At 41.1% G+C, this 116,664-nt stretch overlaps 3 protein-coding genes across 6 annotated transcripts; all 3 read right to left on the bottom strand.

The window, feature by feature from the left end:
* Positions 1-2,782: 2,782 nt before the first annotated feature.
* Positions 2,783-50,486, bottom strand: CS (citrate synthase). Its single transcript, XM_042451712.1, has 11 exons — positions 50,288-50,486; positions 28,627-28,674; positions 28,006-28,113; positions 24,274-24,339; positions 24,040-24,171; positions 23,581-23,769; positions 12,479-12,678; positions 8,420-8,549; positions 8,205-8,306; positions 6,463-6,672; positions 2,783-4,243 (listed from the first exon to the last, which is right to left on the bottom strand). The coding sequence occupies exons 1-11, from the start codon at positions 50,339-50,341 to the stop codon at positions 4,073-4,075; spliced, it is 1,410 nt and encodes a 469-aa protein (XP_042307646.1). The 5' UTR covers positions 50,342-50,486; the 3' UTR covers positions 2,783-4,072.
* Positions 50,487-56,993: 6,507 nt separating this feature from the next.
* Positions 56,994-77,720, bottom strand: CNPY2 (canopy FGF signaling regulator 2). Of its 4 annotated transcripts, XM_042452380.1 has the most exons (7): positions 77,589-77,718; positions 75,905-76,149; positions 72,937-73,064; positions 67,048-67,163; positions 65,109-65,306; positions 63,323-63,419; positions 56,994-58,155 (listed from the first exon to the last, which is right to left on the bottom strand). In XM_042452380.1, exons 2-7 carry the CDS (start codon positions 75,934-75,936, stop codon positions 58,112-58,114), a joined length of 615 nt encoding a protein of 204 aa, XP_042308314.1. In that variant the 5' UTR covers positions 75,937-76,149; positions 77,589-77,718; the 3' UTR covers positions 56,994-58,111. The 4 variants fall into 4 exon arrangements, with proteins under 4 accessions (XP_042308314.1, XP_042308315.1, XP_042308313.1 ...); XM_042452381.1 differs by lacking the exon at positions 75,905-76,149 and having other exon boundaries at positions 77,589-77,720; XM_042452379.1 differs by lacking the exon at positions 77,589-77,718 and having other exon boundaries at positions 75,905-77,325.
* A 3,817-nt stretch (positions 77,721-81,537) lies between these two features.
* On the bottom strand, positions 81,538-95,922 carry NABP2 (nucleic acid binding protein 2). The gene is made up of 8 exons (XM_042454335.1): positions 95,768-95,922; positions 94,822-94,898; positions 92,613-92,717; positions 91,453-91,591; positions 89,807-89,878; positions 87,922-88,003; positions 86,595-86,661; positions 81,538-83,722 (listed from the first exon to the last, which is right to left on the bottom strand). Exons 3-8 carry the CDS (start codon positions 92,689-92,691, stop codon positions 83,523-83,525), a joined length of 639 nt encoding a protein of 212 aa, XP_042310269.1. The 5' UTR covers positions 92,692-92,717; positions 94,822-94,898; positions 95,768-95,922; the 3' UTR covers positions 81,538-83,522.
* Between the last annotated feature and the right edge of the window lie 20,742 nt (positions 95,923-116,664).

Consider the following 116,664-nt stretch of genomic DNA (forward strand, 5'->3'; position numbering starts at 1 on the left):
ATAATTACACCTGTATCCACATGTCGTCCAGGGCCCACTATCATAACATGATCCAAGGTGGCTTCCAGGTTTTAAATCTGAAAAGCCCAACTCCAGCTCTTAGCTGTCTTAAGGAATCGAGATTCTGTACCACAGGCAGACAGTGATGTGCAATAATCAGACACATTTAAATGAGTTTAAAATCTACTGTAATGCTGTGTAAACACTTTAGAGCAGTGGTTCTCAAACAGTGGTCTTCCAGGTGTTTTGGACTTCAGCTCCCAGAATCCCTGGCTATCGGCCAAGATTTCTGGGAGCTAAAGTCCAAAACACTTGGAAGACCACTGTTTGAGAACCACTGGTTTAGAGTAACACACAGCAAAACCTAATTTCCCATTCAGAATATACACTATGGTCCTTTTACTGGGATCATTTAAACTGCTGGTGACTTACCACATCTGAATACTTTCCAGATGGGATGGAAGAAAATCCAAGTCACCTTCAGTGCAAACGAAAAGCTGCACTGCATACTTTTTAGATAAGTTGTGTGATGCTGCTCCTGTGTTAACAGTGAAACAGGCTTGCTCTCAAAGGATAGCCTCTGTTTCTTGGCACAACCACAAGGGAGCTGGGTTATTTATAGAATGCTTCTGGGAACTCCATTCCAGAGAGGCTTAGAACAGTTTCCTCTACAGGACCTGTGTCCTTAAGGGTTAAGGAAAGCTTGCCCAATATAAACTGGGAGAATAAGCCTAGGCTTGGATTTCTGATTTCAAACTCTACCACATGTTTTGCATGCAAAGTGTCTAGGTCAGGTTGGGCATGACTAGAGGCTGAAACTTTTTGGGGGGCCGGGGAGGTTGGTCTCAGACAGACTAGTAGTCTGACTCCAAACAAGGCAACTTGAATTGCAACTCTCTCTAAATACTCAAGCTACTAATTACATACCGTATTTTCCAGCGTTTAAGACAACCCCCAACTTTTCCAGTTAAAATATAGAGTTTGGGATATACTCGCCGTATAAGACTACCCCTCTTCCAACGCACACCAAATAAAAATTAAAAAAACATCAGATTTGATTTCAATATGGTAATTTTAACTCAAATGCTTATGACATGCAGGTACTTGGCAGGAAAACTTGTTGTATACAAAGCCAGCTTGGATTGGTCCGCTCTCCCTGCCTGCCCAGCCCTCCCTGTCTCCAAGACTATCAGAGCAGTATTGCAAACACAGCTCTTTTTTCCATACCCCGGGCATCCCGGATGCCTGCAGCTTGCTCCACCCTTCAGTTACATATCTGGTGGCCGCAGATTCTCCAGTCTGGCTTGGAAGTTTCAACACCTGCCCTATAAGATGACACCCGGCATATAAAATGACCCCCGACTTTTGAGAAGATTTTCCTGGGTTAAAAAGTAGTCTTATACGCCAGAAAATACAGTACTTCCTATTTTCAAGGCAAGAGGTAAGTGGCAGCTCTCAGTACTTTGCCAATATGAAAGCAGGCTAATGAAACACATAGCAAGTGGATGCAATCTCTACTTCATGCACAGGTCACTGAAGTAATTTCAAGTGGCACATCCAAAGCAGCAGCAAGCGTTCTTAGCACATCAAGTGAAAACAATCTATTTACCTCCCCCACCCAAAATAGATCAGTGAAAAGGACCAACAGACTTTTTCACTGCTCTATGTTGAGGCACTTATAACACCTAAAACATGATGCATTTTCCCTAAAAAAAAAAATATTGAGCAGGTGCCACCACACTGTGAAATGTTCTGGTACTTCTACAATGATCTTGCACAGTAAAGGAGCATAGCTGGTTTTCCTATCCACCATCACATAAAAGAGGGGCTTAGCAGAACCAAACCTTTTGTTGTTGTGTGCCTTCAAGTAATTTCCAACTTATGATGACCTATTGTGAGACTTTCTTTGTAAGAATTGTTCAGAGGTGGTTTGCCAATGTCTTCCTGAGGCCGAGAGAGGGACTCAGCCAAGGTCACCCAGTGGGCTTCCATGGCCAAGTGGGGGAATTGAACCCTGTGTAGCAGTCCAACACTCAAACCACTGCCACACTTTGTAGATATAATTCCTTCATTTCCTAAAGATGTATTGGATAAACTACAGTCGGCCCTTCTTATACACAAATTTTTTTATACGCCGATTCAAGCAGCCACGGTTTGAAAATGTTCCAAAAAAGTATAAATTTCAAATATCAAACCCTGATTTTCCATTTTTATAAGGGACACCATTTTGCTATGTCATTATATTTAATAGGACTTGAACATCCACGGATTTTGTTACCTTGGAATCAAACCCCAGCGTATAACAAGGGTCCACTGTAATATTACTCCTAAAATGGAGCAGAAAGGAAATAGATATTGAGCAGAGAGTATCATATAGCCCATACAGGCACAGCCAGGGGAAAGGAATTTTAGGAGGTAAAGTCCAACAACATCTGGAGGGTCAAAATTCCCACCCTGGTCTAGATACTGAGGATTCTCCTACTATATTTGTGATGAATACCTGTGGTAGCCTCTTACCTTTCCAGACAGAAAACAAAAGCAGGAGCAGCAACTGAGGACATAAAACAACGTGGGCCAGCTCCTCCCATGGACCAGTCAACCCAGAGGGACTCTGATCTTAAAGGTGCTTGTTGTTCTGCTGATGACTGTGTGCTTTCCATATTCGAAGTGGGATTAAAACTAAAGGATGCACAGATATGCCTGAAGGTACTCTGAAAAGCATTGGGCAAACCCCTCAACCCAGTATCACTTGTGAGCAACATTAAGAAAGACTCCATTGCTGTAGCTTGTTAATAAAAACATTTATTTTGCAGTTTGTACAGAACCACCTGAAGTTTGCAACGGAACGCTGACACTTACACAGCCATTTATACTGTGCCTTCAACTCAGATTGCGGTTTTCCTTTTTTTTGTGTGTGTGGTTATAGGACAGAAGGTTTCACACAAACACACACAGAGAGAAAAAACATTGGTAGGAGTGTATGAAGTCCTTTCTAGAGAGGAAAGGAGGCCAGGAGACAGATTTCATTCTTTGCTATCGCTGCTCTCAAAAATGTGGGTAGCCAACTTTAGTGGCCACATGGCAGTGTTACCACAACTGCCAATTTGGAAATGATACTGATACCTTCTTTAATTTTTAAGGATGGACATACCCCACCTTTTAAATATCACAGCACTGACAAAGAAGTTTGAAGATTTTTTAAAGGAAGGATAGAAGAAAGCAAGTATCACAGGCTCTCTACTTTTATTCCCTTGGGTCAAACAGGAAAGGGACAAAAAGATGCTTGTTCATAGCAGAAGCAATCCCCTAGAACTCTGCCTTTGGGAATGAAGCACAACTGCACATAAGGGAAGGGGAGGGTTGTGTGCATCAAAGCAAATACAGTGGCAAGTTTGGGGTGCGGTGAGCAGAACAGCAGCACTGATACTTTGGTAGGTCTAGAGGTGAGCTATCCCTGCTCAGTACACAGCATACAAGTTGCAGTCCTGCCTGCTCTAGCTTTTAAGGACACAAATCCCCAGTTTTTACTGTAACAGAAAAATATACAAAGGGGAAAGGGGATTGAGCATTTCCCCACTCCTCTCTCCAACAGCAGCACTTCAAGCCAGCTGAAAAGGAGGGCATTGTTCTAATGCAGAAGCACAATTTATCTGCATGGAAATGAAAGGCAGTACCAAAAGAGCAGGTGATATGACATGATTGCAAAAGGGTGGGGGGGGGGGAGGGAGACAAATTTCTTCTGCTCCTGGCCTGCAACAGGGGGCAACAGAGAAGAAGAGGCCGCACTGGAAAGCAACCCTCTCCCTCTAGAGCATCAGCTCAGGTTGCATAGAGTTGCCCTGGGGCCCCGTATGCTCAGGAATCTAACTTTAGGTGGTATTTAAGGTAATGGGTGGGATGGGGAGTAAGTACCCTAGGCATATCTGAATTTATCCCATAAATAACCTGAAAAAATGCAATGGTCAGTGCCTCTAAGGAGGGTTCTTTTCAAGGCCCTTTGAACAAACACAAAACAATTTGTATTGTCTCTATCATTTCCTCAATAACTAATCCTTGCCACATTTCCCTTGCTCTAACCAGACTTGGCACCCACAAGCACCATCAGCCCATCTGTGCTCATGGACTTCGGTCTCTCCAGTGGGAAGCTCAGGGCTCGGCTCCAGATGAGCTGCGACAGAACACCAAGGGCCCGAGACACACCAAACAGCACTGTGTAGTAGTTCATCTCCTTCATGCCATAGTACTGCAGACAAAGAGACATAAGGGAATTAGAGGTTAGAGGAACTGTCAAGGGAAGCAAGAAACCTTTCCATATACAGCCAAGGGGAACATGCCTCTTCCAGGCCCACTCATACACATGTCCCCTAATTCCCTGTAGCTTCCCTAGACTATCTTTAGATAAATGGGTGGAAAAATTGGTCAAGGTTATTTCACAAGAATCCAATTTTATTGGGACAGGCTAGCTCCCCTGGAGTCTCATGGGAAAGTAATATGGCAATTTCTACTTCTTTGTCATTCAATACAAAACAAAATGTCTTCATGAATGATTTCTGGATCCTTGTTCTGAAATAACTGCAGAATTATGTAATTAGGTTGTTTTTATTTTAAATATCATTGGCTGAGTCTAGAGAAGATTATGTATGGATGTTATCAGTTCAGGCTATTTTAAAGGTTTTATTTGTCTCGAAGGCAAAAATATTAGCCAAAATAACTAAAAATCACTTACGTCTATAGTAGGATTCCCCATTACACAATCTATGTGCTCCCCAGGATGCTTTTGCTTCCGTTTATTAAAAAAATCGAGTCCCCTTCCACCCATGGTAACAAGTTGCAACACCCAAGCTGACAACAGGAAGATTTCATTTCCAAGTTTAATTTTTTTAAAAAAGATATTTGCTTATTTATGTATCTAGACTGGCCCATGGAGGGTTCTGGAGGCCCCCAGACCTTCAGAAGTCACACAAACCTGATCTACAGGCAAATTATACATAATATATCCAGACTGTGAGGTTCTCAGAAAAATCTGGTTGGTCAGAGCTATAAATATAACACATATGGATTTCAATCTGATCCAGTGATACAATTTTTGTTTTACTCCAGCCACTACATAACAAAGGTCCACAGGGAATCCAAAAAAATCTTTGCATACAACATTATAATAAAAGCAAAGCTAAAACAATTAAGAACCCAGATTTTAAAACTAAGAGACCTAGGAGCAAAACGCACTGCAGAAATAATCCAGTTTGAGACCACTTTAACTGCCCTGGCTTAGTGCTACAGAATCCTGGGAATTGTAGTTTATTGTGTCACCAAAACTCTCTGACAGAGAAGGTTAAATGTCTCACAAAGCTACAGTTTCCAGAATTCCCTGGAGCCATTGAGCAGTTAAAGCGGTTTCAAACTGGGTTACTTCTGCAGTGTGTTTTGGACCCTAGATTATGACTTACTGAAAACGTCTGGGTGAACAGTAAAGTCTTCTTCACATGATGCCAAGAGCCCACAAAACATGTTGTTCTATAACTAGATGACGTAATTATGTCTATATGAAACAAAAAAAGATTCCTTGGGAAAGCCACAAAATGCTGGGGGTGGTTCAATTCCAGGAGGGGGAAGTAAGGAAAAGAAGCTGTTTTCAAGCCAAGATTATTCCTCGAAAGGTTTGCACACATATGTGCATAACAGAAGGTCCCATCTTGAGTTAAATCTGAAATATTCTTCCACTCTGAATGCTGAGTTTCTGAATGGTTTACCCGATTCTTGAGTGTAATAGTACAGAACCAGCATTGGTAGAACCTGACTGCCACCACTAGAGAGAGCCCCACACCACCACCAGCCTCAACCTGCCTGCCTTCTGGAAACTCACTTTCCAGACTCCCTTGCATACATTCTAGGGCTGCACAGCCAGACCAAAGTACATTGTGAACAAGCTATGTCTCAGGTAGACTGTCCACGTTTCCCCAAATTTCTCTACTTGTACAGAGGACACTTAAAGATATAGCCATGTTAGTCTGCAGAATCAGTATGTAGAGAGATCTTGTAGTGCCCATTTAGTTTGAGACTAAATGAAAGAAAGATGTTGATAGCATGAGCTACCCATACAGAGGACACTTAACAACAGGCAGACCTGAAGTGCCTTGAAGATTAGCAAATATATTTTGGTGTATACTTTTGTGAGCTACAGCCAGGCTACTTACCAGCTGGGCCTTCACTACCCACTAGCTGAGGGAATTCCCAAGGGTGATACAGAACGGACCATGAAACAACCAGCATAGAACAGGTCTCCTTACAAAACAAGAGGTTTGACACCACCAGCATAAGTCACTGAAGAGCTGATTTACCCTCTCACTGCTGGGAAATAAGATGGGCTTGGAACAGGCTCACAATCTGAGACTCAGATTCCAGCACACTCTTTAAGTCAGGGAAGCACAGGGTTTCTCAATCTTCTATACAGTAGCAGCTCACCTGTAACAGGACCCCACTATGTGCATCCACATTGGGCCAAGGATTCTTAGCTTTGCCTTGTTCCAGCAGTACGTTAGGGACAATCTTGTACAGTTGGGCCACCAGCTTGAACAAGGGATCTTTGGGAAGGTGCTTGAGGGCAAATTCTCTCTGGCAAGAGTAGCGGGGATCCGTCTTCCTCAGTACTGCATGGCCGTAACCAGGAACCACCTGCAACACACGATGATGTCAGAAGCTTATAGGGAACATCTGGTATGATGCAAGAGAAGGTGAGAGACAGGCATGCTTTCCCTGTCTACTTACTGATGTGCACATCTTGCCGGGAGTCTTAAACACTATCAAATCACCACCTTTTATTTATGTTATTAGATCTGAGGGGTGGTTCGTTTTAGGTGCTTCCCACCAACTCTCAATCTTTTGGAATATTAAATGGATAGCAAACCTCAGAGATGACAAACTGGAACCATCATGTAGTGAAATAGTCATTGGAATAACTGCAAGAAAATAGTCTCTTAATGAGGAGGTTTTTGTACTTTTCCATTTTTTATTTTTTTTTCTGTCCCAGAGTTGTGTTTTTAAACTTGCACACAAAATATGGATGATGTCTAAACTACTATACTTGTCTTGTACGTTTACTACATTATGGTGTCTAGCAGAAGTTCCCCATTAACCCGACAGCAGAGGTTGGCCTTGCACCCTTCGCTTTCTCTCTGCAAACACTGGGATTGTCTTTTTCATTCCCTATTATTAGGCCAACTGGAACCATGCCCCCAGTGGGACCACAAAGAAGCACCAACTCTTCTATGCTTGCTTTGTTTTTTAGTGGCCTTTGCAAAAGTACAGAGACCATTTAGAAATCACAATTCCATAAAATTAAAGGTAGTGAGCAGAGAGTAGATCTTTTTTTGTTAACACGGGACTTAAAAGCATGAGTTGGCATTCTAAGAATTCTATTTATAAGAGACTGGAGAAAAGGGGATGGGAAAACAAGCAATCAGGAATTTGCAATACTGTATTCTACAACCTCTCTCATTGTTAGAAGATTATTTTTTTAAAACGGCTAAAAAGATATGCTTGAGAGAGTGTGCTGAGTGGGTGCTCCCTGAAATCCTAGAAGATGAAAACTGGAGATGGTAACAGTTTGTGTGGACATATGGGTTCCAGTGATACAAGTGGTTGGCGTTTCAGTGCCCTAGCCCTTCCTCATAATGAAAAACAGGTTATGCAAAAGAAAATAAATTATGCACAACCTCATAGTTTACACAGCATACAGGAGCATAGTTACCACAGCTTATTTTAGCCCAAAATGTTAGTTCTCCTTATATGAGAAGTCTTAATTCTCACTACCATCAGAGCTTGACAAGAACTACTTTTGGGGACTACAACTTCCAGAATCCCACAGCTAGCATGGCCAATGGTCATGCTAGCTAGGAAATTCTGGGAGTTGTAGGTCAAAAGATAAGCTTTTCCAAACTCTGGCTACCATTAATCCAGGTTGGGAGGTTTTAATTTTTTCTATTCAATTTCTATTCCACTCACATAATTTCATTGCAAGCCCTTGCAACTAAGATTCTGTGATTCAATAAAACATAGCAGTTTAGTGTTTTGCCACCCAACGTTAGTCCTTCCACATTTCAGAATGGACCTTACTTGGTAAAACCTGAGAAACCATGTAGATATTTGTTTCTCCCCATCACACATTTTGCTTCAATTGTTTTGGAGACCTGGATGCTACTACTCACCCTGCCAGAGTTCAAGGTGTTCCAGATGAAATCCCTCAACTTTTCATCAGATACGTCCTCACCCAGCTCCTTCTGCAGGTTGGTCAACCACACCAGCACTTCCTGCAAGAGGCCCATGAAATATGCTGATGATATGCAAGAACAAAGCAATACCCACCAAATTCTTTCTCCTCAACATAAAGTGCACTACCATTGCTGGGGAAAGAGGTCCCTACCTGATTTGCAAGACCGTGGAGTGGCCCGGCCAGACCATTCATGGCTGCAGCAAAAGCCAGGTAAGGGTCAGAGAGGGCACTGCCTACTAGATGACTAGTGTGGGCACTGACGTTCCCACCCTCGTGGTCACTGTGGAAAAAAGAAGAAAAAAGGGAAGAGGAAACAGCCCAGCCTGTAACTGTACACAGAGGTGCAAAACATCTTGTCGACATTTTCTATTCTAGTTTGAACAAGAAAGAATGAGTGTTCAAGTATTACTCCAAAAGTACAATAGTATTGCAATGAATTTATTCCATGAGAGACAGGCATGCAGTTTTGAACACTGGCAAACTATTTATTTATTTAGGCATATTTATAAACCTGCTCTTCAGCCAAAAAGGCTCTCAGAGTGGCTTACAAATTATTAATTAGTCAGTTCCCTGCCCTCAGGCTTACAATCTAAAAAGACATGACACAAAAAGAGAAGGGAATGGCAGGGAGGAAGGAGATCAAGTCCAGCAAATCATCTCTCCTTCTGAGGCCTGGACCATGGCAGATGGACTGGAAGGAGGGCCTTCCTCTTACTCTGGCTAGACCTGATGGAATTGGCCTGCCCCTCTCTCCCTCTGAGAGGGAGCTAGTCTGCATAGGTAGTGGGTGCATCTACACTGCAGAAATAAAGTTGTCCCTCCACGTTTGCCGCTTTAACTTTTGTGGATTTGATTATTCCTGAAGGAAGAGACTCCTCCCTCCATAACTGTCATCCTCTGGCCTGCGAGGCAGTTGACCAGGCAAGCCCAGCTCCATCGGGGCTAGCCTGGAAGAAGAGACTCCTCCCTCCATAACTGTCATCTTCTGGCCTATGGGGAGTTGACCAGGCAGGCCCAGCTCCATCAGAGCTAGCCTGAAGAAGAAGAGCCTTCCCTCCAGTCCATCTGCCTTGGTCCAGGCCTCAGAGGAAGAGAAGAATGCTGGACCTGATCCCCTCCCCCCCTCACCATTCCCTTCTCCTTTTGTGTCGTGTCTTTTTAGATTGTAAGCCTGAGGGCAGGGAACCGTCTATTATCCCCTCTGTTGTAAGCCGCCCGGATTCCCAGTGATTGGGTGGCATATAAATAAATCCTACTATTATTATTATTATTTGCGGTTTTGATTAATATGTCCTGCCTAGGAACCTCTAGGTCCAGTGCAACTCTGCCAGACATTGACCATAGAGTTATGTGGAGAACCTAGAGGTTCCTAGAGAAAATACCTCTCTAGGCACGTGCAGGTCCTCCAGCATGAGTCCATGATCAACGTCTGGCAAATGTTGACCATAGAGTAGCACTGGAGGACCTGGAGATTCCCACAGAGGTGTTATCTCAGGCAAAAAGAATAGTGTTTTTTTTATATGTGGTTTTTCCACATTCATGGGGATCCTTCATCCCTAACCACAGCAAATGTGAAGGGACAACTGTAATGGGGCCTTAAGTTCTGTAGCTCCATCCTATTTTGAGACTTGTAATTTTACCAGATCTTTAGCCTTCTCTGACAAAGAGTGTGGGTGCCTCTCCAAACTACAAATCCTTGTAGATTCTGTAGGATGGAGCCAGTTACAGCAGAGTCAAACCGCATAGTTTCTACAGAGCAGATGCATCCACTGGTTAAGTGTGCATCACACAATATTTGCTGTGAGTTATGTTGCTGGGTGCAGGAAACAGGGAACCCTAGACACGCGTGCAGCGATATGACCCCCTGACAGGGTGACCAGGGATTCTCACCACAAAGGAGGACAAGGCACTGCAAAATATAGGGCAGTAAAGGAAAATGGAGGACATGGCCAAAGAAAAGCTAAAAACATTCATGAAAATAGAAACTCATGCTTCTTAGGCTGCATCCTCACAGAAGAAACAATCTACCCTGACACCTTAACTGCCCTGGTTCAGTGCCAGAGAATCCTAGGAACTGTACTACCCTTTATGTTAGCAGTTCTGAGAGGTGTTTCATTTTATATGAAGGTGCTTTATCAACACGTTTATAGGACAGTACAATAGGTCTAGTAGTCAAGGTCTGCTGTCCCAGCCTAGGATCTCCACTGTCCCGTCCCAAATTTGTCCCTTCTCACTTATTGCTCCTCACTCCTGGAATCTTCTTCCCCCCGAACATGGGTCATTACTTCTTTGACCACTTTTAAATCTGAGCTGAAGACTAACCTGTTCAGGGAACTGTTCCCAGGCACTATGTGATTATCTATCTGATTTTTGATTGGAAAGTTGATGTTGATGTTTTTAATTGTTGCCTGCTTATTTTAACTAATTCTATTTTATATGATTACCTATTGTTTTATATGTATTCTGTAGACTGTACGCCATTGGCATGTTTTATTTTTATTGATTTGATCGTTTGTATGTATAGCGCTGTGTACGTTTACAGTGCTATAGAAATAAACTATAATAATAATAATAACAACAACAACAATAATAGGTCTGTGATTACATGAGGGATCCATTCCGGGGCCCTTGACGGATAATCTGGAATCTTATTTTTCTTAACTGAAACATGCAAAGTGTCCTCTCTAGGCATTTTCTAGGTGCTCCAGCATGATTCCATTGTATGCTTCCAACAGAGGTTGAACACAGAGTTGCAGTGGAGGACCTAGAAAATGCCTACACATAATTTATTTTTTCGGTCATGTATATGAATGCATATAATACATAAACTTATTGTAAATCCTTTAGCCTGGTACAGCTTTCCAAGGTTCCAGGAAGGGAATGTTCTCAGCTCTGCTACTCAAGATCCTTTCACTGAGTATGTGGTGGCCTGAGTTTGGGACTTTATGGCTGCACAGATTACACTCACAGATTACTGAGTTGTGGTGCTTCTCTAAGCATCGCCAGTGTCTTCAAAAGGCTAGATGATACTAGATAGTTCCAGGCCTGTTAGCAAAACAGCCATCTCACCTCCCCAAGTATTGCTCAAAAAGGCTCTCTGTAGCCCTGTGCCCAGGCCTGGGCTGGTCACTGGAGAGACTGTACAAAAGCCACTCCTAAGCAGAAAGAAGAGCCAGAGCTCCAGGCCTTATGCTTCACATCATGGGCCAAAGGCTACCCGAGAGAGGCCCATCAGGAGATCTTGTACTGATGCCGCAACATCCATCAACTCCATCCAGCACTGCCCATGATAAAGGACTGTGTGAGATAAAAGTCCAAAATGCCTGGAGATCCCCAACAGTTCCCCACTTCTGGCTCAGTGGGACACATGTTGTGCAGACCCTATGTCTTTCTTTCAATGAGCAGGAAATCCTGCAATTCTCAAAGGCTCAACAAGGGTATCCATGCTTTAGACAGGAGGAAACAAAGATTCCCACATACAGAGGTATGCATTGCCTGCATCCCTGTCTCCATCCCCTACCTCCGGGGCAAGAGCACCTTCACTTCCTATGTTTCCCACAAGAGACCAAGGAACACGTGGGGGGAAATGCTCAACATTTAATGCAAAAGCAGGGAGCAGAAATAATACACTCACAGATGCTCTGTTCTAAATAATTATATATGTACTTGTGGTTTTCATTATTTTGTATTCTATGTATGGTGTAATTGTATTGATGGCCTTGTGAACCACTTTAATCACTGTGGAAAAGCAGTATATAAATAAAGTTTTTATTATTATTTATTATTAAATTGCTCTATTTCTCTCCATGGCTAATTCTTCATCTGTAAAACAGACAAGGTTCTGTGCCAGCAGAAGATGGGAGCTGAGTCCAGTTAAGGTGCCTGATGTCTATCAGTGTTTCAGCACCTTTTGGCAAAGTCTCCACTTGCAACTGCCTCCTCCCCCAAATGCCAATGCTGACAGCAATGTGTTGTGCATATACTACTCTCTCTGCCCCAGGTCTGGCTTTTCATGCCTTTCTTCTTCCACAGTTCAGTCTTGTAGGAGGAGGAATCCCACATCCCACCTGTAGCCAGCACAGCCAATAGTGAGGCATACTGACAGTTACAGAGCTGCAAAATTCCCACCTCTGCATAGAAGCTGACACTTCCAGAAGCTTCAAGTAATATCTGTGCACCTGTGCATGCATGTACACACATGCAACATACCTGTGAATGGTGAGGTAGAGTCGCATAAGCTCAATGAACTGAGGGTCAGTATAGCCCAGCATGTTGGTGAAGTTATGTGACCAATCTAAGGCAGGATCAATGGCGCCAATGCTGCTGCCCTCGCGGTACAGGTTACGGTAGATCTTTGCAGCAATACATGGCAGCTTAGCAATCAAGTCCATGGAGTCTTCATAGATGAACTGCAAAGTAGTAAAGAGATGGGCAGAAGGTGAAGAATTTCTCACAGAGCTCTTCCCACTCCAATTCCACCTTAACTGACAACTGCTTGTGAGCTGACCACAGCTATAACAGTTAACATCAAGATATGAAGGAGCCTTCAACAGGATTCTTTCTAATTCCATTTCCATGTGCAAGCCTCCAAGTATAAAAAGAGACTAGTTGATAAGAATTTATAACATAATGAATGTGTCCTTAAGGTGCTACAAAACACTGTGTCAGACCCATGTACATGGTTCTGTCATGATGATATGATGGCATGCTGATTCAATGATATAATTTTGTGATAACCTGATAAATTTTTGGAAGGATAGATATGGAGAATATCAAAGGGCATTGTATATTAATCAAGTGGATGTTCTGGGCATGGGAACAAATGGAGGGGCAAATGGGCACATGGTGAAGATTTATAGTTTTATGACCCTACCTTTCTTGCAAGAGGATTTGGTTTGACAAGGAGGGGTACTTCCTTTCCTTTCTTAAGGATGACTGAATGATAAACACAGGAGGGAGAAAAAGGGACATGGATGGTTGCTTTGATCAGGATCAAAGTTTGGGTGCCAACAGCCAGAAGGAGGGGGGTTGGATAGTTTGAATACATAGAATCTAATACTATGACAGAGGGAAGAGACCCTCAGTTTCAGCAAAGACACTCTACTGGGAACCTCTGCCCTAACGTCTGAAATAAACATCTTTTGTTGTCTATCAAAATAAGATGTTTTTCTGTCCATTGGAAACTGAATTTGCCGGTCCTGACAGCTTGCTGAAACTCACAAACACACCTCATATGATGCAGCAGCATATGGGCCGAGCTGCACTCATCGCAGTGAAACCTTCTGAGGAAGGACTGAGAAACAGCCAGGGAACCGAAGTCCTGAGAGAGGGTACAGCTCCTGGGCTGGGGCACCAACCCAGATGGCCCCAAGATGCTGAGGGAGGCATGGGGAATGGAGAGCAACTTTGGAGAGAAGCAAGGCAAGACACACTGGATTGTGTAATGGAACAGCCCCCAGATACCAAGGGAGGAGCAGGGAATTAAGAGTGGTTTCAGGAGGAAGCCCAGCAAGGCATGTTGGGTTGCATGGAGGAACAACCCTGCAATGCCGAAGAGTGTGGGGAACAGAAGCCGGCTTCGGGGAGAAGCCCAGCACAACACTCTGGATGGCACGATGGAAGACACCTGTGAAAGAGTGTGTTTGGAGGTGGCATGGCACATGGAGAGACTCTTAAATGACCTTTCGTAGGACTATTCCCAAACCAGGGGAAGTTCAGTGAGGGAGCACTGATACGTTCGGCCTAGATGGCCTATCTCAGGAGGCACTGAGATGGGACAGATGCCCACGACTGAAACAACCTCGAGGGGGAAGAAGTCAAGCCCAACCTCCTGGAAAGACCATGGCGATACGGGAGGAAGAAACAAGTTAAGGCCAGTTCCTTTGAAAAAAGATGACCTGAAAAAAGTTCAGAAACTGCAATGGGAGTTGCCCAGATGTTGAAAGGTGCAAAGGAAGTGGTACAGACCATACAGTGGTGGATGAAAGAGGCCAAAGGAGTCCGAGGAATGGGGCATAAGGTGGGAGCTGGTGACCCAAGAATCCAGGGTCTTCAGGAAGGGCACCAACAGCTACAAATGGGGGACTGGATAGTTTGAATTCTAATTCTATGATAAAGGGAAGAGACCCTCAGTTTCGGCAAAGACACTCTACTGGGAACTTCTAATGTCTGAAATAAACTTCTTTTGTTTTCTGTCACAATAAGATGCCTTTCTGTCCACTGGAAACAGAGTTTGCTGATCTTGACACACTGTCTGTAAAACAGATCCAGAAACAAATATCAATAAGCACTGTTGCCTAGTCTAATATATTCTGTGCAGAATGAGGAGAAAAAAAACCAACACATTCCCAGCTTTCACAGTTGTAAAACCCACAGGAAGACAGCATCTCTCACAGGCTTGATAAGCATTTCCCTTCTGTGCTGATAACAATGAGGCCAAGAGAGCCAGCGTGGCATAGTGGTTTAAGTGTTGGACTATGACTCTGGAGAGCAGAGTTTGAAACCCACTGGGTGACCTTGGGTAAGTCACACACTCTCAGCCTCAGGGATGGCAATGACAAATCTCTTCTGAATAAATCTTGCCAAGAAAATCTCATGATAGGGTTGCCTTAGGGTCGCCATAAGTTGAAAACAACAACTTGAAGACACACAACAACAACAACAATTCTGTCACTCCTCACCCTAGATACCACTCTTGGTTTTGATTTTAAGCAAGGTTCTCCTCCCCTTCCTCAGCCTCATCCTACACTTCCAACCTTACTCTTCTACGATATTATTATTGAGCATTAGGTCAAGATAGATGTATAATCCCAGCCTTGCTTCAAACTGGACAGCACCACCTCTGTCCACCATTTGCATCATTTCTGCAAATCTCAAATGAAGGGTGCACTCATGTATAACCTCACGTATAAGTTGAGGGCAGGTTTGGGGGCCAAAATTATGGCTTTTGATATGACCCATGGATAAGCTGAGATTAAAATACAGAGGCACATAACAGAGAATATAAACGATGAAGCAAAGGAAAACAATGTCAAAGAAGTTCACACTAAAGCAGTGGTTCTCAACCTTCCTAATGCCACAACCCTTTAATACAGTTCCTCATGTTGTAGTGACCCCAACCATAAAATTGTGGTGTCTCGGTTCCTATGACCATCGGAAATATGTGTTTTCCAATGGTCTTAGGCGACCCCTGTGAAAGGTTCATTCGACCCGCAAAGGGGTCACAACCCACAGACTGAGAACCGCTGCACTAAAGGCTGGATGGATGATGAGGGAACTACAGTAAATGGTGGCTGTGCAATGTGTGTGGGAGCAGGTGGAGGTAAGAAAATGTGCACATGTCAAAAAGGATGAGAAGGCAAAGGAAACAAATGTCAGCTACATTAGCAGTGATTACAGCCTTTAATTTTATTGTGAGAACTTTGCCTGATTTTAACCCAGAAAAACGGACAAACATACACAAATTTCTTATTCAAATCCCTCAAAGCTGAATTCCTCATCACTGGAATAAATGAATGAACATCCTGGGAAACTCTGAAAGAAGAACTGACTCACTCTACTCTTCATGAAGGGAAACACCTAAGAGCCACCATTTTCCTGACCAGGCATTCAAAAAGGCCAGAAGTGGCTCCATGACAGAAACAGTAGAAGGAGTTTTAGAGTCTCCTAGGTTAGGCTAAGCTCTCACCTTGTCACTCTATTCAGAGAAAGGGATAGTTACCTTTTTTTTTTTTTTTAATAAGAGGTAAGGTACAGTACTTACACTGACCTGTGAATCAGGTTCTTTTTTGGGTCAGTTTTTTTAATTCAAATTTCTCAACTTATACTTAAGTATACGTGGTAGTTCTGCACCTAGTACATTGCCTGGCTTGCCTAGGTACTTTCCAAGTTGGCTGCCCCGATGCAGTTGCCAGGCTGATGTAACTATGCAACCTTGTCAGGCCAAACAATGTGGTGCTTGCATACAAAGAGTTCAGTAACGTAGGTGTGATAGGATGGGGGTATTATGGCAGGCGTGATACAGATTGTGTAGTATCTGATTATGACTGAGGCAAGTTTATCTCTACTGTCATTTTGTGCTCTGTCTCTACCAGGTTTACAATCAAGAGAAGAGAGAGGGATGATAAGGGCCCCCAATTCAGACACGTCAACAAGTAGATTAGGTCAGGAGAGACTCTGGTAGCTGCAGAAGCGGCAGCAGCAAGATGAAGCTAGGGACGTTCAGGAAAGGTTTCACAAATCCCTCAATCTCACTGAAATGGAAGCAGTGTGGCAAAGGGGGTGGGTGGGGAACTAATCCAAGGCAACATGGTGAAAGGCACAGAAGGCAGAAGTGTCCAGAGTGGGAGAAAAACAAGGAGAAATGAGTGCAAGAGTGATGAATCAGAGTCAAGCAATTGTATCTTTCTCCGTGAACCTCTAGTTTTGTACATGGGGCACCTTCAAAGAAGTGACCATCCCCACCTTAGCCCTGTGTTATATAAAGACATGTCAGTTCAGCTACAGTACTTATTGCTGAATGGAGCTGAAGACATGGCAGAAGTAGAATTTATGCTTACTAAATGATCAACAAACTAAGTCATTGACATGTGCTAAATTCAAATAAACCTTCTGAATTCTGCAAAGAAACTAAAATGCTACTGTCAATAATTATACACAATTAACACAGATAATCTGTCATGAGTTGTTTTTTTTTAAATGGGATGAAAAAATACCAAATACCTGTACTATCTATTCATAACCATTGAATCCTCTGTTTTCTAGTCCTGGAGATAGGAAGCCCACCTTGGCAATGCAGTGAACTATTCCACAGCAGTTAAGTGGGTATGGCCCGTTCCGCACAGTCACCCTAGTACGTGCCAAGCACGTACTAGGGTTAGAAAGGGGCGTCCTTTCTGGACGCCCCTAACTCTAGTACGTGCTCGGTGCGTACAAAATGGAGGCGCCCATTCTAAACGGGCGCCACCATCTTGACGTAGTGGACGCTTAGCATCTGCACATTGTGCAGCGCTGATGACATCACGAGTGAGCCATTGGCGCCCTGAGGCGTCATTAGCGCGCCACGAGAAGAAGCTGCATTTTGCAGCTTCTTTTTTGCGGCACAGAGGAGTCGCACGGTTTGGCTGCTGGGGCTCCTCTGCGCCGCAAATGACGGAGCTTTTCAGACCGTCCTTTTGGGAGGTCTGTAAAGCGCCTGCCTATGTTAAGACTATACACAAATGCACTGAGACAATACAACCAAATGCCAGACTGGGGCCAAGACTCCCTGGCACTATCCTCAGGACCCTCACTAACAATTCTCCTGTAATAGGCTAATTTCAATACATGGACTGGACAGGACCTGTCTGGGCTCAGGGTTAATGGATAGCAACAGCAGAAGTACTACTATCCCTCTCCCACTTCACACACACACATTCTTGAGGGTGGGGGGGTTTGTTCCAGACAGCAATTTTTAATTGGCAGATTAATGTCACTAGAGCTGGACCAAAGTCACATCATTTCATCATTGAGCATGGGTACAGACATGTCATTGTGCTCAATGTCTTTTTTTTTTTTTTAAATTTTTATTATTAAAATATAAATTCACATCTAGACATATGATATACATCCACCTTAACATACACATAACACCACACTTGTGAATTCACATATACAAAATACTTGGTGACATACATCCACATTAACCTACATTTTTACATAGAACAACACATATTGCTACTGTACCAAAGTAGCGAATAAACATAAAATGCCTTATGTAATATTTTAACTGAATATTCCTAGTTACTTCCGAGATAGACTTTCCAACCTTCCTTTGAAGCTTTCTATGTATTTCCCATGTCATAATAAAAGCTTTATGTCCTCATGCTTCCTATTTGCCTGTAAGCAATAACAGTACCTTTCTTACATATTTGAAAACGTATTAATATAAAGTTATCTATGATGTTTGTAGGTTACGAGCCAGGGGAATTGTACCTCTTTGGCAGTTAGAACTATTTTCTTATGTTAGGTGCAGCTTAATTTCGTAACTATTGCGTAAGAAATATGAAATAAGAGCGGAGGAAAGAACAAATAAATTATGTGAAGATCCTTATTTCCCTCTCACATTTCTGTTTTCTTTTTTCCTTTTTCTTTGTATTTTATTACACACATCCAATCTTCTTCAATTTTTCTCCTTGTTTTTCCTCTCATCATAGCTGTTAATGTATCCATCTCTATGGCTTCATAAAGTTTTGAAAGCCAATCTTCCAACTTGGGTAATACAGGATTTTTCCATAATTTGGCAAAGATAATCCTTGCTGTTGTTACCATATACAATATAATATACTTATGTATCTTCTCTTTTCCAAAATTTAGATCTGGGATCATGTTTAGTAAGAAGAGGCAAGGGTCGAATGGGAGAGTATAGTCTAAGATCTTGCACATTGCTTGGTGTATTCCTTTCCAGAATTTCTCTGCTTCCTTACATGTCCACCACATATGTAGGAAATTTGCATCTTTTTTGTTACACTTCCAGCAAGCTGCATCTTGCTTTTTGTAAACTAAATTAATTTTGTGCGGGGAAATGTGCCATCTATGCAGCATTTTTAGGAAGTTCTCTTTGTAATTCTGACAAAGTGTAAATTTGTTGGAAAGTGAACAAGTTTTTTCCCATTTTTCCAATTCTATAATTTTCCCAAGGTCCTGCGACCATTTTATCATGTTGTGCTTTACCGTTTCGTCTTCAAGATCTCTACTTTTTAACAATTTATAATATTTGGAGACATGTTTTGTTTTTTCCCCAAAGATAATTTCATCCCGTTCATTACGTTTCCTACTTATCCCCATACTTTTTATATCTGCTTTGAATCTCTCTGTCATTTGTCTATACATAAACCAATCCTTTACTATTTCTTCCTCTTGTAGTTGTTCCAATGATTTTAATTTAGTATCCTTTCTTCCTTCTAATATTGTGTTGTAAGTTATGTAATTATTTTCATGACCTGTTTGCGTTCTTTGCCAAAAAGCTTCATGGGGTGAAACCCATGATGGTAGCTTATTATAAAAGATATCCCTAATTTTAAGCCATGAATTTAACAATGCATTTCTCACAAAGTGGTGGGAAAAGTCCGTGTTCTCTTTCTGTTTTCCATACCATAAAAAGGCATGGAATCCATATCTCAATTTAATGCTTTCCAGACATAGCAATCTTTTGTTCTCTAATTTGACCCAGTCTTCTATCCATAGTAGACAGGATGCAAAGAAATATAATCTTAGATTTGGCAAGGCACAACCTCCTCTTTTGGGGTCATCTGTTAATATTTTCCAGCTTATTCTTGCTTTCTTGCCAGACCATAAAAACTTGGAGAGTTCTCTTTGCCAAATTTCCAAAAAGTGTAAATGTGAAATAATCGGCAAATTTTGGAAAAGAAACATAAATCTTGGTAAAATATTCATTTTGATAACAGCTACTTTACCAAGAAAGGAAAGTTGTAGTTTGTTCCATTTCATTAGATCTTTCTGTATTTCTTTCCAAGTTCTTAAATAATTATTGTGGAAGAGATCTATGTTCCTTTTAGTTAGATTTATTCCCAAATATTTAACTTCTTTTTGAGTTTTATATCCTGATAGTTCGGTAAGTTCTTTGTCTTCTTTCTGTGTTGTATTTTTGGTCAACATTACCGTCTTGTCTTGGTTTACTTTAAAGCCTGAGACTCTTCCGTATTCCATCAAGGTCTCTTCTATGCGTTTTATAGATGTTTTAGGATCTTCTAAATAAAGGACGATATCATCTGCAAAGGCTCTCAACTTAAATTGGTATTTTTTAATTTGGACACCTCTTATAAGCTGATCACTTCTTATTTTGTTGTTCAGGACTTCTAGAGTCATTATAAAGAGTAGGGGTGAGAGAGGACACCCCTGTCTTGTTCCCCTTTCAATGTTAATATTGGGTGTTCTTTCTTTGTTAACTATTATTTGAGCTTTTTGGTCTCCATATATGTTCTTGATCCAACTCAAAAAGCTTTCTCCTGTGTTCATTCTCTTAATAGTCTCCATCAGAAAGTGCCAATTTACTCGATCAAATGCCTTTTCCGCATCCAGAAGAATTATAGCCATTTTTTTCTCATTGTGATGTTCAAAATGTTCGATGATATCAATCGTTGTTCTGATATTGTCCTTTATGAGCCTTCTAGGAAGAAAGCCATTCTGGTCTTCATGTATTATTCTACCTAGGATCCTTTTTAATCTCTCTGCTAAGATAGAAGAGAATATCTTGTAATCGACGTTAAGGAGAGAGATCGGTCTATAATTCTTAACATCTTTATTATCTTTATTTTCCTTTGGAATTAAGGATATATAAGCCAATTTCCATGAATCGGGAATTCCATGAGTATTGATTTCGTTCAGAGTCTCTTTCAGGGGGTCTATCAGGATCTCTTGCATTTGTTTATAATATTCGGAGGTGAAACCATCTGGACCAGGTGTTTTGTTAAGTTTCAATTTCTGTATTGCTGTTTTAATCTCTTCAATAGTAAAGGGTTGATTCAACCTTGTCTTTTCTTCCTCCTCCAGTTTTAAGATTTCCTGTTTGTCTAGATAGTTACATATTTCTTTTTTCCCCTGTTCCGTTTTTAGGTTTTCTTTGTACAGGATTTCAAAAAATTCTTTGAAAGCATTTAAGATATTTTCTTGGGCAGTCAATCTTTTCCCTTTATACATTAGTTCCGTCGTAATTTTTCTTCCATGATAATCTTTTAATTTACTTGCTAAGAATTTCCCGGTTTTATTTCCTGATTCAAAGTGTTTTTGTTTGATTAGTTTTAATTTTCTTTCTATTTCTTTCAATGTTATTATCTTTAGTTGATGTTGTATCTCTTCTACTCGATATTTGAGTACTTTGTCTCCTGTCTTTTTCCATTCCTTTTCTGTAGTTCTTAAATCTTCCATAAGTTGTTTCTCTACTTGTTTCTCTCTCCTTCTATGTTCTACTTGCATTTTTATAAGTTCACCTCTTATTACAGCTTTCCCTGCGTCCCATATGGTTTTACTCGCTATTCCTTCTGTGCTCAATGTCTTATATTACTGGGGCAGCCACTGTTTTAGATTCTGCATGCTGAGCATCAGATAGACAAGGTCACATATAAAATTGTCTTGCTCTGTCTTTTATCATTTGCTAGCTAGAGGATTTTCAAGTAGTAAAGCTCAGTTATGTTGCTGTGATCCTGACTAGAAGGCTAGAATCCAGCAGTCTGAACTCAGCAAGCTTCACAGGCTAGATTCCTTCTTTTCATGGCAAATTGACACCATCTGTATAGACAGAGAAGAATATGTCCCTTGGCCACCATCTGGACAATGTTACTGGTACCTGGCATTAGCAAGTCAGTCCTAGAATGAGGCATGCTCAACAGTACTTACAACAGCTGTATGCACTATAAGACAAACTACCATTTCTTGGTCCACTTAATGTAAAGGGTTCCGAATAAACCGTAAAGCAACCCTCACAGTTTTACTAGTGCTATGACTTTTGGTGTGCCTTAAGCTATAATCATTCTGACTTCCTACAATTCCTAATTTAGCATTATCTTGGAATTTTTTTAAACAGCGTGTGCAAGAGATGTTTGCTTTTATTTTATTTTTTTAACAATTAGTGCTAGAGATGTTTGCTTTTATTTTCAACAAAAGAAAGAGGAAAAAAGGGGCCCACAGAGCTGTAATTCCACAGCAGTGATGCACTGTGCAGCAGAAACTATATTTTACCTCTGTGGCACAATTCTAAGCCAGCATGGTATACTAATTGTTTGAGCGTTGGATGGGGACTCTGGAAGACCAGAGTTTGAATACCTACTTGGCCATGGAATTGAATCCCTACTTGGCCAGTCATCCCACTGGGTGACAATAGGCAAGTCACTCACTCTCAGTTTTGGAAGAAGGCAATGACAAAATCTCACTGAACAAACCTTACCAAAACCAAACAAACACCCATGATATGTTTGCCTTAGGTTGGAAAACATTTGAAGGCACACAACAACAGTTTTCATAGGCACTTTACAGACCGCCCTCATTTGTTGCCAAACTGCGGCTCCCTTGCGCAACAAAAAGAAGCTGCAAAATGCAGCTTCTTTTTGCGGTGCCATTATGAAGCCACAAAGCGCCATTGGCGCACTTACAGCGTCACAATGGCGCCGAGACATGTGAAGGCTAAGCATCCGCTACGTCAAAATGGTGGTGCCCATGTAGAATGGACGCTGCCATTTTGTACGTGCTCGGCATGTACTAGGGTTAGGGGTGTCCGGAAAGGACACCCCTTCCTAACCCTAGTACGTGCTGAGCATGTACTTTTTGGCGGTGTGTAACCCACCATAGTTCCTCAATACAAATAAGGTACTTAAACATTCTGAAGTAGTTGGTAGTGACAACCAACTACATTTCCTTTCCAACATGCACCTTTAAGACTTTGCCTCTGGAAGGTGTTTTTCTCTGCACAAAAAAAGCAATGGTGCTCCAGATATTTGGGACTACATTTTTAATCACAGAATCATGGAGTTGGAAAAGACCACAAGGGCCACTCAGTCCACACTCCCTGCTGTGCAGGAAAACACAATCAAAGCACTCCCAACAGTTAGCCATCCTGCCTCTGTTTAAAAACCTCCAAAGTAGGAGACTCCACCACACTCTGAGGCAGCATCTTCCACTGTCAAATAGCTCTTACCTTCAGAAAGTTCCTCTTAATGTTTAAGTGGAATCTCTTTTCCTGTAGCTTTAATCCATTGCTAGTCTCTGGAGCAGCAGAAAATAAGCTTGCTCCATCCTCAATATGACATCCTTTCAAATACTGAAACATTACTATCATGTCACCTCTTAACCTTCTCAGTCCAATACAACATCATTAATAAGAAGGGATTGTGGAAATTGACACCCAAAACATCTGGAGGGCCCCTCTGCTACACACACATGTGCACAAACACACACATAATGTTCCACCTTCTAACCAAGACCTCAGAAGCTCATGTAGACTTGTCAAGAATGGATGGCAATTACATGGCCCATGGGCTGTAAGTCCCTTCCCCTCTGCCTGAAAGCTAGCTGTTGTTTTTTTAACACAATTCTCCTTTAAAACAAGCCACTCTCTCAACACGTCTGTCTCTGCAAAATACAATCACAACCTGCCCAAATAGTTTATGAAGAAGTGGAGGTTGCCCTCTAGTTACTTCGTGTTTCATCAGGAGAGGCTAGAATTACCCACAGTGAGGGTGTAAAATGGCCACCTGATGAGCCAAAATTGCCCGCTCTCATTACAGAAAGAAAGGTTCACTCATCTTTTACTCTACACTTACCTCCCAGTACTTGGTCCGGTGGATTCCCTCAGAGTAGGCACGGGCAAAGGTACTCTCACTGTTGAGGGCGGTGACAGCGGCACTGAGTTGTGACATGGGGTGAAGGTTGGTGGGGAAGTTGTCCAGCATGGTCACCACATGGGAAGGCAAGGCTGCTCTCTTGGCCCACTCTCGAGACAGCCAGTTCACCTGGACAAAGAAAGTGCAATGCCTTGCCTTTGTAAGCAATAAGGAATAGGAGCCAATGTGCAGTGAACCCTCCCCTGCTCTCTGTCACCCCCCTTCAGCTCCACAGACACCTGCAGTCCTTTTCTCCATCTATCCTTGGATACAAAAACATGTCACACAATGGTTCTGAGGGCCACTAGAGTGAGTTGCTGAGGCAGAAGATATAAACTGCAGTTTCTTGGCTATCTCTGGCATATGCTGCAAACCAAAGAGATATTTTTGTCTCCTTACCTGTTCTTGTGAGGGAATCTCTCCTGTCACCAGCAACCAGAACAAACCTTCAGGAAGGGGCTCTGAACCTCCAGGGGCTTTGGGCAGTAGCTTCTGGCACTCAGGAATGCTGTAGCCACGGAAACGGATGCCCTAAAAACATGACCAAGAAATGTAGGAAGAAGTCACATTTCATGGACAAGCCTATACAATTATTTATCAATAGGTTTTCCTAGAAGGCATGGAGCACCTTACCTCATCAGGGTCTAAGACGGAGGTCTCATATATTAGTCCTTTCATACCTCTCATGCCGCCATAGACCTGGGGACAAAGGGAACTACAGTAGTTAGTCAAGTGGAAAAACCTGCCTCCACTACCACATGCAAGTCATCTCAAATGGACAAAGCAGAACCACCAATGCCATAAAAACTGCAGGCAACACGCCGCCCATCGTCACACATTTTTCTGCACTCAGATGTATGTTATTCCCACCTGGCTTTGGAAATACTAATTTAATTTATCGGTGACTGCAACCATCCTGGGCCCACCAGTAGATCCGCAGCTGCTGAGACTTTTGCCACAGCTGACTAGATTGATGGTCAATGGTTGAAGATACTCAATTATATTACAGAAATGTATATTCTCCATCCTCACATACTATGAAGACTTCCTTATCATAGGAAAATAAATGCCCTCAAACCCACAAATAAATACACTGGTCCATTTCTTGTTATAGAAAAAAAAATGTTGTGGTGACTGTTCTACAAAAAAGCAACGATTTCATGTCCATGACAGCCTGTGTCTTGACATCCTACATAAAATGTATATATATTTATCCCTTACATACATATTCCTCCTGGTCTGGAGTCACATCTCTCTCTCTCTCTCTCTCTCTCTCACACACACACACACACACACACACACCCTTTGAAGTCAGAAATATTGGACAAGTCACAGAAAACAAAATTCAATGGAGATTGGGGTGGGGCATCTTTTACCACTCTTTCCACTTGCTTATAAGTGATAAAGCTCTGTTGCATCCCAATATTTGCAACAACCTAAATCATTCACACATCAGGCACCATTTGCCTGTTCTTCAGTCTCAGTGTCTTATGGCACAGAGTTGTTTTCAAGGCCCCATTCTGCCTACCAAAAGGACAGTTTTATTACTTGGACACACCCTTCAGCACATTAAAAGAAGCAAGCAGGAGAAACATGCAAATGTCTTTAAAAACTGGCTTCGGTTAAATTACTTTTTTTTCCTTTCTGTTGGCTTCTTTATCAAGAATAGTGACCTCAGCAGAGTCGCTTTCAAGAAGCATCAGGGCTCAGCTGTTTCCAGCTGGTACTTTGCTGCTGGGCACCAAGGTGCCAATTCACTAGATGAACTGATTCACAAACAAGGCAGGAAATGCTCAGCACAACTTGGCAACTAATACAAATCAGGAAGCCAATTTAGCATCTACATGTGCCATGAAGATAAAGGAAAATAAATAAATAAATAAGGCAACTGCAAAGCTTAAGAATCAGTGAAATTATTTTGACAAATTAACAGAATTTTTAAAAAATGCTAGTTACCTTGCAGGTGGAGACAGGGAAAGCCTTCTAAATTTACCTAAAATATTATCAACTGGGAGTTGCCACAGCTTTGAGGCAGAGTTGCCAGCCCTTATGTGCAGCCACAGAAAAAAAAAGAGAGCAATTTACTGAAGGAAATTGCAGATTAATGGGTTAGAGCTGGGGCATTCCTGCTAATCCCTGTGACAGGGAGAGCAGGATATTGCTGCAAGACATGGTGCAGCTGAATTGTTTGGAAGGGTCATAGATGATCAGAATGGCAAATTCAGAAGTTTACACATTCAGACAGGTCTCTGTAAACCAAGAAATAACTTACATCAGTAACATCCACAGATAGTGTTTTGAAAGTGCATTCAACTACATTATTTTATTACAGTCACTGGCTGTGTACATGCCACAATTCACAGAAAGCCTGATGAATGTGGCAACAGATGCAGAATTCCTGTTTGCTTAAAAAAAGAAATCCAAAACAAAGGGTACACACAACTCTAATTTAGATCCATTAACAGACAGACTCCATATGCCTCTCTCCAAACTCAGAAGACTAAATATAAAATACAAAAGACCAAACTCAGCAAGTAGCTGCTTGCTCTCTAATAAGGGTGGTCAAGTGCATGGGGTGGAAGGCAATTTACCCCAACCTTCCTACATGTGTAAACTGCATCCCCTTTCACTTGTATCTATCTTCAGATTGTGGTTACCATTTTGTCCAGGATACAGCTGAAAAAAAGAGAGAGGTCCTTGGGGGTGAGAATGTGTTTTGGCACTTTTTCACACATTTGGGACATAGTATTTAAGTGAAAATCCCTCTATGGTAAAAAATAAAATTGGTGATTCAGGTAGCTTTAGAGCAGTGGTCCCCAAACTGTGCCCCTTAAGGGATTTTGGACTTCAGCTTCCAGAATCCCAGGCTATTGGCAAACATGGCTGAGGCTTCTGGGAGCTGAAGTCCAAAATCTATTGAAGGGCACAGTTTGGGGACCACTCCTTTAGAGGCTGCATTTATATTTGGGTCCTGAGGTTTTCACACAGCCCCAAGGCCACACTTTTCCCAATCCTGATCTATAATGATAAAAGGGGAATGTACCTGCTATCTGCCATGAACAATAGCTCAAAGATCATTCAACCTGGACACCTGAAACCTGTAATGCATACTAGCAAGATCTTAGAGCTAAGCACCTTGGAGCTATTTCTTAAACCCACTAATTAACTTTAACTATGAGAAGGCAATGGCAAATGTCCTCTGAACAAATCTTGCCAAGAAAACCCCATGATAGGTTCACCTTAGAATTGCTGTAAGTCAGAAACAACTTGAAGTCACACAACACACACACACAATTTAAATGTGCCTCTACGTTTGAAGCCTCTAGCCACTTCAGTAACTAGGTGGCAGACCTCCCTAACCAAGGCACAGCATTGCAACTGACTGAAGCCAGTAGCAAGTAGGAGCTTCAAGGGACAATGATAGTGTGGTATTTACTGCCATCTCATTGTGGCACAGAATTGGCACAATATAATCAACTTTACCATAACATAGTGGTTCCAAATCTTTGGTCCTCCAGATGTTTTGGACTTCAGTGCCCATAATTTCTGACTGTTGGCTAAGTTGGCTGGGCCTTGTCGAATCTGAAGTCCAAAATAAATGGAGGACCAAAGGCTGGGAACCACTTCTGTAACATAACTTTGGTGTATCAAACACAGGGCGACTCCAACACATGTGAAGCCAGGTATTTTCATTACTAATATAGCAAAAGAAAATATTATACATGAAGCAGACAATTAATTCACTCAATCCAGTACTTACTGTCTACTCAGATTGACAGTAGCACTCAAAGATCTTAACAGAGGTTGTTTCTACTTCTGCCTCCTTAGATGATCTTCCACTTGAGATGCTACTGTTCCTATGCAAATCCTGCAGTCTGGCACTGAACCATGTCCTTTTGCCATGGTCTTGTTTTTCTAAGTTGTGCTCTAGTGTCACAAATACCCTTAGAGCATCCCATTTCTTTGTGATCCTTTGCTTAGATTTTATACTAATGTCTCATTTTTCAGCAGCCACAAAGGATATCTCTGGAACAGGGAGCAGAGGTGACCCTGGATGGACAGCTGCCAGGAACAGACCACAACAATGGCATGATAAGTCTCGGGTCTCATCTGGAAGAACTCCAGGTCTTCCGGGGCACTTTTCAACTCTTCCCTTAGAGCATTTAATTAGTTGATAAAAACCTCCATATCTGCCCACAAGTATTTGCAAAGAAATGATTAGAGGGAGCAAACCACAGGTTTCTTTTTAACTCCTTTATTCTGGTAGCAGCCTGCACATAGTGACTTAATTTACAAGCAACAACAACTAGGATATTTACATACTCTCATACTCTAAAGTCTTGCCACTATGCCAATAAAACTCACCATGTCCACAGTGATTTGACCAATGACTGTGTTCCCATATTGTTGCCTGAAGCTTTTAATTCTTGCTTGCTCCTTAGGGATCATGTTTGCAAGAACATCTTTCAAATTCTGAAAACAAAACAATCAAGTGAGACCTTATACAAAATGATAATTCAACCATTTATATTAACGTCACAAAGAAAAAGGTAGTGCAAAAGAAAGAGGGAAGGAATAGTCTGCCAAATGGATTAGAGTCTCTCTATAGGGGGACCCAAGTAAAACATTGTCCATTCTATATTCTTTATTTTTGGATGGTCCTGGAATAGTCCTGGATATACAAGTTGTCCCCCTCTTTTCACAGACTTCAAGTCCGTGGTCTCGATTACACACAGAGGGAGAGCCCCATTGGGTAAAATGGCGTGTGCGCCCATGGCACACGCGCAGGGCTGCACACAGGACCGTGTGGGCCATTCAAACCAATGGGGATTGAATATATGCAAATTTCTGTTTTCATGGAGGATGGGGGGTGTTTGGAACAGATCCCCTGTGAAAACGGAGGGGCGACTAGAGATAGCCAGGAGTTTAGAAGAGTCAAATTAATCTTCCCTGTACGAACCACAAGGAAATGAAAGAACAGCTTACTGTGGAAGTGCTGGCATGTCTTGCAGCAAAAATGATACATGATGAGTTCTGCAAGGAGAAAGAGAAGTATCTAAATATTTGCTTTACAGTAACAAAATTCAGGGGGAAAGCCCAGTCACACACACACACACACACACACACACAATAATTTTTCTTTTTCTCCAATAGAAAAATTGGTAATTTTGAGGAACACAGGCAGAAACATCAATTAAACAATTTCTCTTATAGATCTATGAAATGCTTTTTAAAGCAAGGTTTTGCTGACTCAAGATTTGTATGTTAGACTGTCTGCAGAATTAAAGAATGATAATTCTTGGGCATCCAACGGACAAATAAAACACTCAAATTAAAATGCATTTCTGTTCTTAATAGATTCTGGGGTTGACCTTCATTGTTTGTGATAACAAATTACTGAACAATTTAGTAGTAACATTACTGAGCTAAACTGTACACCCAAATATGTTGCTAGCCCAATTCTTAAGGCTGTGACTGTTTGTGTCCAAATATACTTCATTTTGATTATCAATAGTCACACTCAGAATATTTGCGGTTTCCGTTTTCATTTTCTCCACTGATTCATTTACTCCCAATTCTTAGCAAAAATTAAGTCATCATAGGGTGAAACAATTTGCAACTCTTTTTTTGTACAGGGTATATTCATAATTTTGTTTGTACAAAGTTTAGGAGTTTCTATTTTTAAACTTCAGAAATATGCAAAATATTTCTATTTTATACACTGTCTAAAGTTATGAATAAAAAATTTGATGTTACTAAAGCAGTAAAATAAGGGTTTGGTATGGAAGTAAGTATGGCATATATTTCAATTTGCCCCCAATTGTTTTCCTACAAAAACCTGGACTTTAAAAAAATTTCCCTGACTTCAAAATCTCTAGAAAGCCTACCTCTTTAAAAACCCATGTCCCTACATGCAACTCTCAATGTGTTGCTGCAACACATTAATCACTTCCATTTGAAATTCATCTTGTACAGTGTGACTTTTTTTTATCTGCGGGGGATCTGGATCCCACAGATAGTAAAAAATGTGGGACCTTAAGTCCCATTCTTCTCAATGGGTGTACGCTCCCACCTGTGTTGCCACATGCACACATGCCCACTCTATGTGCACCTTTGCGCCTCGATCATGAGACTTTAATTAGTATTACCAAAGTGCAGTCCATTGTCACACAGTGTCAGTACTTTGGCAACATACTCAATGAGTGGAGGAGGTTTCATAAATACTTGTATGATACCCTTTCCAGGACTATCTCTAGTCTAAAGCATTTAGAGATGAGTCTAGACATTGCTGCTCTAAGCAATCAGCTGTAAGCAATTTCGATTTTCTTGTAAGTGCAAGAACATATTTTTCTATATCTATGACCCAACGAACATAAAAGCAAGATATCAGCACTATGTTGCAGCAGCATTAAATAACCCCGGCCTCAGGAACCCTCTTCTCTTGAGAGTCTCCAAGGTCCTCCCTTTCAAATTTAGGTAGAATGCTACTGTAGTTTACTGTTTTGCCCTGTTTTGTAATAATGTGTATGTGTTGATGTTGTTTTCATTTGTTGGTTTTAATTATAATTGATTTAATAATTTTAAGAGGGGGAGGGAAGTAGATTTTTGATGTATAATGTACTGTATTTTATTGCTGTTAGCCGCCCCAATTGATCTCAAAGGGGCGGGATATAAATAAATTTTTATTATTAGTATTATTATTATTAATGTAGAGAATTAGAAAATGTTTTTGATATGTGTTTGAAGTACAGGTCCTAATTTAATCCCTTTCTGTTGCTGGCTGAGGCTTTTGGGAGCTAAAGTCCTAAAAATCTGGAAGGTCGAAGATTGCTCACCACTGTTTTAAAACCTGGCCCCTTCTTCTTTCACCTCAGCAGGAGTAGACAATTTCTGACCATCCAGATGTTTGCACTACTACCATCTCTCACCTTTGGTTATGCTTGCTAGAGCTCACAGGAGTAGCATTGAACCAACATCTGGATAGCCACAGATCGACTACTCCTGGGCTAATACAAAGAATATTATTTTGTCCTTCTCAGTTGTTCTCTCCTTACTAACAAAACACATTTCCACTTTGTACAGTTCTGTTTTCATATCTGCAAGTCCTCCTACCAATGTTGTACGTCTATCATCAGACGTCCAAGAGCTTTGGGCAGGACCCCACTTTTGAAGAGTTATGAGTCACTCTCACAAGGGAAAGCAGTGTGCAGTGGTTTCACAGTCCAACAATCTTGCTGGTTTAGCAGCATTAGATACCTTGTAAGCTGATGAGGGTCAACACTAGAATTACAGAGCTTCAGTCTTATTCCAGTCTCATGTTGAGAGACACAGTAGATGTCATCAGAATGGCCAGAATTTAAACAGACCTCAACAAGGTTATAATAATCATTGCCCCAAAAGAGCCAAGAGAACTTGCTAACTTATTACCAAACCTTTGGCAGCCTAATTTCAGCTGTCCAAAGAGCTAACCGTTATCTCTGAGAAACCCATCCCAGTATCAGCCCAACCTAAAAATGCTCACAGTTCACAAGTCATATCCAGAACTGTATACTGTCTGTGGATTCATGCAGGTCCAGAAAGATGCAAGCTACAGAATTTTTTTTGGTCTTGATTGTGTAATATTCAAATTTCCTGGTTTGCTTTTTGTGTACTGTACAACAGGATGGGGAAGATGTGGCCCTTCAGATGCCATCGGTATGCATCTGCCATCAGTCCTAGCCAGCACAGTCAATGGTGACAGATGATAGGAGATGTAGTCCAACAACAACCAGAGGGCCACACATATTCCATTTCTGCTGTACACAGTTCAGCTCTATCCTCTGCAATATTAAACTAAACCTCCCCTGGATGCAAATCAATAGCAAACAACATTGCAAAAGGCTGGCATGTGCTATAAACGTTAATAACTGATAATTTGGGCCAATCTCTTGGTTCAACTCACTCTTAATTCCATACATACTTGAATTATTCCAGGTATGCATCACCTAAGGGAGACGTGGGTAACTGCAGAGAAGGCCAGTTTTCACCACTGTGCCTCTTCCCAGTGGGCTGGTTTCAATTTTCAGTCTGAGGCTTTGTTTCCCTCTTACTGGAATATGTGGAGGGGGGGCAAAACTGCTGCAATCTGTAGAGTTTTGAGCGCTATGTGTGACCCATTGGCTGCACTTCAGCCACCATTGATTTAAGAGGACCAACCTTCTCTCATGCCTTCAGAAGCTGCCATGAACATAGAAAACCTAAACAGTGACAAAATGGAAGATTCAGTAGCTACACATTTGGTACCCATTGGCTGAGAGCATCTAAGGAAATCTTTGCTCCATACTCCTTTTATGGAGACAGAACCAAGAGGGCTTCTTCTCTGGCATCAACCCAATGGAATTTCCTTCACTGAGCTTGCAACTCTTTATACAGTGTGCATTGTATAGAAACTGTCCTCCAAGGTATTAAGTTCTTCCCTGTTTATACTGCTGCTGAATTAGTTTTGGAAAATTTGAGGTTATTTTAGTATTTTTGTGGGTTTGGTGTTTTTTTAATTTTTATTGTGCCAGCTGAAGAGCAAACACAAATATCATTTGTACATTAAGTATGAATGAGAGACTAAGGTCTTCAAATCATTAGCCACTGTTGCCTTCCCGCTCCCACTTCACTCCTAAATAGAAGAGGGAATGAGACAGACAGTGCTACAGGAAGCAATGACTGAAAGTGAGGGTCAGACCTTAACTGCACTGGAGTGGTGAGATCCACTGCAATCCAGGTCCTTTACAGAGAGATATGCTCTTTTGCCTTCAAATGCACTTCATCGTTTTCCCAAGCAGCCTGCACATGGAATAAGCCATGGTAATCTAAAACATATACATGTATTTCTACCTGGTGTACCGAAGTGAAAAGTGCAAAGAACAGAGAAAGCTCGGATAGGGGATGGCTACATATACATCCGCACACATATATACATGCTCACACTTTGAAAACACTGAGACTTGAGTATTACTCCAACCGAAAGGTTGGAATTCTCTCACAATTACACAAGGATCTATTCTATGTAACAGACCAGGATTTAAGACAGCAAGTTAAGATCCTTCTAGTGGTGTCTCGTGACACCAAATATCGATGGGGCAGGTATTCCACTCCAGGGTTTAAGCCCTAACTTTAAAGAAGTGATCCAAGGTGTTGAAACATTACAGAGACAGGGTTCAGCATCCTTGAATAGTGCTTTTAAACCTCAGAGTGAAACTCAGATCAGATTCACATTGGAATCATTAGAAACCACTGGCTATGTTCTAACTGCAAAGTGCTGCAGTAAAGACCGGATAAGGGAATGGGACTCCTCAGATACTGACAGGCTGGAAGGAGAAACAAAAGAGGGAAGGGAGCCTTCAAAATGCTTCCTGTAAAGAAAAAGAAAGAGACAGGAAGCCTTTCCTATCAGACTCAAAACTTTTAGCATGCACTACATATTTGCCTTGTCTTATTATCAACCATGAGAACTAGGAACAACTGCTTCAGATAATAGGACATAGTGCCTCTTGAAACAGCAAGAAATCTGCTGCATACCAAAATTCTAATTCAATAGTCCTGGCATATTCACAACATCGCTGAAAGCTAGTATCTGTCCTGTTTTCTATTATACAGAATAACACCTCAAATGAGAGTTTGCTCTTCAGGTCTGACATTTCATGACAGAAGGACAAAATAACTACTTGAGAGTAAACAGGTTCCAGAATGTATGTAAGGCAGCTGGAAAAACAAGGGATGGTTCTGACTAGGAAACAAACCAAAGGATTTGAGAACATTTTATGTTACAAGAACCTAGTCCACTTTTACCCATTAAACATTGTTTGCTAGCAGTAAAGGTGGCCTAAATCATAAGAATAAGAGATTATGCCACCAAGATGGGTGGGTTCTCAATCCCAATTACAGTCAGCCTTCCGTTTTCACAGGGGATCTGTTCCAGACCTCCCCCCCCCCAAAAAAACCCAGAAACTCGTAGATATTCAACCCCCATAGGCTTGAATGAGGGCATGTGCCCGTGAGTGGCCATGGGTGCACAGCCATTTTAACCGCCTCCACTTGCTCCTCACAAGTAAGCAAAGTCCTCAAAATCTGAAGTCCACAAAAACGGAGGGGCAACAGTGAAAATGAAAGCTTATTCCATGACTGACAGTGCTACCAATCTGATGGTCGGCATTGACTGAAACAAGTGGGCAGGAGGCAGACTGGACATAGCTGTAAAAATGTGGGTTGTTATGCAGTAGACCAGTAAGTGTTACTTAACACCAGCAATTTCATAAAATCCTAGAGTTGAAAGAGACTGCAAGGGCCATCCAGTCCAAACTCTGACATGCAAAAATACACAATCAAAGCACTCCCGACAGATAGCCATCCAGCCTCTGCTTCAAAACCTCCAGAGGAGACTCCTCCACAGTCTGAGGCAGCATATTCCACTGTCAAACAGTTCTAACCATCAGGAACTTCTTTCTAATGTTTACATGGAATCTCTTTTCCTATAGCTTGAATCCACTGCTCTGTGTCCTAGTCTTTGGAGCAGCACAAAACAAGCTTGCTCCTTCTTCCATATGACATCCTTTCAAATATTTCAACATGGCTATCATGTCACCCCTTACTTTCTCTTTCACAGGCTATACATATGCAGCTCCCTAAGCTTCTCCTCATAGGGCATGGTTTCCAGACCTTTCATCATTTTGGTCACTCTTCTTTGGTCACACTCCAGTTCATTTAACCATAGAACATTATGTTCCCCTTTCCCCATTGCTCAGTGTTATATTACTGAAAGGAAGAAAGCTAGTGTTAATGTGGTGTGTGTGTGTGTGTGTGTGTGTAGAAGAGTTGAGAAGTACATCATTTACAGGACAGAATGAATTCAGGAAAAAAAATTGGCCTCAGAAAACTTGCACCAAGCTCTTGTTGGTGGGTTTCCTGACACTTATTAAAAAGACCCAAGTCAGCATGCAAGGCTGCCAACCACTGATTGCATGAAATTCCATACATGCATCTGAATTCTCTAAAGATTCAGATTTCTAGAATCTTTGATGCAAGTTCACATGGATCCCTCTGCTGCTGCCAACTGTTGTGGCTGCAGCTTCTGGATCACCAAAGAATGTGAACTCTTATGCCACTGTCACCCACAGAGTAGGTCAACAACTAGTGTAGCTTGGCCCAGTCAAATTACAAGGTGCCAGACCTGGTAAGCAGATCTTTCAGGCCTTGAAGGCAGCTATTTTCCTACTCTCAGCAGTCCAGCTCTCCCCTTATTTGAGTATTCTTCAGTTCTTCCTTGTTAGCTTTCCCCTCAACATCCTCCCTACTTACCTCTTCAGCACTCATCTCTGTGACTCCTTCCAAGTAATGCACATAAACATGAATCTCTTCCTGGGTTACCCATGCTGACACTACTTGGTTTAATATGTACACCTCTCCAATGGGAAACAGATACCCCACCAAGCAGACTGTTAGTAGCCAGTTCCATTCACCAATGCTCCCTGAGGGCCTTGGAAAATGAGCAAGGAGGGTTATCACAGGGACGTAGCTAGGATTTTAGGAAGGGGGGGGGGTCCAACCAAGGGCCACCATTTATATGGGGGCTGGGGGGTGGCGGAGCAGCGGCCCCCACCATTCTTTCTTTCTGAAGGGGGGGGGGGCCCCCCCCCCCACCCCCCCCCCCCCCCGGCTACATCCCTGGTTATCAGCAGGGTTGGCTGGTTTAAACCATTTTAAAAATACTCATTTTTAATGGATTATTCATATTGTTAAAAATTCTGGCTATTATTACTATTTTCCAAAGCTCTTACTACAACAACGACTGTTTAAATTTAAACATTTGAACTTTAATGATTTATTGACAGTTGTTCATTGTTAGATCAGTATCCAGTGTCAGTTGCTCCTTTGCAATCACTTTATTTTATAGGGCAAGAAATGCAATTCATAAACAAATCCTTCAATTAGCATAAATTCAACCAAATGAGCATTGTTAAAAGAACAATGATCATTTAAGCTATTAGCAGTAACATCTGAACTGCAGTTTGCTATTTAATTTTCTGATTTAATCTTAGGTTAGTAAAGTCCTACACACTGATGCAAAAACAACAACCAACTCCTTCTCCAAAATCACTAGTAATGTATCGGGAAGGGGACAGCGGGCATGTCATTGCTGACACATGATGGTCCCTGGTTCAAGGTTCTGATTTAAGACTATTACAGACTTAAGTAAGTGCCAAAACTGAGATTCTGTCAACAATGGCTGTAAGACTGCTCAGCTTCAGCTTGTCAAAGGAAACTGTTTTATTCCCTGATCAGATCACCAAGAACCAAGTCAGTGTTCAAAGCACAGGATGCTTTGGAACAAGTGATGTAGTTCCCAAAGCAGTATCTAAGCAACAAGCCCCACTTCTTCACTCTAAACCTAGAGGAATATTTTGGGACAACTCCTAGAAGGAATTTGGGAGAGAAAACAAATATCCAGTGGAAGACACAGTGAAGATGGCCATCTCCTATTTTATTTGCATGCAGGTGTTTGAGCACTCAGAACATGCTATTTGGTGGATCAAGACAATAGCATACATGCTATAATTATTCTAGGCTAACAGCTAGGTGGGGTGGTTGAATTTTTGATATATAGTTCTACCCTCGCATGACTATAGTGTAATGTCTTCTTTAGGAACAATTCAGTGCTGCCAATTAATTTCTCAGAAGCCTTGCAGGATTTGGCATCTGGCTAGCCTATAAAACTCCCCCTTTAAGGAACTGAATTAGAGGCGTCTTGTAAATTGCCACTAATCTGCATGCCCAGGACAAGTACGAAATTGCTACACATGTGGTGAACACAGATGTGGAAGGAGGTGGGCTAGCAAAGCAAACTTAGCAACCTGTAGATGCCCTGCTGTTTATACAGAGCTGAACCAGTGCTTAATTTAATGAAATCACCATTCTTCTTTGTAAAGCTCAGGGCAAAACATGCTTTGTGGGTATTACAACCCTGTGGAACTCAGTGCCTTCCTGACAAACCAAGAACACTGCTCATAAACCTATTCAAACATGCAAGCATAATCCTGGCAGAGAGTTCAATTGCTGTAGATTTCGTTGCTCATTTTAATTTGTATTTAAAAAGAGCAACACGATCTACATTAATTGAACTCTGCCAGGATGATGCTTGCAGTTTTCTTGGTATTCTTGGCCTAGCAGGCATGCAGTTATAGATTTTACAAAAATTAAATCAATTATGCCAATGTGTGGTGATCATAAGAGATATCTGTACAAGTCTAAACCCAATGAGGAATATTTTTGACAAAGGGTATTGCCAGATATTGAAATAGCTGTAATTTGTGGCACATAACAGTCTCTCCCAGATTATCAAAAAGGAGCTGCTTTTTTGACAAAATGTTTTTTGTTTTGTTTTATGTTTAATATTTGTTGGTATAGGCAACTAGTCTGCAAGTAAGAGCTGCTGGGGCCTGATCATTAAATGTTACTTTTAAGTGAAGAATTGGTAAAATCTGGCCAACATCTGACCCCACAAGTCTCTCCAGGCACCAAAATTTGACAGTACAGAGGTGAGAAAAGCAGCATTTAATTTTAAAGCACATTTTTTCATTTAAATGAGGTCTTAATGAAACAACATTTTATCATATACGCCACTCTGAAGTGAGAATGAGAGTGAGATAAGTTTTTTATTATTTTGGAAAAAATGATCTTGGACCACATGCATTTTTACTAGCACATTTATAGCCCCTAGAGTATGAATACTTCAACAAAAGATGTACAAGGAGTATGCAATTTTAGAAGTACCTGTAACCTACCCTAAGGTCAGGGGATCACATGACCCCCCCCCCCCCATCTTCAAAAGTTGCCCATCCTTTTTTTAGGTCAACTAATATACTTTTATTGGGAATCATGCACACCAAGTCAAAGCTAATCACAAGCCACGTTAATTTTTCAATGACCGAACTGTCCGGTTTCCAATTCAAAATAACATTCATTTGAAACACAGCACTTGTACAAATTTACCTTTACAAACATGGTATTATTCTGATGGTGTTTTCAGTGGGTCAGGAAGCCTGTGATTTCTCATCTGACTACCCCAAGACTAATATGGACCAAGAGCTACAATGTGTGTTGGAAATCAGACCTCTGCACATGTAGAGATCCTTGGCTAAATACTGTTTTGTTTAAGATGAAAAGTCCTAAAAAATGATTCTCCATTCCAGTTCCCTAGCACACATGAACACTAGGTACTGCCTGGTTAAATAAAAAAATCTAGTGAAAGTGCAACTGGAAACCTAGCAAGCACTCAATTTCTAGAGAACTCATAAATCCATGGCAAGCATTTTACACTTTTGAAGAGGGACAGGAACAGAGGAAACAGCACAATTTGATTTCAGAGGCTTACGACAACTAGACAATATAATGAGGAGCCCATGCCAGCAATTGGAAGCCAGACAAGAACGCATAGTCAACTCCAGTAACAGAACAGCAGAAGACAATGTACACTGTGAGACAACAATTATAGAGAGGGCCTGTTTTTACCACAAAACATCTTCTCAACTGCATTATGACCTCTCTTTGCTATTCCTCCTTCTCTTCTACTCTGGTGGCTTCAGTTTCCTTTGAAGTGCTGCAATCTTTGGCCTGAGATTAATTTTGGTGCAGCATAAGAAAGCCTCTGTGCAAACTAATTATATTAATGAGGCACTAACAGTTGCCATCTGGAAATTTTTGAAAGAGAGTAATTTAGTATTTTCTCCAACCTTCCCACCCCAAAGTGAGTGTCTTCTCCACCTCTTGTTCATTAGCTCACTTTCTCTTTTTTTCCAATTCCTATGAAGCTGATATGAACTGGACTTGTAAAACTGAAGTATAATAAACAGAAGCAATAGATTGAAGTTTAAAAGAGAAGGCAGAAAGGAGACTCTAGCCTAAATCCAATTGCAGAAAAAAATCAAGAACAAGACAGCAGAGGGAAGATTCTTGGGAACCAGCCATGTGGATAAATACTGAAGATGTTTCTAGGACAGGAAATAGCTTCCAGCTGTATTTACTTTAAGGATTTTCTACAATGAGAGTAGAAAAAAATTCAGCATTACATCTATAAAGGAGTAGGTAGATGTATGCATGCATGTAACAACATACAGTGACATGTTTTAGCTAGCAGACCTGGCTTCAGGGCTCATACAATTAACTGATTGTGTTTTGCACTTCACACTTGGCACTTCTAATAAAAACAAGAACCTCAACCTTCACTAAGCTTTTAAGATACTTCTAGAATATCTCATTGCTAGAAACAAGGGCTGAATGGAAAAAGTGTGGAGACTGCTCTGGTTGCCTTGGTCGATGATCTCTGTCTGGGCAGGGACGTAGCCGGGGGGGGGATCTTGGGGTCTGGACCACCCCTTCCATTAGAAAAATGAATGGTGTGTGCTGCTGCACCGCTGCACCCAAGCCCCATTATAATGGTGGCACTTAGCCCCCCCCCTTCTAAAATCCTGGCTACGTCCTGCTCTGGGCATCAACAGGGGAAGTGCACCCTGTTGGTGCTCTTGGACCTCTCAGCAGCTTTTGATACAAGACCAGGGTATCATTCTGGAACGCTTGAAAGAGTGGGGAATTTGGAGGCTCTGCTTGCAGTGGCTCAGTTTCTACCTCTCAGGAGATCCCTGATAGTGATGTTGGGGGACCAGCTGCTCTTCTAAAAGAGAGCTGACATCTGGCATCCCTCAGGGAGCCATCCTGTCCCTCATGCTGTTTAACATTTACATGAAGCCACTGGGTGAGATCATCTGGAGACATGGGGTGGGGTGTTATCTGTACGCTGATGGCACCCAAATCTACTTCTCTATGTCTCGGACTGTTTCAGTGACCAAGGAGGGCATCTCCCCTCTGAATGACTACCTGTGGTCTGTAATGGATTGGATGAGGGAAGACAGACTTAACCTGAATCCAAACAAAACAGAGGTACTCTTGATAGGTAGCCCCAACCCGGGTACGGAGATAATTTCACCAGTCCTGGATAAGGTCACACTTCCCCTAAAGGACTGTGTTCGCAGCTTTGGGGTGCTCCTGGACTCATCACTTCAACTGTCACCTCAGATTGATGTGACAGCCAGGAGTGCCTGTTATCAGCTTCAGCTGATACGCGAGCTACAACCCTACCTGGAGCCGCGGGACCTAGAAATGATTGTACATGCGCTGATAACCTCTTGTCTTGATTTCTGCAATGCGCTCTACATGGGGCAACCCTTGTGCCGTGTTCGGAAGCTTCAACTGGTGTAAATCATGGCAGCCAGATTGGTCGCAGGAAAATCTAGGTTTGACCAGATTTCTTACTTGAAGGAACATCTCCTCCCATATAATCCTTCCTGCACACTCAGGTCCTCTGGGAAGAACTTACTAAAGTAAAAAAAAACTAGACTGGTTGTGACTTCCCAGAGGACCTTCTCAGTTGCCACTCCAAAAATTTGGAATGACCTGTCGGAGGAGACTCGCCAGATCACATCCCCTGATGCTTTTAAAAAGGTTATAAAAACGATAATCTTCCAGCGGGCCTTCTGCCCAGAACAGAATTAATTGCCCATTTGATCTGGCCTCCTAGGTATTGCCACTATTGTTAAACTGTTTTTAATTGTTCTGTAGTTATATGGATTTTATTGCTTAATTTTGTATTGAAGGGAGGGTGGGTTGAAGGGGTGGGGGGGGTTGAGGGATTGTTTTTGACATCATTTTCTGTATTTGTTTTAATTCTTGCTGTTACCCGCCTCAATCCCCAAAAGGGAGAGCCGGGATACAAATAAATATTTTATTATTGTTAGTAGTAGTCCCACAATGCCACCCTGCGTGGATGACAAAATCCATGGAGCTCAAGTACCATTATATACAATGTAGCAGTTAAATGGTGTGCCTATTATAAAATCTCAAAATCAAGGGTGGATGCAGAATCCGTGGATACAGAAGACCAACTGTAATACTGTACAATGATACTTAAAAGACAGGGCATGGAACATTCTATTAAGGTTATCTCCCACAATGTGCTAGTTCACACAGAAGCACAATGATGGCCATACTAAATGGGGGGTTCTGGGAACTGTAGTCCTAAAGGTTTCCTTATCATGCTGTTATACCTGTGTACCAACCTCCTGAAGCCACCACTTGTCTGTAGCAGCTATTGATTCTGAAGGCTATTGGAAGTATTGGGAGAAGCCTGAGCATTTATACTACGCTATCTTGGAAGTGCCTGGGTTTTCTAGGGACCCCCTTCTTTTTTATTGCCCAAGGCAAACAACTACTGCTATGGAAAATTAAGTCACTATTAATCCCCCCCAACACTTCCATCCTGCCCTTTATAACAGGATCTCAGGATGACATACAATGTTAATTTAAAATATTTCGAGATTAAAAAGCATAATGACTACTAATTCAGAAGGAAGAGTTTACTAACAGAGCCTCCATTTCAACTCAAATCTGTAAGGGCAAAAACAATATACAGTGGACCCTTGTTACACGCTGGGGTTTTGTTCCAAGATCCCCCGTGTATAACAAAATCTGTGTATGCTCAAGTCCCATTCAACATAGCAAAACGGTGTCCCTTATTAAAAAAAACAGAAAATCAAGGTTTGATATTTGAAATTTATACTTTTTTGAACATTTTCAAACCATGTTTGCTTGAATCTGTGTATAAAAAAATCTGTGTATAACAAGGGCCGACTGTAATACTGTATGTGTTCCTCTTTTGTCTTATGAAGACAGAATTAAAACCAAACAGCCATCATAGACTCCAGAGGAGGCAAATACATCCATGGTAATCCTGAATAATTTTTTAGACAAAGGCATACTATATTTTTTGCTGTGAAAAACTGAAGAACAAACTTCAATCAAGATTTCAATTTTTTTGTGAAAAAAGGAACTATTCTTATTTTTATAAAGTATGTCAACTTGCCACAGTACTTTAAAAATTGGAAAGATGCAAGCTCTGCCCCTGAAGCAAATAAAAGTACTGCAACAAACTCTACATAGAGCTCCCTTTGGAAACTGCTTGGAAACTTCAGTGGGTACAGAATGCTGACTGGGGCCAGTTATAGGGAACATATAACTCCCTTGTTAAAACAGCATCACTGGCTACCTGTTCATTTCCAGGCACAATTCAGAGTGCTGGTCATGACCTATAAAGCCTTATACGGCTTAGATCCAGACTATCTGAAAGACAGAATCTCCCCATATGAACCTGACAGAACTCTAAGACCTACAGGTAAAGGCTTTCTCTTTGTCTGCCACCCTCACAGACGCACTTGGTCAGGAGACGAGAGAGAGCCTTCTCAGTGTTTGCTCCCACCCTCTGGAACCCCCTTCCACGGGAGACTAGGCTGGCCCCTCCTTGCTTTCCTTTTAGCAGCAGGCAAAGACCTTTTTATTTAAGCGGGCTTTTAATGGATAAGCAGGAGAGGTGCTGACTGGGGTGTGTATTTTATTTTTTAAAAAAAATTCTATGTTTTAAAATGGTTTTAAACTGCTTAATGTGTGGGTTTTAAATTTTTATTGTTAATGTTTTTAAGTGACTTTCTTTGGAAGCTGCCATGGGTCCCGCTGTAAGAGAAAGGTGGCCAACAAATTAAATAAATAAAAACAAAATAAAACCAACACTGCCTTTTTTGCAAGTGCTGTGGAATCACTCCTTGCTCTAATTTTGAGAGCGCTCGGCAAAGTCATGGTTGAGATCTGCCCATCTGACACTTCAGATATGGCAGACCCTTTTATATAAAGCAGTAATTATAATTCCTGGGATTTTGAAAAGATCTGATAAAAATGTGCTGGAGGATATAGCAGAAGAGAGCAAACTCTATGTGAATACAAGCTACGTTCCATGTTTCCTTCTATGTTTGAAGGAATACAAGATGTTAAGCTGAACAGGTCATTTGAGGCATGTGGAGTGTCTGGGTTACAGTGAGTTTATCTTTCAGCTAGGGAGAGGGCACTCAGGCCTTGGTAAGTTTTCTACTGACAACTGCCTCCTAGTACACCCCTTTAAGAGCACAAAATCAGGGTCAAACTACATCTTATACTAAATATAAGGCTGGGCAAGCAGCTTTTGTGACATTTTCTCCCCAGGAAGCCCCACATTTTCATGAGGATTGCAATGCACAAGAGTAAAGGTTTCAATCCTGTTATGCATAATCTCAATTAAAATCCCCTCTTGCAATGGTATTGCAGTTAGTCTTAGGGGAAAACTTCCATCTTTCAAATTAAACATAAGGAAATGGAGGTCGGAATCATCAAGACCTAGAAAAGAAAAATGCTAAACCCACCCATCCCCATCCTGACCAGAGGATTCAGGAAATTTTAGTCCAAGAAAAGGCAACTTTCTTAAGCTCAATAGAGAAGGCTTCGAATAAGACAGAAGGCTCACCAGGAGTTCTATTTTCTCAGTGTTATAATGGAAGGTGCTCTACAGGTACACCTTTGGTATGCAGGTAATAAGCTCTTTAGAGAAAAGGCAGGATAACAGTATAAATAAAATAATGCTGCCTTTCTGTATTATCTGCCAGCAGGAGTCAAATCCACTTAAGAGATTCCAACACAAATCTGTTTAAGCTACAAGACAGCCTATGACCCAGAGTGTGCTGCATCTAACCTCTGCAATCCAACCTTTTGATTACCTTCTTCTCAAACACATCAAGACCAGCCAAACCCCTGGACTCATTTTGCTTCCTTGTATGCCTCAGGTTATTTGGAAAAGGTCTCAATGAAGAGGGGAAATCATGTGGCCCTCCAGGTGTGGTTGGACTGCATATCCCAGCAGTCCTAGCCAGCATAACTAGTGATGAAGAGTTGTAGTCCAACAGCATGTGGAGCTTGTTGTGATCCCAATTCTGCTCTTGATGTCACCTACTTTTGTGCAGACCTTGATGTTTAGCACCATATGCATCCGCTCAGTCAACAGTAAGTGCAATTAAGGTGGCAAGGCCAGTCAAACACCTCCATGTCATTTCAACCTTGTTATCAGCATCCAGATGACGCAACCCAACTGTTGGCCACCTTATTAGACACAATTCAACAAGACTGTTAACTCATCATGGGAGAAACCTCCATGAGTCAGATGTGACCTTGGAATTTCAGCTATGCACAGTTCTCTCTATGCAGCACTTGCCCTGAAGTGTTAACTTGGAAATGCTTTTCATTTAAAGGATGCCAAATCAAACAAAGTTCCACTACCTCTGCCATGACTGTTCTCATCCTAATGTGTCTTCAGTGTTTATGGCTACAGCAGAAAGACTGCACCTCACTAACTGAAGATTTCTGCAGATCCAGATTACAAACTAGCTTGAACCAAGAGGAAATCAGACTCTATCAGAACAGAAGTTGTGAGATGGCGCTGTGACATGTGACAACTGTCCATCCGTGGGAACAGGCCCACAAAATCAAAACCATTCGTGTTTTACAAACCTTAACTTGCTTGAAGTCAACACAACACGGCTGCGATAACTCATTGTATATCCATCCAGCTCGTATTTAAAGACTCCCAAAGAAGGAGTCTTGTACCACTGCTGAAAAGTTCTTACCATTAGTATAAGAATGCTGTTGGAGCTTCATGCTCTGCCAATGTCTAATAGAATCTTTGACACCAACTTAGATAGTCTGTATTGGTATAACAGTATGCAAATGAAAGCTTAAGCAACAACTTCTTTCACACAGTTAGTCTCAAAGGTGCTACAAGATCCCTTTCCATGCTGATATTCTAGACTAACACAGCTTTGTCTCTAAGGACCCGAACAGACAGGCCAAAATAAAGCTGCTTCGGGTCACTTTGGAAGCATGCTGTTTAAATGATGCATGCATCCTAAGATGCCGGAAGCTGTGCCAAAGCCACGCTGGAGTGTAGCTTTGGCACAGCTTCAAGCCTCATAAGATGCATGTGTCATTTAAACAGCATACCTCCAAAGTGACCCAAAGCAGTTTTATTTTGGCCTGTCTGTTTGGGCCCTAAGTTGGTATAAGACAGCTTGTTGCTATAGTAGTTTTAAACACTTCCTCAGTCACTCAGCTAACTGCAATGGGGTAAACAACTTGTGGCTCTCCTGAGGTTACTGGAATATTACATCCATCACGCCTCACCACTGGCTGCACTGAGTTGGAATGACGGGACTTGCAGCCCAACATCATTTGCCGAACCCTTGAATTTAAACAAGGACATGATCTCCTACTATTGTCAGCATCTTTATTCAGCCACAAAGGTATTCTATGAGATTAAACATAATACAGTATGCAGGTGCCTTTCCTGTTTACACTTCTGAAATAGACACTTTTAAATACAATGGTATGGTTTTATATACTTAGGGCTTATTATTTTTACTCCATTTTTCCACTGTGGACACATAAAGCAGCTCATAAAACTAAAGATGTCTAATAAATAAATAAAGAAGGAAGGAAGGCTCTGGAAATCAGAGTTTTGTTAGTCTGAGCTACAGTGCAGTTTCCTCCATTTGAAAAAACAATGATTTAAAAATCCCAAAGTCCTTTATTAGGCCCAGAGCAGGCATACCCTTGGTCTCCAAAATAAGGTCACATATGCCACCATGTGTTGAGTTTAGAATAAATATATCATCTGTTTTATGTTGAACCATAGAGAGCCAAACAGCTGGAAATATCACTATAAGATTATAGTGCATGCTGTGCTCACAAACCTACTTGTCCAACTCCAAACCAATTTCCTCTTCTAAATGCTGACTCTAGATGCTAAGCAACCCTCAAAAAATGACTATGGCTGAGGCATAATAAATTTATGTGTTATTGGCTAGAGTTCTAAACCAACATTATTAACTCACCATCTCTTCGTATTTTCATATTCTGAGTAAAGAGAAGAGCCGTGAAGGACTAAAGTGTTAATGTAGCTAAGCAGAATATTTGGCAAAATGTTTCAGAGAGGCACTATTGCAGAGCTGCAATTTCAACCAGCACAATATCTCACTGCAAATGGTGGGTGCACACCTGTGAGATACTGATTGAGACTGGGTGGGTCTCTGAATCATATATGTATCCAATTGCACAAGATGCACACTTAGTTGTAGATGTTAGTCCAGTACGTACACTCTCCCACACCCTTTTCAGCAGAGGCTAGGATCACAAGATCAGAAAGATGATCTCAGGTAAACCCTAGGTAAACAAGAACTTACCTCCTCCCCATTATTGCTTCAGGGAACAGAAGCTTACACACCACTTATTATTGGCTTTGCTTACTTCACCTGTAACCCAAAAGACTGGTAAGGAGACAGGTCCTGCCATCTTCACTGCTGATCCATGGGTTGCAAGACATGATTAGATCTTTGTGAAAATGGGAACACAGCAGGAAGCTCACATTTCCCCAGGCTGCCTCACCTGCCTCCATGAACTGAATGAATGAAGCTTTATTTCAGTCAATGGCCAGATGAAAGACATCTCTTAACACCAGACAGAATCTTTAAAAACCACACACCATTTTGAAGATAGAAACTGCATGTTATTAGGATGAATGATAAGCACACAATACTCTAGCTGGACACTAAATTAATGCCTTCCTTTGAATTAACATGCTCAAGGTTTATCTTAATTGTGTAAAGGATAAAGTTAATCAGTACAAGAACAGAAAATGGAGGGCTGGCTGCTCTCGATCCTGCCAGGAACCAATGCTTGCGTGGCTATGACAGGGAGTGGGAAATGGAGAACTAAGAGGCAATCCTGCTGCTAGCTGTTATTCAAACCAGAAAAAAGAGAAAAAGAACAAGGAAAGGGAAAATGTGGTTTGGAGAAGAGAAAACAAAATGGATTAGGAGAATGAAGTCAAATAGCTGATATGACCATCACAACCCAAACCCACTATAGCGTGTATAGAGGGGGTATTCCTCAGTGATAGAGATTGGCTTTGAATACAAAAATATCCCAGGCTCAAACCATCCTCTGCCTCTTCCAAGTAACATATGGAAAGAATCCTGTCTGAATCCCTATACTGCTACAGATAGTCAATGTTGATAATACTGGACTAGTTGGACCAAAGGTCTGGCTCTGCATGAGGGAGCTGCCTATGTTCCTATGTCCACTTCCCCAAAGGCTATATGAATAGGCCCAGAGGCTACAGCCTTCTGCATGAATCAAACCTACCAAGCAAAGGGTCAGTCCTATGTACAAATCCTCTTCCATACTTGCCAGAACAACTCATGGAAACATAGAGGGCACTAAGCAACATCTTACACCTCAAGGGCAGAGGTTTGCTCCTGCAATGCAATTTGCTTTTCCATTCCTCTCTGAAACCCTGATGGTCCCCATCCCATCTGCTCTGTCAGGCTGGGGAATCCCTTGAAGCAGTTGGGGGGGGGGGTATAAAGGCTACAAAATCTGCCTCCCTAATGGGATTCACTCTATTGCTGAGCAGACATCAGTGGATACAGCTCACAAACTGAATGAATATTCCAAGGAGTAGCTTAGAAATGCTATCAAATGTTCTAGAAGAGTAGGCATCATAAATCCTTCTGCCCACCTGCATGTCTAACTAATGCCAATTCTTCCTGTTTTTGTAATTAGAGCTAACGCTTGTAACAACAACAAAACACTTGACAGGAAAAGAAAATACTCCATGTTGCACAATTAATGTTACAGACATTTCCCAGGATGCCCTATGGCATATAACCACTCCGAATTTGAGCAAAACAGTGGGTGTACTGCATTTCTTAAGTATAGACATCCATGTCACATAAAGCAAGACTAGTACTACTGATGTAAAATAGGGGGTGTATTTTCCTCTCAAGCCCCCGAAAAAAAGCCCAGCATCATGGTATAGTGTTGTAAGTGCTGGATGAGATCTCTAGGAAACCAGGGTTTGAATTCCCACTCAGCTACCTGGTAACCTTGAGCAAGACACACTCTCATCCTTGGAGGAAGTCAACCTCTGAAAAATCTTGACTCTGAATTCTGAAAAACTCTGAAAAACCTTGACAAGAAAATGCTATGATAGGATTAGCATAAATACCAGTCAATCTGAAGGTACACAACAACAACAACAAAGAAAATGGTGAATTCTCCAAATACCCCAAACAATAATAGAATAAGGAGCACTAGAAATGCAATTAATTCTGGAAGAGGAAAGAACAGGCTGCACATCAAGAAGCAACATTTAATGTAGAAAGAGAAAAGCAGTGATAAAAAAAGGAAAGGGGAGGGTGGCTAGGAGAGGATTAGAAGCAGAACCCTGAACAGCTTACTTAGGTCACTGCAAGTGTAGCTCATCTGGCTTTTGTTTCAGATACAAGCTGAGTTTTAACTTCACCACTCAACCCTTTTGCCAAACACACAAGTGCTATCTGCCTGAAACAGAATTAGCACAGCAGGTTTCCTCTAACCGGAGGAGCAGAAAAGTCCCCAAAATGGGAAAAGTAAATAAGCTAGAAATAAGTGCTTTGGGAGCAGCTATCTGCAATCGATATGTTAGGGAACTTTCATGGGTCTGGAGTCCGAATAAAATTGTCAAGAGGCCATTTGCCCTATGAAGAGGTCATGGGCAGATTTTCCAGCAAGACAACAGCAAATGGGCTGCTGGACTTTCTGCAGAAGCCAGACAGGTAGCTGTCCATAAAGCACAAGCACAAAAATGAAAACTGGACAATCTCAATTTTAAAGAAAATACTTTACATAGCTATTATCACCTGCTACAGAGTACGGGGTTAAATGCCTTTCACACATTCCACAACTTTAACAACTGCCAATCTGCAGTTGAAAGAGAGAGAGAGAGAGAGAGAGATAAGAAATAAGCCATTTTACGACGATCAGGTCAGATTATGCTCCAACATCCCTGGAGGCCTACTTTGCCCCACAATGTGTCACCACACTGGGACTTGAGCCAGTCAAGAGCCATTGCTTTACACAGATTTTCTGTATACCGTGACTTTTATGAGCACTTCAACTTTAAGACATAAGAGGCACAAGACTGACGGCGTTATGGAATATTCCAAACTACAGAGGAAGTAGCCAAGGAGCCAAAGCCTCTTTGGAAATCATCCTTTGACAGCTGACCCCACTGCCCTCTAAGCACCCTATAAAGGAAGCACACTTTTCCTTCAAGTGACCAGGATGTGGAAGAGGGGCTGGTAAGGAGGAGGGGAGAGAAAACAGGGCAGAGGCTGCATCCGCACTGCAGAAATAATCGGGTTTGACTCCACTTTAATTGCCATGGCTTGATGCTATGGGATTCTGGGAATTGTAGTTTGTTGGGGCACCTTTCCCCAACAAACTGCAATTCCCAGAATCCCATAGCATTGAGGCATGGCAATTAGAGTGGTGTCAAATCAGATTATTTTTGCAGTGCGGATGCAGCCATGTCCTTTCCCACCTCCTGTTTCCAGCACCATAAACTGCAGTGTTTAGCTGCTTCAATCAGAGGCTAAAAAAAGGCACCAGAATACCCAGGATGCACCTTTCCCCTAAATACCAAACCTAGGTCTCTAGCAGCTACATTACTGTATATATAAACTGCTCCTCCTGGAGCTGCTTCCCATTTAGAGGTCACCTGCAAAGAGGAGGAAAGGGCCAGCCTGGCACTGCCGGGGCCTAGGACTCTGCCACGAAGCCAAACCCCAAGATCAAGGCAGACCTCGTACAAACCCTTGGAGGGCAGTGGCCTTCCCTCCTTCTGAAGCCTGATCTATGCCCAACCTCCCTCCCACCCACCCATTTTCTTTTGGAAATTGTCCCACTGCCCTCCAAGTAGAAACTAATGAACAAAAACTCTTAACAAGGGCCCCTCCTTCCTCAACATTTTATTGGCTGAGGCTTCTGGGAAATGAAGTCCAAAATCTCTTATAGTTTGAGGGCCACTGAGAGAGAGAGAGAGAGAGATGTGTGTGTGTGTATCAGTGGTCCCCAAACTGTGTGCCCTTTAAGGGATTTTGGAGTTCAGCTCCCAGAAGCCTCAGCCATTTTGGTCAATAGTCTGGGTGAGATATATATATATATATATATATATACACACACACACACACACATACTCTGATATATATATACTCATATATACACACACTGATATATTTATACATATATATATATATATATATACACAAACAGATATATATATATATACACACACACTCTGATATACACTCATATATACACACAGATATATACTGTATATATATACATATATATACACACACTGATACACACACAAACAGATACATATATATATATATATATACACACACACACACCCTGATATATATACACTCATATATATATATATATATATATATATATATATATACACTGATATATTTATACATATATATATATATATATACACACACACACAAACACAGATATATACACACACTCTGATATACACTCATACACACACACAAAGGTTGCAAACCCTTTGCACAAAGGGCTCAGCAATGGCTCCCCAGTATAGGACCAGGTCCTGAAAGGGACCCCCACCCAGGCCCGCAGGGAAGCCCCCTTTGGTTCTGCAATAGGGACAAACACAGGCCACCCAGAGCAGGCCCTGAGATGGGCGCGGCCCCTTTAAGAGCGGCCTGTTCCATTCCGCTCGGAGACGGGGAACCGGGGAGAAGGGGACGAGACCAAGTAAGAAAATGGGGGGGAGAGAGTTAGAAATCGAGAGAACCCTCACCTTGGCACCCAGGAGGCGCGCGGCCGCCCTACTGCTGGCAGTCAGCAAGGTCATGGTGAGCAGCGGCTGGAGCGGACTCTAGGGCGGCGGCGGCGGCGGAGGGGAAGCAGCGGCCGCCTCAGGAGGAAGAAAGGAAGGAAGGGGGAAGGAAGCAGCCGGTGAAGACCAAGGTTGAAAAGAGGAGGAGGGGGAGGGGGGAAAGAAGAAGAGCGGACAGCGCTGGAGAGGGGGCCTCGCAACGCGATTGCGTCGTCAAGCGTAAGGCGGGGTTTGCTTCGACGTGCCCAATCCTCAACCGAGTCGCTCGGGTTCATTTGAATAGCCGCGCCCCCTTCTTTCAGAGGCGAATGGGCGCAACGCCATTGGGCGCGGCGCGAGGCTGTTTCCGCACTCGAAGGGCGTGGCCCCCAGAGAGGGAGAGTTAGGCGTCCAGGGCGAATGCCTGATGAGGCCGCGTGGGCCCTGAGTGGCTGCAGTGCTGAATAGGGCTTCAGTTCAGAGAGAGGCAGGGAGGCAAGCGCCACTGTGCCAGCTGCTTCCTAACCTAGCTTGGGTTTTTCCCTTGTTCATTTTTATGTTGTTCTTTCCGACTTGTGGTGACCCTCACGGGGTTTTCTTGGCCTTTGCCTTCCCTGAGGCTGAGAGAGTGTCACCCAGTGGGTTGCCATGGCCAAGCTGGCGTTTGAGCCCTGGCCTCCTGAGGCCTAGCCCAACCCTGAAACCACCAGGCCAGGCTGGAGGAGTGATCACAACCACCTTTCTTTCTCTTGTAGCACATGGGCTTCCCTAAACTAAAGCCTACTTCCTGAGATGCCTTATACTCTGTCAACTATAGACTTGGCTGCCTTTCAAACTCACTGAAGGAAAGAAGTGGGCAGCATGAACTTCCCTAGGCTTGAGTCCACTTCCTCAGATGCACCATAGTCTACCAACTGTAGACTCATGCTGCCGACGTCTTTCTTCCAGTGAGTCTCAGAGGCGCCACAGGGTCCCTTTGCATAATGATCTGTAATAGAATTAGATTCTACCAACTAACACAGCTATATAAGCATTTGGTAGGAAAACTTGTCCCAGTAAATCTCCACTGGGAAGATATTTTATTAGATGTTAATTTTTATAAGGGGAAAGTAATTTGTTGTCCATACATTCTCAGGCTATACATTCTCAGTGTGCGCTTTGCTTTGTGTTAGTTGTTACGTTTGAGGGAACTAGAGAAGGGTTTACCAGTCGCTGCCGACTTAATGCAGTGCCATGAATGTCACAGGGGTTTTCTTAGGCAAGGAGGTGGCCCTTCCTCTTGAAATTTAGTCTAAAGCACTTGGTATTTGTTGATGGTCTCCCATCCAAGAATTTAACTAAGGCTGACCCTGCTTAGCTGGCAGGATCTGGCGCCTTTTAGGGTACTGTCTTAAATCTAGGTGTTAGTTCCAACTAGTTGTTGTGTGCCTTCCAGTAGTTTCCAACTTATAGTGACCCTAAAGTCGAACATGGGTTTTCTTGGGCTGAGAGTGTGTGACTCTCCCAAGGTCACTCAATGGGATTTCCATGGCTGAGCTGGGAAGCAAACACTAGTCTCCAAAGACATAGTCCAATGCTCAAACCACTACGCTACGCTGGCTGTAGTTCCAACTAGACTAGAGCCATATAAATGTGTTGACTTACCAAGCTCCCATTATACCGATGGGAACCTGGTAAATCAACACATTTATAGAAATACTGTATCATTTGTTCAATGGGTCTAATCTAGTCGGAACTAACGATTGGTCTTAAAGCAGAGATTGCAGACATATACAGTGAGCCCTCCACATTCACTTGGGCTAGGAAAACAGGATCCCTGTGAATGTGGGAAAACACACCCTTCTAGGAATCCCTAGGTCCTCCAGCACAGCTCTATGGTCAATATCTGCCAGATGCTGACCATAGAATCATGCTGGAGGACTGGTTCCTCTAGCAATCTCTAGGTCTTCCAGTGGGACGTTTGGCAGACATTGACCATAAGAGTTGTACTGGAGGATCTAGAGATTCCTAGAGAGAACATATTATTCAAACCTACAAAAGTCAAAGCCACAAATGTGGAGGGTCAACTGTAATAGCAATGCTTCACCCCAGTACAGTGAAAGGTCATGATGACATGCTCCTGCTGTTATGCCTGAGATTGTCAGAGTTGTTAGCACAGTTGAACAAAGTACAATGAAACTTGTTCCTTCCCAATAAAGCCTTTTGGGTGACCCTTGTAGCCCAGTCCTATTCCCAAGTAAATATCACTGTATTGGGTGAGACCTATTTACAATGTAAAACACACTGGGCCCTTGGTATTGGCTGAGATTTGGTTCCAGGACCCCCATTTGGATACCAAAACCCATGGATACTCAAGTCCCATTAAATACAATGGCACAGTAAAATGGCAACCATTATATAAAATTGCAAAACCAAGGTTTGCTTTTTGGAATTTATATATTTTAAAAATATTTTCAAACTGGATGCTTGAATCTGGATTTAAAAAATACATGGATATGCAGGGCCATTTGTATTCAGGATTTCAGCTTTAAGCACCTGCTGCAACACCTCTGTGAAGGACATTTGATGGCACATGTCGCATGCAAAAGTCAGACAAAATGCTAACCTTGAACACAGAATTGGGGGAGTGGGAGGACCAGTGGGTGTTGTATTACAATCACAGCATTTCATTATATTGCAGATAATTGTTCAAGTAATCCTTTAATCCATTTATCACACTGAAATGAACCATCACAAAGAAGCTTGTTCTAGCATGACAATGACACAGAGCGTATACTGTACTTGTAATAGTATAATAGAAATGGGATGTGGAGATATTTCAGTTGATGGAATGGAAGAATACAGTAATGTTCTGGCATATCTACAACATCACACAAGAGGTACATCATTCTGTGATCTGGTGAAAAGTCATCTCCATTTGACATCTTAATATAAAGGTGCTACAACTGCTGCTCCCCAGACTCTGCTTGCCAATTAAGGCAGACTGAGCTCCAAAACACACTGCAGAAATAATCCAGTTTGAGACTGCTTTAACTATCCTGGCTCAATGCTTGAAAATTCTGAGAACTGCAGTTTTGTGAGACATTTAGCCTTCTCTGTCGGAGATCTCTGGTACCACAATAAACTACGGCGCGCTACAGACCACCCTTTTGGGGCAGCCTGTATCCGGCCCTTTCCCCACCAGATCGGGGCCTCAGCTCCCACAGCGGCAGCCTCTGAGGCCCCAATCCGCTGCTTTCCAGGCCACTTCCCCGTGGCCTGGAAAGGGGTGTCCTTGGGGCTTCATGCCCCAAGGACAACCGACAGCGGCGGGGACGCAGAGAAAGGGGCCGCTCTGCCCCTTTCTCATTTGCATCACTGGCGCAGCTGTGTAGAGGCTGCGCCAGCGACACAAATCGTGGAATGAGCTCCGAAATGGAGCACCTTCTGGGGCCACCGAAAGAGCGCCCCAGGCGCCCTCGCACAGTGCAAGGACATCACTTCCGCGCCGCCCCGTTTGGAGGCGGCATGGTGGTGACGTCCCCATGGCACTGCCTGTCTGCATAGGGCGCCACCATTTTGTATGGACTCAGTCTGTACTAGGGTTAGGGGCGTCAGGAAGTGACGCCCCTTTCTAACCCTAATACGCCCCTTCCTAATGCTAGTACGCCACTTCGGCGTGTCTGTAATGCGCCTACAATTCCCAGGATTTCCTAGCACTCAGCCAGGGCAGTTAAAGTGCTGTCAAACTGGATTAATTCTGCATTGTTTTGGGCCTGAATTAACTACCTCACATAGCAGATATTGCAAGATGGTAAACCCTAGCAATGTGTTACAGGAGAGAGTTGTATGTGCCATACAACCTGTCCTGCACCCTCTAAGCAGTTACGGGAGCCCTGGGGCATGTAATTCCATTTTCAGTTTTGATGTACTGTAAGATAAATTCAAAGGGTCACCATAAGTCAACAAAAAACTTGAAGGCACATACATATGAACACAAGATAAAACTGCCACACCTTCCTGCTCTGCTGTAAGTGGCCACTGCCTTCTCCCTGGACTCAGGGCAACTGTCTTGAACCAGCTGCATAGAAACACTCCTAGAGGTATTGCAATAGCATGGGACAGCACTGGGCACCGTGCTAGTTTTGACACAATGCTGGATTCCACTACATAGCAGTACTGAAAAATGATGTGAGATAGTGACCGCGCAAAAAAAAATATTGCACAATGAAGATTTTTTTGGGAGCTGGACAAGCAGTATCACACCAGTGAACTCTGTCTCCTGACATTTGTTCCAGTGCCTTCCCATGCTGAATTCCCTTTGAAGGCTGCCAATCCATACACACATATCCTATGGTTAGCCTGTGTCTTGATGACCCCACATGCAGCAAATGTGTGACAAGAGTACACAGTACTCAACCTGAATCAGAACCAGAAGGTCACATTAGTATTCTCTTTCCAAATTGGAAGAGTGGCTTTTCCAGCCACTCCTTCTATGACCTTCTGTCATTCAGGGCTAACTTACAGATACTCATTTTTCTGTGTAGAAAACAAGTCCTTTGATTTTGTTTTTGTAAATTTCATGTACCTTTTCAATGGATGGGGTGGAGGATCATCCCATCTGAGCTTCATTCTTAAAAAACAACAATGAACCAGTTTGAAAGAAATGGTTTGGCTCTTTAACAAGGTGGCAACTGCAGCCTTCCACAGTGTACTACAACTCTCATTAGTCCTTGTCAGCATTGTCAATAGTGAGAAATTATGGGAGCTGCAGTTCAAACATCTGGAGGGCTGCAGTTTATCTTACTCCGAGGAAGCAGACTGAAGTCTAGGAAAGCTCATTCTGCAACTTCTTTCTTTCAGTGAGTCTCAAAGGGGCTACAAGAACATACTAACTTGCTTTGTAAGTTTATTTTTTCTTCCCAAGTATGTTATCCTCAACTGGAACACACATCAATAAGACCCTGAGAGTGGAGCTGAAATTCCTGAACATGAAAAGGTTATCCTGGTCCTTGACTGTGTAAATGCAGACTAGCACTTTGAACTGGCCTAGAAGCAAACTTACAACCCAGGGACTGTTGAAACAATTGTGAGATCATGAGCAGAACATCTAACATAAAACAGTAGTCTGGCTGCTGAATTCTGAACCAATGGAAGTTTTCCAAAATGTAGGAAATTTTTCAAAGGCAGTAGAACTAGCACCAGGAATGAATTATCTCAACAATCTTGGATTTATCTCTTGCTTAAGCTGTCTCGTCTCCCCTGCATTTCTTCACATTTTTCTTCTTGACAATTTTTTCTTTGAGACAATTGTATCTTGATAAGCCTCCTTTTGGCTTATCTTAAAAAATGCCCTTTTTCTTATCTCCAAACCTGTCTTCTTATTCCTTCTCCATCAGGTTATTTCACTAGCTTTATTTATTTATTTCTAGAGCAGAAGTCTTGAAACCTTGACAACTTACATTTAAGAGCACATTTCATCATCTGGTAATTTTTAAAATACATCATCCTGCTGTAAGAGAGTAACATAGTTGACCTTTGAAAATTGTTCCAGTACATCCACTGGTGTTGAAATAATCTGTCAGAATGGCTCATTTGCATAAAATGCTAAGAAGGAATCTAGTTGACACAAGCCTATCCAGAAGAGCAGGTATGCTTGTAGCTGCATAACAATTACATACATTTAATTTATTAATGCAGAGCTTCACTTTCTTATTAATAAGTAGTTTGCAAAGCTGTAGCATTATGTTTTCTAATCTTCCTTCATATCCTACATTAAACAGAATTTGGACACATTTCACTATTCCATGGGCAAAATAGTAGTGCATATGCTTAAGTAGCAAGAGTCACATTCCCCAAAGGCTTAGGAGAAGGTAAATTAAGATGAAAGAAGAGACAGCCATACTAAACCAGGTAAGATGAGAAACCGGTAAGAAAAAGGAATTTTACCACATTACTTTTTCTATCTAAGCATTGAAAGCCCTAGGGTCCCAGCCCCTACATGTACAACTTTGGATTAGTTATGTTCTCTGAGAATTAGGTTCTCTGCACTCCGAGAACCATCAAATTCAGAAAACATTGTATCAGCCATAATGGGTGAAAGCAGTATTAAAGGTTCAGCTCTGCAAGCTGCTTGAAAACTATTGTCCATATATAGTAATATCTGCATTCATATACAGTAGTCCCTTGCTGTCCACAAGGATCTGTTCCAGATCCCCCCCATACCACAAATAGCAAAAAATACAGATATTCAAATCCATTGTTTTTGTGGCCGCATGTGTGCGTACCCATTTAAAAAGCCAGGGCTTGCCGTCCACAGAAGCTCAAATCTGCAGATGGCAAGTCCATGGTTGGCACAGGCACTGTATTGCATGCATCCCATGCATTATCTTAATGATCTTTTGCAAATACTCCAGAAAATAGTTTACAAATCTCCATAATGATGTTGGGTAGATGAAGCTGATAGAATAATAGGGCAATGTTCCCCCTTCTTTAAATCGTTTTTTTAAAAAAACAGGCTGGGCTCTCAAAATCTAATTTTTTCTTTTATTTGGTCTTCCAGCTCCAAGGCCCAAGAAATGGATGACAACTTGTGTAGGTTAATGACATATTAAATAAAAATGAGAGTGAACCTATGTGGCCTTAGGTTCAACAGTATACTCAGGCCAACATACACCAGTAAAGAAAACCAGTTGTACAGACACTCCAGTAGAATCAGCTCAGTCACAGCATGATTTATTTTCTTGCCATCACTTGCAGATCTTTAATCCAAAATCTTGAAAACAGGTGGTAATAAAAGAAAAAGTTATCATTTTAAAAGCCCTTTGAAAAATATCACCTGCCACACATTACCTAATTTTCCAAATGGTTGATGCTTCAAACCAGCACCCTCATAGATTCTACAAGACAGACACCAGCCTTCATCAAGGGTCAGCCCATAGATCCAACAGGAGTCTGGTAAAACAGCTTCTATGGGGTAACTCCTTCACAGGTAGGCATTACATATAGATTGGCTTACTACCTAGCCCAGCTGGTTCATATGACATTTCCACAACACTGTAAACAATTCCTGAAGGCCACTGTGATGGTATTAAGACTTTTCATACAACATGACATGATACATCTATAACATGAAATAGTTATTGGACAATAATTTATTGTGGCCTACAAATGGCTGGTCAGCCGTAACTCATTCTTGTGCTTTTGACTGATCCTCCTTACAGCAGCTCCGTTTGGAATTACTACATGGGTGTCTCCATCAATTATTCTGCTCTTCCCACATAAAAGGTTACACAGAGAAATGAAATTGCCTGCCTAGTGTCATGATAAAATAGTAGCAGAACAATAGAACTCATAAGGTTCTTTGATTCAAGTTCTGGTGAACTTTGGAAGGAAACTAGGAATTGTGTGGCTAGTCCCTGGCTCAACCTACAGATTAATTCATCTGCTAAATGCCAACAACCATTTTAAAAAATTTACAGCAACCGAGAATCGTTATCTACGCAGTAGAAAAAATGAACCTCAGTCTTGAAACTGAAGTTTCTTCTGTTCCATTTAAAAATAAGGAGAGGTTTTATAATTGCAGACTTTTTAAAAAAGTCATGTGAGGGACATAGCATCTTTTGTTTTCTTAAAGAAAGTCTACAAAGAAGCTTTTCTCATGTTTTCTTCTAGAGGTCCAGTCTTTGGCTTCCAGACTGTATGTAGAGGGTTCATCCCAAACCTGAAAGAAGGTTGCTGGAACCAGAATTAGAAGAGCTGAATAAAGGAAGGTGGTCTACAAAGGACTAATAAACTCATCTACCAGGTCAGTCAAAACTTTGCATTTCATAGTTCATCATGTCGGAGATGCAAGGCGTGGTCACAGAGATCTACAAGAAAAGCACAAAACAAGTCACTTACTGCAAGAACTGGAACTTCCAGCTAGACAGGCAGGCTGATTCAGGTTTACAAAATATTATATCATAGCAAAATGATACAGCATATGTTGCCTACCCCTAGGCCTGCTAACTGGTGACCTGCTAATCCACATAATGCCTACTTGCTAGGTACACTGTGGTCTGCAAGTTTCTTCATTCATATCTAAACATATTTCTGAAGTCCCAGGAGAGCAAAATCAAGCTGTTCTTAGTGTCTGATAGTCAAACAGACATAGCAGGAGAAGCCCATGTTCATTATGGTGAGTCTCAAGGCATGTATACACTTAAGAGACATATGCAGTTCTTCCTCGCTGAAACACTTTGATCAGCCTGGTTCTTCTTCTTAAAGCCCTGTTTGGTTCAAGCTACTTTTCACTTGGTGGAAAAATATGGCTAAAACCTCTTCTTTCTTTTGAATAGAAAATTAGGCCAGTGATGACTTAGTAATTGCTCTGAAGTCATGGGATCGTGCAGGGTTAATTTATCTTTCTAATCATCATGAACATCATGAGACCAGCCACGCAATCCCAACCGCTTTGGCAAACAGACTGTATGGACAGATCAGGTGAATATGCAATTGGTCTGGCTGCCTGCCAATCATTAAGGCCACTTCTACCAGCCAACAGCAGCTGCCAGCCTCATCTTGCTGATCTGTAATAGTATTAATGGTTATTAAGAATTGACTTTGTCTAGACTTCCTCAGATAAGTAAGCTTTTCTCTCACACACACACACAAAAACCAAAAAACCTAAAGGATTTGTGTGTTAATTCCTTGGCTGGATACTACAGAAGGCCTATTATGAAACAGAAAGCACCACACTGTTCTGAGGGTTAGAAATAGGTGCTGCACAGTAGAGGGCAAAGGCCAGATGGAAACCAGCACAGACAGGTTCGTTGTCCAAAAATAGCTCAGCAGTACTGGAAGAGCCAGTTTCCTGAACAGCACGCTGGCAAACGGCCACTTGTCACTTCTCTCACAGCCAGTGAAAATGCAGAGATGGGGAAAAAATGAAAGAAAAGAAAAAGGGACCCAAAATAAAATTATCTGCAGGGAATTATAAAAAGATTCAGCTCAGCATTCCTCCAGCTGCAAGTAATTTAGGTTTCCAGGACACTTTTAGATAATAAATGAAGCATAACAAGCCCAAGAAGAAGAAGAAGCTAACCCCAAGAGCCACTGTATTTACTGATTTCAGGCAATCAGATTAATTCAGTTGCAATGTGCCAAGAGAAACTCTATTCAAACATCACATCAAACCATCAAAGATTAATTATTGGTTGGTGTGCAATCATAGTTTGCAATCAGCTGGCAAATCTAAATAGTAAACCACAGTCAGAAGTGGGTACATAAACTGCAGCTGCGGCAATATCTAAACTGACAAACCCTAGTTAACTGACATTGCTTTGCTCTCAGAGGTGGTTGCAGTGTGGACACCTAACATTTCTGTCTGCTAGCTGACAGACTATATTACAGATTTTGTCTCCCTTATCCAAAATGCTTGGGACCAGAGGTTTGTGGGATTTTAGAATACCTGTATTTGTATACACATGTTGTTGTTTGTTGCTAACTGTCCTTGAGTCAACATTGACTCATGGCGACCCTGTGGATGAGACAAATCCAAGACCCCTTATCCTCTACTACTTAGGTCCTGAAAATTCAAGCCCATGGTCTCCCCAACTGAGTCTATCAATCTGGCATGTGGTTCTCCTCTCTTTCTGCTGCCTCCTACCTTTCTTAGCATTATTGTCTTTTCTAATGTGTCATGCCTTCTCATGATGTGGCTAAAGTATGACAGCCTCAGTTTGATTAAATAAATAAATAAAACTTTTATTTGTATTCCGCTTTTCTGTGACGAGACAACCAAAGCAGCTCACAACACATTAAAATCCACATTTACAACATTGTGTCCCAAATTCCCCCCTTAAAACAGGATTAAACATGTTACAATTAAAATATCTATTAAAACAAAATTAAATATATATATATATGATGTGGGGGGCAGTCATTCTGTGGCCGGGCACTTTTATTCAGGAAAGGCCTGCCGGAAGAGATCCGTCTTGACAGCTTTCAAAGCTGGCAATTTGATGGATCTCGTCCGGCAGGCCGTTCCATAGTTTGGAAGCAATTGCAGAGAAGGCCCTCTGGGAGGTAGCAGTTAGTCTGTTTTTTAAAGGCTGCAATAGATTCCTCCCAGAGGACCTGAGGGTGAGGGGCGGATTATATGGGAGCAGGCATAGGTTGGACCCAAACCATATAGGGCTTTAAAGGTTATAACCAACACCTTGTACTGTGCCCGGAAACTAATAGGCAGCCAGTGAAGAGATTTTAGGATGGGTGTTATTCAGTCACTCCTAGTTTTTCCAGCAACCAGCCTGGCTGCCATATTTTGCACTAGTTGAAGTTTCCGGGCTAGGCACAAGGGTAGCCCTATGTAGAGCGCACTACAGAAATCAAGTTGTGAAGTTACCAGTGAATGTACAACAGTTTCTAGGTCCTTTACCTCCAGGAAAGGGCGCAGCTGGCGTATCAGCCGAAGCTGATAACAGGCGCTCCTGATAGTCGCATTCACCTGATTTCTCATGTGAAACAAAGGATCTAGGAGCATCCCCCAGACTGCGAACACAGTCCTTTGTGGAGAGCGTGACTCCATCTTGGACTGGAGGTTGCAACCCTATACCTGGTTTGGGGGGCCCTACTGTAAGTACCTCCGCTTTGTCTGGATTCAGCCTGAGTTTGTTTTTCCTCATCCAGCCCATTATCTTGGTTTCCAGGGAGAGTTCTGGCTTGATCAATAATGAGATATCTTGGAGATGGGACCCAAGTCTAAACACAGAATTCATTTATGTTTCCTATACACATCATACACATAGCTTGAAAGTAATATTATATAATATTTTTATCATTTTATGCATGAAACAAAGTTTGTGTACAATAAACCATCAGAAAGCAAAGGGGTCACTAAATCTAGTGACTCATGGAAAAAGTGTTGCTTTTTGGAATATTTTGGATTTCAGAATTCCGGAAGAGAGACTCAACCTGTATTCAATGTTCTTGGGGCAGATACTTCTTGTGGAAAACACGCACAGCTTTTAATATAATATTTCTTTAACCTGGACAAATTCAAATATAAACTCAAGCTTGTCTATTACATCACCTAGGTTAAAGAAATCTTTGTTAAGGAAAAAGCAACATGGGATATACAGTCAAAGAAATAAAACTTGTATGTGAGAGTCAGGATGACTCAGCAGAAGCAATTAGAAGCCACACAGGTGTAAAAGGTAATGCAATTAGCAAGTCCTAAATGCCAAGGACAGAAATGCAAAGTGGATAATTGAACACACCTGAGAATTGTTAAAGTGGACAAGGTGAAATGATGAAATCATTAATTGTGGGATGAAACAAGAGAACCAATGAGAGTGGATGTACACGCCCACTGGGTGGATACTGACAAGAGTGGGTGGTGTTTTTCCAATGACTATAATAATGGCTATGAATCCCAATGTATTTTGTGGGTAGTAGTGGGTAGTAGTGAGGAGTTGTATTGGAGTTGTATATAGTAGAATAAAGTAGATCTTTTATATAAGACTACTGAGTTGTCTGGTGTCTTGGGTCAAGCTACAAAGAGGACCGCTTGGATCCTGGAAGAATGGTGAAGACTTCTGTGTAACAAGAGTGAGGAAGGTGGGAGAAGTTTGTCAGGGTCTTCAGCCTATTCTCTGTAACTCTGCTGCTTAGAGCAAAGCTTAACCCACGGCCCAACACTGGTCAGCGCCGGGTGCTGTCGTAACAAGGTGGTGAGTTCGAGCCAGAGGTGAAGAGCTACAACTCCCATCATCCCTGACAATCTTAGCTCATTAATCACACAAATTTGAACAAATTAAGCCAGGATCAAGACGTACATGTATATAAAACAACACTTCTACAAAGGAGAGTGTTCTTTACTTCTTTTAAGATGATGTATACAAGGCATCCTTTTAGAAAAAAAGTCTAGGTACTCTAGATGCTGGAAATGTCAAAAGGAAAAAGGAACAATGATCCACATGTGGTGGAAATGTGAAAAAGTAAAGGGTTTTTGCGAGGAGGTACATAAAATAATACAACAAATGTTTGGCATAAAATATAAAAAGAAACCAGAATTGTATCTATTGAAGGCAGAGGATGAGAGAAAATTATGGAGAATTATATTGTACATGATAACATTTGCCAGGATGGTTATAGCAAAATATTGGAAGTCAAAGGAAGAACTGCAAATAGATGAATGGTTATTAAAATTGAATGAAATTAGGCAATTAGATATTCTCACATGTACATTACAGGACAAAAAGAAAGACAAAATGGAAAAGGAATGGAGGCAAATCGTGAGGTATTGGGAAAAAAGATGGTGTTTAAATAAGAACCTGGTTCAGGAGATTGTATAAGTATGAAATAAAAAGAAAATGTGGGGCCAGGAATAGAAACATATGCAGGAAAAACAAGGTTATATACCCTCTACAGAATAGAATTTGGAGAATACATATGGCTATACAACTAGTTATATAAAGGAATGCTTTGTAATTTTTGCTTTTCAGGAATGAAGTTGTATATGTTATTTGCAAGAAGCAAGAAGAGAAATAACTGGCAACACAGAGGAGTATTGTAAAGACAGGAAGTGAAAGAAGAACAAGTTGGTTGTAGATGTATAATAATGTTTATTGAAGCTTTATAATGGATATGTAATGAAAAGAATCTTTTCTTTTCCTTTTAAAATTTAATAAAAATTATGGGGGGGGGGGGGAAATAGAAAAAAAGTTTAGGTACAAGGTGCCATCTGAAAACAGAATGCTTGCCTCTGTGAATTGGGGAATCCCTTCCCTAGACACCACCTGCAACCCAAGTTTTGGTTGTTATTGCTATTATTTTTTTAAAAATAAATAAATAAAAATCAAAGCATGGACTGCCCAATTAACTGGGTGGACTCTTTTAATTCATCAGGATTCAATTAAATAGAACAATTGGCTCAATAATGCAGCCATACCTCCTACCCTCTGAACCACACAAATGATACTATCAAGCAACTGTGTATGCTATTTGCTCTTAATGTTGGAAACCCATTTTTCCAACTGATAATCTGATGTTTACCTGTTCGTTTGCTGCATAATCGGTCCTTGACATTTTCTGCCTCATGAGAGAAGAATTCTATGAGCTCATCTTCATACTCTTCAGCTATGCTCTCGCACTGCACAGTGGAACCAAGAAAGTTAGCCAAGTAGCTTTTCCACATCGCTGCTTCCCACTCCAAATGTACACTGAGCCAGCCCACCCTTCAACCCCACCAATGTTAGGCCAACTCAGGACTTCAACCATAAAACTTTAGACCATAAAGCTCCACAGAGGAGCATATTCCCAGTATATGTGGGATCAATCAGGGCAGAAAAAGCCTTTACCATGTTGACATTATATCCTCTTGTTTTATTCTATTCTTGTCCACTTTGTATGGGAGCCAAACATATATATCCTCACACACACTGAATTCAGACTTTGGAATTAAGAAGAAATCCCTTTCCCAAGGTTTAAATGTGATGAATGTATCTCTGAGAGACTATGCTGGTCTCTTGTAACTTCTGGGGATGCCCTCATTTAATTATAGTTTTATTGTTCATATTTTAACCAAATTAAATTTAAATATTTTACATGCAAGATTATTATGTAATTTATTTTTATGTTGTACTTTTATTATGCTCTTCCTACATGCTGTATTGTGTTTTGATACTTTGTATGCAAATGGTCTAAGCATTAATAAATAATTGATTGAAATTATAACCTCTAAAGCTATTCCTACCATTTCAGAAGGATAGGCAATTTCTGAATGTAAACCATGCTAATTGTGAAGGTCAGTGATCCCTTTCAACAGTCAAGGGAGAGCCTGTGAGCCTGCAGATTTTGGTGGGATGCAATTCCTACCCACTGTGACCGCTAGCCATGCTGGCTGGGGCCAGTGGGAGCCATATATATCTGCAGGACCACAGATTTTCCACCCCTGTTTTATATACTTCTTTTAGTCTGTCTGATGTAGCCAGTTTCTGTTCTTAATGGCAGTGAATAATACAGGCAGTAGTAGTCTGTTTTTCCCCCTCATTATTCTTGCATGTGGTGCAGCTGGTCCAGCTCTGTTGCTAGAATTATGATACCAAAGATCAGCAATATTGTCACCACAGCCCAAGGATGCATAACATTTTGATTCTGAGGGCAACATCCAATGTTGGATGGGAAGCTACACATACAAACATCTCACACATACAGTTTTCTGCCCCCATTTCTCTGGCATACACATCTCAGCCCATGGGGATGGGAAGGTTTAGTCCTCCTCTCCCTACTCCTTATGATGAACGGAACAGAAGTAGGTGATGAGAAAAAGAAAGAACATGTCTATCCTGATGAAATCCTCCATCATCAGGCCACCTGTTCTTCCTCTTGCTAAACAGCAACAAGAAAATAGTGGTCTGAAAAATGGGATCATTGGGAGTCGCAACAGGTTTTTCTCCCCTCCCCCAACAATCTCCACTGAAATCACAGTTTCCCACCACTGACAGCATTAAGAAAACAGTGACTTTGGAAATGCAATCACTTGAGGCTGGAAGAGGCTTCCACTTTTCCTGGCTGAGAACACTGCCATGGCACTGCTAATTACAACAGCAGAACAGCCCCATCATCACCCCCACTATGTCCACCAGAGGGGCATTGGGGGGAAATGGGTGTGAACTGCACCTGGCACAGCAATGGGTCACAGATTATGCATGCTCAAGTAAAACATTCAGAAGGAGGATCACAGCCAGGAGCATCCTGCACAGAAGTATTTTTTTCTCTCCTGGTAGCCCAAATTTACAGGAATAGTCCCTAACCCAACTTCACTCTCTGTATTACTTACTGCAAACTTCAGGCTTGATGTCACATCACCATCAATTTTGGTTTCGGAAAGGTCCATCTTGGTTCCATCGTGAGAGATGACCCTCACATAGTTTTTCCGGTGGGTGGAGGGGTCCACTTTCTCTCCATAGTCATTCATCCTCTCACAGATGCGCTCCAACAGTTCTGTCAAGTGAGCTTCAGACCTAGCATAGGGCACCTACAAGAGAAGGAACATAGCCAGAGAGGCAGATGGCAAAAGTTGCACAATCACTACCATTATGAGAGGAAAAACCCAATTTGTTTCCCTGCTAGTTTCTGGAGATTCAGCTTCTGACTCATATCTTTATAGCTGTTTTACTCAACCTACCACTGAGAGTAGTCAATCATTTTGCTACTGTATAAATTGGACTACACTACATAGTTTCCTAATATCATCACAGAAATGGAAAGAAAAAAAATGAAGTGACAATGCCAAAAGGAGCCTATAAAGCTCCCCACTTCACTGTTGGAGCTAGGAATATACAAATGCACTAGCAACCCTGTGGTAACTTTTACAATTCAGTGTACAGTGGACTCTTAGTATACGCTGGGGTTTGGTTCCAAGATCCCCCATGTATAACAAAATCCGTGGATGCTCAAGTCCCATTAAATATAATAACATAGCAAAATGGTGTCCCTTATAAAAAAATGGAAAATCAAGGGTTGATATTTGAAATTTATACTTTTTGGGAACATTTTCAAACCGTGGATGCTTGGATCCGTGTATAAAAAATCTGTGTATAAGATCCATGGAGATCTTGGAACCAAACCCCAACGTATAACAAGGGTCCACTGTATAAGCATCCATACTGTAAGCATAGGCCTTCAACTATGTCTCTGGTGGGGATCTATAGGTCTTAGAGAGAATCTCAATTGGTATGGGCCTCCACATCATTTAAGATCAGTGACCTTAACAAGGATGATTTAGAATTGCTTAAGGGTAAGCAGGACTTTGTCAGTCAGAGCTCCAAGACTCTGGAATTAGTTGCCCAAGAAGTAGTATCATGAAATTTTCATTATTTTCTTTCAACAGTATAAACAGATAATATTATGGAGTTTTACAATCTGGTATTGCCTCATTCTCAATGCATGAAATCAAAATCTTTCAAGAAGCTATTATGAAAGTTGTGCTGCATCAAGTACAGAGTTCTGTCATTTGAGGAGGTCAGAGTTAGTTCAAAACACATCTCCAAAAGGTGCTAAAGTCCCTAGGAGGACTGACCAAAGCTCATGTATTATTCACATGGTCAATACAAACATATCAGGATTCTATAATGGTACACCCAAATACAGCTTTGTTTAGGTAGCCTTTAAGGGGCAAGAGCTAGGTTGATTTTATATTATTTTTTCAGCTTTATTTGTTTGCAGCAAATATGGCTGCAACTGTTTAATTTATTAATTCCTTAAGAGTAATTATTAATCACTGTTGTTCACACTAAGGTTCCCAAAGCAATGTATAATAAAGTGTATTTTAAAATTATTTTCAATCAAATTCAATTTTAAAAACCAGTTTTAAAAACCAAAGAGCATATGGAATAATACAATTCTGACATATTCTTAAATCTTTGTTTTTGTCTTATCTTTTCTGTTACTCTAATCTGTCTCAAGGTTTTCAGCAATGATGGAATATTAACACACACACACACACAAAATTAAATGTTTTAACCATATTCAGCATAAAATGCTGGCCATTATCCTGTCTCTCTGTGGAGCAGGAACAGTTTCTCCACACACTGAAAATAAATCTGGGGAAGGAATTCAAATGGGAAAAAATTTAATATTACCATTATCTTTCACCATATGTTTAAAGTAACAGCCCATGGCTAATATACTTTCCATTACTCTGACTTCCTATCTTGATAATTAAAACAGAAGCCTTGACAATTCAAGTACTCTAAAACAAGTATGAAATGTGTTACCTCTACAATGGACTGACTTCCATCTGGGTTGATGCGAAAGGAACCAATCTGGATGGTTTTCTTGGGATCTACCTGAGAAATTTCCCACTCCAGCTCATCCACCAGGGCCCGACATGCTTAAAGCAAGAAGAGATAACATTTAGGAAGCACTAAGGTTGTTGCAGTCAGAAACTAAGAAATTATATTATTATATAATTATATGACTATAAGAAATTGTTAGAATTAGAACTGGAAAATGAAATTGTTAAAGATACCATGGTTAAATGGGCTAGATATATTGGTCACAGCATTCAATTAGATCAATGGGAACATATCTGGACGAGAGGATTGAGATATACAGCCTCTCAAAGTATAAAAGAAAACTGGTATAAGATGTTTTACCATTGGTATTTAACTCCGGAGAGATTAGCTACAATCTACAAAAATAAAAATAATAAATGTTGGAAATGTGGGGGACACAGTAGGAACATTTATACACTGCTGGTGGAACTGCAAATTTTAAAAAAATGGAAACAAATCGGAGAAATAATTTGCAAAATATTTCATATTGATCTAAAATTAAGACCAGAATGCTTCCTATTAGAAATTTTTGAGAGTGAAATTGAAAAAGTACGGAAAGCAGCTTTTGTATATGAAGGCTATGGCAAGAACTGTAGTAGCGCCAAAGTGTAAAACAAAAGAGATTCCAAATAAAGAGGAATGGTTAATGAAATTAATAGAAATAATAGAGATGGACAAACTGACTCAAATTCTAAAAAATAACTCTGAGTAAAATCAAAGAAGATTGGCATTTAGTTTTTGTATATATGAGGAAGCAATGGGGGGAGATATCTTCTTAAGAAGTGATTTTTCTGAAACTTTGACTATGACAAATTAATAGGAATGATTTGTAGATAAAATAGTGCAAGTATCTGCTGAAGGAGCATTGCATTCGGAAGGGAGAGAAATACATTTTGTACAGATATATAACGAAACAGGTGAAGAGTAGTGAATAGAAACATATATGGGAAACTGAAAGTATATTTATAAGGAATACACAAAGTAACAGGTTAAACTGTAGAGGATGGAAGCCACAAGTTTATGTGTGATTGTGGGGTTAAGGAGGTAGTGGAAGATTTTAGCATGTACAGTGCGCCCGCGCCATACGCGGGCGCGCCATTGTATGTTAGTATTTGTATGTCCATGTATTCCAGTCTTGTTTTAGTACGTTTATATGTTCAGATGATTGTGACTGTGATATATGTGCAAATAAAATTTTAAAGATAATTTTAAAAAAGAAAGAAACAGACTAAGTCAAAAACAATTAGTAAAAAGACAGATTCAAGGTGAATTGGTTATAAACATTTAAAAATCATTTCCATATCTTCCCATCTTACTATGAGGATGAACTAAATCATCTTCATGTACTAAGCAGCCTGATGATTACAACCAAAGAGCTCAGGGGAAAAAACATTCTACTCAGCTTCAGCTCTAATGGGTTTCACTGCACCCTTCCAACTCAACTCAGTTAGTTGACATCAAGGGATCATACCCAACTGCACCTCCTTCTTTCCATTACACAAACATTAACTCTGAGATTCACTACTAATGTTGGGAGCATTCCCCAAATTAGGCTGCTAAACAAATGTTGGAACATCCCCCAAATTTGGCTGCTAAACAAATGTATTTTTCAAAACATCCCATGGAAAGGTACATATGCCTGAGAACAATTTATTCAGCAAATCCTGAACAGAAGATTTACAACCTAGGTTAGATAGGCAAGAGATACATATAGTGGGGGAGAGATCAATCATGAGACAGAGGTCATATTTCTAGCTCCCAACCTGGACCATGCACCAGCTGGCTTAATAGACTTAAGGGCAACTAAATAAACCCAGCCTCTTATTCTTCCACTCTCCCTTCCCATTTGGTGTAGCAAGTCTTTAATCAGTTACTGAAGCAACAGACACTGCCTCTAGGTCAAGAAGCACATACTGTATGTGTTTCTTAAAAACTGAGTTTTTAGGAGGCAGGCCCAATATCCTTCCTTTTCATGTTGTGGCTGTTAAAAATGCTTGTGTGTGTTGTTATGCATCCTGTTGTGGTGCATGAAGCTTGCACTGAGTTTACTATTCCACTCACCCACCAAGGTTGCTGCATGAAAATGGCACATTACAAAAGGCATTTTAAAATTTACTTAATTTATATTCTGCCTTTCTCTTACTATAGGGGCTAAGGCATCTGACAATGCAAATGGGGGGGGGGGGAGGGAGGAAATTAAACCAAATCCAAAAGTTATAAAGTCAGAGACAAGTTAAAAAGCAAATGAATAAACTGTCATATTACTACTGAATTTAAAATAGGTGAAGCCACTTCAAAATATAACAATGAATTGGAAAGAAATTTTAAAAAATGGAAATGTCTGTTTAAACAACCATGTTGAATAACCAGCTAATGGCTGGCCAAAGCAAAGAAGAGAGGGAACCTTCACTGGCAGAGAATTCCACAGCCTGGGAATAGCCACTAGAACAGCCCTCTCTCATATCCTTATCAAACATGCTTCCAATGGTGGAAGTACTAACCAAAAGGCTTCTCCTGAAGGATCTCAAAATTAAGGCAGGTTCATACAGAGACATATGATCTTTCAAATACAGCAAACCTTTGCTATCAACTGGGTTTTGGTTCCAGGACCCCCCGTGGAAGCCAAAATCCATGGATGTTCAAGTCCCATTATATACAATGGAAAGTAAAATTGTGTCCCTTATAGAAAATGGGAAAATTGAAGTTTCCTTTTTTTAAATTTATATACTTTTAAAAATATTTTCAAGCTGCAGATGCATGAATCTGTGGATAAAAAAAAACCATGGATAGACTTAGGTCTATAGGGTATAGGGCTTAATACGTCGTAAGCAGATATGGTGCAAACAAGAGAGAGGGCCTTCCCAGTGGTTGCTGCCAAGTATTAGAACTCCCTACCTGGCGTGGCTCCCTCCTTGTCATATGAAACATTTTATTTGGTGGTATTAGGCTAATAGTGTACTGCTTTCTTTATCTTCTGACTTTTAATGGATGACAAATAGTCTTAATTCTATAACAGGTCTGCACAACACACAGCCTGGGGCCGCATGCGGCCTACCAAAGGATTTTGGGTGGCCTGCTGGGATGTGGAATAACTTCAAGGCTCCTCCGCCACTAAGGAGAGGGCCATACAGAGAAGGAAGAGGAAGGGCGAACACTCACCCTGCAAGGCTTCTCCATCACCTGGCTTTCTCTTGAGGAGGTCTGGCGATGGAGGAAGAGGAGGGCACATGAACGCTCACCCTACAAGGTTCCTCCACGGCTTGGTTTTCTCTCAAGGAGAAGGCCGAGATGGAGGAGGAGGAAGATGGCCAAATGCTAGCCCTGCAAGGCTCCTCCACTGCCCTGCTTTGTCTGGAGAAGAATGGGAAAATGCTCATCCTGCAAGGCTCCTCCTTTGCCCAGCTTTCTCTTGAGAAGGCTGGGTGGCAGAGGAATAGGGGCAAATGCTCACCCCTCAAGACTCCTCCATCACTCAGCCTTCTCCCAGGGAGACGTCCAGAAGTGGATGAAGACAGAAAAGGCACCATAAAAAAGAAAAGCAGGTCAATATTTTTCAGCAAACCTTTTGTTAAAAAAACTGACAATAAGCAATGGTGAAATGAAACAAGCTGATCAGGTAAGGCTTACGCAAGTAAAGAAGAACATTTTTAACTTTCTAGAAATTATTTGATAGCTTATTTCAAAGTACATTCAGGGTAATTTTTCCTCTGCACCAGCCTGTACTTTGTTTTTGATTTGCATTTTGGTGGTCAAACTTATAGATCTATATTTTATTAACATCCTGGAGTAGCTGGCAAAGCAGGCTAATCTTCACGACTCTTTTCTCTCTATTTTGTTCTTTATGCATGCTAAGTAACAGATTCTGTAGGCAGCTCCTGTTTAACTTGCCTGTTCTAGGCAAGCACTTACAGTAGAATTGGCTAGAACAGAATCCCATTCTTTCCCAGCTTAAGCTTTATTGCCTTGTGAAGATGCCAGCCACAGATGCTGGCGAAACGTCAGAAAGAAAATTTTCTAGAACATGGCCACATAGCCCGAAAAACCCACAAAAACCCACTTTATTGCCTTGTTTACCGGCCAGTGGCACTGAACAGGAATTCACCAGCTCTACTTTCTGAGTTTGCCCCTCCATAAAGGACTAGGGTCACTATAAAACAGTGCCTCCAAGTTTCATGTCAAAGAGGGAGCTCAGATGTATGCAAAGGCTGATGGCACTGAAAGCTACTAAGAGAAGTGGACCAAGAAAGATGCACTCCCTTTATCCAGCTCCTTGCATAGGTCATCTACCAGGCTGACCAAAGGTTTCCCTGTTCCATTGCTAGGACTGACACCAAATTGCAATTGAATTAGATAATCCATCACATTCCAGAAGGCCCTATACCTGAGAGGTCATCACACACTCTAGTACTTCGTCTATAAATGGAAAACTGGAGATTGATTGGTAATTTTCTTGAACAGTGGAATTCAGGAAGGGCCTTTTCAGCAGAGGTTTTACTACCACCTGTTTATCCAGGCCTGCATCCTGCCTTGCTGTAAAGAGACATTTGCTATTCCCCTTAGCCACTTGCTCACTCTTCACTTCACTTAGCCACTTTTACGACCCATGAAGACAAGGATCTAATATGCATGTATTGGCTTTCCTCTCTCCACTTAAAAGATTATGCCACTTGGAATTGGAAGTCACCTTGGGTTAACCCTTAACTGCTAAATAATTATGAGTTAGTTGAACAATTATAAAGGGGAAGAAAATGTTTCAAGCATGCACAGAAGCCATATTCACAACTGACAGGTTGGCAAGGTGAACTCCAATCTGTATCAGCAGAGACATAAAGCAAGAAGCTCTTCCAATTCCCTCCTTTCCAACGACTAACCAACAATGTCTGTAACAATGTCTTCTTAATAAAAGGACCAAACCACAGACAAGGGATTTCACACACACCCTGTATAATGTGCACCTGAACTGCATCGGGCATGGGGAAATTCTACTGCAAAAAACAAATGATGTACATAAAAATGGAAAGGTCCTTTGGATCACGGTCTATGGTAAGAGTTAGATGGGAGATCACAGGTGGCTGACTGGAGTCTGCTGCCTCCAGCTCTGTGTCCTTAGTGTAAGGCCTAATCTTGGTTTACCTCTCATCTTCACGTAACAGTGGAATTAAAAGGAGAGGGAGAGAGAGGGAAGGAGAAAATGCAGAAAGAAATTACTCATGCTTGCATGCCAAATAATAGAGCAAGGGTGGCCAACTGAGGCAGATCCAGGGGTGAGATATCCATCTCCAGTAGGGCCACAACAGATTGCCCCAAAAGAAAAGCAAAATGAAAAATAGATAGAAGTATATTTCTCTTTTTGAAATGCTGGTACCTTTTAATATTAAATGGAGGGGGGTGTCCCTGAGCTCTATTTAGAAGATGCTAGGCCTGGGGACTTCCAGGAGAGGCAATTCATCCATTTTCTTTTCTTTTTTTACTAGAAAAAGGGAAATAGGGGGAGTGTGGAGTTCCCAGGGCCACACTTTGCCTGCCAATGTTGTAATGTAATTTGACCTTTGCTCTAAGATTTTTTATATGACTATCAAGGGTTCCTTGGCAAGAGGATCAGCAATGGTGATGGATAAGCTTCCCCTAAAGACCGTCTTTCCCACCATATCAATTGCTCCTTGAAAGCTAGCGTAGACTTTGCTCAGAAATTTTAGTAGACTGATCAGAAGACAGATGTAGTTTGAAAGCTGATGGAGTTATCAAATATTTTTTATTGTTTTCATACTTTTTCAAATTTTACCCACATCACATTCTTAATGAAATCAATTAACAGATTGCCTAGTTTACCTCCGCAGCGGAGATCTTGGCTCCTCCGGGCAAAAGCACCACTCAGCAAAAGTAAGAAGACAGCTGACAGGCAGGCCATATTCGAAATCCAGCTATTCATCTTTGTGAGTGTGGGCAAGTGCCACAACCTGCATAGAAAGTCAGATGTTGTGGAAGCTATTTCTAGTTGTCGCCTCAAATCCCAAAGCAAATTGCTTTCATTAGCAGGAATAACCAATCACAAGCTTCAAAATATGTGCATGTGCCCCTCCATGCTCAGTCAGGCTCTATAATGCAACTTATTATGCTAAGCAATATTCTGAAAAGTAGCATTTGCTGCCAAGGCTCAGGTTTAGAACACAAAGTGTTCTTTGTGCAACTGTCCAAATGCAGCCATTATTGCTAGTTCCCCGATGCTTGCCCATGTCTTGTCATCCTGACTCTTTGAAATATATGTTAACTTGCTAAAGCATTCTATACAGAAAACAAAATAACCCCCCTCTGCAAAGCCACAACATGTACATGGGTACATGAAAAAAAATCATTAAAAAGTAGGGAAACATTTTCCAAGAGAAGGAACAACTGGCTGTACTGAAAATAACATCCACACTTATGACTCAAATCAGAAGCTCATAGAGGAGGATATGCTGGGATCCCCAGACAATGTTTATAATTTATAATGTTATAATAATGAGTTCAAACATAATCTTCAGTCCTATATATTCATACAGTTTATCCACTGATTGTGATAGTACTGTTGCTTTTCAGAGTACAGCTCCCAGACTATCGTGATCCCAGCCCTGGCTTTTGAAATGCTATAAGACCTTGTCTGAGAAAGACCTTAAAAACAGATACAGCAAAATGTTGCACTTCTAGAACCACAGAATTCCAGGCTCACGTGTACAGAAGTATTTTTAATGATATTTAAACAGATTAAAAAGAGGGCAAAGCTATTTAATTTTAGTGTAAAATGGAGGAAAGTAGGGTGGGCAAATGTAGCTGCACCTTTAAGACTACAGTAACTATATACAAAAAAAGAAGTTGGTAGCATGAACCTACTTCTTCAGATGAAGGAGGTAGGCTCAAGTCTAGGAAAGCTTATGCTATCAGCTTCTTTTTCTCAGTATGAAAGGTGCTCCAAGATCCCTTTGTGTACTGATTTTCCAGACTAACATGGCTATGCTTTTGAATTTTAAAACTAACTGGCTTTCATGTTAGCATGAGCTTTCATGAATATAAACCCACTTTTTTGGATGGAATGTACTGTAACAGGATCCAGAAAGATACTAGTTGGGTCTGTTTGTTTTCTATATAAAGAAAGATTTTTGCAACCCCCTTTAATTCTGGGGCACACAGTATGCATTCCTTCCTCTGCAATGTAAACCATGCAGTCCAATGGCTTGTACAAGGCAATTTTGCCTAATGTGGTGCTCAGTGTCTCATAGAAAATATACCCATAAGTTGGAAATGACTTGAAGGCAAACAACAACAGCTTCCATCACTGATCTATCTCAAAAGAGTTTCCTCCTGCATCAAATTAAAGTGGGAGTTGTGCCACATGCACAGTTTGGCTTTTGGTCTCAAGTACAAGATAAACCTTCAATGCTGGCTTAGCCATCTCCAAGGAAGTCCATGGGTGTGAATGCTCACATCCACTTACAATTCATATAAGCATTTTAAAACACATATTAACTATGGATTATGGACTTTATCATACAGGGGAAATCAGGGGTTTTAAAAGGCATTTTCCCGAGACAGTCATGTGACCGCGGTAAAGATTTTCACATGTCGTGATTAGAGAGGATTCTTCCCGGAATAAGTCCTCTCTAAGCACAATGTGTGTGAAAATCTTTGCTGCGATCACATGACTGTCTTGGGAAAATGCCTTTTTTAACCCCCGATTTCCCCTCATGTAATAAACTTCTTAGTGTGGCGTAGAGCAACACATCTAAATGCACAGGCTTTGATGTATATAAAAGTGATTTTGGGAAAATAATGTGATTCCATTTTGAAGAGTGCTTGTATACTAGAAGAGTCAAAGTAAGAAGTGAACTATGAGTGTTTTTAACCAGACTACCAGAGCTGCTAAGAATGGATGGGTTTAACTTCAGTTCTCGTATCAAACATATTTTTAAAAATACTGCTTTTAGTTAGGAATCAAAATATATGTGTCAATCAGTTCAAGAGGTCTTGCAGTATAATTCCATGCAAGTTTACACAGAAATCCCACTGATTGGCACTTAAACCCTTTGAAACCTGTTTAACATTGCAGCCTAAGTCCTAAAAGCTTCTGAGGGAGTAAGGCCCATCAAACACATTGAACAAGTTACTTTTGGAAAATGTTGTACTGAACTCCATTCTTCATCCCACAAACAGCAATTTCTCATGTAGCATTTGTCTGTGTTTTGATGATGTCTTTCCAAGAGCATACAGTGGGAAAATATTCTTAATCTGTTCTCTCTGATACATTTCTGTGGGCTCTAGGAATGGTCCTTGCATCAAATTTTCCTCATAGATTTACACACACAGCTCTCTCAATATACTTTGTATATAAAACAACTCCAGCTAGCATTCCCCCTTTTAAAAATCCTAACATGATATAATTGATCTCTCTCTCGCTCTCTCTGTCTTTGCCACTGGAAACAGCTGAAATGATGCCCTTGACTCACTGAAAGTTAATCATGCAAACTCTCAGTGGATAATAGACTATAAAGCTATCTGACTATCTTAAATTTCTTCGGATGCCAGAGTTATCCTCTGTATTATTCTGGACATAGGGCCCCATATAGTCCAAAAAGAGAAGGATGAAATTATATGGCTCCAATTGTCAAAGGACAATGTGGTGACATGCTTTAATACAGATTACACTGAAATACTTGAGAGCTGAACTGTGTACTTGAAGAGAAAGATAAACTGGAGGCAGATGCAGCATAAATAATATTAAGGAAATCAGTGCTATATAAGTTCTTGAAATACAGACACCCCTTACCTTTTCCTTCTGTTCCACCCTTTGGTCATCATCAGCCCTTACCTGCATCTTCCCCCAACAGTAAACTATTGTATATTCCAAAACACTGCAAGTATTGATGCTCCTGTACTCTTTTACACTCTAGCAGTGAAATTCATGGGGTTGCCATAAACTGACAGGTGATTTGAAGACAGAGAGAGAGAGATCCTTGTCTTCCTTTCTATAGTCATGTCGTCTGAGATAATGGGAACTGTAGTCCAATAAGCCTGGAGAACAGCAAGTTAGGAAAGTCTTTCCTACTGTTACATAAACAATAACGGGAGCAACATTTGGCCCAATTAGGTGTTTTGAGAACTTCACAATGTTGTCGTTGTGTTCCTTCAAGTCGTTTCCAATGTATTGTCATCCAAAGGCTAATCTCTCATGGGGCTTTCTTGGCAAGATTTGTTCAGCAGGGGTTTACCTTTGCCTCCCTCTGAGGCTGAGAGAGTGTGACTTGCCCAAGGCCACTCAATGGGTTTCTGTGGCTGAGTTGGGATTCAAACCCTGGTCTTCAGAGTCATAGACCAATGGCCAAACCACTTTGTCTTTACATACATGCACGCATGCAAGATCTCAATAATCTCCATAATCTTCCCAACAACCTGAATGCAGGCCATTATTATTTATCCCCATTTTGCAGAGACTAAGAGGAGACCACCCAGGGGCACAGAGAAAGTCATCTGACTCTGAGGCTTCCTCTCCTTTACTCTGCATGCCTACATTACAGTAGTGTATCATTGCCAATGCTTTGATGCTTTTAATTAGTGTATCTATTATTAGAAGAGCCGGTGTGGTGCAGCAGTTTTAGCACTGGGCTATGACATTGGGGGTCAGGATTTGAATCCAGCCTCAGGCCAAGTCACACACTCTCAACCTCACAAACCCCTTCTGAAGAAACCTGACAAGAAAAGCCCATGACACAAGTTCACCTTGGGAGTTGCCATAAGTCAGAAATGACTAGAAGGCACACAACACACACATCTATTATTAGTAGTATGTAGAGAGACCTTGTAGCACCTTTGAGACTCACTTTCGTAGAGTTAAGTCTACCCCCTCAGATGCATTAGGGGCACATAATACTTAGACACCTCTATGGGGCCATTACTATGTTATTTAATGCATCTAAGGACCTAATGCAACTGAGGAAGTAAAGTCTAGGAAAGCTCCTGCTGCCAACTTCTTTCTTTCGTCTCAAAGGGGCCACAAGATCTCTCTACATACTGATTCTACAGACTAACACAGCTATATCTTTGAATTCTACATCTATTATTAGTACAGTATGTAGGGAGATCTTGTAGTCCCTTTGAGACTCTCTCACAGGAAGAAGTTGGCGGCAGCAGCTTTCCTAGACTTAATCCTCAGATGCATTACATCCACCTGATGCATCTGAAGAAGTAGAGTGAAGTCTAGGAAAGCTCCTGCTGCCAACTTCTTTCTTTCAGTGAGTCTCCAGGGGGCTACAAGAGCTCTCTATACTATCATTATTATTATTAGTCACACTCTCTCAGCCTCCTCAGGGGAAGGCAATGGCAAACCCCCTCTGAAGAAACCTGCCAAGGAAACCCCATGAGAGGGCCGCCATGATTCAGAAACGACTTGAAGGCAGACCACAAGAGCAATGGCTCCCCCAGTCCCCAGCCCCTGCTCCTCCAGCCCTCCTCACCACTCAGTGCCGGCTAAGTCCTCCTCTCCTCCAGCCTTGCTCTGCTTTAGGGCTGGCTAACCCACGCCTGACCCTACGCCTCCCTCGCTCCCGGTTTCATCAGCGCCACGCGAGGAAAACAACCAAGCTCCCTCCTACCCGCCCTTTTCGTCCTTCCTTCTTCCAAACACGCCCTCCCCCAGGAAAGCGGCCCCTCTGCGACGCAGGCACAACTTGGACAACTCAACCGCACAATAAGGACCCTTCAAGGACCCGGGCTCGCGTGGCGGACAGCGCGGCGGGTGGGCTGACGGCCTTGAGAGGCGTGGCCAGGCGAGCGAAGCGGAGCGCCAAGGGGGCGTGGCTGGGTCCTCAAGGGGGCGTGGCGCCCGGTAGGCCACGCCCCTGCGAACTGGCTCTTCCCCCTCAGTAAAGCAGCTGCTCTTCTGCGCTTTCCATTCTAATTAGGAAGCCCTCTTAGGATTCGCAGGAGCGCCACGTCGTGGCTCACTGCCATTGGTCAAAGCAGCCTAGCTTTACTTAGACACCTATATCTATGGGGCCATTATTATGCTATCTAATATATACATTAAACAATATATATAATAGTGTATATATAATATATACATTATATCTCCTCCAGCACAACTCTATGGTCAACTTCTGGCAGAGTTGTGGCACTAGAGAACCGAGACTAGGTTCCGAGAGAGAACATATTAATCAAACCACAGATTATCAAATCCACAAAAGTCAAAGCCACAAATACTGTGTGTGTGTGTGTGTGTGTATATATATATATATAAACATATTACTGTGTATATTCATATATTGTACAGCAATATAATAAACATATATCACTATATTTATATTTAATATAATAAATACATAATATATATCCACCACACACACAATAAATATATAACATTTAATATAATAAATATATTAAAACAAGGTTTTGAAGCTCCAGTGGCTTCTTCATCACTAGGCAAAGGTCTTAAAAACCATACTAAATGGGTTTGTGGCCTGGCAAAGTACTCAGACACCCTGGATCTCCTAGCCTAGGAAGTCCCTTTTTGTTTTGCGAGGGGAATCTCTTCACTATCTAGGTCTATGAGGGCAGCCTAGGTATAGTCCAGTTATAGCAGACTCCAGGGTAGTTAACAACAATGAATGACGACAACAAAGAAAGCCGGGAGAAAGAAAAGGAACTCCTTTGAGATGGGGTGCTTGAGAAGAGTACTGATTACCATGAAGGACCCAAAAAACAACCAATTGGTTCCTAGAACAATTTCCTTGGAAGCCAAAATGATTAAATTGAGGCTGTCACACTTTCGTCACCCCTTGAGAAGGCATGGTTCATTAGAAAAAACAAGAATGCTAGGGAAGATGGAGGGAAGCAGACAGGGAGGAAGGCTGCATGCTAGATGGATGGACTCTATTAAGGAGGTCATGGGCTGCAGTTTATGGGACCTATGCAGAGCAGTGTAGGGAAGGGGGTCTTGGAGATGTCTCAGCCACAGGATTGCCATGAGTTTTGGATCCACTTCAAGGCAGTTAACAACAACAGATGAAAATATGAAAACCCAGCAGAATATTTCCATGGGTCATTTGGGATAATTTGGCCTTTGAGGGTGGCCTAGTATAGTCCAGTTCTAGCAGACTTGAGGGCAGTTAACGACAGATGAATTTAAATTTCCTGGACTTTAAAATGCTTTGTCTCCCAGTTTGTTGTTGTTAACTGCCCTCAACTCAACCTCAGCTCATGGTGACCCTGTGGATAAGACCTCTCCAAGGCCCCCTGTCCTCAACCTCTCTGCTCAAGTACTGCAGATTTAGGCCCATGGCCTCCCTCATTGAGTCTATCCATCTGGCATGCGGTCTTCCTCTTGTTCAGCTGCCTTCCACCTTTCTTAGCATTATTGCCTTTTCTAATGAGTGGTGCCTTCTCATGATGTGGCCAAAGTATGACAGCCTCAATTTGGCTTCCAGGGAGATTTCTGGCTGTGTTTGTTCTTGGACTGATTTGGCTTTTTGGCTGTTTATGGTATCCCCAGTACTTTTCTCCAGTGCCACATCATCTGAAATGAATTGATTTTCCTCTTCTCTGCTTCCCTCGTTGCCTAGCTCTCAGATAACATCTTGAATGAGTTGATTTTCGTCCCAGTACTACATGGCTACGAGTGGTCAGCCAGCGCAGATATCCCTCCATACTCAGAACACCAACATCTTGACAAAATGCAGGGCCATGACTAACATTGTCATTCCCTCCCCCTTTATGATTTTTAACACCTTTGTCTGATGAAGAAGCCAGTGGACCTTCAAAAGCTTGCATTGTGTATTTTGTGCTTTTTGGTTGGCCCCAATAAAGGTATCACTGCTTGTGCATTTTGGATGTTCTTGGTATACATAATTCACACTCTTTCTGCACTCACGCAACATGGAGGAAACCTTCCAGGTTGAATCACCCTTATCCAGAATGCTTGGGACCAGACGTGTCTGGGGCTTGAGGTTTTTGTTTTGTTTTACAGATTTTGGAATATTTGCATATACATAATAAGGTATCTTGGAGACAGTACCCAAGTCTAAACACGAAATTCACTTATGTTTTGTATACACTTTATAGACATTGCTTAGAGGTAATTGTATACACAACATTTTGAAATAATTTTGTGCATGAAACAAAGTTTGTATAGACTGAACTATCAGAAAGCAAAGGTGACACTATCTCAGCCACATATGTTGACAATTTTGGTTTTTGGAATATTTTAGAAATCCAGATATGGAAAACTCAACCTGTATTTCAGAATCATTCTACTTTCTCCTTTCCTAGCCAGCAAAGCCTGTTATAACAGTTAAACCACACAAACCATTTTCCCCTACGTAAAATGACTCTATTAAACCAAGTACAGTATGAGCTCCTGACTAGATTTATTTTCTTCCTTTTTTTTAAACAGGACAGCAATCTGAGATGGAAAACAGCTGTGATAGTCCTGGATTTCTACTTTACTTCGTATCAGTAGCTGGCATTGTTATTCCATGAAGGAAGGGAGATGGGATGAGGAAGGAGCTAACAGCTTCCAAGCAATTAAATTGGTATTCTATTCCAAATCTGTTACTATTTCATGTCGCTGCAGTAATTTCCAAAGACAGTAGCATGCTAATCTGTTGCCATGGAAACTATCCTATCTTCAACAATTCAGAGACACAGCTGCGTTAGTCTGGAATATCATTAGGCAAAGGAGTCTTGTAGCACCTTTGAGACTGAGCAAAAATTGTTGTAGCATAATCTTTTGCAGACTTGTGGCCCATCTACACTGTAGAAGTAATGCAGTTTGGCACCACTTTAAGGGCTGTAGCACCATCCTATGGAATCCTGGAATTGGTAGTTTTACAAGGTTCTTCTCTGTCAAAGAGTGTTGGTGCCTCATAAAACCACAAATCCCAAGATTCTGTAAGATGGAGCCATGACAGTTAAGGTGGTGTCAAACTGCATTATTTCTACAATATAGGTCTATTTGTTCATCTGGCACATCTGAGGAAGTTTATGTCACAACCTCTTTTGCTCAGTCAGTGCCAAAGATGCTACAAGATCTCTTTGCATACATTAATTATGGCATTAACTGCAGCCCACTTTTTCAGATGCATGGAAAGCTATCCCAAATTTCAGCAAGAAATGCAGTTTGTGTGGTTGGAGGTGGGATTGCAAACAGTGAGGTCAAAATAACATTTTAAGTGCAGAAAGTATGGATAGAAACCTACTGGGTGACTTTTGGGCCAGTCACATGCTCTCAGCCCCAGAAAGCTCCATGAAAGGTTTGCCTTAGGGTCACCATAAATCAGAAACAACTTGAAAGCACCTAACAACAACAATGGTTACCTGTACACTGATCTCCATTTGTCCTAGGTTTGTAAGCAAACATTAACACTCATATGTGTAGTCCCATGGAATGGCACATTTACTCTTATCAGATTAATAGGTGAATTAAAATATTTATTCCCCAAACATTCATTGATACTACATTCAAATAGCCACATCAGAGTCAAACAATAGTGATATTTTAAAAAAAAACCACCAAAAAGCAAAAACCTTTAGGTAAATAGCTGAAGAAATTATGCTGAAGTGGAGAACAGAGAAAAAAGAAGAAAAGGAAGCTGGGACCGAACTGCTAGTTTAAAGAACACTTTAGAATGTTTTAAAATATAGTTCAGCTCAGCACTGGCCATTAAGCCACAATTACAAAAAAGGTAAGAAGTTTATTTTGATCTGTTATTGGCTTTTCAGAAATTGCATTTACTTTGGCAAAAGGTGTATGTAGTGTTAACAACTCATTCCATTTTCCTTTCAAAGTATATCCTTTGCTGTTCCTCCACCGTCTTTCAGATAAGTGAAACCAGGACCGTCTATAATTTCTGTGGACCTTGGGCGCTTTGGCTGAAGGGAGCTCTTCATAAATGTTGTGTATACGAGAGAAGTATATCCAGTGAGGGACATGGACTAGCTTAAATATCCTGCAAAACTTGTAATGCCACAGAAGAATCTGGGGAAGCTTCTTACTTCACACAAAGGCCTGGCCACTTAGGAGGTGAACATGTATCTCCTATGAGTGGTGGCAAACATATGGCATGCGTGCCAGAGGCGGCACTCAGAGCCCTTTCTGTAGGCACATGCACCATCATCCCAACACAGAGTTCACTAGAGTTTGCCACTAGAAAGCCAGAGGGACGTGGCACTTTGCGATAAATAAGTAGGTTTTGGGTTGCAGTTTGGGCACTCGGTCTCTAAAAGGTTCGCCTCACTGTCCTGTGTCGTCAACAAGACATACCTATGGCATTACTGGGCTGACAGGCCCCAACAAATGCCCAACACTGCCAGCTCTCAACACCAGCCATGCTGAAACCTTCCATAATAAAAACACAGACCTATTGCAAGTTGTCAGCATAAAAATCCATTTCCTTAAGTGACAAAATTGTTATTTTTTTATTATACTGTGCCCGTACCATATGCAGGCACACTATAAGTGGCTTTCAGCTTATGCTGATGCCGCACAACAAAACAATGAATGGCGCCACATGCTCTGCCATGCCACGAGCATGAGTCCCATTTTACTAAATGGGGCTCGAGCATACTCGTTTTTCGCCTTACGCCGGGGGGGGGGGTCTGGAATGGATCCCCTGCATAAGGTAAGGGACTACTATATTATTTTTTTTTAAAAAATTAAGCTTCCTTTTGTGTCACTTTTGCCAGGCTTCTGACATAACAGAAATTTACCTATAGGTTGCTGTAAGCTACAATACCAATCAATATCATCTTTGGGGAAACAGTGCTCTCTTATTATCCCATTCTGGGATAGTCCAACTGATAGTTTGGCTAGGGAAAATTGGCAAAAGTTCTCTTTCTTTGCCTAGATATTCCTCCTCTGTACAAAGCTTCCCATAAGGGCTGAGAAACCTTTGGAAATTCAAACACAACCATCTTAGCCTACAATTCTAAAATTCCTTTACAGACTTAACCATGCATCCACAGTCAATAGCTTTAAGGATTGTAGACTCATAACAGGACGTAGATTCAAAAAGACATGCCCATACCACAGGAGGTACACAGAAGGAATTTAACATTATCAGGTTTAAAAGATGGCAGGGCAATAATTCTGATTTCCTGCCAAGCATGAGTGTAATATACATACATGGCGAATCCTGGGGGGAAAACAAGATTGATCTAGAGAATCAGTATAAACACACTGGACATTATATTGCTTCCCTGATCAGCATCACATGTTCAAAGCACCTTTCAGTGGCTAAACTTAAATTGGTTTCACAGTCTCTACACCAGCCTGGTATTAATCTCTTCTACTCAGTATCATTTGCTGTGTCTCAGTAACGGTCAGCAGGTAGGAAAAATAGCACAACAGGCAGAGGATGGAAGAGGTATGAAAGCACCCCTTAATCCTTCACCTGTTATCTCTTGCTGCTTCGCCTTGTTTCTTTGCCATTGCTGACAGCATTGGAAGAGGAACCAGTCCCTGAACTTCCGGTCTGGTGGTTGGGCTGACTCCTGGTGATGCGGCCACTGGTGGGGTGGCTGGTGACAGCAGGTGAGTGTACAGGGTTGCTGGGGCTAGTGGTGATCAATCCATTTCCATTCTGGTTATCAGTGGCTTTGGCAGGGAGGAAAAAAGGAGAACAGAAAAATGTTACTGGAATGATAGCAGTGGAGGCATTAAATTCACTGGTTATAAAATATATCCACTGAGATATACTTTTAAAAATCAGAGTCAACATGAAACACTCAAGATTCTAAACCAGGAGTGGGCTCAGGAGCGATCTTTCACCACCACCCTGCAAGGCTGTACTGCCCTCGGATACCAGAAGGTGCCAAAGTACTGTACCTTCTTTTCCCTCTATTTTGCCTTCAAAACAGTGACTAGAAGAGAGGTCATTTCACTTTCTGTTGCTATTTTGAAGGGAAAATGGAAGAGAAAATAAAGGCAAAATGGGGCAGGTTAAAGGGACTCTGCATGTTTCCATGGATTTGAGAGGGCTCTGAGTGTGATTTTCACATAACGTTTTTAAAAATGGAAGGGGTTTGGGTGGTTTACTGGGGCACTACAGGGGCTGCAACTTTCCCCACATCAGTTCTAAACAGTTCTAAGCTTGTACTACTAAAAGAGCTAGCAAATGGAAAATACACTACTGATTGCACTCATCAAGTGTAGGGCACTTAAAACACACGGTTAGATTATCTGCTCAGGTCCAAAACACAATGCAGAAATAATCCAGTTTGAGACCATTTTAAAGACCCTGGCTCAGTGCTAGGGAATTCTGGGAAGTGTAGTTTTGTGAGACATTTAGCCTTCTCTGTCAGAGAGCTCTGGTGCCACAATAAACTAGTTACCAGGATTCTCTAGCACTGAGCCAAGGCAGTTAAAGTGGTCTCAAACTGCATTATTTCTGCAGTGTGTTTTGGATCTCAGACATATATCTTGTTGAACTAAATACAGCTGATTCCCAGATACAGTATAAGCATGCAGGATAGGAATCTCAGAAAAAGGAAAGAGAAATGGAAAAGTACTTTGGAGAAAGTACTAGCCACTCAGTTATGCTGGCCAGGACAGATGGGAATTTGAATTCATTGTAAGTTGGAACTCCATACTTTTCTTATGTTCAAAATTACATTAATGAGTAGAAACCAATGAAGTACTTCAGAATACAGCATATTCGCTGAAGGCTCACTGAAATTAGGGTTGCCATAACCCAGCTGCAACCGGGTTTTTCCCGGTTTTGGCGGCACCTGCCCGGTCACAGCATGGGTGCAGCCAAAAACCGGGAAAAGCCCGGTTGCAGCAGGGTTGCTAGGCAACCCTGGGACCTCGCTGCCCTCCTCCTCCTCCTCCACCGCGCATGGCTGCGCGGAGGAAAAGGAGGGCAGCGAGGCCTGGGGCAGAGGAGGCTGCAGGGAGGCAGCGCCTCTTGGGCGCAGCCGCACCAACCTCCCCGCCTCCCTGCAGCCTCCTCGCCTCCTTCCTGGTCCCCGCGGGGGCCAGGAATGAGGCGAGGCCCCAGCGATGGCCGGCGGCCTGCTCGCCTCCTTCCTGGTCTCTGCAGGGGCCAGGAACGAGGCGAGGCCCCGGCGATGGCCGGCGCTCTCCCCGCCTCCTTCCTGGTCCCTGCGGGGGCCAGGAACAAGGCGAGGCCCCGATCCTAGCCTCCGATCGCGGCGAGGCCCGGGGCCCAGGTGGGGAGGGAAAGTCTCCTTAAGTAGAGGCTTTCCCTCGCCGCTTGGCCTACGCTCCCCGTCGCGATCGCGAGGGAAATGTAGGACAAAATTTTCAAATGTAGGACACATTTTTTTGTGTGTCCTACATTTGAAAATTTTGTCCCACATTTTTCCCGGTTTGGAGGTCCGGCACTATGGCAACCCTAACTGAAATACATATAACTTAAAATGTCTGTTAAAAGTCAACAACAGGATCAGGAGCTCCAAAGATACATGGCCATCACTGAGAAGGCCCTGTTACTGAAATCCACCAATTTTGACCATTATTTCTGGCAAATGAAAGAGATACTGATATGATATGATATTATATGATATGATAGATGCTGATATAATTAATGATATATGATATGATATGTTATGATATATGATATGATAGATTCATATAGAGTAGATGCAAGTAGACTTCAGCAGACCCGGTCCCAAATAATTTAAGCTTGCATAAAATTGCTGAGACATTTTGAGTTATGCCTCTGAAACCATTACATATCCCATCTCCTAAACTCATTGCACACAGAGTGGTAACTTACATGCACAATCATGCACGCAAGATTCTTTGCAAATATTCAATATAATAATTTGCAATAACTGTTTATGTAGAAGTCAGCTCTGGGAATCAGATTCTATGCCTATGTCTGTTTACTTATAAGTTCCACTGTGATTAGTGGGGTTTATTTTTAGGTAAATACGCATAAGATTGAAAGCTGGAACATGAGAAAGTTACTGTTTCAAACTACAGCACCCAGATTTTGGGAACTGTAATACAAAACAGTAACTTCAACAAGCTCTGGTTGCAACCATGAGCAAAATGTGATGCTGTTTGTTCAGAAGCACATCCCTGTAATGCCAAAGGTAGGGAACTTTAGGAGGCTAGGGGGTTGCATTAGTTCCCTGGAGTCCTTGGAGGGCCACAGCCCTTCACTGAACCTCCCCCAAAAAAGTAATTCCTCCATGATAGGGATTGTAGGGAGTATTTTCACTTCCTATTCTTAAAAATGGTATTTCCTGAGCCTAAAATGATCCAAGGGGCCCGAAAACATGGCAAAAATGCCCCAAAGAGGGCATCTGTTGACATTTTCAAGCAAAACAAACAGACAACTTTGGTGTTCTGGGAGCCACAAAAATAGGAGGGGCCACACTGTTTCAAATGTGAACACCACAACAATAATTCTGCCAAACCTACTTATAGTTGAACAAACAAGATTAACTACTTCTGCTCTCCTTGGATGAGAGATGGGAATGTGCTAACAGCCTACCTGCTGATGATGTAGAGGGTCCTGGTCCAGTCTGGGAAACTGTGGATGCTGCATTGTCATTCTGTGTCTATGAGAGAAAACCGAAGATTGCTCACATTATTTATTTAAATCAATCTGGATTTCACGCATACAAAAGACATTTGGACACAGTGCAATACGAATCTCAAATATGCTGAAAACCAATCTAACTTGCATAAGTGGGGATGGGATGCAAAGTTAAGGGCAAAAAGTATAAAGAGATTACAACCATTTGGAATATCAGGGCATATGGAGGAAGACAGAGACCCCTTTCACACTTCACAGTTATGGTGTTATGATCACACTTTAAATACCAAGGCAACATCCTAGGCAATTCTGGAGTTAAGAGTTTGGCAGAGGAGATTAGAACTCTTAAACCAGAATGCTCCTCTGGTGCCTCTTGCCAAATTACAAACTCCGGATTCCATAGGATACAACCACAGCAGTTGTGATGCTGTGATTGTGCAGAGTGAAAAGGCTCCTGATCCCAAAACAATGAGAACACACAATTTTGTATGCCTAATAAGTTGCTGACATTTTTAGCCATCCTGTCAAGGTAGAACCAGCCATTCAGGTAATTCAGAAAGGCTGCCAAATAAATAGCTTTGAGAGGACCCTGCTACCTTTAGCAGTTGCATAGAAAGAAGGAGGAACATTTTGATAATTCTGCTTTTATTGATATAGTACCTGCCTCATGTTCTGGTCCTCACAGCATTATGAACTGCTTCCTGAAAAGTTAATCTGTATAATCCTAAAATTTTACTGTGGCTTTCAATTCCTCAAGGCAAAGAAATATAGCAGTAACCTGTTACAAAAAAAATAATACAATTGTCCCTTAATACCTGTGGATTTTTTTTATCCATGGATTCAACTATCCACGATTTGAAATATTAAAATATATATATAAATTCCAGAATATAAACCTTGATTTTGGCATTTTATATAAGGGACAGCATTCTACTAGGGCATTGTATATAATGGGACTTGAGCATCCATACATTTTGGTATCCACGAGGAGCCCTGGAACCAAACCCTAGTGGGTACTAAGGGCCCACTATATAGCCTTCAGAATTTACAGAGAACAGGTGCAGGAATAGGTTGCTACAGAAATAGAACAGAATTCAAGTGACTCTTGGACTTTGTAGTGAGGGAGGGCAAACAAGAGTTATGGTATGGCCCATTTCCCTGTACCACAGATGATACAGAGCAATCTTGTGATCGGGTTTGGACAGTCTCCAGGGCCATGCAATCCTACTGACAAAACACATGTCACTCCCCAAACATCTTTCAAGTCAGTCCTTATACTCACGTTTTTGTTTTGTGACTGCTGGGCAACATACTCGGGGTTTGGCTCACTGAAATTTGGCACTTCTGAGTAAACCATACAAAACCTGGGGCAAGAGATATTGCCAATTATATAAGCAGCCATATCTCCTTTAAATTATTTCCACCCTCAGTGCATGCAGCATCATTATCTATTGAAAACAGTTTTACACTGTAGTTCAGTTTAAAAGATTAATTAAAAAACAAGTGAGCCCCTGTAGTCAGACTCCAAATCTAAATGAACCGCTATAAAAGGCAAAAGCGATAGGGAGGGAAGAGGAAAAGAACAAATGCAGACACCAGTATTTAAAGGCAGAATAGGGAATGTGTGGCTTTCCAGCTGTGCTGGAATGTAAATCACAGCATCCATCACCACTGGATTGGAGGGTTTTTTTGGACTACAGATTTTCATAAGTGGCAGGTAGAGACAAAGACAGATACTCAGACTGTCAAAATTCAAAGTATATTCAGGCTGTCATGGTGATCTGGAGTTAATATCTTTAAAAGTAGGGGAGAAAATAGAGATAAAATTAGCAACAACAAACTTTCCCAGTGAGCTGTTAAGGGGAGAAACTTAAAATACCTGCTGAAGTGGTTAGTTTAATATAATGCTCCCTCTATCTGGGCAGACAGTGAGAAAACCTGGTGTAGTGTGAAGTCGAAGGCTTTCACGGCCAGCATCCATAGTTTTTTGTGGTTTTTTTCAGGCTATGAGGCTGTGTTCTAGAAGAGTTTATTCCTAACATTTCACCAGCAGCTGTGGCTGGCATCTTCAGAGAATAAACTCTTCCAGAATACAGCCTCATAGCCCAAAAACACCCACAAAACCCTGGTGTAGCGTTTACACTTTTGGACTGAGATATAAGACATTCATATTTGAGTCCCCACCCATGAAACTAAGTGATTTGGAATCAAATCACTTTCTTGCTCAGACTGATCTACATCACAGGATACAATTGGGAGGAAAGGTATATACACTCAGTTCTCAACTCATTCAAGATTTACTGCAGGATTTTGTAAAGAAACATATTGAGAAAACAAAGTCATTTTTAAGAGGAAGGCCTATGGAATTTAACTCAGATTATAAAGTAAAAATGTACAGATATTTTTGAAACATCTGTGATATAGTATAGCAAGGTAGGATCCCTACCTTGATACATTGAGGTTAATGGGAATTTATTCTTCAGCCATGGAACCAGGCAGTGAATTTTAAAGCAAAAGATGAATTTCAGCACTGAGTACATTTTCAAACTGGTAGCTGAACATTTTATTATGGTATGACCACGATGCCAATTAATCACCAGTACTCTTGTCCAGAAACCCAAAGAAGCTGTCCTCTGCAGATTCAGTTAATGTTTTACCTCCTGGGCTACTGTTATTCTTTGGGGGAAATTAGAGTCTTATCTTTGAACTGGCTCAAAGACTAAGGCCTGCTGGAGGGTCCCTCATTTGTACTCCACCAGTGGAGTCCACACACTGTGGGAAGGGGCCTTTTCCACTGTGGCACCCTAATTGTGGAATGCCCTCCCCAAGGAGACCCAATTGGCATCCACACTGGTGTCATTCTTGCATCAGTTAAACCCATGACTTTTTACAACTTGACTGACTCCTGCTTTGCAGCCTACCAAATTGTAAACATGCTTTGCGTCTGTTGAAATAATTCTCCCTGTTTAAACTAATTCCATTGTATGTCACCCTGAGATCCTTGGATATTGAAATATTTTAAATAAGCAAACTAAAGTAACCCATACCAGTATTCTGTGATGACAGGTGAGGTAATGCCTTTGTCTGGACCATGAGCCACTAATGGAAATCCACATACCCAACCCCCAGCTCTGGAAAACAACTTTGGGATAAACCAGAGGCCTTACTCTCCAACTTTCTGCAGGTCTCCACCACGTCCAGTATACAAGGTCAAGCAGCCTTTGAAAACAGATGCATACCTGATAAGGAGAAATCTGTGGTCAAAAACAGCACGAAACTAATTTAACACAGAAAATAAACTAGTTGTACGCAGAACAAGAGATGTGTTTTTAAAATGCCTTGAGGAATGTACATAAAGCTTTTAGCTAGCTCACAAGTAGGCATTTATGAGCTTATCTGCATGATGGAGTGGTTTGTTAAAGTTAGACTAGGATTCCAGGAGACCAGAGTTCAAATCCCCACTTGGCCACATATACCCACCTTGGGCAAATCACACTCTTTCAGCCTCAGAGGAAGGCAATAACAAACCCTCTCTAAACAAATCTTGCCAAGAACCTGTGACATGTTCGGCTTGTTCTTGTTGTGGTATGCTTTCAAGTTTCTGATGCATGGTGACCATGGGGCTTTTGGGGGCTCAGAATATGTCACCCAGTGGGCTTCCATGTCCAAGCAAAGAACTGAACCCCAATCACCAGAGTTGTAGTCCACCCTCAAAATGGTACAGCACTCTCACAACATGCAATAAGTAAGAAGTGACTTGAAGGCACACAACAAGGGCAATGTGTGGCCCTCCAGATGTTGCTGGAATGCATTTTCCATCAGCCCTAGCCAGCACAGCCAATAGTAAGATGATATCTTGAAGGGGACACATACTGCATTTCTGACCTGTCTGTGCTATGTACATTAATCTACCTGTAGAGAGTGGCATTTGCTGTGGCCACCAAAGTTAATTTTTGCAAAATGCAGGCTGGCAGATTCTAGAAGTTGTAGTGCCAAAAAACAAATAACCTTTCCATGTTCTTGCTTACCACTGCAACAATGTCACTTATGCCATCTACCTGAGTTGCCATTTTGTACTTGCCTTGGCCATGGACCACACTGGCTGAGGCTCAGAGAAGTTATATTCCAAACCATCTGATAGACCTAACACAGAGATAGGCTGGTACATAGCAAATCTGATTAGTTGCATGATTAAAATCCTCTTTTCACTTTGATACTTGGACTAGTCTCCCACTCAACCTTAAGTAGCAGCAAAATGAAACAATACCAAACACTCCTTGCTATGTTTTAGATGAGGGCAGCAAAAAATATAATGTTCTATCAGGCTTTTAATGTCTGCTGTTGTTTAATTGTAATTGCTGTTCATAAATTTTGTTGTACTTTCCTTCCTTTGGTCCTTGTTTTATGTGAGAAGGAAAAGAACCCTACAACATCATTGACCATCAGCACTGAGCACTACTAACGGGAGAAAGCAGTTTTATAAAAACCATACAAACAGAGAGAGAGAGAGAGAGAGAGAGACAGATGGAGGAGTCCGATGCATCCCAATTTTACACAGATCTACTGGGTTCAATGGAACTTGTTCCAAATTAAATCCACACAGGATCACAGGTATTAACTCTACCCAACCAGTATCATAATGAAAGAATAATTAATTTGCATTTAGTGATCTTGTGTGAGCAACCCAATGGGGCCTGAGGTGAATCAATTCATACTTCCTCCTTTCACTTAGCAGCACTTTAGCCATATGCTCAAAAGTTAACTTTTGCCATCTTTTCCCTTCACCCACTCATATCACAAAGATTAGCCATACCCTTTGGTGAGTCGGATGATGTCTCCTGGCTGGATTAGGTTCCCAATGTCATCCCACACAGAGATGTTTATGCTGCCAGTTTTGTCAGCTACCTTACATGTCCGCACTTCATGGCCATCCTTAGTCTTGGTCACTCGGCCTGGTGGAGAAAAGTTACCATAAGTTAAGGGGCTAAGAGGGCATTCTGCTGTTGCATCAGAAGGACAGGAAGAAGCAATATAGTCCCATCCTAATTCATTCCCATGAGAATACTTTAATGGGCTACTCTTCAGTCCCAGAAGGAAAACAACAAAGAAACAAAGACAGGGGGGAAAAAACGGGGAAGAGGAGAGTATGCCCTTAAAAAAAAAAAAAGGGGGGGGTACATAAACAGTACAGGTATGCAATAAAATAAATGCAGTGTACACTAACAAGTGAGGCAAAAATATTCTCGCAGTGAGGGTCATAACTGTTGGCTAGCTAATATCAAACTCATCAAGCACATAAAGACACACAAAATATGCAAGATATGCAACACTTTTCTGAATGCACATCACAATACAGTGCCAATCTATAGATAAATAGAAATACAAGAAAAAAATATCTAAATTCCCCAGCAAGCTGTATTCCACCAGATTACATGCTAATCTGTTTCCTCATTTCATAGCTTCTTATTCCCAAATTACAACTGCAATCATGCAACAATGCCTTTCTCAAAAAGGCTAGGATTAGATCCACGTAGCTAGAAGTAAGCCCTACTGAACTCAAGAGGAATTACTTCTGAGTAAACATGGATAAGACTAAGCTGTAAACTGACTTAAACCATGATTAATAAAGGAAGGCAATGAAATACAGTGGGTCTTTGGTATCCACTGCAGTTTAGATCCAGGACATCACTGTGGATACCAGAATCAGTGGATGCTCAAGTCCCATTAAATGCAATGACATAGTAAAATGGTGTCTGTTATATAAAATGGCAAAATGAAGATTTGCTATTTGGAATTTATCATTTTGAACAAAATATTTTCAACCCATGGATGCTTGAATCCATGGATATGGAGAGCCAACTGTAATCCACAAAGAAGTTCTACAAAACAATAAAGCACATTGGATTTCCAACTATCTTGCATTGGGTTTTAAAAACAAACTAGCCATCTTCTTTCCTTTCAAAGAGCACTCACCTGTTTCCAGCACAATGAAAATAAGGTTCAGGTTTTTCAAGCCTGGTTTAATATCCTTCACCAATGTTTCTGTTGTCATGTTGAATGGCTTTCAATTTCCAGTGTCTAAGCAAATAATTATAATTTTTAAAAACCTTAACAGACAGCAAGTAGAACAAACAAACAAAAAGTTAACTGCAGTAGATAATAAAATCTTTTTACTTTAACCCTGAGCAGCTGTCATTGTTACTTTAACATTATTCTATGCCCTTTTCTACTAAGGACATAGAAGTTATGTTTCATACTGTCCAGATATGAGTGTTTCGTGCTATTGTGTGTCACCACAAACCCTACAACCACAGCTATTACCCCTGGCTTCTGTAATCTTAATACTTTTTTTCATCTATGTCTGAAGAAAAAGTTATGCAAATCAAAAACTTGGACAGAACCATAACATTTTGAGAAGTAGTTTTACAGTGATGGTTAGAATATTTTTTTGGTCTGTAGTTTGCAAAAGGACAGAAGAGGGGTGGGGTGCCCTTGAGTCTTCAGAGGATGGAACTACTCCCGGGACTCCCTGCTAGCATGACCAATGGTAAGAGATTATGGAAGTTGAAGTTGAAAACATCCAGAGGGCCAGAAGTTCCCAGCCCTGATACCAAAAAGTGGATGCATCTTCTTTTTAAACAGAAAATCAGTTGCAAAAATAGTGATGAAAAAATATCCGGAGACCCAAGAGACAATATAGGACAACCTTCCATTTATAAAATAAAATGCATCTCTATATTTAAAACAAAGATGGTTAACCTTTTTGGAAAGTATGCTGTAAGACTGAAGCGTTAAATGATAATGCTGGGATGGCTTCAGCTGCATGTGAAGGACGTCTGTCCTGCTTTGGTGAGATTTGTTTCTAACTGAGTTGCTGAGCTGGAGAGCAGAAAGCAGCCTAGTACAGAAGAGGCAGACAAGGGTGTTTACACCTATTGGGCCAGGAGTGGGTGAGCTGGAAACCTTAAATCCTCTAGATATTTTGGACTTCAAATCCATAATCCCTTATCATCAGAATTATTTTTGTTGTCTTTTCCGGAAGGCATGGATCTGAAATTTAACCAAAGTCTGACAAAGGGTATTGCCACAGTGATCCACTCATTTTGGATGCTCTGGCACCTATCTGAATAGGTAAATACTTATTAATGTATAGTTATTAATGTCCAGTTTATAGTTATTCATATAAGTTTTTCTACATTCCATCTTTCTCACAACGTGGGATCCAAGGTGGTTAAAACAAAACACAGCTAGAAACAAAGATTATACTACCAAAGTGTAAAGTCCTATTAAAATGACACTCATTTAAAACAGATTCAAAGTACAGTATTTTAAACATAATAATTAAAATAAAAGGATAGCACACCTTCTCCCAACCTCTTTCAAACAGCCTTCTGCAACAACTGGTTAATAACCAAAAGGTTGTCTACATTTAAATGTCTTTGCCTGGCTGTGGAAGAAGAGCAGAGACCCTCCTCTGGGAGTGAGTTCCCACAGTCTGAGAGCAGCGGGTTGTGATACCTTTATTACTCACAAAAACAGTATACAAGCTAAACATTTCAGACCACCCCTATATTGTCCTGATCTGAAAACATACGAACACATACACAATATCTGTATTGACTGGTTGTTTATATGTGAGGTTTTACTTTTGCGAGATTTCTCTTTATGGCATTTGACATTTTTAAGGAGATGAACAGATCACATACCTCTGTGTATGTGTGCATGCAAGCATTTTGGTACAGAGAAGAGTGGGGGGACTAATCTTCTCCTAGAGTTTTCATTCAAATAAGAACTCCATTCCATGTGGGGTATGTAATCTGTTCATCTCCTTAAAAATGTCAAATGCCATAAATCACAGAATTTCTAATCTTTATCTGATTACAAGACTCTTATCATCAAAGCCCATAGTGGTTACAACCTTAGCATGGATATGCAAGATCGAACCATTATACACATTCCCTCATTCTGTATTTACAGTCATTGACATAAACAAGAGCCTCATGTCATTCATTTTTTAAAAAAACCCAAGAAATCTCAACTTTCTGCTCTCTTCAGTTTAATGCTTCCAACTGAGATTCCAAAAGGATGGTTGCAGAGTTGCACCCAAATTCCATAACCAAATTCCAGACAGAGATAAAACACTATTGCTCTTGTTGTAATTAGCATGGTTATTAATACTCACATAATTACACACCCATCCTGGTATTTTGCAAAAGCTGCAACTCCTGTTTTGTCCAGTTGCACACCGATTCTTTTCACCTGTTTTAAGGACAGTACACAAGACACTTGTTTAGCAGAAATCTGGTTTCAGGGAAAGATGCCAAAGCATCCTTGTATAGGGGACAGTTCAGACATCACTAGCACTGTATGAAAAAGGCACCTTCTCCTTTTTCCAGCACCATTCTGATCATGAGAAAACAAAATGCATCTTCTGGCGAGTTCTTTTTACGGCTGCATCCACACTACAGAAATAATCCAGTTTGACACCACTTTGGTCTAAAACACACTGCAGAAATAATCCAGTTTGAGACTGCTGTAACTGCCCTGGCTCAATGCTATGGGATTCTGGGGATTGTAGTTCTGTGAGACATTTAGCCTTCTCTGCCAAAGAGCTCTGGTGCAACCACAATCTACAATTCCCAGGATTCCCTAGCACTGAGCCAGGGCAGTTAAAGCACTCTCAAACTGGATTACTTCTGCAGTGTGTTTTGGACCTTTAACTGCCATGATTCCATGCTATGGAATTCTGAGATGTGTAGCTTGTTGCCGCAACAAACGATACCCAGAATTCCATAGCATGGAGCCTTGGCAGTTAAAGTGGTATCAAACCGGATGATTTCTGCAGTGAGGATGCAGCCTGCTGGCTCTTTTCTCTGTGTGCAAAGCACCAATTGACTAAATTGCTTGTTCTTAAGGTCAATTCATACATCCCAATAAATATCAGAAATAATTAGTTACAAACTACAGTGAAACAACTTACTAAAAATGTGCTGGCAAGCAGTTTGATTCCCCAAGGGAAAATGGATCCTGAGACTAACCCTGCATCATGCATGCACATATATGTATGTATGTATCCCCCCCCCAACATTTCCAAAGTGCCTTACCCTAAGAACCCACGTTTTCCTTACCAGCGACTGCCAGGCCATGGATTACATTGTGAATGGCAAGAGGGTCCCTCTGCACTTTCCCTGGGAATCAGAACGTTGAGGTTGCAGACATTCCAGGAAGTATCCTGCAGCGTTCAGAGCAGCCAATCGGAGCATCAGGTTGCCTTTCGACATGCAGGAATGTTCCAAGCTTTCAGCCAATGGCAAGCAGGGCAGAGCATTAAAGTGACAGTAACTGCCCCCCACCGATGCTTTTCCAGTTGGGCAGCAGAGGTCGCTGTGGTGCTCTTAAATTAAGAAGAAGAAGAAGAAGAATTTGTAGCTACCTGTAGTTTCTTCTCTCTCTCTCTCTCTGTTGCAAAACACAGTACAAAAATACAGTAATCCAATTTGAGACCGTTTTAAGTGCTAGGGAACCCTGGGAATTGTAGTTTATTGTGGCACCAGAGCTCTTTGAGAAGGCTAAATGTCTCATCAAACTACAGTTCCCATCTAGTTTGAGACTGAGAACTAACTTTCTGATTCTGCTACAGAATAACTATTCATAAGATGCATACCTTTGGACCTTGTAGTTAATTGTTGTTGTTTTGTCATCGTTCTATAGGCTTTATGTCTTTTATTGTAAGAACTCAATAAAAAAATTAATTAGGAAAAAAACACAATGCAGTTTGACATCCCTTTAAGTGGAGCAGGTCCAGCCCATGGCATTCTGGGATTTGTTGTTTTGCAAGGTATTCAGCCTCCTATGCCAAAGCCTCCTGATCAGAGTGACCAGAAGTCCTTCTTTTCCAGGGCACGTCCTGCATTTCAACTTTGTATCCAAAAGGAGGAATTCCAAAATGTCCTCAATTTGGGCATGACTAAGAAGCATTACTTTACCTTTTTATATGAGTGTTTTTAGCTTTTACTTGGCCGTGTGCTACATTTCTCTTGAATGTCCCACATTTTGCAGTGCCCTGTCCTCCTTCGTGGTTATGCCATGGCAGTTAAAGTGATATCAAACTGCATAATTTCTGCAGTGTAGATGCACTGTGAATCTTCATATCTCAAAAGGATATTCCTGTAACACCAGCATTCAGCCTATATGCATCACAGCCTCTCAGACCTAAGGTTCTAAGCATGTATTGTGATATTACTATAGTTGACTATAGTAACCTTTCCCTATAAAAGGGTAATCAGAAGTTACAATAATGTCACACAATACATAAAATCATAGAATCATAGAGTTCGAATAGACTACAATGGCCATCGAGTCCAAGCCCCTTCTGCCATGCAGGAACTCTCAATCAAAGCATCCCCTTTGACAGATGGCCATCCAGCCTCTACTTAAAGACCTCCAAGGAAGGAGACTCCATCACTCTCCGAGGGACATTTCACATGCTTAGAATGTTAGCGTTTTCTTGCCTATTTGAAAAATGTATGCACTCTTTTCCACTGTGGATATTTTGTTGTATTTTTTCTTAAGTGGTGTTCAAAGTGGATTCATACAGTATTCCTACCATCATGAAATGTGGGCATGCTCAATTGGTTTTAACTGCTAACCCATGGCGACCCTGTGGACAAGACATTTCCAAGACTCCCTGTCCTGCACTTCTCTGCTTAAGTCCTATAAAGTCATAGTCGTGACCTCCCTAGCAGGGGCCATCCATCTCTTTGTTCTTCTCTCCACCTTTCCTAGCATTACTGTTTTTTCCAGTGAGTCATGCCTTCTCATGATGTGTCCAAACTACAACAGCCTCAGTTTTGTCATCTTGGCTTCCAAAAGATTTCTGGCTAGGACCCATTTGTTTGTCTCATTGCCCATCCAGGGTATTCACAGCACTCTTCTCCAGAACCACATCGCAAATTAATTGATTTTCTTCCTATCTTTTTTTCTTAACTGTCCAACTCTCACATCCATACACAGTAATAGGGAAAACAATGGCTTGTATGACTCCAACTTTTGTGCCCTGTTGTTAACGTGAAATAACACAAAGTTAATCTGAACACAAAGAAGAGAAAAACAGCAGTTTTTTTACTTTCAGAACAATGCGAAAGTAAAAAAGCTGCCGTTTTTCTCTGCTTTACCTTTGGATTAACTTCGTGTTATTTCACTTGGGCAGTCCCCTCTTGTGATAAACTATCCGAATATGGAAGTTTTATTTAAATTCTAATCTTGTTTAATTCCCATTTTCCTGCAGGATTTCCCTAGCATGATAAACTTCTTGGTGTGATACTGAAAGTGAAAAGCAAGTTTTTAAGCTGCTTGTGCTGCCCCTGGCCTTATTGTTATAGTCAGCCCTCTGTATCCACAGATTCCTTATCCATTGATTCAACCATCCGCCACTTAGAAATATTGAAAAAATACATTCCCAAAATCAAGATTTTATTTTGGGATTTTACTGTTTTATATAAGGGACACCATTTTACTACACCATTGTATTTAATGAGACTTGAACATCCACGGATTTGAGTATCTACGGCGGCCCATGGAACCAAACCACAGCAGATACCAAGGGTCCACTGTATTCTGTTTCTTCTTTTGGAGAGATTGAAATGAAACCTGATAAGAAAATGGCATAGAACTCGGTGGGAGCTGTCAAAAGACCTTGTAAATGCTATTGAAAAGTTACCTTTGGGAAATAACTGCAAGTCATCACTCATTATAAAGTAAATTAATTATTGTTACCATATTCTTACTGCACCCATTGCCCCTCAAAGTAAATACTTCATTGTCTTTAACTTGTTACTCTCATATGTGTATAGAATCAATCAGTACAACTCATGTTCTTCCTTAAATTTAAAATACTAGTGTTAGAAGTATGAGCCAGTGTGGCATAGTGCTTTGAGCATTGCATTTGGACTGTGGTTTGATTCTTGGCTCAGCTATGGAAATCCACTGAGTGACCTTGGGCAAGTCACATGCTCTCAGCGCAGGATCACCAGATGTCCCCCTTTTCCAGGATATGCCCTACATTTAAACCTTCTGTCCTGGAGGAATTCCAAAATGTCCTCCATTTTGGGTATAATTAAAGTGCATCAATTTATATTTATATTAGTATTTTTAGATTTTATTTTGTAATGTCCTACATTTTTATTTAATGTTCTACACTTTACGGTGCCATGTCCTCCTTTGTAGTTAAGACATCTAGTCACTCTGTCTCAGCCTCAGGAGAAGGCAATGGCAAACATCCTCTGAACAACTCTTGCCAAGAAATCCCCATGATAGGTTCACCTTAGGGTCACTGTAAGTCAGAAACAACTTGAAGGCACACAACAACAACAGTAACAGTGTTATAAATGTCTCTGATTTATTGTCTCCTGTGGTACAGAGTTGCCAGACTGCAAATCTGCAGGAATTACTTTGTGGGTTTTGTTTGTTTAAACAAGAACCTCAAGAAGATCCACCAACCAGAGCCAGGTGCAAAATAATGACTCAGACAGGCAGACAGATACTGAGAAACAGAGTGCCTCTGGGCACTTGCTCTGCCTGCCCTGGAATTTGTGATCAGCACCAGAACTCAGTTCACAAAACCTTTCACATAAAAAGCCGCCCTGCCTTACCACCTAGCATTCTTTTTATCTGCAATGTGGGGAAAAGCCTTTTAGTTGTTACTGCGGCTAGAGAGCCAGTGTGTTGTAGCGGTTTGAGCATTGGACTACAACTCTAGAGATCAGGGTCAGTTCACTGCTTGGTCATGGAAACCCAGTGGGTGACCTTGGGCAGTTTATCAGACAAGGGGAATTGGAAGTATAATCTGATGGCAATCGGAATGCACTCATGGGGTTTAATGTTATTGCGTGATAACCCACTACACACAAATTCGGGCAATGAGAAGTCAGTCCGAATGCAATCATGGGGTTTCACGTTATTGCATGATAGACTGCCACATGCAAATTCGAGCAATGGCATGCTATTTTCGGGCAATGGGGAGCCAGTTTACATGCAATGTATATTCATATATAATTGCACGAAACTAGCGACTTTAAGTGAATGCATTCTGGCCCCACTTTCTTTTCATTCGAATTTAATAGAAATTCCTCCCATTTGATAAACTCCTTACTCTCTCACCCCCAGAGGAAGGCAATGGCTAATTCACTCTGAAGAATTCTCACCCTCAGAAAACCCTGTGATAGTCACCTTAGATTTGCCATAAATTGGCACACAACAACAACAGTGGCTAGACAAAAGGGAATTTAATTCCTTGGCTATTGTGTACTACCTAGAGGCCTACAAGTAGATCCCAATCTATCTTTTTTACTGTTGGGTACAGGACTAGAACACTGGGAGTAGCATATATATGTCCGTCCCTAGCTTCTACTCTACCAAAAGCATCTGAGGAAGTAGACTAAAGTCTACAAAAGCTCATGCTGCCAACTTCTTTCTTTCAGTTAGTCTCAAAGGTGCTACAAGAGCTCTCTACATACTGGAAGTAGTAATTCATCTTATGTGCCTTCAAGTCATTTCTGACTTATGGAGTTTCTTCAGAGCAGGTTTGCCATTGCAAACCTCATTACACTAGGAAATCATGGTTCAAATCCTGGCTGGACAAGTCACACACTCTCAGCCTCAGAGGATGGCAATGGCAAACCCCCTCTGAACAAAACCTGACAAGAAAACCCTATGAAGGTTGCCGTAAGTCAGAAATTACCTGAAGGCACACAACCACAAACATCAGGTTATATGTTTAGATATAGTATCTATTTCTTCATGGTGTTAATGTTTATTAAAGATGTACCTAGATTTTAGGGATGCGGACCGTGGCTCAAGTGGTTAAGACGCTGACTGTTGATTGCAAGACCTGCAGGTTGGCAATTGAAGACCCAGGTGCCGTATGATGGGGTGAGCAGCTCCTGTCACTATTCACAGCTTCTGCCAACCTAGCAGTTCGAAAGCATGCAAATGCAAGTAGATAAATAGGTACTACAGTGATGGGAAGGTAAACAGTGTTCTGTGTTGTCATGCTGGCCACTTGATCACAGAGTTGTCTCTGACAATGCTAGCTCTTTGGCCTAGTAACTGAGATAAGCACTGTCCCCTATGGTCAGTCACGACTTGACAACCATGTCAATGGGGAATACCTTTACCTTTACCTTGATTTTGACATTTTCACCACAGTAAGACATCAACAGTTTTGTAAAATTTTCACAGCATCTGGAATAGCATGACCCTAAGCAGATGAGGGAGATGTCAATTTTAATTGATAGTTGCTACTAATGTTCTGATTCTGAGGGAAACATGCGTGAACACTAGTTCCCCCCCACCATTATTTGCGAATTTTTCAGAATCACGAGGGTCCTCTGCAGTTAACCCTGCAAATCCAGAGGGAAGACTGTATTTGCAAATCAACTTAATTATTTTTAAGCAACAGATTAATAACATTGATCAAGACTGAAGTTATTATGTTTTGCTGAAAATGGAAGCAAGCCCTTTTGCTCTGAAAGAATTCACAGATCAGGCACATTCACACTAGGAAGGATACTGCACCCAAAGAAGTGGATTTATTATCTACAAAAGCTCATACAAAAATAAGCACCAGTTATTCTTTTCCCTTTATGTATTATTTCTGTTATAATTTTTTCCCCCTGTCGTTCTTTTAATTTATTTGCAAGAAATTTGCCAGATTTATTTCCTGATTCGAAATGTCTCTGTTTAGCTTTCCTTAAGTTTCTTTCTATTTCCTTCAATGATATTACTTTTAGCTGATGTTGTAATTTTTCCACCTGATGTTTAAGTGTAATATCTCCTTTCTTCTTCCATTCTTCTTCTTTGATTTTTAATTCCTCTAACAAAAGTTTCTCCTCTCTTTTCTCCTTCCTTTTAATTTCTGTTTGGATTTTTATAAGTAATCCTCTTATTACTGATTTGCCGGCATCCCATATAGTTTTACTCGCCATTCCTTCCGTTTTGTTTTCTTTGAAGTATAGATTCAGGGTTCTTTTAACCTCATTTTTAATGTTGTTATCATTTAATAGATTATTTTGTAATTTCCAATTGTACTCCCTTTTTCGTTCTTTTAATTCTAAACTTAGAGGATTATGGTCCGAAATTCTTTTTGATAAGATATCTATGCTCTGAATTTGAGGGATTAGGTTTTTTGATGCGAAGCATAGATCTATCCGTGAGAAGGAGTTGTGGCTTTCTGAAAAAAAGGTAAAGCCATGTTCTTCCTTGTTTTTAACTCTCCACACATCCTCTAATTCGTTATATTTTTTTAGTTCAAAGAAGGATGATGGTAGTTTCCCTTGATTAGTTCGTATTTTTCCCCCCACATTGGATTTTCTATCTATTGTTGGATTGGGAACTGCATTAAAATCACCAAGCAGCAATATGTTGTTATAATCGGTCGCCTTTATATGATCATTAATTTCAGTGAAATACTTTTCTTGGTTTCCCAAGGGTGCATAGACCCCCACAATCAATATTGTCATATTTCTGAGTATAACTTCCACCGCAATATATAAGCCCTCATCATCTTTAAAGATCTCTTTGGATTGATATTTTTTGTTAATAAAGATGGAGACACCTTTCTTTCTTTTATCTGAAAGTGAGGAGAAGCAATAGCCCAATTTAGGGTTTCTTATATATCTTTCTTCCCCTTTCTTTATTTTAATTTCCTGTAAACATATTATGTCACTTCTTAGTTTTTCTAGGTAATGGAAAACAATGCTTCTTTTGTACTTTGAATTGATTCCCTTTACGTTCCAGGAAGTAATTTTTGCTGACATATTTTCTTTTCCCCTCTCTCTTTCTTTCTCCTCTTCTTCTTCTTTTTTTTCCCCTCTGTCTTCACTTTTCTTCTACTTCTTTTTTTTATTATTATTCCACCCCTTCCGCCCCTTTGTAAATTTTTTTTTGTTAACTTTATTCGCTATTAATAAAATGATGTGTTTATTTAGAGAAAAGACTGTTTTTAATAATTTATCTTCCTTAATACGTTAACTTCGTTTCAATACTTTACTGAAAGAAGTCAATAGAATCAAGTTTCAAGCTCCAAAAGAAGATTATGTCCTTCGAGGCTCGAAGCAATCTCTTTCCTTTTTTCTTCTTGGAATATTTGTTTGGCTAAAGGTCCTTCTTCTTCTGTGTCTATACCATCCTCTTCTTTCTCGTTTCTCTTCTTTCTTTTATTGGTTCTCAGTTTCCAGTCTCTCGGTTGGTTTGAGCTTTCTTGTCTTCCCTCATCCTTCTCTTTAAATTCTCTTCTTATTTTTCGTTCTATGTCCCGAGCTTTCTCTTCATTGTCTATCTTGTATCTTTTTTGGTTATAATAAAAGGAAAGCCCTTCAACACGTTCCCATCTGTAATTGATATTGATATGTTTTAGGAGTTGTGTTAGTGTTTTATACTTAAGTCTTGCCGCCAAAATCTGTGGAGGGAGATCTTTAAATATTTTAATTTCTTGATTTTCTATAATGAATTTCACTTCATAATTTTTCTGGATTATTAAATCCCTCATTTTTGTTCTTACTAGACTAATCACAATATCTCGGGGTATTTTTTTCTCACGAGCTTGGACCGAGTTTACACGGAATAATTTATCGATTTCTTGTTCCATTGATTCTTTAGGGATTTCCACATATTTCGCTAATTCCGGAACTAATCTCTCTGAGAGGTCTTCTTCGTTTTTTTCAGGCAATCCTCTGATCTTAATACAGTGGTACCTCAGGATACGAAATACCCAGGTTACGAAATTTTCGGAATACGAAAAAATCCCATAGGAAATCATTGTTCCGGGTTACGAATGTTTTTTCGGGATACGAAGAAAATTTTTGGTGCTTTTTTCGGCTTTTTCGCACGAAACGCGGCTTTTCCCCATTAGCGCCTATGGCAATTCGGCTTACGAAGGCTTTTCGGGTTACGAAAGCGGCCGCGGAACGAATTAATTTCGTAACCCGAGGCACCACTGTACATTTATCTCTATATCGAAGCTCATTATTCCATTCCATAGTCTGTTGTTGTTCCTGTTTTTTTATGATTTCTTTTGAAATATTTTCCAAATCCCCGGTTTTTTCCTTGATTCTTTCCACTTCCTTCTGGGTATTTTTAATATCACATGTCATCTTTTCCATTTTTTTCCCAAAGGACTCAAGTTCTTTTTTGAAATCTCTCTTGACTTCCTCTCTCATTTCTTTAATTTCTCCTCTAATTTCCTGAATAGATCCCCTCAAATCTTCTTTCATTTCTTGTCGCAATTCTCTCATTTCCTGTCTAATTTTTCCCACCTCCTCTATCAAATGCATAATCGGGTCTGTAATCTTTATTGTACCCTCTGTAGATCCTCTTCTCGGGGTTTGTATTTGGGTTTGAAGTAATGGTTTTTTATTAGCTGCCATGATTTCTTTATTCTCCTACTAATATAATCAATATAGTCGTTCACAGATAGATAGTACAGTAGTCCCTCGGGTTACGAAATTAATTCGTTCCGCGGCTCCGTTCGTAACCCGAGTAATTTCGCAACCCGAAAAGGCTAGCGGCTAGCGCTGGAAAGCCGCTAGCCGCGCTTTGCGGTTTGAATTTCGCGCCGAAAAAAAAATTCGTAACCCGAAAAAAACATCGTAACCCGGAACAATTTTTTCCTATCTATTTTTTTCGTATCCCGGAAATTTCGTAACGCGATCAATTCGTATCCCGGGGTACCACTGTACACTAGATAGCTTACTTATATGAAGAGAAGGTTCATGTGGATAATAAGTTCACAGTTTCAAATATACTTATGTGGTTTCCACTTCACAGTCCTAAAACAATTCTTTAGCAGATCAGTCGATTTAACAGTAAAGAGAAAGCAAAAAAAGAGAGATTTTTCCTACAGTATCACAATAAGTATAATTCATTTATAGACAGTTAGACAGTTAGACACACAATATCATGATTATACTAACAATAAAATATCAATAGTAGTAGTAATGGAGTAGATTTTGTCTTTGTGTCTAAAATGTATATTGCGATAAGTCAAATATACTTATATAGTTTCCACTACGTAGTCCTAGAACAATTCATTAGCAGTCCATTGTTATTCCAATAGATTTAACAATAAAGATAAAGCAAAAAAGAGAGATTTTTCCTATAGTATCACAATAAATATAATTCATATATAGGCAGTTAGACACACAGTATCATGATTATACTAACAATAAAATATCAATAGTAGTAGTAATGAAGTAGATTTTATCTTCGTATCTAGAATGTATATTGCGATAAGTCAGATATACTTATATAGTTTCTACTACTTAGTCCTAGAACAGTTCCTTAGCAGTCTATTATTATTCCAATAGATTTAACATTAAAGAGAAAGAAAAAAGAAAAAGAAAAAAAGAAAAAAAGCGAGATTCTTCCTACAATATCCCAATAAATATAGTTCATATATAGGCAGTTAAACACACAATATCATGGTTATGTTAAAAATAGATTATCAATAATACATAGTAATGAAGTAGGTTTTATTTTCACATCTAAAGTGTATTTTGAGATAAGCCAAAATTTCTTTATTTTTTTCTCCTTCCCCCCTTAATTACCAGTAGTGTCAACACCAATAAAGTTAACAATCTAAAATCTCTTTTAAGCTTTTCCAAAAATTTTTGCCATTTCCATGATGGAGCAGAAACGAAAGGAGAGCAGTACAGATTTTACGCCTTAATACATTGTTAGGCTGAGAGTCTAGTTATAAAAAAAATATATATATATATATATATGTAATAACACAATCCCACAATTTCACCCTACTCTCCTTTTTTTTATAGTTTCCTCCCCCTTTTCTTGTCCTTGTTGTAGTTTCTGATTTTAAATTTCCATTCAACAGTATTACATTTGCCCTGGTATAGACCTTGTAAAGAATTCTCTAATTATTACATATAAATGTTCTCCCTTTTTTCAGTACTTAATAAGTCTCTTTTGTCTATCATAAGTCCTTTCTCCTGGTTACTGTAAGCTCTTCCAGATGTGTTTGTCTCTAAGGCGTTGTCTGTGGTTATCTAATGTTCTCAGTAGTAACCCTTTACTCTTTTTTTTTTTTTTACAACTCTCTCTCTCTCTTTTAGTCCTCTTGCAAGTCACCCTTCCACACTTTATATATGGAGAGAAACAGAGTCTTTTAATATCTTTGGATGCTATTGATGTTATTTCTTCCTCTCTTCAATCTCTTTCTGCTGTTTATTTACCTTTCGCGCCTCTATCTTCTTCTCTCACTTAAACGTTCTGCTCCATCTCTTCCTCTTTCTCTTTACTTTATAGCTCTATAAGCACAGTGTTAGTCTATCCCCCAACAAGAGTTACTACTTGCCGAATTTCACAGCATCAGTGTCCTTTACGTCAGTTTCTTTGCTTTACTGCTTTTCTTTCCCTGTAGTTTCCCTCGTTTCACTCTTTCCCCCAGTCTCTCTCGCTCACTCACCACACCTCGCTCTCCAACGCTCATTCAGGTTGGAAGCATGGGGAAATCTCAAACCAAAGGTAGAGAAATTGTTTCTGCCATCTCATTTGTGAAATATTTTTTAAAGAAAGCTTTTAAATGAAGGGAGGGGGCGTTTCTGGTCTCGGTCAAACCGAGCAACAACAATGGGTGTCTTCGGTTCTTCGGCCCCTTGGGCACGCTGCCGCAGCGTCAAACCTTCATGGTCTGGCCCCAAACGTGTGCATTTTCTTCAAGGGTGCCCCCCACGAACCGCTAAGCTAGCCCCTCGTATCAGAGGAAGCTAAGGACGGGTTGAAGTAAGCCCCGTTCCTCCAAGCACCACTGTTGTAGGAGACCAGGTCGCGGAACTCCCGAACCTGCGTCCTCCTTCGGCGCCTCCCTCCCCGGAAGTCCCTAACAGACCAAGACAAAATCTTACTTTCATTTAAAGAATTCTTCGAAGATCTATACAAAGAACCTTTAAATACGGAACAAGATAAAAATGAAATAAATAGATATTTGGATAATCAGAGAATCATAAGATTAAATGAAGAAGAAAAATCTATGTTAAATCAGCCATTTACAAATAGAGAAATCTCTACAGCAATAAGAAGACTGAAACCTAATAAAACACCGGGACCTGATGGTTTCCCCGCTGCTTACTATAAACAATTAGAAGAGATTCTTGTAGAACCTTTGAGAGATGTGTTAAATGAGATACAAGTTTATGGGATCCCCGAATCATGGAAATCTGCATATATATCTTTAATACCGAAGGAAAATAAGGAAAAGAATGACATCAAAAACTACAGGCCAATCTCTCTACTCAATGTGGACTATAAGATCTTTTCATCTATTATAGCAGAGAGATTAAAAGGAATTCTGAGTAGATTAATCCACAAAGATCAAAACGGTTTCCTACCCAGAAGGCTTTTGAAAGATAATATAAGAACCACAATTGATATCATCGAGTATTTCGAACACCATAATGAAAAAAAGATGGCCATGATTTTATTGGATGCAGAGAAGGCCTTCGACCGGGTAAACTGGCATTTCCTATTTGAGACCATTAGGAGAATGAACATGGGAGACAACTTCTTGAATTGGATTAATAATATTTATAAAGACCAGAAAGCCCAATTAATTATTAACAAAGAAAGAACTCCTAACATAAATATCGAAAGAGGAACCAGGCAGGGGTGTCCCCTTTCGCCTTTGTTATTCATAATGGTATTGGAAATACTTACCACCAAAATTAGATACGAACAGGCAATAAAAGGAGTTCAAGTTAAGGACTGTTGTTTTAAGTTGAAAGCTTTTGCTGATGACATCATTCTCTATTTGGAAGATCCTGAAACATCTATAAAGCACATTGAAAAGATACTACAGGAATATGGAAGATCATCAGGATTTAAGGTTAACCAGGAAAAAACGATAATATTGACAAAAAATTTATCCCAGAAGGAAGAAGAAGAACTTAAAAAACTATCAGGTTATAAAGTGGAAAGGAAAGTAAGATACTTAGGAATATATCTAACTAAAAGAAACATAGATCTATTTCAAAATAATTACCAGAAAATGTGGAATGAGATACGAAATGAATTAAGGAAATGGACTAAACTCCACCTCTCCTTCTCTGGCAAAATTGCCACTACTGTATTAAAATGAACGTCCTTCCCAGATTCATATTCCTCTTTCAGAATTTGCCAATTATCTCACATCTACGTTATTTTGAAGAATGGCAGAAGGAGCTCTCTAATTTTTTGTGGTCTGGTAAAAGAGCAAGGATAAATTGGAAAAATTTAACTGAAAATTTTGAAAAAGGAGGCTGTGCCCTACCTAATTTTAAGTTATATTACCTTGCAGCTTGCTTACTTTGGTTGGAAGACTGGATCAAATTGGAAAACAGAGAAATTTTATGTTTGGAAAACATCAAGTTGAGATTTGGTTTTCATGCCTTCCTTTGGTACGAAAAACATAAAGAAAACATCGATTTTACACACCATTTTGTAAGAAACTCCTTGTTAAATTCATGGATGAAAATTAAAAAACTATTTTATATCAAAATGCCAACATGGGTTTCTCCACAAGAAGCCTTCTTCCCACGAACAAAAGTTAATCAAGAAATCAATTACCCCACATATAAAACTCTATTGGAAAAGGGAAACATTAAGATAAAGTCATTTGAACAAATGAAAGCAGAAAAAATCATTAATGACTGGTTTGCATATAAACAAATATCAGCAAGATTCAACCAGGACAGTAGAAGTGTTGGAATTGATGCAACCAACAATGAAATAGACAAAGTCATATTTGATAAAACAAAACAAAACATATCTCTAAGTATTATAAGATACTGCAAAAAAGAGACTTAGAAACCGAAGCAGTCAAACACACAATGATAAAGTGGTCAAGAGACGTGGGTAAAGTCATAGAACTGGAGAAATGGGAAAAGGCTTGTTTGAACTCCAAGAACTTCACACTCTGTCAAAATTATAAAGAGAACTTTATTAAAATGTTACACCGCTGGTACTTATCTCCTCACAAGATCAATTTGGTTTACAAAAAACAAGATGCGGCTTGTTGGAAGTGCAATAAAGTGGATGCAAACTTCTTTCATTTATGGTGGATCTGTAAAGAAGCTGAGAGATTCTGGAAAAAAATTCATCTAACAATGTCTGAGATACTGGACCAGAAACTTCCATTTGACCCACTATTGTTCTTATTGAATATGACCTCGGAACTGGAAAAAGAAGTTGAGAAAAAACACAAACGTATCATATTATATATGGTCACGTTGGCTAGAATTACATTTGCCAAATCATGGAAGAATTCAGCAATACCCGAATTAGAAGACTGGTTATCGAGCTTATATGAAGCTATGGAAATGGATATATTAACAACTTTGATGAAAGGAAGAACAAAAGAAAAAACAGAAGAAGACTGGCTGTGTGTTATAAAGTATAAAGTATATAGATACTAGAAAATGAAACTAAAGAATAGATATTGGAAGATTAATATCAATGACTCTTGCTCTACTGCATCATTGATTATTATTGCTAGATAATATAGAATCAGTCTTTACTCAACTTAATATAATGTACATAAAGTGTGGAAAGAAAGGAAGGTATATAGGAAGCATATTTAGATTAAGAATTAACCACTCTATATGGGAAATGAATAATTGGGTTACTGTAAGGTTAGAGAAATTGTTAAGGAAGACTCAAAGATATTTCAGGTAATATATTACAAGAAGCGTTATATGTTGTTACTGCTTCACACTAGCAGCATTATATGTTTAATGTTTGTGTGTTGGTTTTATACGTCTGTTGGTCTGTGCTTTTGTAATTTTGAATAAATAAATAAAACAAATAAAAAAAATAAGCACCAGTTAGTCTTAAAGGTGCTGCCACATTTCTTTCTTTCTTTTTCTCCCCTTTCTTCCTCCTTTTTATGTTGCAAGAAGAGACTAACTCAGCTACTTATTTGAAAACTAGGAGGGAGAACATATTTGGCACTTCAACTGCTATAGATTTCAACTCCCAGAAGCTTTAGCCAGCATGACCAATGGTAAGATTATGGTAAGTATACTCCAAAACAATTAGAAGGTTAAAGATTCCCCAGATCCAATAAAGGATCTGGCATACCAGTTATGTCATTATTAATTAATCAATGGTATTTACTTAAAGAACAAATAAAAGGGCCAGATGAGGAGGCAAGGATGAAGAGAAATATATGTTATTTCAGTTATGTGAAATATTGTGTCATTAAGGGACTAAATACCCTAAAGGCACCAAATCGTGATCTTGGAAGCTAAGCAGGGTAAGCCCTGGTTAGTAATTGGGTGGGTTTTCTTGGCAATATTTGTAGAGAGGAGGATTGCCATTGCTTTCCTATGAGGCTGAGAGAGTGTGACTTGCCCAAGGTCACCTCATGGGTTTCCAGGGCCAAGCTGGGATTCAAAACCTAGTTTTCCAGTGTCCTAGTTCAATGCTCAGAGCATTACACCACTGACCTTCACTGAAATAGGGACTTAGCAAGGGTTTAAATTACACCTACTTTACAACTAGGACAGTGTTAATCATTATTTTATATAAAATACAGAGCACGAGTCTAACTAGACTGGAGGGAGGAGAGAAGATGGAGGCTGAGCTGTAGCATTATTTGTATGACATTTCACATTCTGAGGTGTGCCTCTCTTATTTTGGAACTGAGAAAAGTGACTTTTTGGATGGCAGCAGAGGGGGTTCTGGGTGTTAACATCCAAAGACAAATAAACAAATAATTTTTCTAAGCCTTCAGTGGGACTCCTACCCTCCAAGGCTTTGAATTCAGTGGCTGTTTCCTCCTTGGAAGGGGCAAAAGTAGTACGGTATCTGCCTTCTTAGCTTTCGGGAGACAAGGGGTATTTTTAATCTGTGTAGTATTAGAAGCAATGCAGAGTCAGGAATGAACAAGCCAGGTAACAGTATTATGTCCTTACACAAGTTAAATGGTAAAAGGAAGGTACAAAACAGGACTGAGAACTAGTGTGGTATAATGCATTGGACTAGGACTCCAGGAGACTAGGGTTCAAATTATCCCTACTCAGACATTGAAACCCAAGTAATGATTTTATGTAAATCACACTCCTTCGGCCTCAGGGGAAGATAATAGCAAACTTAGGAGCGTTACAGACCGCCTAAAAGCGGCGGTCTGCCGGCAATGCCGGTTGCTCCACAAGGGAACCGCAGCAGCCAAACTGTGCAACTCCCTCACAGAGCAAAAAGAAGCCCCCAAATGGAGCTTCTCTTTGCAGCGTGCTTATGACGTTGTGAGGCGCCAATGGCACACTCACAGCATCATTTGCGCCGTGTGGATACAATGCGTCTGCTATGTCAAGATGGCAGCGCCCGTGTGGAACAAGCGCCGCCATTTTGTGCGCGCTCCGCGTGTATTAGGATTAGGGGCGTCAGGAATTGATGCCCCTTTCTAACCCTAGTACGCATGGAGCGCATACTTTATGCCTGTGCGGAACGGGCCTTACTCTGAGCAAATCTTGCCAAGAAAACCCTATGATAGGATCACCATAGATCAGAGTCAACCTGAAGTCACATAACAACAAACGAGACTAAGTCCACATATTTTTCTATTTTACAGAAGTTGAGGAATGAAGGAAGTTGCTCAGAATCATGGAAAAACCAGTTTCTTCCCTAAGACAAAGAACACTGGTCATATCTAATTACTCAAGCCTCAAAAACTACTGCTGTCAGGTCAAATATTGGTTTGAATTTTGTGCATCTTGTGCACACAAACATACAGTATATTTTTGCCTTTGAGTATACCTGCCTTTGTGCGTGAATGTTGGCAAAGGGAGGAAAGTGGTTTTATAGTCTGACACAGTGGAGGGGAGATCAGAGCAAACTGAAGATGTTTTGTTCCCTGAGGCAGAAGACAAATCCCTCCAAACCCATCTCCCTCTTCGTATATTCTGCCATACTCTGGCTAATGCTAGGACCTGCAATGGAATATGGTTCAGCACAGTGGGTCCTTACATCTTCTAATCTAGTTTTGTTTGCAAGCCTATTTCCTATGGAGTTTATCACACAGGGACGGGTGTCCTTATTCCATCCAGAAAGTGTGAGTGAAAGTGATCGTGCAAAAGGCTTTCTCACTACATTGCCCTGACCCTGTCATGTTCCGTCAGTGAAGTGGAACTGCATTAATGGGATGTTCCAATAACACCAAATGATGGGAAATGAGGGGACAATTCCACTTCACTCATGGGACAATTCCACTTCATTTACGGGATCAGCCTTTCATGCAATCACTTTCACTCACACTTTCTAGACAGGATAATGTCCAGATACGTGCAATTTAGTGTGAAAATACTTGCTGCGATCATGCAAGAAGCACAGGATAGGGACAGGATGTCACCCATGTGATAAAGTTCTATGTGAAGGGGGGGGGGAGAAGCAAACAATAAACAGTAATTAGCTGATGGGGCATATGATTAAGTCACCCAGTAGTGTGTGTGTGTGTGTGTGTGTGTGTGTGTGTGTGTGTGTTTAAGGAGGTGGTATACTCACAAACATTATGTTTATCTGCCTGAATGTTCCATTGTTCTAAGACTGCATTTTCCCACACAGTAAACATTTTTCCAGGATTCAGCAAGCACAAATATGTATTAGGCATTTAAACTGGCATAATTATTAAGCAGACTGGTTGGCCACATCAGAACTGACAAGCTGCACCAACACAATCAACACTGTGCTGGTTGAAGCTACTGTGTTTCTGTGGCTAGAGCATTTGACTAGGATGGGGAAGACCTTTTTTCATATCTCCTTCACTCAGCCATGAAACTTACTGAGGTCTCTCTCAATATAAGCCTACTCCACTTTTGTGAGAGCAGCATGGGATGGGACATATCTATCAACCTGAGCTCTTTAGAGATAATGTGTAGTATAGCTATGGAGATTATCAGACGGGGCTTTTCCTGTCCTTATGGTGTGATCGCAAAAAGATTTTCACACAATGCAGTGTTTAGCCTGTCAGTGTCCTGTCAGTGAACTGCAATTAACCACAAATGTGCAAAAGATTTTCAAATGACGCCGCGTTTACTCTATCATTACCGTGTAATTGAAGTGGAATTATCCTGTCATTTTGTATTAACTGGAGTCTGTGTTAATACAAAATGACAAGACAATTCCACTTCAGTTACAAGGTAATGATAGGATAAGCATGACACGTATGAAATGCTTTGTGTGATTGCGATAAAGACGGGAGAGCGATCCGCTTTGCTCCCGTTCCCATCCCTGTCTGATAATCCTCTAAATCACATACACACATTTACCATGTTAACATTATAAACTCAGACCAGGCCTGATCTATATGTTCAGTTTCAGAAGCCAAATCAGAAAAATACGAAATAAAAACAGTGTGCTCCAAAGTAGGTGCAATGTACAATTTCTTCATCAAGAGTAAGGAGATTTTATATGTTGCTGAAGAAAACAGGGGAGGGCAACTATTGCTGTCACAATATTTCTGAACTGCAACTCTCATAATCCCTTATGATTATTCTGCAAAGAATAGGTTTGACAGGAAAAAAGTGATACAGAGGGCCATAGATGCTGAATTAGAGCTATACTGCAAGAATGGGAAACTAGTGGCTCTGCAGATGTTTTGGATTGTAACTTCCACAATTCCATATGCTATGTCATGCAATCTGGAGCTGATAGCTATTGTGCTCTAAAACATCTGTTTACTACCATATGGCATAAGTCAGGGGTCGGCAACCTGCGGCCCGCAGGCCGCATGCGGCCCGCCGAGCTGTTGTGACCGGCTCCTGCTCGGTCCTGCTGTTGATTGCCGCCGCCAAAGGCCCCGCGGGGCCTTTGGCCTCTTGCAGAAGTGCGCGGGGCCTTTGGCGGGGGGCAAGGGGGGCAAAGGCCCCGCGAGGAGGAGGAGGAGGGAGAAAGGTGGAGGAAGAGGAGGAGGAGGAAGAAGAAGAAGAGGAGCAGGAGGAGGATGGTGATGGTGATATTGATATGAGCCAGCTTCAGAGGCACGGCCAATGTAAGTTGCTGTGATTTTTACAAACTCATGCGCAGTGAAGAAAAGCCACAGTCCCTTGACCAAGTACACACTTCTGAGAAGTACATTTGAACCCGAGGGCAAATCACTTCTTGTGAGACCACCTGGACATGTTAAATATGCATAGCCATGTGAACCCCATGTTCAGTGTGAAACCCAAAGAGTTTGGTTATGCAATAAACCTCTGAAATATGCAAGAGATTGCCATGTTAAGTAAAGTCATGTTCAATGCTGAAATGTGCTGTTTGGAATGGGGGGAGGGGGGTTGGCCAGAAAGGGAAGTCCATTTCTGCCATCTGTCTAGGAATAATGCCCAAATGTCCTCCATTTTGATCATGCCTAAAAAACATGCATTTATATTAACATTTTTTAAAAATCATCAATTTTTTTCGCTTGTCCTCCATTTTTTAAAAAATGTGTCTACATTTGAAAATGTTGTCCTATATATTTATTTATTTATTTATTTAGTTATGGCTTCCCCCCCCCCCCCGTTGTCTGGGGGACACCAACCTGGCCCCGGCTCAAAAGGTTGCCTACCCTGCATAAGTGAAAATCCCCTATCTTGCGCTTTTAAATTCTACTCAACAATTTTTGTTGTTATGTGCCTTCAGTCATTTTTACTTATGAGACCCAAAGGGTGAATTTTAGGGGGAGGGGTGTCTTTGCCTTTGAAGCTGAGAGTTTGGCTTGCCTAAGGTCACCCAGTAGGTTTCCATGGCTGAGTGCAAATTTGAACCCTGGTATAACCGTGTCCTAATCCAACACTCAAAACACTACACCATGCTATCTCTCTACAGTACTTGCTAATAGTTCGTTGCAAGCCCAATGTGGGAATCATGCAGGCCTCCAGATGTGCCCGAACTGTAACTCCCAGCATTCTTCACCACTGGCTATGATAACTAAAGCAGCTGACAATTGTTGGCCAACATTTGGAAGGCAATATATGTTCTGTTCTTGATCGAAAATAAATTAATTAAGTAAACTAACGTAAGCTGATCCTTTCCCCATCAATCAATCAATGTTTATTTATTAGCCCATGGGCCGCCTGATCCTTTTCAATGTATGTATTAATTGGCCCTGGTGTTTGACTCGTCTCTCATTCCATTTATCTGTTGTGTGCTTTCAAGATGGTTCTGATGTACAGTAGCCCTAAGGTGAATCTATTTCAGGAAAATACTGCACTACACTCTTATAGTGTTGCTATTCCGATTTTACTGCTATTCCTCCTGTAGCATTCTGGGGTTTGCAGTTCAGAGCTCTCTGACTGAGAATTCTAAATGCCTTTCCCTAAACTGCAAATCCCAGGATGCCACAGGAGGCAACCATGGCAGTAGAAGTGGAACAGCAGCACTATAAGAGTGTAGTGCAGTATTCTCCATGGAGTTTCTCTGCAAGATTTGCTCAGAGCAGGTTTGTCATTGCCTTCACCTGATAATTAGGACTTTATCACACAGGAGGCAAAGTGCTCAAATCGTGTGGATAAACAGGGTTTAAATCTCATGAATATCCTGCAAGATGATGTCGAGCAACCTTGCCATTTTCCAAGACTTATCTCATAAATAAAGTGACCAAAACACACTGCTTTTTACTTTCAGGATTTTCCCGAAAATAAGAAGCGGCCAAATCGCACACTTCAGTTAATGGGTTAAGTTCAGGAAAACTATCTCGCTTTTGCAAAATATTCCCCGATTTAATCCCAGTTTATCCACGGGATTTGGGCACTTTCCTCCCATGTGATAAACTCCTAAGAAAGCATGACTTGCCCAAAGTCATCCAGTGGCTTTCCACAGCTGAGCCGGGATTTGAACCCTGGTCTCTCAGAGTCCTAGCCCATATTCAAACCATTACACCACAATGGTTTGTTTAGTTTACAGGGAATGCTTTGATGGAAGGTTCCTGCATGGCAGGGGGTTGGACTGGATGGCCCTTGTGGTCTCTTCCAACTCTACAATTCTATGATTCTACTGACAGAGTTAGGCACAGGACCACTCAGAAGCAGAGACAGGAAGAACAATTCACAGCATGATCTAAAGTCAATTTTCTTATTCATGAACAGCTTGAATGCTGGGCTAGGACTCTAGGAGGTCAGGCAGCCAGAGTCAATTTTAAGCACGTAAAAACCATCTCCATTGAGTTCTGTGGAACTTGCACTTCCTTCTTAAGTAACTGCAGAGGATCACAACTGGAAAACAATTGTTGTTTGTTGCTGTGTGCCTTCAAGCCATTTTTGACTTTTGGCAACCCAATGGTGAAGTTAAACAGGGTTTTCTTGGCAGAACATATTAAGAGCGGGTTTACCTTTTCCTTCCTCTGAGGGTGAAAGAATGTGATTTACCTAAGGTAAATCCAGTAGGTTACATGGCTGAGCGGGGATTCGAACCTTGGCCTCCATAGCCATACTCCCATGCTCAAACCATTACACCACAGTGGCACTCTGAAAACAATTTACAACAGCGCTAATCTGTGCTCACCTTGAAGGCGAACGAATTAATTGTTACCAGGAGATTAAGTGGAACAACTGCATCCATATCTGCAAAGTCATCTTCTGCAGGGCCACACAGGGTGCATCTTTGTTGCTATTGTTGTGTGCCTTCAAGCCATTTCTGACTTATGGCAATCCTAAGGAGATAATGCGGCTGTCTTGGAAAGATTTGTACAGAGGAGGTTTGCCTTTATCTTTCCCTTAGGAAAGAGAACGTGACTCACCCAAGGTCACCCTAAACGGGCTTCTATGGCTAAGATTCAGACCCTGGTCTCCAGAGTCCCACTCAACTCAAAGCACTAGGCCATGGGGGCTCTAGGCTGCACCTGCACTAAAATAATGGTTTGGCACCACTTTCGGGTGCTGTAGCTCCATCCTATGGTATCCTGGGATGTGTGGTTTTACAAGGTATTAGCCTTCTCTGCCCAGGGTGACCAGACACGTCCTACATTTCAGCCTTCTGTCTAAGAGGAATTCCAAAGCCTCCTCCCCCA

The sequence above is a fragment of the Sceloporus undulatus genome, chromosome 2, assembly GCF_019175285.1.
Source record: "Sceloporus undulatus isolate JIND9_A2432 ecotype Alabama chromosome 2, SceUnd_v1.1, whole genome shotgun sequence".
Classification (NCBI taxonomy): Eukaryota; Metazoa; Chordata; class Lepidosauria; order Squamata; family Phrynosomatidae; genus Sceloporus; species Sceloporus undulatus.

Bases quoted from the DNA above. Each gene is read 5' to 3' on its own strand.
- CNPY2 (XM_042452380.1), bottom strand. From the start codon at position 75,936: ATGATGACCAAAGGGTGGAACAGAAGGAAAAG. The intron at 73,065-75,904 runs GTAAGGGGTGTC...CTTTCTATGCAG, and splicing joins GGGTGGAACAGAAGGAAAAG to GTTGTGGCACTTGCCCACAC. The intron at 67,164-72,936 runs GTAAACTAGGCA...TCTTGCTTTAAG, and splicing joins CCAAGATCTCCGCTGCGGAG to CATGTCGGGCCCTGGTGGAT.
- CS (XM_042451712.1), bottom strand. From the start codon at position 50,341: ATGACCTTGCTGACTGCCAGCAGTAGGGCGGCCGCGCGCCTCCTGGGT. The intron at 28,114-28,626 runs GTAAGCTGTTCT...TTTTGTTTTCAG, and splicing joins GACATGCCAGCACTTCCACA to AATTTGAAAGATGTTCTTGC. The intron at 8,307-8,419 runs GTAGGGACCTCT...GGCCTCTTGCAG, and splicing joins TCCACGGTCTTGCAAATCAG to GAAGTGCTGGTGTGGTTGAC.
- NABP2 (XM_042454335.1), bottom strand. From the start codon at position 92,691: ATGACAACAGAAACATTGGTGAAGGATATTAAACCAGGCTTGAAAAAC. The intron at 88,004-89,806 runs GTAAGGCCTCTG...CTCTTGCCCCAG, and splicing joins GACCTGCAGAAAGTTGGAGA to GTTTTGTATGGTTTACTCAG. The intron at 83,723-86,594 runs GTAGGCTGTTAG...TCCCTGCCAAAG, and splicing joins ACCCTCTACATCATCAGCAG to CCACTGATAACCAGAATGGA.